Source organism: Carcharodon carcharias, chromosome 25, assembly GCF_017639515.1.
Source record: "Carcharodon carcharias isolate sCarCar2 chromosome 25, sCarCar2.pri, whole genome shotgun sequence".
NCBI lineage: Eukaryota > Metazoa > Chordata > Chondrichthyes > Lamniformes > Lamnidae > Carcharodon > Carcharodon carcharias.
This window is the reverse complement of record NC_054491.1, coordinates 9,691,628-9,835,806: the sequence shown is the minus strand read 5'-3', so window position 1 is coordinate 9,835,806 and position 144,179 is coordinate 9,691,628. Positions and strand designations below refer to the sequence as shown.

The window sequence follows — 144,179 nt, the reverse complement described above, 5'->3', positions numbered from 1 at the left end:
TACAGTGGTGGCAGTTACTGACTATCTATCGAAAATCTATCTAATGTGACGAATATTTGTGTCTGGCCTGTCCGTCTGTTTGTCTGAAGCCTCAAGCAAGTCGGTTCTGACAGAACCAACCACAAAAGGTAGAAGCTATGGGCTAGATTTTACATTTCTCTTCAGGGTGGGGAGGTGGAATAGAAACTGAGTGCTCTGCTTGCTCCCTCCCTCGCCATCTCTGTTTGTTCAATCAAGTGTCAGATGGTCAATTAGTGGTGCCTGGCAGGGAGGAGGCCAGTTATAGATGCAAAGGGGGTGCTCAGCACCAATGGGCACTGTGGGCTGGGACAGCATGTGGCAAAGCGGTGAAGCAATGTACAGGAAGCTAGAATCGTAAAGACCCTTATCTCTCAGAGTCAGTCTTAATTTTGTATTGAAGGCTTGATAAAGATATTTTAAAAAGTCATTCAAAACCATACAGCTGTGCCATCTTCTCCAGCAGAACCTGCTGGTACATCCACGGCTGACCTTTTCTCCCACCCTCGTGCCGCCTCGTTATAGCTGGCACACGAGTCTCCAAAACCTTTTCTCATCTGATGCCCGAAAAATGCAGCGGGCAACAGAAACTTTCGGACAATTGGGTTATTAACAGGAATAGAAGGAAGGTAAAGAAATAAATTAGTGATTTCAAAATGGTGGGCGGGCTGCTGATTTTGGTGCCTGCTTGCCTTCCATAGTTTGGGAGACTGGCACAACGATATTGTGTTGCCAACATGATGTCACCTTGCTGAATTTTTCATCAGCGCAGGTTTGAGGGAAGTGGGGCGGCATGACTGATTTGGATACATTAAATCCAGCCCTATGAAGCAATCAACTATTACACAATAGATGTCTATTATACAGTATCAATTTCTCTGGGTTAGAAGCGTACCATTGAAGATAAACGGGCATAATGTTATTTAATGCCTCTTGCAATAAATAAATTGAACAGTAATGAATAAATTGGTTTAAATTAAAGGCCCCATTTTGAATGCCATCCACTGTAATAGCTGATCTATCTCCTGTCTCTTCCTATGAAGCCCCTGCTGTTTTCTCTTCTCCTCCTGTCCCTGTCCATCATTTGCAAGCCTGCATGCCACACTCTTCTTTTTCTGTTCACTCCAGTAATGCCAGAGCAAATATTTTGCCTGAAAATTTGCAGGTCGTATTCTATTGTATAGTTTCCTTGCAATCCACTGTGGATTTTCTATCTAAACCTGCAAGCATGGTGTTGCTAATCTTTTGTCCTCTAGTGTGAGTGGCATCAAGCACTTCAATAACCTGGAGCACTGACCATTGCCACCTGTAGAGGCAGCTGCTGATAACAGGAGAAGGTCAACTGATTTGAAACGTGGCTTATATGTGCCGGAGTTTTCCGTGCTCACTGGCATCGGGCGTGCTCGGCGGTGTGAGCAGACAATACGGTGAGAAGCCCAAAAACCGATTTCCCGACATTGTTTGCAATCATCCACTCTGCCCATCAATGACAGACCCCATTTCCCAACGTCAGGACCTTCATTGTAATACACCTGAATATCAATATAAGCCCAGCCCACTGGAATCATCTCCACCCACCTCCTCCCCACACTGGATCATCTGAGCACGTTGGCATGATCGTTGTGTTTCACAACAGCATATATAAGGCATGCACTTGATGGGCTTCACTTCGAAGGGAACTCGGAGGTGAGTGCACCGTAATGTCGCCCAGCACTCACCAGAGTCGCCTGTTGGACTTCATGGTTGAGGCCCGTTGTGGGGTGGGGGAGGGATGTAGCCACGCATTAGGAAAACCTCATATAAAGTGACCATTCTTCCTTGGCTGAGACAGTTCAGGCCCAGCCACGTTGACATGGATGGAGTTGGGCCTCTTGCTTATCTGCCCAATAAAGCAGCGCAGAAAGTGCCACCAGGTGCTCCAGAGCTTTTCACCCCTCGGGCACAGACTACAAACTAATGGGTGTTTTAGTGGACTTGCAGAACAGTTGGACGACTGGGCACATTGTACACTCTCTTTGCTAAAGCTGGCCATGGAGCAGTCACTGGTGGAGGTGCTCACAGCCCCTTGCAATGTCAGCATCCCGGTTTGGACCAGTCTCCTGCATGGTTCAAGCAAACAGCGCAGCCTTGCAGCGCGCGTTATAAGAATGCCTGCGCCTGAGCTGAGAGCACAGCATGCAGTCCACTGGGCAAGGCTGCTGCTTGTCGGTCAGGTGGAGTGGGAGGGAGGAGGGTGGTTTTGAGCGGATATGCAGCGCACTAAACTCTGGCCATCCAAGTGTGTGGCCAGCACTCTCCAGGATGCATTAAGGGGCCTTCAGGCTTAACCACGAGACGTTCTTAGTACACCCAAGCCAACCCACGTGCCTCTCTTTCATCCTGCAGGAGTACATCAGGATCATGGAGCCTGGTGAACTAGCTGTATGCCTCGTGGCATACAGAGAGTGAAGACAAATGAGAAGAGAGCAATGGAGGCACTTGGCTGTGCAGAGGGAGGAGCAGCACCTTCTGGAAGAAGGGGCAGCTGGGGCTCCTGTATACGCCGCTGAAGAACCACAGCGAGCCATGCTAGTCGGCATCTATCTAGATCCAGAGTCTATAGATACCGCCTTTCGTTCCTGCAGATGACCAAGAACCAGTGTTGCCGAAGACTGTGCGTGTAAAGGGAACTGGTCGGTCACGTCTGCCATCTGCTGCAGGATTTGGCGTTACGGGGACATGGAGGGCATCCACTACCAGCGGCCGTGGAAGTGACCGTGGTGCTTAATTCTTATGCCAGTGGCTCCTTTCAGGGCTCCGCAGGTGACCTCTGTGGGATATCGCAAGCCTCCACCCACAAATGCATCCATGAGGTCATGGATGCCATCTTTGCGAGGGCCACACAACTTTGTGTATTTTGTCCAGGGCCAGGAGAGCCAGGATGCAAAAGTGATTGAATTTGCCCAGATCTCTATTTGCCGCAGATTCAGGGTGTTATTGACTGCACTGATGTGGTGCTCAGATCTCCGTTGCAACAAGGGGTCAACTATGTCAACCGGAAGGACTTCCAATTCGCTGAATGTGCAGCTGGTGTGCGACCACCACAAACACATCGTGCAGGACTGTGCATGGTTCTCAGGGATTGTTCATGACTCCTACATTCTCAGTCAGTCCCACATCCCTGAGGTCTTCCAGGGTCCACAGAAGCTGCAGGGATATCTCCTCGGGGACAAGGGCTAACCACAGAGGCCGTGGCTGATGTCACCCGTGCGGGGGGGTTCAGACTGCAGCAGAGCGATGGTATAATGAGACTCATGCTGCAGCTTGCAACTTGGTGGAGCAGACCATCGGGATGCTGAAGATGAGGTTCCGGTGCCTGGACCGGTCTGATGGAGACCGGCAAGGAGATGGGGGAGCTGGACGTCTACTGCGACGAGGAAGACATTGATGGGAATGAGGGCGAGGTGTCCACGAAGGCGACAATGACAGTGATTGAGGCCATCACACTGGCAGGCCTGCTCGGGAGGCCCTCATAACTGCTAGATTCGTGGAAGATGGTGATGACGTGCAGGGAGGAGACACATAGATCCTCACATTGCACCTATGAATTTTTGACTCCTGTCTGGCTGATGGCAGCGCACATACCCTCTGTGATAAGGCTCCTGTCATGGGGATGCAGCACAGATCTTAATAATCACTTGATTGAAGGAGGATGATGACGACATGCAGTGAGGACATTCATAGATCTTCACATAGCCTCTGTGAATGGCTGACTCCTGTCTGGCTGAGGACAGCTCGCTTGCGCTCTGTAATCAGAGTCATATCATAGAGACGCAGCCGTGAAACTTTAAATGCACTCGATTCTTTATCTACCTTCAGCACCTGTCAGCCCAGCGTCACCAATCACAGATGCTGACGAGATGGGGGCCAGCCCCACCTTAGAAAGGTGCTGAGAGCACACAGAGAGAAGAGGGAACTCTGTGACGCCTGCCCACGACATTCTGGCAGCAATGACAAGCACCATCGTGTTGCAGGCATCACTAATGTGTCCAGTGAGTGTGAAGCCGGACCATCACGTCAGTCTGAAGGCTGCACTGAGCACAGGGAAGAGGCCCTGGACTGAGACACCTGCCTTTAGCTTGTGCAGGAACCAAGGTTTCACATCTGTGTGACATGAATACTGCTCATCAGAACAAGGAGCCATAGACAGGGTGAAATTCTTGGAGCTTATTTACAATCGTGAACATTATGTACAAGTGATAAACACCTGTGTCCAGGCATCTTCTTGACCTTCCTAACTCTGCCACTACATCTTGATGCTCCCCGGACGTCCACAGCGGAGGTGGAGGCGGCTTGCTGACTGCTTACGGCCTGTGATGACCTAGGCGGGTGTCCTCTGGAGGGCTGAGACCTGGAGGGTCCCGGCCTGCTTTTGGGTCCTGCTATGTGGCAGTGGCACCCTACTCAGCTGTGGAGCTGGAGTTGCTGGCGTCACAGGAAAAGGGGATTCAGATGGGCTGGACACTCCTGGAGTCACCTGGGTGGATGGCCCTGGGGTGTGCACCTGCTGTTCCTCCTCCCTAAGGATGCCTGAGGACCCCTGGCTGACTCCCTGAGGAGAAGGGCGTGATATGGAACTGCCCCGCACCCCTCTCGTATATACTGTTGGAGGCCAACTATAGCGTCAGTGATGGATTTCGCTTCTGCACTGCTGCGTGGGCTGATGTCTTGTACCAAGGCCTCCATGGTGGCCACTATGCTACTAGTGTTGACCTCAGTGCATTGGCATGCCGGCGCTATTACCTCAGCCTGAAGGTGGATGGACTCCTCTTTCGTGCCTTGCAATCTGAGGAGTGCAGTGGACATCCCTTCCTGATGTTCCCGGGTTTGTCTCTGCAGTTCCAGCAACTGAAGTGTGTCCGAGTCCAGAAGTTCATCATCTGACTCAGACTCAGCAAATTTCTGGCCTCCAGCAGTTCTTCGAGTGCCGGGGACCTGGGAGGTCCCTGCCTCCACCTGCTGTGGATCAGACAGTGTGATGTACTCATCAGATTATGATTCCGAGGCTATTCTAAAGCTAGGTCCCGCTGAGCTGTGTGTCTCTGCAGTGGTAGAGTGTGTGGGTGAGCACTGTGACGGGACTTCAATCAGGGTACCTTCAGATTGCTCTTCAGAGGTTTCTTCAGGGCTTGATTGGAGGCCGTGGGTGGTGGACTCCATCGGCTGTTTCCCAAATGTGCCTGTGGAAGCAAGGGGAGATAACTAGTGCATGGCAGGGGACCGTGGAACAGGGGAAGTGACTCACAGCATGGTTGTCTGATGGATGTTGCACTGCTGGATCCTCACTTGGTAGAGCAGTGCTGACCTCACCCTCCACACAGAATGGTCCAGATCCTCTGTTCTCAAAGTCTATGAAGGCCATGATTTCAGGCATTCCTGCACCAATCTGCGGCCTCTCCGTCTTGTTGTGTGTCAGCTTGTTCTGCATGTATAGAGATGGAGACAGTGTAAGCAGGATGCCTGCCAGGCCAGATGATAAGCATGCCTGGCATGTGTGGATGGTGAGTGATCTCACGGATGGGATGAGAACAATGAAGGTGAGTGTGGGACAGCAAATGGTGATGTCCCTTGAACTGGCAGTGAGTGAGGTCCCTGTAGACGTGTGATGGGTTTGTGAGTTGAGAGTGATGAGAAGAGTGACTTACCCTGATGGAACGGAGGAGATCATTCCTCCTTTTTTGGTACTGGGTGACTGTCCTCTCTTGTTGGGTGTTGGTGCTGACCACTGCTGCCACCACCCTCCCACGCTTGATTAATGATGTTGCTGCCCGTCTTGTGGCCAGAAAGGGGTTAGAGGACATCACGGTGGGCCTCCACTGCATCCAAAAGGCACTTGAGGGACGCCTTTTGGGGCCATGCCTTATTTGCAGCAGTCCTGGGCTGGAAGCACTGAGAGATGTGCTCTGTGGCTGCACTCTAACTATAGCGCCTGGCATGATTAAGCGGCGAGGTGACGGCCTGGCAGGCGAATGAGAACCCGCCAGCCATCGAAATGGAGTGTTTACCGGGAATGCATAATTAATGAGGTGATATGGGTGATATGGCGTGAAAGGCTGCCATTGCGGCACACGGGTAAAATGTCCTTTATCCTGCCTACTACCGCACTTAGTGCAAGTCTGGGACGATTCTGCCTATAGTTTATGAATTATATATATATATATATATATATATATAAAAACTCACACCACACAGTGGTTTCAGAGCTGTAATTTAACCTCATGGTTTGGGTGACATGCTATAAATCATGTCCACTTCAGAAGGACGTTTGAACTCCTTGCTTTCTAATCACTCTCAGGTAGGGATTATTTGGTATTCATTACACCCTAGAGATTGGCTTGTTTGAAAAATCGTTTGAGCATTCAGCAGGGTTTCACAGAAGTTATCACGAACTAGCTTCTCACTTTAAAAGTAAAAATGGTGCTGCCTCTCAACACAATACAGTTTGCCTCAGGTGGCAACAATTTCTCCTCTGCTTCAAAAGACTGTTTTGAAATTTTATTTCAAGAATCTTGGTGTTCTGAGAGGTGCAAGATCCCAAAAAGCAAATCCTGGTGTGTTTGTTTGTGAGCACCCTGGGGGAATCCCTTGTCGTCAGGCACCTAGTGCCTGATTGAGGGATCAGCGATCAGGAAGGGGGTAGTGGGTGATTTTGAGAGCCCCCTCCCCTCACCTTGCTGTCAACTCTCCATTCCCCCTCCCCTGTGATGCTGACCCCTCGACCCCCTCCCACAATCACTCATCTGTGCCTGGATCCACTGCAATGTTGAGCTTCACTTGGGTGTAGTACCAATAGCAGCCAATGCCTCACCGGTGGTGCTGCTGAGCAATGAAGAGCTGCCGGCCTCTGATTGGCCAGCAGCTGTCAATGGGTGGGACCTCTGCCCCTGAAGTCCTTGATCCTGGGGAAGACCCATTGCTTCCCAGTTAAGTGCCTGATTGGCACTTAATGCAAGGAGCCCTCCCGAAAAGAAGCAAGATGGGGCTCTTGCCGAATCTCCAGCCAGTTGGCGAGATGTCTGTCACCTCCATTAAACACGGTCCATTAAGTTAATACTATTGTTCCAACTGGCCTTCTACCTGGACAATGGTGATCAAACTGAAAATAACCCCAAGTGATGTCATCTTTACACTACCAGAAAGTTTGTGTAAAATTTTTTTTTCATATGTACGTTAGTTGGCAAACTAGCAAATATTCTGAGTTCAAAACAAAAACAAAAATAAAAATACCTGGAAAAACTCAGCAGGTCTGACAGCATTTGCGGAGAGGAACACAGTTAACGTTTCGAGTCCGTATGACTCTTCAACAAAACTAAGGAAAAATAGAAGAGAGGTGAAATATAAACTGGTTTAAGGTGGGGGTGGGGGTGGGGGGGAGTTGGGGTGGGACAAGTAGAGCTGGATAGAGGGCCAGTGATAGGTGGAGATAACCAAAAGATGTCATAGACAAAAGGACAAAGAGGTGTTAAAGGTGGTGATATTATCTAAGGAATGTGCTAATTAAGGGTAGAAAGCAGGATGAGCAAGGTACAGATAGCCCTAGTGGGGGGTGGGGTGAAGGGAAGGGATAGAAATAGGCTAAAAGATAGAGATAAAACAATGGATGGAAATACATTTAAAAATAATGGAAATAGGTGGGAAAAGAAAAATCTATATAAATTATTGGAAAAAGGGGGATCGGAAAGGGGGTGGGGATGGAGGAGAGAGTTCATGATCTAAAATTGTTGAACTCAATATTCAGTCCGGAAGGCTGTAAAGTGCCAAGTCGAAAGATGAGGAGCTGTTCCTCCAGTTTGCGTTGAGCTTCACTGGAACATTGCAGCAGGCCAAGGACGGACATGTGGGCATGAGAGCAGGGTGGAGTGTTGAAATGGCAAGTGACAGGGAGGTCTGGGTAATGCTTGTGGACAGACCGAAGGTGTTCCGCAAAGTGGTCACCCACTCTGCGTTTGGTCTCTCCAATGTAGAGGAATTCGCATTGGGAGCAACGAATGCAGTAGACTAAATTGAGGGAAATGCAAGTGAAATGTTGCTTCACTTGAAAGGAGTGTTTGGGCCCTTGGACGGTGAGGAGAGGGGAAGTAATTTGGGTTATTTGATTGAGTTGGAAAGAACAGGATAGAGTTAATTTTCTTGAATATCATATCTATTATTCTATTAATAACCCATTTGTATCCAGGACATAAAGAAGTTTTTGATAGGCACGTGCAACCAAAGAATAAATGAAACAAAAACAGAAAATGCTGGAAAATCTCAGAGGGTCTAACAGCATCTGTGGAGAGAAAGACAGAGTTAACCTTTCGAGTCCGTATGACTTTTCTTCAGAGCATAAATGAGCAAAAAAACAAATGATTGTATTGTCATACTGAAGCATATATAAAAAAATTCTATTTTGTTGATTAAAACATATATAGCCCTATAGTGCGTTGACACTATTGCAGATCAAAGCCATTCGTCTGCAAATTTACTGGACAATTGCTTTCATCAAAAGGTTAATTAAGATAAGACTTCTTAAGTTGAGATACCAGGTACACTTTCTCAGAATGCTTTGATAATGTCCATCTGCCATTTGTCATGGAGAATTGGACTCTGTGACTGCACAGGTTCAACTGAGGCTGCACCAGTTCAAGCTGTTATTGTTCTACGGAATGTCAGCTTCAGCTGAGAATGTTAAATTAATTCAGACATTGCCCAGGATAAAGTGGTCTGCTTTGATCATGTAAAGCATAAATTTGTGCGTAAACTGTGAGACAGTGGTTGAACACATGTGACTCTGGGCTGATACAGCTAAGCAAACAGATTGAGGGATAAGAATTCATCTTGGACAGTAGCACTGAACAGGTGCTATCCCATTTTCCTCTTGCTTCACAGCCTGTCAATTCCATTGACTTCAAGATCCAGCAGTTGTGCTGTCGCCTGCTTTGTACTAACACGCAATGAATTTCTACCCTTGAATGTCCAGGTTACAGCTACACATGAACACTCCAAAGGCCTGTGCCCTTCAGTGTTCATGTCCGTTTGCATTTTGGCAATATTAGATCAGATTTCACTATCAAAGTAATGCTGATATGATGTAGAGCTGTACCCACTGTTATTTATGTGCAAATGGTGCAACAATATCAGGCACCAGGCAGCTTCATGATTAAACTCAAAAATCTGGAACTTGCTGATTTGTGCCCCTCTGCCATCTTCTTCACCATTCAAACACATTGAATGGCGTGAAACTACCGTATTTGTGCTGCAGATACAAACGTGACTCATCACAGGAAGGTAAGTTAGTCATTTCAAGCCATAGTATCCTTTTAACGATAAATGTCAATAATTGTCAACTAACCAGTTTGGCATGGAAGATTGACGATTAAAAATATGGAGTCCCGTTCCATCAGGTTTTAATCATTGTTGGAGAATTTTAGAAATGTAAAATTTAAATTTTACATTTTTTAAAACTTTTCCTTCATATCTCTTTTCTCTCTCTTTAATCCAAACTTTCCATCGCTTTATTTCTCTTTCTGCACCTAATTTGACATGGAATTCAATGACTCTAATTTTCACCTTCTTCTCAATCTTTGAGTTATTTATTTCACAACACTTTGAGCTGATTGGATGAGGAGTAACACAGTTGGTTGCCCTGTTCACTCAGGTCCTAGATGCCCGGTTTCTTTTGTCACTGTAACTCCTGACACCAAACTGGAAGAGGAACTCAACATCCATTCTGCCCGTCATTGCACACGCAGTTCCTCCCACCGCTGACATCAGTGTTGTGCAACCATTGCCTGTTGAACCCTCACCACCCCATTCCCGACCACTCACTTCCTTCCGCTCATCACCCTGAATCCCTGACCCTCTTGCCACCTAGCTCACTTCCCGAATCCCAACCCGATCCCAATCCCAACTCGGCGCCCCATTCCTGACACCTCTCGCTGCCCCTTTCACCACTTTGCACACCATGACTGAGGCAGCAAGGGCTTAAGAGAAGGCTGGCGAGCAGGGCTGCAAGTTAGAAGGTGAAGGGCTGGGAGAAGGGAGGTGAGTGCGAGGCAAATGAGGGAGAATGAGGACGGCATGGGCTTGGAAATGGGGCAGCAAGCAGGGTGGTCAAGGGGTGGTGAGTAGGGCAGTAAGTGAGGCAGTGAGAGGTTGGAAGTGGGGCAGAGAGAAAGGCAGTGAGGGGGTGGTGAGAAGGACAGTGAAGGATAGGAGTGGGGCGGCTAGTGATTTAGTGAGGAGTCAGGAGTGGGGTAGTGAGTGGAACACAGCAAAATAGTGTTTGTTTTTGGGCTGAGTTTGATCTGTGCCATCTTTGTTGTTGGGAAGTAATGTGAGACATCACGGACTGGAATGGCACAGGCACTGCTACTGCATATGTGATGAGTGCACCCTCTGCAGTTACAATGTCAACAAATGCAGCCTTCTCTTATCAATTCGCACTTTCAGTGACTTGCTGTGCTAAAAAAAATTAAATGCAAATTAAAGGCAAATGTATATAATGGCAGATGCTGTTAGTTTGCCCAGATACAGCAATATCTGACCCATAGACTCCCTAGGTTAACTTTCCCCTGTTGCTTTTGTCGTTGTTAATGTTTGGTGGAAAACTGGACATCGAGCCAAAATTCAGAATGAAGTAATCTGTAGCCTAAGGAGAAGGTAAGAAAGAGATCAGCCCAGAGCACTAGATTCCAAGAAACCACTTTTTTATTCAGGAATATGCTTTGGAGAATCTAAAGAAGACTTCAAATTTGTCCGAGCAGAGGAGACTTAGCAAACTGAAACTTGAATAGATTTTCTGAGTTTTATGTAGAGCAATATTTCTTTGATTAATATTTTTGTCTCTTTGTAAGATTCTGTGTTTTCTTATAGGTTGTAGGTGAATATCATAGCAATTTTCTAACCTGATCCTGGATATAGTATTTCTGTTTTTTAATAGACTGAAGATAAAGTGGGAACCCATACAATTTTCAGCATACAATTTATCACAGTTGGATTAGTTGTTAGATTTAGGCCAAATAGAGTTTTTTGCAAAATATGAAGTGCAATTGCTTGTAACAGAGAGGAACATTGTATGAAAGTTGAAAGAGAAAGCACTAGTTTTAATAACTGTAATGATACTCAATAGAAATAGTAGTGAAAGCTGTACTTTTATTAAATGCATAATTATTATCACAAACTTTCAAGTAACCTTTTTCCTGATCATAGAGGAACATCCATTTTGGTAAACAAAAATCCAGCAAGAACTACTTTTGCAGGTCTCTCTGAGATTGAAATGAATGTTGATAATAAATATAATGGAGTGCAGAGTTCATGGGTGACATTATTATGCCCTCTTGGTGCTAATTTACTGGTTCATGAAGTAGACACATAATAAAACCAAGCAGTAGGCAGCAAAACATTAACAGTGGAGACTGAAGGACTAGTTCAAAGCAACCCTACAGCTGAAACATTGACTTTGAGTCTTTCCACTCATTAAGTGAAGCAGGGATCTCTCTGCCAACAGTACATTATCTTATATTAGTGCAATTTTGTGAACCTTATTCCATACAGGCTTTGGAGCATTTATTTAAAATACAGCTATGATTACTTACTAGATAGGAGCCAAGGGTAAAAGCTGCCATTTTTATTGTAATTTCTAGAGCAATCTAATATAGATGAGGGTATTTGGACATTCAAGGACAAACTTGAAATGGTAGCAATCAATGAGAAATTTGCCCTTCAAGTGCTGACAGACTTCTCCAATTTTTAAAATATGTGCATGTTTTCAATCATAAACATCTGCAAAAATGATTTTTGGTACAATCGGCTTATTCTTACTGCCTATTGAAGTGGAAATAGAGCAAATAAGTGGAACTACAAAAGAGTTCACCATTTCTTCAGTAGACCTTCACAAACCTTTCATCGTGGTCCTACTAGGGGATCCACAATATTCTCAAAAGTGCCTAGATCTGCTAAGAACTGTTATGATCAGGTGAGAAGGGGTGAACTGGCTCCCTTCTATTCAACCTCCTCGGTTGGTCACAACAAAGGTTTAAGTTCCTTTTTCACTAGGATATGCCTTTTCCGAATCAGAATGTATTTAACTATTTAAGCTGTGAGCTGTAAGAAGCCAATCAAACAAGGCTTTCTTGAGTCGAAGAAAAAGCAAGTTTATTAACCACTAAATCTGAGAAGAATAATAAAAACGCAACATCGAGTATCCGGTCCTCACATAGTCTTTCAGGCCCACACACACACACTGACACATTCAAAGGGGAGTTAGAGTCCAATAAAATAGATAAAAAATATATATGGTCCTTTCGTCCTTGAGGTGCAGTGTTTTAAACCCTTTGGCTGAGGCTGATTTGGGTTAGCTGGTTTCTTGGATGCAGTCAGATGTAGAAGATGTTGCAATTATTATAAGATCTCGGTTTGGTGGTAGATTTCTGGCAGAGTTGACTTCTTGAACCAGGCGACACACTTATTCCAAAACAGAGAGAGAGAGCAGCCGTCAGGCCTTCAACCTGTATCCTCTGCTGAAGACTTTCTTGACACCACCTGTGTCACTTGCAATCTCTCTTTAGTAGCTGGGCAGCTTGTCTTGAAATACTTCATGCATTGTGTGTTTCCAAGAGGCTTTGGGTATGTTTGCCTGAGGCAACCATTGTTTCAATATCCAGTGTTTTGCATTTTTAATGCCACTTCCTTAGACTGTTTCGATGGGTGTCTTTCTTGTCACACTTCCCTGAGGGTGATTTGCTTGTTACTCACCTTCACCTTGAAATGTGGCCTTGCATTTTTACGAAGTTTGCTCTGTCTCAGTTCAAGTTGCAAAATATCCAGTCAGTTGAAAGTTGAAAAATTATGTTTTCAAAGGTAAAGGGGCATAACCTCATGATAAAATCATCACAATGCATTTTGCAGCTGCCCATGAACTTGTAATGGGACATTTGTCTAAGAATCATTTTGTGCAAAAATGGTGCTTGGATTCTTAAAAAGTTGGTCAATTTTTGTTGCTGCACAACCAATAAAACTGTTCAGTAAGTGGCAACTGAAGTAATCACTCAGGAATTGCTTGAAGTAGTATTCTTTGCTGCTGAAGTTGAAGATATTTTTCTGCTCTGTTCCAAAACTTGGCAGGCATGGAACCACAAAGGCTATCAAAATCAAAACTCTGTCTAATTTCCATTCCACGGCTGGTTTTGGTCAATTTAAGTGTGCGTTGGGCTCCCTGATAGCTCATAAAGGAATAGGAAGGATTAATACTGAGCAGTGGTCTGTATCATGTTAACTGACCTCATAAGATATTTGAGGCGGGCATTACAAGTGGCCTCTCAGTGTCCTTGATTGTGAAGGGTTAACAAAATAACAGGTCCAAGTGCCTGTTGCTGATTGCTGTCCTGCTGAAATGGTCTTTCTGTGTTGGCATTGGGCAAGGATGGGGCTAGAGTTCATTGTGATATCCCACATGATTGAACATCCTGATGATAATTGTGATCCAGACCCACATGTGAAAAATTTGGTGTGGTTGAAGAGTTGCCAGCACATCTGGAACCATACAGGTATGGAGAAAATAAGAAAATAAAATTAATGTCAACCTTCTGACTACAGAATATCCACGCGTTCCTGAAATTGATGTTGACTGTAAAAGCTTGGAGAGACTATGTAAATTGATAGCACCAGGGAAACCCTAACAGTTCTTATTTTCTCAAAAGCAGTTGAATTTCCAGACCTAGGTGCATCACTGTAGCTTGAATATAAGAAGATAGAGCTCTCTAATGCTCTGTATGGTGCTAAATAATAGAGATCAGGAAGGTCCCAGGTCTTCTTCCTCATCTGCACTGTTATCTCAATGATAGGGAAACAATAAACACTGTCTGTATTCCTGGCCTTGATCCCTTTTAGTAATAACGTTTGCTTTTATGTACTGCCTTATCCTGTCAATGTTCCAAAGTTCCTCACACATTGAATAGTTTTGGAGTTTAATTACTATTGCTGTTTAGGAGGACATGGTAGCATCATTCAATCAACAGAAACATGACAAATGACTTGTTTATTCGGGGTATGTTAGGGGAGAATTTTGGGCAGGACACTGGTATAACTCTCTGCTCTTGTTTAAATAAATGCCATGGAACCTTCAACATCAGCCTGAACCATTAAAACAGTTTTCATCTGAAGGTCAGCACCTCAAACAAAGCAGCTCTTCTTCAGTACATTATGAGCTGGACTCCTGCGAGGAGACTTCAACCCATAATCTTTAGACTCAGAGGTGGGAGTATGACTGCGTGATCCAAGTCAATATAAAATGGACCATTCTTCCATTGACGCCTGCTCCAAAGCACATGCACATGTAAATGTCAGGTGAGAACAAGACTGAAGTGACGTCTTTCATGTTGAAATGGCTTCCCACTGCTTTGCAGGCTCAGATAAGAAAAAAGGAAGTTCTGATGAAAGACCATCAACCTTAACTTCATTTCTCTCTCCACAGATGCTGCCAGACCTGCTGAGTATTTCCAGCATATTCTGTTTTTATTTCAGATTTACAGCATCCAAGGTATTTTTCTTTTGGATGAAAAATGGGACCTTGGAAGTTATGAGAGGGCTGCCAACACAATTGAATGGATGAAGAATGATACGGTATTATTAAAAGCAAATATATATGAGTGAGCCAAATGCTGCAATTCAATCTTAGAAACCTGACCGCATTCAATTTTGCTCTCAAGATTTCTGAACATATTTCAAACTCTCGTCTGGATTACAGCTTTCTAATGTTCTGATCGTATTGAATAAGACGATATTTTATATCTGCAGTCCCAATTTCCTTTTGAAGTAAAACTCATGTTCTTTTATTTTCCCGATTTTTTTTCCTCCCACACCTTTATGTCCGTTCTTTTCTAGTTCTCACATTAAAAACACCAATTTACTGAAGAAAGTTGACTAAAAGAGTTAACAAACTCTCATTCTTGCAGTAATGGAGGAATAGTAATTCATTTGTTCTAACTAGATTGCTTTATTCATTTTTGGACCAGGTATAAAGCCATTTTCCTGAAAGGCATCGGTTGACTAATACATTACTCAAGAGGTGGTGCAAAATCTCCCTGTGCCACACTGCTGCCTTTATCAAAAGCTTTTATAAAGCTCCCAACACCAAACTTGTGGCTTTGATGATGCATGGAGCTGATTGCAATAGATGCTCATGGTACATGTCACAGAGTCACATTTCCTACTGTTCTCCACTTTTAATGGACCTTTCCTTTTTGCAGTCTTTCCTGATAGCTAACATCTCATTATCAATACAGTTCATCGATATGGGAGGCTCAGAAAAGAATTCTACTAGAGTTGATCACTGCTGCATGGATATTTTATAATGTCTCCGTAGTTTAGTTTCAATGAATCTGATTATCAGAGCAAGTGTTTTACAAGTCATTTATTTTAATTAACCCGTGTGTTTCCCTCTAACCACATGCAGGGAAAAGGAACATTTTTGTGCTTAACTTCAATAAATTATATACCATTCCATCAAAGCACAAATTTATTTTGCAAGAATATTATATTGAATTGCTAAATAAAGGCTAACAATCTCATTTGAACAGGATGTACTTGTGCCACAGATTCATCGGTGGAGGTGCTTATTTTGCCTCTGAGGTTACAGCTGGTCAATTAACCTGAGGCAGTAATAGCCTTCATAGCCATGGGACACCTGGACAATCTTCCCAGCCAGAGGGGTTTGCAGTTCTGACATCACTGAGTTTCTTCCCTTTCTTCCCTATTACACTGGTAGCAGAAATAGCGACACGAGTGCTTATGGCAATTATAATTCCAATAATCCTGTGAGACCCAAAGCCTAGCATCATTGCTTTTACAATGGGCTGCATTGTAGGTCTTGGGTTCAATTTCCAGTCTGTACCGAGTCAATGCTTCCAGCATCCGCGGTTTTTTTGTTTTTATCTTGGGGAACTATATCTGGCCTTAATGCTGAAATAGGATGGGGAAAAGTTAGGCAGATTCCTGTTCCCAATTATTATCATAGAATTGTACAATGGCACAGCACAGCAGAAGAGGTGGTTCAGACCATTGAATTTGTGCTTGCTTTTTCGAAGAGCAACCCACTTAGTCGCACTCACCTGCTCTTTCTCCAACTTCCTTCAATTTTTTTCCCCTTCAGGTATGTTATGTTCCTTCTGTCGGATTGCTTTGCTCACGGACATGGTTGCCCGCTTATCTACTGCTGGGTGAGCTGGAAAACAATATATTGCAGACACAGAGACCAATATAAGATGAAGCATGCTGTTTATTTACATAAGCAACAGAGCACTAACACAATATATGCTTCTCCAACTGGACCCTATTCTAAACTGCTGATTAACATTGTAGCCCGCGCTGCAGAGCCATTGGGTAATAAAGTCACGTGGTCAATCTGCTCACATTCTCTTAAAGGTGTATTGCACCTCAGATTACCACAAGGTAATTATCCGGCTTCTTTTTGAAGGCTACTATTGAATCTATGTCCACCAGCCTATCAGGCAGTGCATTCCAAATCCTAATCACTCGTTGCATAAAAAAGTTTTTCCTCGTGTCGGCTCTGCTTCATTTGCTAATCATCTTAAATCTGTGTCCATTCATTATCAGCTCTCCAGTTATTGGAGACAGTTATTCTTTATCTACTCTATTTAAACCCTTTGCGATTTTAAACAAGCCTTTCAAACCCCCTCTTACCTTTCTCTGCTCTGAGAACAATCCCAGTTTCTCCAGTCTATCCATGTAACTGTAATTCCTCCTCCTGGAACTATCCCGTGACTCCTGCTGCAAAGTAGACCTCTGGTGAAGATAGCATTGCAACTTTCCCATGTGGTTGAATGGTCTGTTGGTGCTTACTGCCTTGGCTTATGCATGATAATTAGACACTTTAAGGGCAGTTATGCCCCCAATATTAGTCAGTGCCAAGGAGTGGAGAAAGTTTCAGAAAATTGTGTTTTTCTTTTATAGTGAAGATTAATGGGAAATTTTATGTGCTTGGTTGGCTGATGAATCATTTAAATATGGTTAACCATCAGGGATAATGTGACTGAGTCTGAATAATGCAGTGATGGGAACAAAGATTTAGTATGTCATATTGGCCAGATCCCTTCAGTCAAGTACAAGGAATTGCACTTGTGCTTTGTTTAAGTGAAATTATGACCTTGATAACACAATGTCGTTGGTTGGCCTTTCCCTTCTACATTTTCTGAACAGTGAGGTAGAAAAATTTTCCAGTTGTGTCTGGAGGTGCAATGAACCACTTCCTGCGTGCTCCATGAGCACAGCTGTTCGGACATTGGGGCATTGCTTAAACAATAGCTATAAAATAATATCTACACCATGACCAAAGAAGGCTTGTTCCAGTTTTATTTCTCTAGTAAATTATGCGCACATGAGTGATCATAAGCCACATTTTGATCAACAGGTGCTGATTGAAATAATCACCAGTCTAAAATTTTCTTGTGGGATTGATTTGTGATTCTTAGAAGTCAGGCATGATTGAAGTGGTTCAATTGTTTAGATTCTCTTTTGTCATTTTTAATTTAGATGGCCAATATTGCCAAAGGGCTTCTGGCTGAATGAATTGGACAGCTATCCTTCACCTTCTGAGTGCAGATTTGCTTTGATTGGAATGTAGATCCCGGCCAAAATGTAAACTGATTTTGGTTGTCTCAGCTTGCTCGGACTCTTTTTTTGAAATATATGTCAATTAGAGGTTACTAGTAGCCCCAGGCCAATTCAGAGATTTGTTTCACTGCCTGTAGTCCCAGGTGCTATTGGTTCAAAAACACCAGCCATTCAACTTTTTCTCCAGACTGTACAAATCTGGCTCTATGTGGTTTTTCTGAATCAAACCTTAGATTCAAGAGGTGATTTTTGTCAATTAAATTAAAGTGATACTTATTTTTGTTTCTCGTGACAGAACAGCCTGACAGCAGGGCCTGATACAGGAACAAGAAAAGGAAATTATGTGAAACAAGTCAGTCCTTTTGACTACTTGCATTTTAAATTTATTTACAACCCTCAGTTCAATGATATTCCTGGTATCTAATTTCAAAATTCTATAATAAAGCAGCTTTATCCATTTTGTTTCACTGCAGCTAAACATGACACTGGTAGTCTCTTAGCCTTATTCAATTTAACCACATTGTCCCTTTCAAGATAAGCTTTTCTATACTGTTCCATTTAACATATATATCACTCTTGGCTCCATGTTATTTACTTTATACTTATCTGCAATGAGCTCATTTACCAACATAATTGGCTGGTTTCTTAAAGATCTGTGAGCTAGAATTGTAGCTAGACCCATGTAGTTAATTAATGTTTGTAAATACAAAAGCGTTATTATGCTACATCCGAAGCAATAGTATCAGGTAGGCTAATGGACAGTATGTGTTTGGAAATAGTGATTTCTTTTTAGTAAACAGTATCCCCCAATGACTTCAATGAAAACCAAAAGCAATATCTTTTAAAAACAAAAAAACTGCGGATGCTGGAAATCCAAAACAAAAACAGAATTACCTGGAAAAACTCAGCAGGTCTGGCAGCATCGGCGGAGAAGAAAAGAGTTGACGTTTCGAGTCCTCATGACCCTTCGACAGAACTTGAGTTTGAGTCCAAGAAAGAGTTGAAATCCTATTTCTCAAGTTCTGTCGAAGAGTCATGAGGACTCGAAACGTCAACTCTTTTCTTCTCCGCCGATGCTGCCAGACCTGCTGAGTTTTTCCAGGTAATTCTGTTTTTGTTTTTAATATCTTTTAAAACCCTTACGATGGAGCAACAGCCTGTGCTATATAGATCTCTAGGGACCAATGCCGCAATATACTTCAAATGGATGTAAGGTATGTGAAGTTAATGACAGAAACTTATGCTCCTTTTGTAGATTTTGGAACACATTCTTTTCCCAAAGGCCATCTAGGAAGAGATTATGCTGTAGTTTGTGTTAGAAAAGGAATAATTTGCACTTATACAGTGCTCTTCATGTCCTCAGGATGTTGCATAGTGTTTTACAATCATTGAAATACTTTTGAATTGTTGGCACTGTTGTAATGTAGGGAATGTGGCAATCAATTTACACACAGCAAGCTCCCAAACAACAATGTGAAAATGATCAAATATTCTGTTTTGCTTTTGCTGGTTGAGGGATAAATATTGGCCAGGACACAGGGAGAACACACCAGTTCTTCATTGAGATAATGCTGTGGGATCTTTCATATCCACCCTCCACCCAGGATGGCAAACCTCATATTTGAAGGACATAATGATTGATGGTGCAGCACTGAGACAGTTTTGCATTGAGTGCCAGTCTAGAATTTGGGCTCAAGTCTCTGGAATGGGGCTCAAACCCATAATCTTCTGGCTCAGAGCTGAGAGTGCTACTATACATATCTAACATGTTATTAGTGAAGCTCCCTCACTGAATTCCTAAGACAGTACTGCTGGTTACTATTCCAAGGCCACTAGCTTTCATGGGGGCTATGATTTTCAGTGTTTCTTTGTGACAAATGTGACTTCTAAAATGTAAATATTCAGATAGTGCGCATGGGCAGAATCTTCTGCTCTCTCTGGAGGTGAGCTTGGAGGTAGGAAGGGCGTTTAATTAGGAGGCGGGATGGTGGTGTACCTGAAACCTGCCACCTTCCTGCTCCACTAGAATGAAGATCTGGTGGGGGATGGCCTATGGTCAACATTCCCACCCTCCCCTACCAATTGAGATCCTTAAGTAGCCAGTTAATAACTACTTAAGGGCCTCATCCCACCACCACTGGGATTAACCCAGCTGCAGACAGGCCTGTCGCCATGTGGTGTGCAGAGCAGCTACAACCATGTGGTTGTCATTTTGGGGGGAAGGGGAGGATCCCTTGATCAATAGCACTCAGTATCAGAAAGGGGCCTTCAGAGAGCCACCTGCTTGCCCCTGCCCCTCCTCCTCCTCCTCCTCCTCCTCCTCGCAACCCCCACCCTGCGAACCTCCCCCCACCCCCGCCAAACTATTTACCTGGGGCCTAGTCCTGGTATTTTTTGATCCTGGGATTCCAGGGGCGTCTTCTTCCTGCAGCAGCCATGGCGTCCTCAGCGGCACTGCTAAGTGCAAGAGCTGCTGGACTCTGGTTGGCTAGCAGCTCTTGGTAGGCAGGACTTTTGCCCCCGGGGTCCTGATTCCAGGGGAAGGCCTGCTGGTGGTCTCGCCACTGCCTGATGTGGTTTGGTGGGCCTTCTTGAAAAGAGGCAGTGTGGCTGTCTTGCTAGTTCTCCAGCTGCCAGGCGAGATCCCTGACACCTCAAGAAGATTTTGCTGAATGTTGCAGATGTCTTGCTTCAAGAATCAGTACCTGGCTCGCAAGCCAAATGTAGATGCATTTAAACCAGGACAGAGTAAGAATAACAGATGGCGGTTCCTCCATAATTTTATCCATACCACATTATTCCCTAAATGAGACTGCCAATTACAGGGAGTTACAAGGCTGCCACCAGTTAGTGCTTTGAATTAACTTGTTACATGAAAGTTTTATTTATAATGACACTTGTAATGGGAATCAATTTATAGTATTTCAAGCATTTTCAATTTTCTTGGCTGGCTTCAAGAAAGTGGGCATTGTGGGGAATATGAGGAAAATGAAGAAGAAAATTGAGGTCAACAAATATGACAAGCACACCTGTTCCTTCTGCAAATTAGGGTGGCCAATATCTGGCATTGTGAACCCTGGATGAAGATGGTGTCTGGAGGAGCCCGGCTTACAGCACCACCTTAACCATCACTACAAAGCCCATGACGCACCATCTTTGGGAGCTGAAGAGTGCAGGTCAGGCATCTGATCCTGCCCAGCAATTTATGCATCAGCAAACTTTATTAATAAGTGTTAAATGATGTAAAAGCAACAAAAAATCTCTTGGCTAAATGATTTTAACATTCAGCAACATTAATGCTGACAAACTATTTAGTTAGTGAGTTAACTTCTACTCTCCATAGTTTGTCACTAGAAAATATGGCCTAGAATTTTGTCCGCTTGATGTCTGTTTCTCACCTACATGTGCTACATGAGCTACATGTGCTCCAAAACCACCAATGTAAAGACCAGGAAGTATTTGCTCAGTACAGTTGCTTGCCATATTGGTTAATGCCAAAAATTTGGCCTGCAGTGCCCACCTGGAACAAGCCTGAGGCCATTAACATGGGAATATTAAGGGCCTAACATTGATTTGTGGCCCTCACAGTCCTGAGGCAGCCAACAACAGCTGTGCCTGGAAGACCAGGTTGACAGAAAACCTAATAGGTGGTCCTTAAAGGCACCATGAAGGGATTGCATGTTGGACTGCAACTAACAAACTAAGATTTTAAAATACCCGAATGGAGCTGAGATGACCAGGACTGCTCCTTCCAAGCAAAGAAGCCAGGCCACCAACTGGCCACTGCTGTCCCCTCATTAATCAATACTACTACCTCCACATTGTTCATCATCTATCCACCCCACCTCTGCCACTACCCCTCTTCCACCATCACCTCCACCCACAAGTTCCTCACTCAAGGGGCACAGTGACTAATTCTGAGCAGCACAAATTAAGGAGCTTCAGATGGAGACCAAGAAGGTCTTGTGGTGCAGTGGGTAGCATCCCTGTCTCCGAGCCAGATGTTCCGGGTTTAAGTCCCAATCCAGGATTTGATGGCCAAGGAAGTTGGGTTCATGAGGTAGCCACACAAGTTGAGGATCGACTTGTAAATCCTTCTAACATACGCCAGTGGCAGGTGTAGGAGCGCAGCAGATTCATGGTCAGCCATTTGAGGGAAAGCCTCTACCATCACTATCCATAGCTCCAGGCTACATCATGCATATAAAAGTGTACGTTGCCACAGCAACTCACACTCCTTGGAGTGGAGGTGGGGGGTGGGGGGGGGGATGTTGGTTGGCTCATTTGGGTGGAAGATCAATTGCGGATTCAATTGGTGCCAAAAGCATGGGGTTCGATCGCTGAGCCAGCTGGGGTAGATGCGGGACCTGCCTCCTTGGGGGAGGTTATGGCGCTGTGGGTCAGACCTGCCTTTGGGCAAAGAACTGAAGAAGAGGGAGGGCAGCATAGGTTTAGCAGAATTATGCCAGGACTCCAAGGATTCATTGATGAGAAGAGGTTACACAAATTAGGGTGGCATCCTTGGGATTTAGAGGGTCAAGGGGAGAATTGATCAAAGGCTTCAAGATAGCAAGGGGAACAGACAGGGTAGATGAGGATAAGCTACTTATGCTGGTTGGGGAGTCTGGGACTAGAGGGCATAGTCTAAAAATTAGAGCCAGACCTTTGCAAAGGTGGACTTTGCGGGATTTTGCTCTGTCCAAATTGGCTGCTGCACATTGTACATTATACTGTGACCACACTTCAAAAGTCATTCATTGGCTGTAAAAAGATTCCAAGGTTGTGAAAGACCCTATAAAAATGCAAGTTTTTTTTTTAAGTGGAGTGGAGAAATTGGCAGGAGGAGGAGCAAGAACTTTGATTTTCTTCAAAAGTATGTGCCTTGTCACTGTTCCTGAGAGATTTCACTGGTGTTGGAAAAACTGCAAATGAAGGAATGGAAGAATCTCTGTGCAGTTGTATTTCTTACTTCATATTATTTATCAAACTGCAGGAGGCAAAGTTAATCAGCTGTGATTGGTTATCACGTCAGTGCATCTTATAAGCAAAGCTCGCATTGATTGGCCTTAGCCTGAAGGGGCGGATACCTGGAACCCAGTTTCTGGGAGATCAGCCTGATGTTTTTGAGCTCCATCATGAAGTACAGTTGTATTCAATGGGGAAAGATACTTCTTTTGATTTTCCTTTGTCCCAGTTTGAACTTCAAAGGAAGGGAATGGGTATAACTTTTCCCCCTGGAGCGACCTTCTGCTTACCTGGCAGTTGGGTTCGGTGTTCCAAGAACCTTTAAACTTTACTTTTTTGTACATTACATTGCTCTATTTGGGGCTTTTGGGGCAGTACACAAGTTGGTTGTTGTGTTCGTTAATTGGCAGCAGTGACTACGCCTCAAGCTAAGTATTTAATTGACTCTAAAGTATCTTGGAATGTCTTGATGTTATGAAAGGCACTACATAAATGCAAGTTCTTCTTTCTTTATCATTGTACTGATTAACGTTCCAAGTTATGAGGAATTACTGAAGTGCTAAATTGTCGGACCAGGGTTCGAATCCCATCGTAGCCGTTGGTGAAATTTTAATCCAATAAAAATCTGGAATTAAAAGTCTGATGATGACCATAAAACCATTGCCAATTGTTGTAAAAACCCATCTGGTTCACGAATGTCCTTTGGGGAAGAAAATCTGCTGTCCTTACCTGGTCTGGCCTACAAGTGACTCCAAATCCACAGCATTGTGGTTGATGCTTAAATGCCCCCGAACAAAGGCAACTGGGGATGAGCTGGCCTAACCAGCAACGCCCACATCCTATGAGCAAACTTAAAAAGAGTTGAGGTTATTTTAAGGTTATCACTCTGCTGTTATTTGACTATTCATTTCATTTCTTAATAAATTCAGTTTGCCCTTTATACTGTGAGACATAGAGCTGATCAAAGTATTTTTCCTACTGATAGAACCAGAAAGGGCTTGTGCTACCTTCAGTAAATTTATTTCTTTTTACCTCATTCCTCCTACCTCCCAGATTACTTCATGGATAAAAGTATCCTACAGTTGTGTTTGAAAATGGTTCTTTATCCTGGGTATGAGGTAAAAGGTATCAGGGAAGATTGAATGTGGGGGAGCACATGAAGATCTTCACCATTATTTAAAGTCTAGTGCAGAGTTCTTCAGTGCTGCTATGAACAGTATTATTCTGCTATTCACTTAAAAGTGCAGGAGGGTTTGTTTGCTGCATGTGATCACTTTGTAATGCAAGCAGCAGAGGCCAGTCTCCTAGAAAGAGGAAAGGTAATCAGCAATAATGGTTTCCATCTGGAAATTAAACACCAAACAGCCAGCTCATCCTTCACACTGTCATCACTAGCACCAATATTGGAGCCTCATGATCTGCTGCTTTGGACTTGGCAAAACAAAACAATCCGACGAAGATTGAAGAGATGCCAGCAGGAATATCTAGGAATATTAACGCTTTTTGGTGGGGAGTAAACAAAATACTTCTCAGAAAAGTCCTTGAAATATGTAAGTGAAATGCAAGTTGCCAAGACGAGATAAACTCAACGTGCTAAATAAGTCAAGATTATTTATCTGATATGACTGGAATGGTGACTTCAACTTTATCATTGCATAGGCCCTTCAATCATTTTGCTTACCTTGGAGTTGACAACATGGAATCCACTTTACGTGGAGTCCATGTCTGGAAGCAATTATTTGGGATTTTTATAGCATTGCTGCATTAAATTTTATTACCAAAACATGAGGTCTTTACATTACCTTCTACCATTTCTATAAATTTACCCTTGAGGGAAGTAGTTAGTGACATGCATTTCTTTCAGGTGAATGGATGAATGCTCTAAATAAGGGACTGTTCTGGAAACTTTCCTCATTCTAGTTCAGAGCTCTTCATGACCTGAAAATTCAAATCTAGATTGTAGAACTATCACTACATTTTGATTGTTGCTATGGAAACAGTTTTGTGCTTTGACTTGAAATGAATCTCAGTTTGCTATTTTGTCACTCTTTCACTCACTGTTCTCTACTTGCAAGTAGTTACTTGTAAATTTCCTCCTATCCGTATCACCCTTCCAAGCTGTTCTTTCTCCACCGATGCCATTGGTTTTAACAAAACTCGTTAACAATATCTTCAAGGCAAAGTTCTTCTTTCATTCTTATGGGAAATGGAACACTTTTTTTTTCCAATTCGGGGAACTAATGTCATCATTCAGACACTCCTAGTTCAGGTTTGCCATTGCTAGATGGAGAGCAAAAACTCCCGATCCACGCTTGCCCAATCTCCAAAGGAAACCTTGGTTCATCAATAATCTTGTGGAATGAGATTGCCTATTTTGTGTCGATTGACAAGATTTATGATGTAGGCCCATGAAATGAATCAAATCTGCCTACGTTCATTTGTGTAGGAGGCCTTGTTGTGCAATGGGGATATTCCCTGCCTCTGAGCTAGAAGCTCTGGGTTCAAGTTCCACACTAGGACTTACTTGATGGTCAAGGAAGGTGTGTTCAGTATGTGACCAAACAAGTTGAGTATTAACCTGTAAATCCTTCAAGTGACACCAAAGTAGGTGGTAAGACCGTGAGAGATTCTTGGTCAGCCTTGTGTTAGTAAGAATGTTGGAGCCTCTGCCATCACAAGCCATAGCTCCAGACTAAAAAGAGTATGTAAAGGTACCTGTTGCCACAACAACTCAGACACCCTGAGTGAAATATAACTCAACAGTAATACATTCATTTGTCATCGAATCCAGCCCTTGCTGTAAGAGTTGAATGCAGGCCGCAAAGGTGAAAGATCAGTGTTTAAGCCAAATGTAGCACACAACTCCCATTAACCTCTTTTTTAGATCCAACTGCGATCGAAGAAAGAAGCGGGAATGGAGCAGGAGTCAAGTCTAAAAGATAACAGGCAGCACTATATGGGGCAGAATTCTTTGCTTGGTGTGCGGGTGCACGCCTGACACGCTCAAGCGTAAGTTAGCACGTGATGATGATGGCATCGCGCACTTGCGTGATATTTCGGTTGCTGGGTGCGTGCTATAGTCAGAAGTGCACCCGCTGAGAATTAACAGGGCTATTAAGCCCATTAACGGCGCAATAAACTGGGATTTTGTGCAGCCCGTCCAACCTTATGGCCAGACGGCCTTTGCATTTTTCAGGACAGGTGAGACTTCCATCATTGAATAATAAAAAAAATAAAGATGCCTGGACAGAATTTTCACGTTGTATATGTTGAGGTGACTGTTTATGATGGTGGGCGTTTTTTCTCAGGTTTTTAAAATCTTTATTGTGTGTATTTAAGTTCTTCAGCTCCCTGAAGCAACTCTCTGCCTTCAGGGACCTTTCGTTCTGTGCTCCCCATGCCCGCCCTTATGTCTGCGCTCGGCCTCCTCCCGCCCCCAACCCAGGAAGCGCTGATCGTATCAGCATGCGCATCACGCTGGCTGCCCGGTAATTGGCCAGTCAGCGTGAAATCCCCGGTTGGGGGCCGATCGCAGCCGGCTGTCCGTTTTCCGACCTCTCTGGTGCCCGCCAATCGCTCCAGCCTGTCCAGCTGAAAATTCAGGCCATGGTTTGGGATGGAACTAGCTCCAAGCATAGTGAAGGTGTAACGGAGCCTTAAAATATCACCCCTTATATCCAGGCACAAGCGATGACCTTTCTAATTGCTGTAACTGTAACTATCATCTTGCAAATAGAAGTTACTGGAAAAAGGGTGATCAGAGACCTTAAAAAGCTGAAGAGGATCAAAAGTGTATTTATGTAGCACAGCTGCTTGTTGGAAAGATTCTGTGATAAAAATGTAATGAGAGGAAAATATTAACCTGCGTTTTGATTGAAATGCTTAGAGGTTATCTATATTCCACAATCTATGCCTCTGAAATGCAACTCCATTTTCTTATTTCTAGGTTCTCTCTTTTTTGACGCTCTCTGTGACTACTTCCATAATGAAAAGCTTTGAAACATTAATTTGAAGATATAGTTAGCTTAAAAACTACTCCTGAAACATGAAGTAGCCAGGCGATGAGATTTTCTTATAGAACGGTTCTATCACTCAGTGGTTCGCAGACGGTCAGAAATCAGACAGACGTAACTATTCATTATAGGATAATTGAATCAGTCAATGCGGAAAGAGGCTATTCAGCCCATCGTGTGTATGCCAGCTCCATAAAATAACTATCCAGTTAGAGTAACTCCTTCATTCTTACCGCCCAACCCGGCAATTTGTTTTCCTTTTCAAACATTTATCCAATTTCCTTTATGGAAGTTTAAATTAAATCTCTGACAGTTATCAATTTGGGTTCTCTTTCTTCATGATAACATGGCCATGAATGAATTTTCTCCAATTTTCACATCTTTGGCTGAGGTTTGCTTTCAGGCTACAGCAATAACCCAGACCTCAGCTCAGCGAACATTCAGTCAGCGGACACACTCGTGGAGGAGAGGGAAAGAAGAAGCAATGGCAGAAAGCATGTGAAGCTTCTTTGTTCTGGTGAATCAGGCCTACTCAATACCTGGACACCTTCTAATCTAGATTCACAGAGCCTTGTAATTTTCAGATTGCAAACGATGACTCTTTGATAAAGAAATAACCTTTAGAAATCCAAAAGAAGAAATTATTTTAACAAGTCATGGTTTTAAAAGTTAATCATATGTTGCAGGTACAAAATATGCAATTAGAGCACTGCTGAATTGAGAGTTTATTCCATTCATAAGGAACAATTTGATAATTTGCCACTTAATTTAGGCTAGAGGACACAAAGGTGAAATTCATAATCTTCAAACATGAGCAATTAGGGTTCTCCCCCCTATATATGTGAATACATGGAACAGGCTCACAATATAAGAAAGATAAAGCAGACCTCTGTTTATAAACAGCCATTCCTGTCACTAGGCCGTCATGACTTGCTTTACAGCCAAAGGATACTTTTTGAAGTGTCCCTCAAAGACATCTGTGTTCCTCTAATTCTGACCTCTTGAGCTTCTCTGATGTTAACTGCACCACCATTGGTGGCTGTGCCTTCAACTACCAAAGCCTTAAACTCTGGAATTGAAATTGTTCAATTTGTACATAACAAGGTACCACAAATAGCAATTAGATAAATAATCAGCTAAATGACAAGCCAAAAATGCTACAAATCTGAAATAAAAACAGAAATCTTTGGAAATACGGAGCAGATCAATCAACATCTATAAAAAGAAACGTCAAGCTATGAATTGCAAAAGTGCAACACTGCCAAATTTTTCTGTTTCTTTTCTTTTAAATGACCTGTTAATCTGTTTTAGTTGAGTGAGGAATGTTGGCAGGGCATCAGGAGAATTTTCTGCTCTCCTTCAAAATATTGCAATGAGAACTGTTATGTCCGCCTGGTTAGGCAGGCGGGTCCTTTGTTAAGTATCTCAGTCCAAAATACAGTACCTCTGGCAATGCAGCACTCCCTCCGTACTGTACTGGAGTGCTAGCCTAGACTATGTGCTTAAATCCTGGAATGGGATATGAATCCACAATGTTTTTGACTTGGATTACTATCAGTGAAATAACTGACACTTGGTGGAGAAGATAGTTGATTTGGGGTAACTACCTATCAATCAGTCAGATCGCAGGAGGCAGAAATAATATGCTTGATTTTCTTTCAAGGAGGGGACTTACTGACCCATAAAGTAAAAGAGGAACATTGTGGGGTGGAGGAACTCATGATAGGATAATTATACACAGATCCTGGCTTGAACTAACTTTGTTCTTCATTATCTTACATTCTTAACTCACCTTGTCAGTTTACTTACAAGTAGCTCAAATACTTGTGCATTTTCAGTATTTTCCTCCCTTTATTTACTTTCCATTAAGAAAGCCTGTATGTACAACAATGCAAAAAGCGTCAGTGAATTTAAAGATTCAGCTTTTCTATTTAAAATGTTTTGGCAGCTTTGGGGTGGGAAAGCACTTTTTGCCATTCCTCTCACGATAATTTTCTGCATAAGTGACACTGTTATATATTTCAACATCAAATTGCACCATATACTTGTGAACACATTTTAAAGCAGTTAAGCAAGCCATTTCTTCAAGCAGCATGTTGTTGGAAGTTCATAAATAGTTGCGGATTTGCTGGATTAAATATTAATCCATCTCACCATTGCTCATTAATGCTAAACCATCAGTAACTTAGGATAAAAAGTGCAATAGAATTGTCAAGATGGGATGGTAGAGAGTTAATAGTGAGATGAGAGTTGAGGAGGAATTTCTTCTATCAGAGGGTGGTGAATCTTTGAAATTCTCTGCTCCAGAGGGCTGTGGAGGGTCAGTCACTGAGTATGTTCAAAGCAGAGGTTGATAGGTTTCTAGACACCAATGACATCAAGGGATATGGGGATGATGCTGAAAGATGGCATTGAGATAGAAAATCAGCTGTGATCTAGTTGAATGGTGAAGCAGGCTCAAGGGGCTGAATGGCCTACTCCTGCTCCTATGTCCCTATGTTCCTAGGTGTTGGCCTCTCTGACCAGTTACTTTCTTCAGTGTAGAATTCGCTGAGAAAGGTGCTGTTGAAAATATGATTTGGTAAAAATTTTTGTTATTCTTTCTTGGGATATGACCACCGCTGGCTAGGGCAGCATTTCTTGTTCATTCTTCATTGCCCTTGAGACAGTGGTGGCAATCTGCCTTCTTGAACCGCTACAGTTCCTCTGGTGTAAGTACACCCACAGCGTTGTTAGAAAGTGAAGTTGTATTTTTTTTATTATTAATAAATTCTTTCCCACTACCATATTGATTGTTTATGTTTAAGCTGGTTGCTGAGGTTTGTTCTAAAATATACAGGTTTTTAATCAGTTTGTTCATTGCTTAAGCTGAGAGTTTGGGGGTTATTTACTTTCAGTTCTAACTTTGATCCAATATTGCTGTTTGTCCTGAATAATGCAATAAGCGAAACCTGTTTTGACTGGAATATAATTGCAGCCTGTGTATGTTGCTGGAATTGCCAGCAGATGTCCTCAGCACACCATGGTAAATCAGTCTCACCCAACGCTGCAGGATCTCTTCACCAAGCATCTACTTGTGAATTTAAAGCCTGTTTCATCCATGTTTTGTGGTGAGCCCATTATTTGAAACATTATTGTGACATTGCATTTTGGATGACAAGTAAGTTGAAGCATGGAACGTATCAACAATTTCAAATGGTTTAGATGACCTTTTTGTGGCTTATCAATCAAAATTCTCCCATTCTCAAAATATATCACTGACGTAAGAAAGCTAAGGGCAAGAAAACATAATTTGGTCTATCAAAGCTCACACTAACTCTCCTATTACATTATTCAAATGCATTTTGAATGTTGCTGTTACTTCCACTGGCAAATTATTCCAAACATTTATCACTCTTTGATGATGCTCTTCTTAATCTCTATTTTACATTTAGTTTTTTACTAATTTAAATTTGTGTTCTTTGGTACCACATTAATGCCACGTTGATGCAATCTGTTGTCAACTTGACCACCCTCCCACCTTGGAACAAAGAACTGATTTAACCCAGTACGGATACAGCCAGACCAAGAAACTTTTAAACCCCACCCCATCTCCCTGCAATCCACCCAAGAACAGCATATTCCCTGCAGTTCTTCCCCGACTAAATAACATAGCTGTTCCACTTAAAAATATCAGGTTCTAGAGTGGTTGAATCATGAAAGTCATAAAGTGTATGCATTGCTCCTAAAACAGAATGCATTAACAAACTTCTCTATGAGGGATGGATCATTCCCTCCCATCAGTTCAAAGTAAATTTCACCTTCCCTCAATACAATTAAGACAGTTGCTCCAGAACCTCAAAAATGCTTTGTAGATTCAGAGACAAACCTTCAACAACAGCAGCAAAAGAAAAGGGCCATGTCAAGTTCAAACATCCCACGCCAGCTCCACAAATCTCGTGTTATGCATTATTATTACTGAGTCTGGAACATGCCGTGTGAAGGAAAGTGGGAAGTGCCGGATCTTAAAGTTGCATTGCCAGCCGTCTGCCCAGTCAGCGAGTCTAGGAAATATTATACTCCATGATACAAGTCATAACCTTCTGCCTTCCAGGTCTTAGCCCATACCAGACCTTCATGGTCAGTGACCTGAGAGAGCACAGGGACTACACCAATCTCACAGTTCCTCAGGACTCGGCCAAAACTTTTTAAACCTACTCAGTGGAGTGTGGGAACCCCATCTGCAGCTAACGGGCGAGCACAGCTTTTGCTATTATCTGGAAGTTGTATTCCTCCACAGCTTCTGCATAATGTGACATCTCCCAATTCCAATGAATGACTTTCGGCCTCCTCGTGGAACTGGAGAAATACCAAGTGCCTGAGATGGTGTTCTTGGTTTTGCCCCATCATTCTCACCCCCCCACCCCTCACCAACTCCCTCAAACACAAAGCCCCCTTCAGACAGAGGAATGTGACCCACCCATTCACTGGTGTAATGTTATTAATCTCAGTGAATGGGATCACCATTATGCAGAACCATCCTCTTCTCTAATCTTACTGAATCTCGGAACAAAGAACTGATTTAACCCAGTATGGATACAACCAACCAAGAAACTTGTAATACTGTTCCTTCAAATGTCGTGTTATGCGCTGGCCTTCATTAAATAGTGACGATTTACCCATTGCTCCATACGGGACTGAAGAAACTAAGTAAGTAAGTTTGTGCATGCTTTGCCCTGGATTTTTGCAGAGTTGTGCACTCCACAGACCTTTGAAATGGCAGGACCTGGATTCGGAAGTCCTGTACCCACTTCCGAATTTTTGCCAGTAGGGGAAAGGGGGAAAGGAGTGACTCACACATAAGGGAAACCTGAACTCAGCTGGGCCATTTAAACTCAGTGCTGAGTTCAAGCAGACCCGATTTTTGCTGTGGGAGTTACAAATTTTTAAGTTAGTTGTAAATGCTCTTGAAGGATGGATAAGATCTATGGAACTGTCAAGATGTGAAATTACTTAAATCCCCAGCCCATTAAAAATTAAACAAAGGCTATCTGTGTCAGTGGGAATAGAAAAAAAAATCTATTCTGGCATGTACAATGGTTGTTTGTTGAACTATCATGATATTATTATTAATGTTTAGCTTCTTTTCACAATTTTTCATTATCTCAGCAGGGGATCCTAAATTCGCAGTTTGATTGACAGCTCAAAGGGATTATTAAAGGATTAGCTGAATTTGATATGGGTTTATGAATACAAGTCTGTTTTTATGCAAGATTAAGTACTTGAGAGGATTTTGAAAGGGCTTTCATGAATGGGAGTTTTCTTTCACTAAATAAAGGCTGTAATACATATTTAGATCTTTATTTTATTTCATATCAACTTGGCTCCTGAGGGCTGTCCATTGTGGATACTGAGGGAATTGGCATGGTGGGTGCAAGGGCAAAGGATAGTGGGTGGCATGGGGGCTAAGAGAGGCCATTGGGGGTGGATGGGTGTATGGGTTGGCATGAGTTAGCATGGGGAGTGGGTGGGGGTGTGTGTGTGAGGTGAGGACTAGAGGGCCTAGTATTTTATAAACTGCGACAAAATCACAGAGAAGCAAGGCAGGCCTTTTAAACAGCCTGCCCCGGCACTCAACAGCCCCTGTGGCCATCCCTGCTGGGCCCCGAGTCCATCCCAACGCTGCCCCCATGGAGTGAGGATCCTGTCATTCAGGTGAGTTTCTCATGAGTCAGGAGTGGCGAGCTGAGAGATCTCCTGACTCCCGCTAAGGAAACTTACTAATGGAAACTACCAATTATCAGAAAAAGTGGGAATGCAGAAAATACTGAGAAAACTCCTTGGGAATCTTATTTCTAAAAGATTATTCTCCAGTGAATCCAGTGCTCACGAATACTGGACAGTGAATTTACTGTAGCACAAAACTTAACTGACATAAGCTGATGCACTCCACCCAATCAAAAATACACCATGCATCACCTTTCAGAAATTCCACTTGCAAAAACAGCACCTGGCAGGATGACTTCATCGCTGCAGCAACTGGGCCAGGTACGAATTGAATTATATACCTCACCTGGAAACAATAAACACAAATGCTTCCATTCAAATAAATCTCATTAGTCTTGGCTACTAAGAGCTCTCACAATAGGATCATTGATTCATTATCCCCTCACAGGTTTACGACTCATTACACAACGTATATGTATAAATACATAATGGGAATTTTAAACCTACAAGACAGATGTTGTCATTTTCTTAATATCACAAGGAGGGTTAAGTCAGACAATGCAATCATTTCATGTGGTATATAATAGCTACTTATGTTGGATCTACCGCATTCACTTGGAAAAATGCCTTCTGTACAACAATAAACAACCTAGCCTCTGCCCCTGCCGTTTATCTGATGTACTGGAACAAGTTATTGTACTGTAAACCTAGCAGCCTTGATGTGTATCATATGATTTTTCAGTAAGTGGCCAATATTTGTGCCTGTAAAACCCCCTTAGAGATCACAATGCAACGATTACTAAACTTTCTCTGAAGTAAATCACTCCAGCCCTTACACAAACCCTCAGTTTAAAGGCAAACCGATCCTGCATTATTTTGTTACTGCTGTAGCTTGGGTATGAATGCCCCCTAGATTGAGGGGATGAATGGCACCTTTCCTTCTGTTGGCTACAAAGGTAGAAGGGAAAGGATTTTATTATCAAAATACTGGTTTGGCTAAGGTTGGTCATTGGCAATCGTGAAAAATGATGAACGGGGTATATCATGTTGATGCTGTAGGGATTTCAGAGATTTATGTTGAGCTTAAATTGTGGTTTAAAACATTTCCGTTTTAGGAATGTGAAATTCTCAAAATGTTAATCCCTTCTAATAGAAAAAAGAGATGTGTCATCATTATTGCTGCAATCACTTCCTGTGCATTGTTATCTTCAGGACAAGCTACATAATTTATTTTTGGGAGCTAATCGGGGAATGTTTTGATCCTATGATGGTTGATGAGGAGTCAATTAATAATCTATAGGTACAGTTACATTGCTATTTTGTTGGAGTGGTGGTAGGGACACCACATAGGTGATGGTCATCCTCCAGTACATCATTCAACAATATTATTGATATATAGGCACAGATGGTGGGTATTGATAGGCCTTGTGACCAGGGGTGCATCACATTTGAAATAAAACAGAAAATTCTGGAAATACTCAGCAGCTCTGGTGGTATCTGTGGAGAGAGATACAGAGTTAATATTTCAGGCTGATGGCTTTTCATCAGAACTGGGAGAAGTTAGAAATATAATAGATTTTAAGTAGGTCAAAATGTGGAATGTGGAAAAAGAACAAAAGAGGAGATCTGTGATGGAGTGGAAGATGGGGGACACTAAGTGACAAAAGATTGGTGCAGCAGAGTCAATGGGAACAGAGAAACAGAAGCTATGTCTCGAGGAGACAGAATAATGAACAGTTGCTGTAAGAAAGAAAAACCAAGAGGAAAACTTAAGACTGACCAAACTGCAAAGAAAAGGAAACAAAGTGGGGGTTGGGTTTACAGTTAAAAATTGTTGAACTCAGTGTGGAGTCCAGAAGACTGTAAAATGCCTAATTTATGAAAGGTGAGGTGCTGTCCCTTGAGCTTGTGTTGAGCCTAATCCTGCCTCCATCAGAATGGCACATATACCTAGGATCACTGGATAACAATTAGAAGCAGGAAATTTGGATTTCAACTCTTCCCACCACTACTTCACCACCCACACAGATTCCCCTTGCTCAGTGCTGCTGAGACCAGTCTAGCATGATGAATTGAGTTAACTCAGCACAGACTGGGGCTGAAACCTCCGATCATTGTAATATCTCTGTTGTGAGCTTACCCACCATTACTGGTAAAATGAATCAGAAATCTTTATTCCATTTTTACAGAGACACTTTTGTTACAGTGGTTCTCAAAATGCGATCTCTAGACCACTGCTGGTCCATAAAGATTTGCCAAGTGGTCCAAAATGGGTTGATCCAAAATGCAAGTCATGGATGCACAACACCATTGCCATATGAGAAAACAGGCTAGAACCCTCAACCTCACCACTCATGTGATGTCACACAACCAGTCCGATTCCTGCATGCATGGCACCATCACAAGTGTGAACAACGACAATGTAGTTTTTACAGCAAGATTTATGTTACCATTGATTTTATTTAATTAATAGAGATGTACAAAATTACTTTCTCAGAAGACGATTACTGTGGTGATTTTCTAACATACTAGAATGTTTCAAATAAATTTGCTGTCTTATAATATTAATGCTCATAATACGAAAAAGCCTAGATACAAATTTACACCAATGTGCCTGACATAGGCGATGCACGGGCCAGTACCCATGTTGTCCACGTAGCATTATTCAGTGATAACAATGAAGAATGCTGTGCAGGTGGTGGCCCACCACTGCCTTCCCCCAAGGAATCATAAGTCTACGCAGCACCATTGGAAGCGGCGCTACTCAAACAAATTTCTCCCCCATTGGGTTTAAAGGCTACAGTACCTGCATGGCTGTGATGAACAAAAGGCCTTTCTACCATGTAATTTTTTTGGCTATATTATTAATTTAACAGTAATGGTCCCTTGCACACTCTGGGATTTGGCCTTTGACCAATAAGTCTTATGTAAAAAACAGCGACATTTATCCCACAATAAGGTTCTCACAACCATGGATTTGTCAATTTTTTTCATTATTGAACCTGATTGAAAATTCAAAATATAATAACGCATTTTCTTCCTCTATCCAAACAAAATAGTTACTTGGCAAAAGGAGAATACAACATGAGATTATTCTTAATCAAATTAACTAATTATTGCCACCACAAAATATCTCATCAGCATTAATGGTAACTTATGGAAACTATAAATATTTCACCGCTACATGCAATACATTTATGTGCATTGTTAAATTAAATATCTAAAGTAAATGATTAATTCATGGCAGACACAAAAAGTATAGACATTTTCAAATTAATACTAGAAGAGAACAGATTTTACTTGAAACTTTATTCTTTCATGGGATTTGGGCATCGCTGGCAAGTCCAGCATTTGTTATCCATCCCTAACTGAACTGAGTGGCTTGCTGGACCACGTTAGAGAGTAGTTAAGAGTCAACCACATTGCTGTGGGTCTGGGCTTGGCCTAAATAGCCAAGTGGTTATGGTACCAGGTTTCTAACCCCCAAATCAAGAGTTCAAATCTCACAATGGCAAGTTATGAAACAATGTAACTTTCTCTGAAACAGATGGAAACAGGTTTGTACTCAAAAGAATTGCTGTGGGTCTGGACTCATATGTAGACATTAAGGACAGCGGATTTCCTTTCCTAAAGGGCATTAGTGAACCAGATGGGTTTTTGCAACCATTGATGATAGTTATCATGGTCACCATTATTGAGACTAGCTTTTAATTCCAGATTTATTGATTAAATTTAAATTCCATCAGCTGACATAGTGGGATTTGAATCCATGTCCCTGGAGCATTTGCCTGGGCCTCTGGATTACCAATCCAGTGACATTACCACTACACCACCATCTCCCCCAAATTGATTATGTTTGCTCATATATGTGCTAATGTTTGTTATTAAATCATTACATTAATCTTCTGAGAAACTAATAGTTATCTTACATCTATATTGACCAAATAAAATGAACAGCAATATGAATCTTGCTATAAAACTACACTGATGTCGCTTGTGCTTATGACAACTACGCAGGTGGAAGATAGTCTGGTTGTGTCACATCACACAAGTGGCGGAGATAAGGGTTCTGGCCTGTTCTCTTGTATGGTCTCGGCTGTGGCATTGGGTATCAGTGACTTGCTTTTTGGACCAGTCTGTGGAACTCCTGGAGGGCTATCATGCACCACACTTTGAGAATCATTAACCTAAAAATTTGGTTTAATTGTAGAGATTCCTACCTTTAATAATTATTAATGAAGTATGACTTCTATTGTGTATAATCCCTTGCAATCATGCCACTTATTATGAATCTTAACATAGGTCATTTGCAATTCACCACTATCATCATCAGTACCATTTCTCATCGAGATCGAATAGAATTTAATGCTACCTAGATATTTGTTTAGAAGCTTATTTTAGTTTATCATTCATCCATGATAGTAGTATGAGTAATTTCTGTGGCTATTGCTTCCTTAAGTCAGTGACCGTGTTGCCTTTTGGAGGATGGCTCCTTTTCTTTTTAAATTCCTCTTATCGGGAAACGAAACTCCCATCTCTAACTAAAATACCTGTAGCAGAAAATTGGGGATTTGGAGCAACACTTGACATGAAGAGAAGATGACATGAAATTTAGATTATTTAAAAGATCTTGGCCAGAATATAACGTTCGTCGGGTGGGCGTGCGCCCGATCCGACCATATGGAAAATGATGCGCGATGACGTTGGGCGAGCGTTCCGAGGTCATTGTGCACTCGCGCGATATTTCGGCCGGCGGTCAGACAGGCGGGATGGCCAGCGCCCCCGCCGACAATTAAAAGGCCTATTAATGGCATTAAAAAGGCAACTGAATGAAATTTTTCGCTGCCCACCCAACCTCACAGTTGGTGGGCAGGCGAAAAGGCCAAGCGGCCTTTGCATTTTTTTAGGAAACCTCATCCACGGGCGGGATGAGGTTTCCACCAGCTATCAAAAATTAAATAAAAATTGAAACATTTCATTAATAACCTGCCCTGCTCATGTGACAGAGGCACATGAGGGGAACATATTTTATAACATTTTAAAAATCTTTATTTGCAATGTTTTAAGCTTTTCGTCTCCCTGAGGCAACTCTGTGCCTCAGGGACTCTTTCTAGCGCGCACCTGCGCATGTATGCAAACTTGCGCTCTTGCCCTCCTCCCTTCCCCACGCAGGCAGCACTGAGCACTGCTGTGCGCAACTCGCGCTGGGCAGATCTTAATTGGCCCACCTGCGTGAAATCGCGGTCTGGCCTTGATCGCGGGTGGAGGTCGGCTTCCCAACTGCCCCGCCCACCTCCGCTAAGCCCGCCTGATGAGGGAAAAATCCTCCCCCTTCAGTTGTAAATTTGCAAATTTGGTCAGTTCATGTTAAGCAGAAGTCCGGGCAATGGCGGTCGTTCAAGCTGTTAATAGATCGGAGCATTTTGTTGATTTAAATTGCTAATTACGACATCAATGTAAATTGCAAGGATATATTCTCACAAGGATCAGCTGGTGGTTTATTCATGGTGAATGTCAATTTTATGTATCAAGTGAAACAAATAGAACTTGCTGTTGAATGGATTGTATCCATCTAGTTGAGACCCACATGCATGTGTGTATATTCTAACTGTTGAATGTGGATTTTAGATTTTTATCATTAATTTGAATTCAGTGGATCTCATTTCAAAAGAATTAAATGTGCAAGGCAAAAAGCTTTAACAAAAAAATGCCTCTTTTTTCAACAATGCTCAAGAACCAAATGTTTGAAAGCAAGGTATTAATACGACAGTTCTGCCAACTTCTGTCTCTGAGTAGGTAAAAGACTCACTTTAGGTTTCCTGTTTTAGAGAAAGGTTTCAATATATTTTATGCTTATACTGGAAGTAGTGAAAACGTACAATATTACTGAATTCGCCTTGCTAATAGGCAGGACTTGGCTTTCAAAAAATCCAAAAGAATAGTTTATTTCTTTTGAAACAGTTCTTAGAATCCTTTGTACTTATGGTTTATGTTGTACTTGTTAATATTATGCTTCATAGAATTGGTTGATAATATTAAGTAAGCATACTATTTATCAATAATAAAAAACAGAAAATGCTGAATTACTCAACAGGCCAGGCAACATCTGTGGAGACAGAAACAATTAACATTTTAATTTGGTGACCTTTCACTGGTGTCCGAGTTTTGTATTTGCATTTAAAATATGGCACTCTGAAGTGTGTGATATTAAAGGATGAGCCTGCATTTAATCCATTAAGTAGTTACTGTGAGTGAGTGCAATTATTAATCTCTGCATCACATAATTTTGAAAGTGTTTATATTTGAAACTTAGCTTTGATTTTATGTTTCAGCGTTCTTGTGCACAAACTAATACATGTAATAATAAAAAAGGAAAATACTGCGGATGCTGGAATTCTGAAACAAAAACAAAAATAGCTGGAAAAACTCAGCAGGTCTGACAGCATCTGTGGAGAGGAACACAGTTGACGTTTCGAGTCCGTATGACTCTTCATCAGAACTAAGGAAATAGAGAAATGAGGTGAAATATAAGCTGGTTGAGGGGGGTGGGACAGGTAGAGCTGGATAGAGGGCCAGTGATAGGTGGAGGCAAAGAAGAGATTGCCAAAGATGTCATAGACAAAAGGACAAAGGGGGGTTGACGGTGGTGATATTATCTAAGGAATGTGCTAATGGGGACATTAAGGGTAGAAAGCAGGACAAGCAAGTGGCAGATGGCCCTAGTGGGGGTGGGGTGGGGGGAAAGGATCAAAATGTATTAAAAAGTGGAGATAAAACAATAGATCGAAATAAATTTAAAAGTAGGTGGGAAAAGAAAAATATATTTTTTTAAAATTATAAATTATTGGAAAAAGGGGGATTGGAAAGGGGGTGGGGATGGAGGAGAGAGTTCATGACCTGAAGTTGTTGAACTCAATATTAAGTCCGGAAGGCTGCAAAGTGCCTAGTCGGAGGTGCTGTTCCTCCAGTTTGCGTTGAGCTTCACTGGAACATTGCTGCAGCAGGCCAAGGACGAACATGTGGGCATGAGAGCAGGGTGGAGTGTTGAAATGGCAAGCGACAGGGAGGTCTGGGTCACGCTTGCGGACAGACTGAAGGTGTTCCGCAAAGCGGTCACCCAGTCTGTGTTTGGTCTCTCCTATAATATAATATGTAATAAGAATAGCATCTTCCTAACTCGATGACCAAGAGGTTCACTGGGGCCCTGAAATTATACTATGAAATAACTCACTTTACAGCTTGAAACATTTACCTGAAGTTCCTCTCTTTGTTACTTTAGCAAATGAGGTAACTCATTTCAAGTAAAATGGTGGTTGGAGAGGAATTCCAGATGAACATGTTAAGCTTTGTTTTGCTGAGGGACCTGTAGAATAATTTGAAAAATTGTCTTTGATTAATTTGTCCTGACATTTCCTCACTTAATCCTAAAGCGAGATGAAAAGCCTGTTGATATCGGCCGCTAGCCACGATTAAACTGCTTACTGTGTTTGTAATAACTGATACAAGTATATATTGGGTAAACAGGATGTGAAGTTATGTACCTAATGAATATAATAGATCACTATCATTCACTCAGAGCTTCACTCTGAGTGCCTTAATAGGTTGATCATATCATGCTAAAATCAAATGTAGATGTATATTAAATAGCTCACTGCAGTACTCATGTTACAGAATATTATTTCAGAAAACGTCTATAAAAATGGAATACAATGCACTTTTGCATCTTTCAGGTACAAGTGTAATATAACATTTTCTTACCCTGATAGCTTCATGTACATCCAGAAATAAATACATATGTATGTTTTATTTTTTAAAAAATCCTTGCTGCAGATTGATTATTTTAGATCTTCAATAAGAGTCGATTCTACACAAAGTCACATGCTGGCAGACCTAATACCCTGGAACCACTGGAATACAACTTTATCTGCCACAGCAACTGGTTATAATTATGAAGAAGCCAAAATTGTTGATAAAACTGATTGAACTACATGCAGTTTGCAACAGAGCTTGCTCAATATGAAATATGTTAACTACGTACACAATATGTAGGATCACATAATTCCACCAAAGGTTTCAAGGCTAAAGCCACCATCCAATGTTATTCAGTGTTATTCAGGAAATATTTCGCTTACCATAATTATTCACACATACGTGACCAGTGACATTAGATATACAATATCATTGATGCTTAATGAAAATCCAACAATAAATAAAGGACTTTGCACCAATAACCCTGGGAAAGTTTACCTCCTCCAGGTTTTACACCTTGTAAAATGACCCTGGGCCTCACTGAAGCAGAAAAGCCAGATTGCTTGTGGCTGGAGGTGGGTGGGGGGTGGTGGTTAGAGAGGGGAAGAATATAATACAAATATCTGAACCTAAACTCTGCAAATGTTTCTCTTTTCCAAGACTGGTACCAGATTTAATTTCAACTTCCAAGTTATCTTAACAATGGTAAACACACACAATGGCTGAACTATCCTGTTGAAAACAGATTCTTATTGAGCTTTAATGAATCCTTTTTATCTAAAGAACTTCTACCATTTAATTAATATTGTTTATATAACTATCCTGGTTTGCTTTTTCCAAACTGAAGTAAACACTTTCAATAGAACAGACGTTCAAAAATTGAAATGAGTTACATTATGGAACAGGCTATGTTTCCTACCATTGACAATGAATTGGATGGTGGCTTTAGCCTTGAAACCTTTGGTGGGATTATGTGAAGCTACATATTGTGTACGTAGTTAACATATTTCATATTGAGCAAGCTCTGTTGCAAACTGCATGTAGTTCAATCAGTTTTATCAACAATTTTGGCTTCTTCATAATTATAACCAGTTGCTGTGGCAGATAAAGTTGTTTTCCAGTGGTTCCAGGATATTAGGTCTGCCAGCATGTGACTTTGTGTAGAATCGACTCTTATTGAAGATCTAAAATAAGCAATCTGCAGCAAGGATTTTTTTAAAAATAAAACATACATATGTATTTCTGTTTCTGGATGTACATTAGCAAACAAATGCACCATATAAACAATGTGGATTGTCTCTCTTCATTTGTAGCTCTATATCGTCATGATTCAATGTGTGCTCTCACTCCATCATTATCTTCAAATCATTTTCGACTTGAGGCTTTAGCAAAAGACAGGTGAATGAATGCATGATTTTTAACCTAGTGTGAGAAGATATAGCACCTTTTTGGTTGATCATAGATGATGTAAACCTGGCCTGCAATTTAATTTAAAAATAATATTTGCACGTTTAATGTGCAGCCTAGCTAGCAGTGGCGAGATCAATAAAGAAGCAAAGGACCAGACCTCCTTAATGAGATAGCATGCTTAATGAATAGCATTGATATCACTTTGGAGGAAGCTGGTGCGTGTTAGCATCAGGCACTTCAATGGTGGACTTACCTCTTTCTTCCATTTATCAGTGGCAGAATGACATGCAGTGGTCGTTGAAATAGCTGATGCTGACTTTATGGAAAATATTAACTCCTTAGCATTGATAGACAACATCTTGGCGGGCATCGACATTCAATAATATTTCTAAAAGTCTAGCAAACACCAAAAATAGTGAGGGAAGTTGAATTTGGAATGCAGACTGCCTCTTGGAGCTCAGTTAGCACTGACAGCTTGCCAACTGGAGGCTGAAAGATTTGGCAATTTCTCTGCAGAGCTGAACTGCAACTGCAACTGCAAGCCTATAGCTTTGTCTTAGGGAGGGTGGATGGTGGGTGGCAGAGCTGTCGGTATTTGGACTGGAGGGGCCTGAGAAGGAGTGGTCTTGGGCAGGAAGATTGAAAACTATTACCGGAAGGAATTTGTGAGTGACCCCTTTGAGGAAGGCAGATTTGACCACTTTATTGACAGTCCACAAGGGTGGGGCTTTTATGATGTGGACTTTGCATGTTTGCAGTTCAAAGTTGTATTGAAGTTCTATGTACATTATAGGACCCCAGGTTGCATACATTAATGAAACTCCTTCCTGTTTCTATGGGAGACTTTGATGCACATTTCCTGGCCTGCCCCAAGGTTTGTTCATTGACATAAATTGAGAAGCAAAGGGGCAAACAATTTATACTGAGTGAGAAAAGCATAATTGAGCCATGTTTCAAGCTCGACTGATAACTAACTCGAGTGGCATTTTCCACTAACAGGTTATTGCCGTCAAGCCAAAAGACGTGCTGCTCACCATTCAAATGTATAATGTGGTGTATAAATTTCAGTGCCAGAGCGATTCCAGGTACATAGGCCATTGATATGTACATCAAATCAATAGCATGCCCCTTTGGTTGTTTGCATTAGGCAGAGTAGTGACCATACTCAACCAGCCCGTGCTTGCAAAACTCAGAACATAATGTCTAACATTAGATGTGCTTCCATGACTGGCCAGCACTTGCTGAACAATCCTGAGTGTGCTAAGAATTACACTAAGAATCAATTTAAGCTTATCAGTTGGGTTTTCAACGTGGCTCACTTACGCTTGCTAAAAGCTACATGTATTCATGCACAGGGGCTGATCCTCTGCAGTCAAAAGGAACATGTCCAGGCATTCCATCTTTTTTCAACTAAGCAAGAGCCTGGGGAACAATAGTTCCCTCGTGCACTCTCCTTGGCAACACCTCATCCAATCAGAGTGGACTTGCCATCTAACCAGTACCCTTTTCTCATGCAGTATAAATTGTTGTTCCCATTGAAATTTGGCATTCTTGCATCTGTCCTGAGGAGTGCAAGATGAAAAGCTTCAAAAGCATGTCTATTTTTCATCAATACTTAAGTCTAACATTTCTGAATGCCCAGTAAAGGATTAAAAAGGATCTTCTCCCAGGTCTCCAAATTAATATTTAAATAAATCTCCTGCCTATTTGAGGTAAGCATTTCCAAAGACACTATCCTTTCCATAAGAGATTGCGCAAATCCAAGCTAATAGCCCATACTGCTGGGAAAAGAGGATAGGGAGGTTTGATGGTAGAAATGTAGGGATGATAAACATTCTGGAGTGCTGGCTGATTATCATTGAGGATCAGTCCCACTCCAAGATTTGTGCACTAAATCCTGGCTGACCCTTCAATGCAGCGCTGAAGCATTGCTGCAATGCTGAAGGTGCCACCTTTCTCCTCATCTTGGCCCATCTGCTCCCTCAGGTGGATATAAAAGATCCAATGGCACAATTTGAAGAAGCGGAAGGGGGAGTCTTGCTCAATCCCTCAACCAACTTCACAAAAACAGATTATCTGGTCACTTAAATAATTGTTGTGTGTGGGACTTTTTTGTGCATATGTTGGCTGCTATGTTTCTTACAGTGCCTGCAGTTTAAAAACACTTAATTGGATGTAAAGCACTTTGGAATATCCTGAGATTGTGAAAGGTGCTATATAAGTGAATCAACAGAAGGGGGTAGTTTGGTGAAGATTTTGGTGATGAGTATGGATGCAGATTGTACAGGAAAATACCCATGCACATTGAATTTGATAAGAAGTACCCTGTAGTGAGCACTGTTGACCTAGACCCAACTTAGAACATTAAGTGCTGCAGGAATTGGCTTTAATTCAGGGTGAATCTAATAACCTTTTTCCACTAAAGAGGGATTTATTAGGTGTTGAATGCACCCAGGCTTGTTTACAAAAATTTCAAAATATATCTAAGAAACATAAAAAGCCTAGAATAATCACAGAGAACAAGTCAAAAAAATGAAACAGGGTGACTCGTCAACTGTTAGTTTTACTTCTCTGAACTTAACATTATTTACATTTGGACATTTCTGACATTCCTGACTTCAAAGCTTCTTTAACTGTATGTAGAAGTGGAGTAGGTTGGCGTTGGACAAGAGATAGGCCAAGATTTGTGTGTCAAGAAGGCATTGCAGCTGGTGACCCCCCATTAATCTCCACAAAATCATCAATTTTTAGTTCCTCTACCAAACCATGCAGATGGCCACCTTCAACCTCATAAAGATAAAGAAAAAAAATAAATCTTTGCTTTAAAAGATAAGCTAGTCAGGTCATATTTGGTAGGAAAAAAACCCCAAAAACCTGCAGTAGAAATCTGTAATTGTTCCTGCATTGGGTTTTTGTGAGATCTGCAGGTTAACACATGTTTGCCTGTGAAAATCCAATGTTGTTCATTCGTGGACAGGAATTTGAAGTAACAATGACCAATTGTGATTTAGAAATATTCATGTAAGGTCATTTTTCTGTGGCCGTTAGGAAACCAGGGCTTGGATTTTCCAGCCCCACGATGGCTGTGTCATGAGGAGATATTAATGTCTATAATGTTATTGGAACTTGTTTTTCAATTGGAATTGTAGCAGTGTCTGTGTCTATGTGTGTGTCTATATATGTGTGTGGCTTAACTGGATTAAAGACAGCTAGCCTGGGTGCTTTGATGTATAGTAGCTTTGAGACATTAATTAGATAAACTTGAGGAGGAGCATGTAAAGTGTAAATTTGACATTTGTTGAATAAACCATTCAAAAGAATGGGTAAAATCTTGCACCTAGCTGGGAGATGCCAAGCAATGTGTTTATATTATTAATAACATTGGTGGAATGAAAGGATTATTGTAAGGAGAGGTAAAATTAAAAAAACTCAGTGAAACCTACAATGGAAAACTTACATTCAAAAGGGAAGCTTGGTATTAACAGAAAGGAGTTTTTGTGTGTAAGTCAGGAGGCATTTAAGATTTAACCAGCCTACCACTATGTCTGCAAAGGAAACATATTGAAAGGAACCTTATTTTTAATTTGTAAGGTCAAATGTGCTTTGCCTCAGGCAGAATTTTGCTGTCAGCGAGCAGGGGGCGGGGCCCACTCACCGGCTCGTAAAATGACGCGGGATGACATTGGGAGGAACCCCTGACATCTTCCCGCCCCACTTAAATCTTCAGGAAGGCGGGGACACAGCAAAATCAGCTGTCCGCCTGCCGACCTGTCAATGGCCAATCGAGGCCATTGACAGGATCATTTAAACAATTAAAGGACCTGCCCGTCCAACCTTAAGATTGGAGGGTTGGCCAGGAGCCTTGGCGGGCAATAGAAAAAACATGAAACCTCATCCAGTGGTGGGATGAGGTTTCACGCAGGGTTTTAAAAAGTTTAATAAAGTTTTGCTATAATTTACGAACATGTCCCATCTCATGTGACATGAGGGGGACATGTTAGGGAATTTTTTTTTTGCTATTTTTAATCTTTTTAAAAGTGTGAGCGATCTCCCTGAGGCAGCACTTAGCCTCAGGGAGATGTGAGCTCTTTCGTGCGCATGCGCGAAACAGCGCACTCTCGCTTTTGGGGAATCCCCCCCCCGCCCACTCAGGGAGCGCATAGTGCTCCCCACCGGACGTCACGCTAGGCGGGCCTTATTTGACCCGCCCACATAAAATGGCGGCGGGGGCTGCTTCTCCGGGGGGGGGGGATCAGCTCCCCGCCCGCCAGAGATTGGGTCGGGCCAGCCCACCCAACAGGCAGAACATTCTGCCCCTGGTGTCTGTTTAAAGTCTATGGGTAGACTTTTGCCCTTGACAGGCAGGCTTGGGGGGGTTTGGGGGGGGGGCAGGCGGGGTGGTTGGGAAGCCGACCACCTCCTGCGATTGGCACCACACCGCGATTTCATGCTGGCGGGCCAATTAAGGCCTGCCTAGCGTGAAATGTGAGTGGCAGCTCTGAGCAGCTGTCTGTGCGTTGTGGGGAGGGGTGGGTGGGGGTGGGTGGAGAGCGAGCTGGCCCAGCGTGAACTTGGTGCGTGTGCACGAGTGAGAGTTGCATCAGATGAAGAGGTATAACAAAAAATAATAAAGAAAATAAAAAGGTAACAAAACATGTCCCCTCATGTGACTGTGTCAGGCGAGGAGGTCAGGTGTCGTAATGCAGCTTCCATGGGAGGGACCCTGTGGGAGGAGAGGCGCAGGTAAAAGGGATGCAGGACAAGCAGAAGGGGCCCCAGAAGACACTACCATCCTGCTGCTAGGGTTCACAGGTAGCGATGCAGCTAACTCAATATGTCTGAGGTGCAATACCGAAGTAGGCTCCCCCTCTCCAAGGAGATCGTGATCTCCATTTGTTATATGACTGGGCCTGATATCACCTTGCGCTGCATGGGTGGAAAGGCCACAGTGGCCTTAAACTTCTATGCCTCTGGCTCTTTCCAGTGGTCAGTGGGGGATCTTTGTGGAGTCTCCCAATCAGCCGTCCACAGTTGTGTCAAGCTGGTTCTGTTCAGGCGGGTAATGACATTTATTTATTTCCGTATGGGCGAGGCCAGCCAGGCTGGGTGAGCCAGAGGCTTCGCAGTGATTGCTGGGTTCCCCCGCATCCAGGGTGCAATGGACTGCACATATGAGGCCATCAAGGCACTAGCGGGTCAGCCGGGTGCCTTTGTCAACGTGAAGGGCTTCCACTCGATAAATGTTTAGTTCATGTGTGACCACAGAATACAGATTCTACAAGTCTGTGCAAGGTACCCTGGCAACTCCCATGACGCTTATATCCTGAGATGCTCTCAGGTGCCAAGGATCTTCAGTGCTCCAGCCCGGCTGGGTGGATGGCTGCTGGGTGACAAAGGCTATCTCTTTAAAAGGTGGCTCATGATGCCTCTCCACCACCCAAGAACGGAGGCAGAGCAGTGTTACAATATGAGACATGCCTCTAAATGGGCAGTGATAGAGAAGATTGGCCATCTGAAGTTGCGTTGCCGATGCTTGGACAATTCAGGGGGAGCACTACAATATCCCTCAGAGCGGGTGTCACTGATAGTGGTTGCAGGCTGTGCTCTCTACAATCTGGCATGGGCACGTGGGTCCCACTGGAGGAGGAGCATCTTGATGCAGCTCCATAGACCACAGATGATGAGTTCGATAGTGAGTCGGAAGAGGAGCATGGTGAGGAGAACGCTCAGGTTGTGGAGGCAGACCTCGGTATCCTTCAGGGAGGCAGGGACACCAGAGGTGCCTTGATCCAATGCTCCTTCAGCTAGGGCGCCAAAGATCTGTTTTTACCTCATGCCAGGGTTGCCACCTCCATCCACGATGTCTGAAATGACCATCCCACTTGAACCCCAAGTCCACTCAGTGCCTGTGCAATAAAGTTTAGAACGACTCACGCCCATACTGGCGTACAAAAAAAACGTGACTCATGATCAGGCCATAATGACAGAAACAAAATTTATGTAATTTTCATCATCAAAACAAATTAACATTACCATCTCTGGTGTTCATTCCCACACAAGTAAACATAAACAAAACATTTCAGAACAGAAGATCACCCGTGATCAGTCCCACTTATACTTACGGTGCCTTAAACTTACATTTCTGAGTTCTATGTCTTGGTGCCCCTCTCTCGCTGGCACCGACATTGGAGACAGCCTGCTGACTCTGCTGTCTTGTTGGCCTTGTTGACCTTGGCGGGTGTCCTCTGGCTAGTGGAGCCTGTGCTGGCTCCGCCTGGGAGGGAGCGGCCAATGCCACAGCTGGCATCTCCCTTGTCATTGCAGCCTCATCAGATGCCATGGTCACCGGCAGAGGGGCAGAGGAGCTGCTGCTGTCATCCTTAGTGCCCTGAGAGGAGCCCACAGATTCAAGAAGCAGCTCGTGCGCCAGCGTGAGGTTGCTCTGGACCTCTCTGCTTGCCATTGACGGGTGGGCACCTAGCTGGAATACTGGGTCCCTCATCCATCTCTCACACTGGCAATGACCACCTCAGACTTGTACTAAGTGTGGTAGTGGGCGGGAAAAGGAACATTTTTCCTGTCGGCCACAATGGTGGGTTTTCGCACCGTATCATTCCAATCCTGCCCCATTAATCAAGCTTTCCTGGAAACACGCTGTTTTGATGGTGGACGGGCTCTGATTCACCCACCACGCCATCACGTCGCTGCTTCCTCACACTAGTCGCGTGCACACCTCTCAGTACATCCAGCCCAGGACGGCTGCACAGAAGATATGGTCCCGAAATGCAAAAAGACTGCAGCTCCCTGGTGTAGTGACGCATCGCTCGAGAACCATTTGGATGCACTGGAGGCTCGCCGGGATGTCCGCTACCCCTGTTCTGGCTGCTGGAGGGGCTAATCTAGCATGGGAGGCAGTGACAGCAGAGCTCAACACCAATGGCCTGCAAAAGAGGACAGCCACCCAGTGCCGCAATGGGATGAATGGTCTCATCCATTCTGCCAGAATAATCCACTCCTCTCATCACTCTCCACTCACACACTCACAAACTCACCACACATCCGGAGGGATCTCACACCTCAAGGGACAGCACCAGTAATGCTCTCACACACCCTCACATCTACATCAGGCTCATATCCTCTGGAACTCGTGTCCTCATCCTGTCCATGGCTCCGCTCACCACACAAACATTCCACTCAGTGCCATGTGTCCTGCTCACACTCTCTCCATCTGTTATCATGCAGGAGAAGCTGGCTCACAACAGCAAGGAGAGGTCCAAGACCGGGGGATGGAGTGGCCCATATTAGACCCCTCACTCACTTTGAGGAGCGTGCCATCACACTGACTGGTGAGGATGTGGACTGTACCTTGCGGTGACAGTGGGGTTGCTGGCAAAGACCTTTGTGAGGATCCTGCATCCCATCATCCTTCTCTCAATGCAAATATGAGTGCTCTCTCTCCTGCTTTTGACTCTGCTGCCATACACTAAATACCCCTACTTTGGGTCACAGGGAGCTCTGTCAAGCGACTGACACCCTCAGCCAGCCAGTCCCTCAGCTCCATCCAGGTTCTCACCTCCAGCAAAGAGGACACCTCCTCCATTGAGGAGCTGGAAATAAGCAGCCTTGAAGCCCATCACAGCGCTGACCCACACCCTCCACCAGCGCAGACACACACACCTCAGTGAGACCTAGATCAAGAGCAGGCTCGTGTTCACAATTTAGTGGTCATCACATGGACATGTATCCGTAGCAGGAGGAGGTAGGTACAGCTGGGCACCCTGACACCCGGAGAACTGCTGGTGAAAAGGCACCTGTGAGGTCTGAGTCAGATGATGAACCTCTGCATTTGGCCTTCCAACTCATTGTGGAGAGTCAGTAGAAGGGGGGAGAACATCAAGCAGAGCTATTGGAAGCCCTGAACAGAGAGGCATGGGAGTCGGAGGAGTGCGCCCTCTGATGAACTGGTGCCCACATGTGCGTGTATGGAAGTCTTAATGGGGAGAATGGTGGATGCCATGGAGACCCTGGTCCAGTAGAACTCAGAGATGCATGCAGACTTGCACTTCATCATAGTAGTCATGGGTGAGTTCCTGCAGTGGCGACGCGAGAGGGAACTGGGGCACTTTAATGCACCTCTTGGTTCTCCCTCTCCTTATGGAGTCGGTCTGGAGCTCTTGAGCAACTGAAGGGAGGAGGTTCGGCAGCTGGACAGCCCTGGGCCATTCACTCAGGAATTCAAGAGGCTGTGCACTCCCCCTGCATCCCCTTTGCCTGTGACTACCTCAACCTTGTCCTCTGTCACCGCAAGGGAGCAGCTGGCGTACAGGAGGACAGCTAAATCAAGCCGGGGTCCCCAAGGCTGCGGCTCTCCAGAGGGCCCAAGCCGAAGGCGTCAGAGGCAACAAGACCAACCATTGAACAGGCTGTCCACAACCCTGCTGCAGATGCCAGGGCAACAGCAAGAAGTCTAAGGCATTCAAAGCTAAAGAAATTCTAGTCACAGTTGGTTACACGGGTAAACATATTGTCACTTGAGAATTTGAAAATGTATTCCCTTTCACTAAATAATGTGCAATGGTGTCTTTCAGCTTCATTGACGAGCTTCTTGAGTCCTTCCCTTGCATACTCCCCACTAGCAGTTCAGCTGTATGCAGCTGGACCACGAGTGATTCGGGAGGGAGAAGTGTGTGTGTGATGGGGCCTTTCAGAGCCTCGTACAAGCACTCTCCCACGCGGGTGGATCCTCCCTCCTTCATGCTCATTTCAATGCCCTGAGCATTTTCGATGCTGTCTGCTGGGGTTCTCTTTCAGTTTACCATCTGAGCTGACCTGCATCTCTGCCCACCCACTGATCTCACTCCCATGCAGTTTCAATTTGGCGAGCATGGTGCGTCTAACATTTGTCTTTAGGTCTCCAGCCCTTTACTCTCCCCCAGTCACCCATTTTCTTTCCCCAATCATTGTCGACCCCCCCAATGGCATCACCTTCGATCTCCCCTCCTTGACCTACCAGCCACAACCATTTTATTTTGGGGATGTCCAGGTGAACGTGCACATTCCCTTCCTTCCTGAAACCCCACTCCCATCCACATTCATCTCCCTGACCTCCTCCATCCCACCCCCTCAGTGTCTCCACCAACCACCCTTTCTGTCCCTTCTACCGATACCATCACACCCTCACCCTACCACCGCCTCACTCTGCCCTCGGTCATTCTCACCATTTCCTCTTACCACGCCCACCTTCAGTTCCCTCTCCAGGAGGCAGTCATGAGCCCTCCTTTGCACGTTCACCTGGATATCCACTCCCTCCGGGTACCGTGCTCCCTTGAAACTCCTCCCCCCCTTGGAACTACTAACCCCCAGACTCCCACCCAGGAATTCCTTCCCCCCACCCTGGACTACCCCCCGCATTAGTCCCTCCCGCTTCTTGACTTCTTCAGATACCCTTCCTTCTTCTACCACTCTTACTCTTTCCCTCTCCGGACTCCTTCCTCCACCCTTACTTCTTCCTCCAGCCTTACTCCTTCCCCTTTCCCAACTCCATCCTCCACCCTTACTAGTTCCTCCACCCTTACCTTCACCTCTCTGCACTCCCTCCTCCCCCTTGGACTCCTTCCTCCCTCCCAGACTCCTCCCCCTCTCCACATTCCACTCCCTTCTCCCCCTGGACTCTTGCCCCTCTCCACACTCCTTCCCCCTTCTGAACTCCTTCCCTTACACCTTCCACTCCCCCCTTACACCTACCTTCCCAGTTGCCGTCTTCTCCCCCATTAACCCTTGATCCTTCTGTAGTCCCTTGCCCTTCCCAACCTCCCCCCCGACACCTTCATTCCCCCCACCCAACCTTACCCTGACACCTTCACCCCCCACTCCAAACCTTGTCCTCTGACACCTTCATTCCCTCCTTCCCAACCTCACTCCCCTGACACTTTTGATCCCCCCTCTCAATCTCCCACCCTCCTACACCCTCCTCTCCCAGTCAATCCTAGACCTTCCTCTCCCACCCCCCTGGTATATCTTCCCCTCTCAAACACAGCTGGACCTTCCTCTCCACCACCCCCTCGACCATCATCCATTGTAAGCAGACCCTCAACGGTGACTTTCCACCTGACGCGAGCTACTTTGCGGTGGAACCATGTCCATGAGAATCCAGCTAGCAAGCCATGGATGTTCCTCCAGGGCCTCCTTGCTGGTGGGCTCCAGCATCTTCTGCTGCTCGGACGTCCACAATGTAAACAAGGCCCTGGCTGTAAGTGCTGACTTCTGCACATCACACATGTCAAGGCATGTTCCGCACCACCGTGTTTTCCCGCTGACCTGGCAGATGACCCAGTGTCAGGGATGATTCCAGCTGGCTGGCCTTTTAATGATATGCAGATTTATTACAGTGAAGTTCCTGCTGTCTGACAGCGGGAAACGCAGCCTGCTGCGTTGATGGGCAGGGTGGATGATCGCAAACTGGTTTCACAACACTGCGAAACTGATTTTTGGCCTTCTCACCATATTGTCCACTCACACTGCTGAACAAGCCCGACACCAGCGGGCACGGAAAATTCCGCCCTGTGTCTTTTATGATCACCGTATGTAGACAGTTAAATGCTCACTGAATTGTCAAGAATACCCTTTTCAAAAAAACCTGTTGTGGTCAAACGAGAAGTGGGAAAAGAGGAGAACCACTAGGCCCCTCCTCACCTGATTGTATCAGTGGCAATAACAAAAACCATAAGTATTTTTCCATTTTTCTCTTCATTGTCCCATCAAAGGCTATAACTGCCTAGCCACTTTCGTGAAAAATACAGGTGCTGTCAGGAGGCTAAGCCCCTTTAATTTTGAAAACAGATTTTCAAACTTCCAACTGACTGGAAATTTTGCAATTTGAAATGAGACAGAAGAAACTACTTAAAAATGCAAGGCCACCTTCCAAGGTGAAGGTGAATGACAAACAAGTCACCCTCAGGGGAGTGCGAAGAGAGTGACATAGCCTATAATTCAGAGACCCATCAAAACTCATCACTGTCTAGGGAAGAGCCAGTAAAGTGCAAAGTGCTGGATATTGAAACAGTGGCTACCACAAACTCACCTCAAACCCCAAGGAAATACACAATAGGTGAAGTATCTCACAGGCTGCAACCACTGCAGAGAGATTGCAAGAAAGCTTTCAGCCGAGGAAACATGCTGAGGGCTGCTCTCTCTCTCTCTCTCGCTCTCTCTCCCCTGCCTTTCTTTTGGAACAAGTGAATTACCTGGTTCGGAAGATAACTTTACAAAAAATCTACCAGCGAACTGAGACCTCTTAATAATTGCAATATCTTCTCCATCTGACTGCATCCACGAAATCAACGAATCCATAATCGGCCGTAATGTTTAAAAATCTATGCCTCAAGGACAATCAATGGAAGCTTAACCGTATATTCTTTTAAGTTTTTTTTACTGGACTCTAACTTCCCTTTTTTCTGATATCTGTGTGTGTGAGACGTTTTTATTACTTCTTTCCCTTGGGCTTAGTGGTTAATAATTTTGCTCTTTCTTTGATTCAAGAAAACCTTGTTAAATTGGCTCCTTATTGCTCACAGCTTAAATAGTTAGATGTATTCTGATTTGGAAAAGCTATATCCTCATGAAAAAGAAACTTAAACCTTTGTTGTGACCAACCAAGGAGGCTGAATAAAAGGGTGCTAGTTCACCCCTTCTCACCTGGTCATAATATGACTTCAAGACACACTGAAGTCAAGCACACTGTGACCTATTTAGGAAAGATGTTTTATCCATTGGAATAGACTATATTCCATGTGGAATATAACTTTAGTATGATATGAAATGAGTCTAAAGATACCTTAGCAGCTTTCTGGATGTCCTGTACACTTTATAAACTTGCTGCGGAGTCTTTTTTATGGCCAAGGCAAGGCAGCTGCCTATATTCCCCCAAACATTAAGAATACCCCTCAGAGGAATGGAACACTGAGGATATGTGTAAAGGTGGTGCAGAATATCAAATCTAACAAGAGAAAGCTCATAATATCATTCAGGTGCTGTCAGTTGTGCTTTGCACTCTACAGCAACCTGCTTTAGATACTTTCTCCATGCCATCAGCTTCAGCTGTGATTCAGTGGGCAGCACTCTTGCTGCTCAGAAGTTTTGGGTTTAAGTTCCATTCCAGAGACTTGAGCACAAAAATATTGGCCAACACTGCAGTGAAGCACTGAGTGAGAGCTGCATTGTTGGGGATGCCAGCTTTCAAATGAAATGTTAAACTGAGGCTCCATCTGCCTTCTCAGGTAGATATCAAAGATCCCAGAGCAGGAGTGTTAACCATGAAATCCTGGCTAATATTTGATCCCGCAATCAACATTACAAAAACAAACGATTATCTGGTCATTATCAGATTGCTATTTGAGGCAGCTTGATGTGCACAAATTGGCTGACATTACAACCGTGACTACACTTTAAAAATCCATCATTGGTTATAAAGTGCTTTGGGATATATTGAGATCGTGACCGATGCTACAGAAATGCAAGTCTTTCTTTTCACTGCTATTAATAGGACCAGAATGGGCTAGTTAATCCCCCTTGAAAATATGTTCCTTGTGAGACAAGGTTATGGCAAAAAAGACAAATTCAAAAAGTTATTTCTTTATTTTCATTCCTTTTCCAAGCTATAAAAACAAAGAAGCTGCAAATCATTCCCTGTCAGAGAGCTTTTGCACTTGTACTCCTGTCTTCCTTTGTACAAAGTAAACTACATATGCTGACCCATTGCCAGTTTACTGAAGACTTGTCAGACATTCTTGACATATCGATCTGACGTTTTGATTCTGCAAAATAGAAAAATGATCACCTGACACTTTTCCAATTCAATGACACAATTCCTGAATCCAGAGAGTTTTCAAAAATTATGAATAATGCACTTGCTATTTCCTCACCTATTTCTTTCAATCCCTTGAGTCTTGGAGATTTGTTTACATTAAGTTCCATTTTTTTTTAATTCATTCACAGGATGTGGGTTTCACTGGCTGAGGCAGCATTTATTGCCCACCCCAAGTTGCACTTGAGAAGGTGGTGGTGAGCTGCCTTCTTGAACTGCTACAGTCTATGTGGTGTAGGCACACCCACAGTGCTGTTAGGGAGGGAATTCCAAGAATTTGACCCAGTGACAGTAAAGGAACAGTGATATATTTCCAAATCAGGATGGTGAGTGACTTGGAGGGGAACTTCCAGGTATTCCCATCTTTCTGATGCCCTTGTTCTTCTAGGTGGCAGTGGCTGTGGGTTTGGAAGGTGTTGTCTAAGGAGCCTTGGTGAATTCCTGCAGTGGTGGATGGAGTGAATGTTGTCCATGTGGTGCCAAGCAAGTGGCCTGCTTTGTATTGGATGGTGTCAAGCTTTTTGACTGTTTTGGGAGCTGCACTCATTCAGGCAAGTGGAGAGTATTCCATCACACTCCTGACTTGTACCTTGTAGATGGTGGACAGGCTTTGGAAAGTCAGGAAGTGAGTTACTCGTCACAGGATTCCAAGTCTCTGACCTGCTCTTGTAGCCACAGTATTTATATGGCTAGTCCAGTTCAGTTTCTGGCCAACGGTAACCCCCAGGAAGTTGATAGTGAGGATTTAGTGATGGTAATGCCATTGAACGTCAAAAGGCGATGGTTAGATTTCTCTTGTTGGAGATGGTCATTGTTTGGCACTTGTGTAGTGCAAATGTTACTTGCCACTTGTCAGCCCAAGCCTGGATATTGTCCAGGTCTTGCTGCATTTGATTATGGACTGTTTCAGAATCTGAGGAGTTGCGAATGGCGCTGAACATGGTGCAATCATCAGCAAACATCCGCACTTCAGACCTTACAATGGAAGGAAGGTCATTGATGAAGCAGCTGAAGATGGTTGGGCTGAGGACACTACCCTGAGGAACTTATGCAGTGATGTTCTGGAGCTGAGATGACTGACCTCCAACAACCATATCCATCTTGCTTTGTGTTAGGTATGACTCCAACCAGTGGAGAGGTTTCCCCCTGATTCCCAATGAAGGGGACTTCTTGCTAGGGCTCCTTGATGCCACACTCGGTCAAATGCTGCCTTGATGTCAGGGGCAGTCATTCTTACCTCATCTCAGAAGTTCAGCTCTTTTGTCCATGATTGAAGCAAAGATGTAATGAGGTCAGGGGCTGAGTGGCCCAAGCAGAACCCAAACTGGGCATCAGTGAGCAGGTTATTGCTAAACAGGTGCTGCTTGATAGCACTGTTGGTGACCTCTTTCATTACTTTACTGATGATTGAGAGTAGATTTATGGGGTGTTAATTGGCTGGGTTGGATTTGTCCTGCTTTTTGTGTACAGGACATACCTGGGCAATTTTCCACATAGCCGGGTAGATGCCAGTGTTGTAGCTGTACTGAAATAGCTTGGCTAGGAGCGCTGCAATTTCTGGAGCACAAGTCTTCAGTACTATTGCTGGAATATTGTCAGGGCCCATAGCCTTTGTACTATCCAGTGCTTTCAGCCATTTCTTCATATCATGTGGAGTGAATCGAATTGGCTGAAGACTGGCATATGTGATGCTGGGAACCTCCAGAAGAGGCTGAGATGGATCATCTACTCGGGGCGACTGGCTGAAGGTTGTTGCAAATGCTTCAGCCTTATCTTTTGTACTGACGTGCTGGGCTCCCCATCATTGAGGATGGGGTTTTTTGTGGAGCCTCCTCCTCCTCCAGTCAGTTGTTCAATTGTTCACCACCATTCACGACTGGGTGTAGCAGGATTGCAAAGCCATTTTTACCATTACTATTTTTAAAATTTAACCCCCACCCACCCCTCTTATAGCTTCCCTTTTCTCATTTGTCCTCTTCCTCGACCCTGAAAATGGATGCAAAATACTCATGTAACATGCCCACCATGTTCTTATCATCCATTATAGTCTCTCCTGCATTCAACTTTAATGTCCCATGTTCCCCTCTACCACTCTCTTTCCAATCAATGTATTTACAAAAAAATGCTTAGTTTTGATATCTTTTGCAAATTCTTTTTCATGATTTGTTTTGCACCTCCATGTATCTCTTTGTTGCTTTTTATAGCTTTCTCAGTCTGCTAGAATTTTCAGTTTGCTAGAACTTTCTTAACATCTGTATAAGCCTATTCTTTTATCTTAATACTGTCTCTTACTTTTCTTGGTGCCCATGGCAAACTAACTACAGGAGTGGAGTCTTTGCCTTTTAGGTGTATCTTTTGGCTTTGTGCTGTGTCAAATGTTTTCTTTAAACACTTGCCTCTATTTGTAGGGTTACTCATGAACGCCTCGGCCTAATTTCTTGTGGTCCATTTATCTCTCATCTTTTCCAACCCACCCACTTCTGGTTTTAATGGGGACGGGATGGGGTGGGTGGGGTGGGGCAGGGCAGTGGTAGTGGTGTGGTAGGGCGGGCAGCCAACCCACTTATACAAGCTATGTTGACAATTTAAATATTATGATAAAACTGCATGCTTGATTTTTATGCAGAATTTTAAATTTTAACCCTCGATGCTGGTCGTCCTGATCCATGGAAAACCTGGGAACTGCAGGATGATGAGGAACGCAAGAACTCAAGAAATAGGGACAAGAGTAGACCATTTGGCCCGTCCAGCCCGGTCTTCCATTCAATATGATCGTGGCTGATCTTCAACACCTAGTTCCTCGATACTTACATGCTGGCTACAGCGTACCTGTTTTGCCAACCCCAGTATCTGGAAAGTGCCTCTGACCCATCTGACCACTTGCTGAGGCTTTTGGCTTCCTTGCTGAGACTTCCAACCTCTGATTGCCTTCCTTAAGGCCTCTTACTTCAAATTTCCGTCCTGGTCTCCAATCCCCCAGGCCTTTGGCAGTGCCCCTGGATCGGGGCTCAGGCTTACCTGGCTGTGGGCCATCTCCATTCTAGCATTCACTGCCCAACCGCGAGCCAAAGCTGCCAATCAGGCTGACTTCCCGGTGGGGAACTGACATGCTATTGAATTGAAACTCCTCAGCCTGCCCGACTTTTCGGTTTCCCACATGCTATCTGGGGCTCATAAAGTTAAAATCCACTCCCACCCAAAATGACAAAACTTCGTAAGCAATGCAGTAGTAGAATTGACAATGAATTCAGCTGCCCAAAACTTTAAAATTTGAAAGACTATGTTGGAAATTGGAAAGACTAATTGAAAAGAAAATGAAATGTGATCCTCGGATTTCTAAATGTTGGTGTAGGGAGCAAAAGCAAAAAGTAATGTTAAACTTATATAACTCATGGTTTGGGCAGTAGTTAGAATATTGTGTCTAGCTTTGGGCATTTTACTTGAGGAAGGATGTCAAGGCCACAGAAAGTGTATAGAGAAGGTTTATTAGGAGAAGTACGAGGTTGTGAGCAATGATGAGAGAAACTGGGCAGGTGATTTTCATTAAAATGGAAGACAAGCATTTGTTTGATAGAAATGTGAAAAATTGAGAAGGGATTTGATCAAGATAAATGGGAAATTTCAAACAAATTCCTTGAAGACAGGGAAATTTATTTCCATTTGGTGGTGAACCAAGCTCATACAGCATAAATTATAATCATTACCAAAGAAATGAGGGATGGCCAGGAGATCTTGTTTAATTGGAGAGTTATTGGGACATTGAATGTCCAATTAGAAACAGTGGCAGAAGCAGAACCTATGATAGCTTTTAAAATGTGTGAACACATAAATACATAATATACATTTGCTTGTCTGTAAGGTGTACATTCCATTATAGATTCAGTAAAGTTTTATCAAAAATATAAGACTGAACTCATATAACCCACTGACTTCAATGGGAAAGAGAATTGAATAAATTGTAAAATCATTTGCCTTTTCACTATTGCCCCCATTGTTCGGCTGCCAAAGACCTTTTATTTTCTATTCATTCATGGGATGTGGGTATCACTGGTAAACCATCATTTATTGTATGGCCCTAACTGCTTTTACAAAGGAGGTAGTGAGCCACCTTGTTTAACCACTGCAGTCCATGTGGTGAAGGTACTGTCACAGAGCTGGTAAAAAGGGAGTTCCAGGATTCTGATCCAGAAATGATATATTTGTCAGGGATATATTTGTAAACCAGTGTGGTTCATGACTTGGAAGGGAACTTGAGGTGTGATGTTCCCATGTACCTGCTGCCCTTGTCCCCCTAGGTGGTAAAGTTTGTGATTTGGAAGGTGCTGTCAAAGACACCGCCAATCTGTTTGTGTTCTGGTTTCAGTTTTATTTAACTTATCTAATGTAGCCAGGTTATTCAAGCCATATTTAATCTCAATAAATTACGTTGTCGTTCTATGCCTGATCATCTTAATAGAAAATATTTTATTGTAGAGCCAATCCTAAGATCCTTTTGTTAAAGAATATTCCTTTCTCCAAAAAGAGGTAATGCCCAATCAATAAACCTAAAAAAAAGTTCAGTTATAAAGGCCAACCACAAAAAATATGTATACAGATAGTCTGACATATTTATTGGACTGACAAACTATGATTAGTTGTTTGCTTTTGGAACAGATACCAAAGATGTTTTATAACTAGACGACTGTCTTAGTGAGATTAGGTGAAGGGTGTTTTTAGAAGTTGAAAATTCTTTAGAACCAGCCATTGATGGAGCAATCTTATAGTGCAATAGTAAGAGCACAAAGTTCACAGTTCTGATGGGTGCAGGTTCAAATTCCATGGTGGTGCTGTCCATTCTGTTGATTCTCCAAACTGGTTGTCATGGTGTTTGACCAGTTCTTGACTAGGCCACAGGTCGGGCCAACTTGAGCATCTTGAGAAAGTGAAACATTTCAGTGTGTGGGATTGCAAAAGAAAGATTCGACCCATGTCATTTTACCACATAGGTACTGGGGGGCGACAATAGCAGGGGTCTATAAACAAACATATTAATAGGTTAAGATTTGGGGAGGGATTGATGGGCCGTGCAATTTTACGATGCAGGTGATATCACAATTGCTGAACCTGGTGGTGTTATGATTATGTTGCCTTTTTATAAAAATAGCCTGGGGATTCATGGTTGAAGTTACAGCAATGCTTACAGCTGCACACCAATGTGAGACTTGGGAACTAAAGGAGATTATTAAAGGAAAAGATTTGAAAATTACAATTGCAAGTTAAAAAAATAGTATTAATTACAAGTCACTGTTGAGTAAACAGCATTAACATCTAGTGAATTTGACTACAAATGAAATGTAACAACTGGGACCGGTCTTTTAAAATAAACTATTTACCAAGGTTTCCATCACAAACTGGGTTTCTAATCATGGAGAAATGTCATCCAAGAATCAAACCACAAAGCTCTTGAGGTTTGTGGCTTAAACTTAGCATAATAGCAATCGCCATGAATGTAGTCATAGTCACTTAGATATAACTCAGAACAAATCTTTGCCAAATCCCACTTAGTCAACATTGGTAAAGTAATTCCCAGTATAAAACAAACAACTTTTCATTCATTGCAATAGAGTTCGACCTTAGACTTTACAAGTCTCCGATTGTTTTCAGAACTCATTGGCGTTCTGATGAAGTGTCATCGGCCTGAAACATTAACTCTTTTTCTTGCCATAGATGCCGCCTGACCTGCTGAGTATTTCCAGCATTTTCTGTTTTTATTTCTGCTTTAGATGTAAGTTAGAAGTAAACTAGAGTTATAATTCAAGTATATTACAAACCCAAGATTGAAGAAGCAAAAGAATAAACAAAGAGTCTTCTTGGATTGCACTTATGCATAAAATACGCTAAAACTTGCATTGGTTTCTGCGCCAACCTTGCCAATTGGAACTTACGCCTACATTTCTGATGGAGCTCATTAATCTATGATGGATCAAATGTAGAACGGAGCATGAAAGAGGTGCAAAGGCAATGGCACCAATGGGATAAATGTGGCAGGTTGCTGTTTGTTGCCATCGTCCCTCACCCCAGCACCTCTTGCCTCTGCTGCTCTTCTTCCTCCTCTATTATTATGCAGAACAGGGATAAACACATGGGAAGGCCTTTCCAGCTGCACAATCCTTCTCAACACTTGATTTGGGCAGGACAGGGATCAGAAAAAGCTTACTTGCACTTAGACTGACAAACATTTCGATTGCGTATTGCAAACACTTATGAAGAAAGTTGGAATGAAATTTCAGAAATCTTTTACATTGATAACAAATGGCTTTGGGCCAACGTGTAATTGAAAACTCAGGGCTGGTCTTTTGTATTTGTCAGAGTTGTGTAAATTAACGGCAGTGAGTTTCAGTGGACATATCTCAAAGTCGAAGGAAAGTGTGAGGAGCAATGGTTTTGCTGTGAAATGAGGGGTAAATCAAACAGATGCAAATAACTTCAGGATAAAAACAGTGTTATTCTGTTCTGCCATAGCTATATTGAAACTTTCCAGGAAATTCTGAGCTAATGTTTTTTTAAGCCTGTTTTGAAGTTGAAATGCATAACAGCCCAGCGACATGGAAATAAATATTTATAAAGATTTTTTTGAGATGTGACATGCTGCAGCATCATAAACAGGATCCTACTCTTTCTTACTCCATTTGCTGAATTTGACCGACTATGGATTAAATGTACTAAACTCTGTTGTGTCTTGAGAATATTCTAAACTGTTCTTCTTGTCACTTGATAGTACAGAACTTGAATATTGCTGAAAAGAGATACATGTTGCTGAATGTTTTTTCGTCTGGCACTCATCGGGACAAATGCAAGAATGCCAAATTTCAAATGGTCACAACAATTTATACTGCAGGAGAAGAAGGTGCTGATTGATTGGCAAGTCAACTCTGATTGGTCAAGGCATTGCCTTGGAGAAAGCAACAGGTTCTACAAGCTCCTGCGTAATTCAAAAAAGGGTCAAGATTGTTCATAATAGTCAGAGCACAGATCATACCCAACCAGCCCATGCTAGCAAAACACAAAACAAAACATCTACTCTTAGAAGTGATTCCACGATTGGGCAGCAATTGCTGAACAATCCTGAGTGTGCTAATGGTTACATTAACAACCAATTTAAGATAACTAGTCAAGCTCATAATGTAGCTCACAAACACTGGGCAGAATTTTACATTCGGCATGCGGGCACGGGTTCGACATGCTGGAATGTAAAATGATGCATGATGACATCAGGTGTGCATCCCGACATCACCGCGTGCTGTTGTGATATTTCGCTAGGCGGGTACACTGTGAGGACAGAGGCACGCCCGTCATTAATTAACGGGCCAGCTAAGGCCCCTGAGGCACAAATTGTCATTGATTTTATACAGCCCGTGTGATTTTCAGGGCATTGCATGGGCACAACGGGCAGGCGGGTGGCCACATTTTCAAAAACCTCATCCATGGGTGGGATAAGAAGGGTGAGTGGGCTCGATAATGCCACTTGTTAGAACTTTAGATTATAACTTACTGCTGTTTGCTTGTGTGAACAGGACAACTTCATTTGGCTTCAGAACTGCTTTGACAGACTCCGGAGTAGTCATAACACTTAAGGCTTTTCAGGTATCAGATATACTTCATTTACCTTGGGAATGGGGATTGTGGTCTCTCTGGAGGTACCTCCTCTGTGGAGGAAGCGAGTGCCAGAAGGAGGAGGAGGCCAGGTGTCCCTATTCAGCCTCCAGGAGAGTGACCTCCGGAGGACAGGCACTGGCACAAGGGGCGCAGGGCCACAGGAAGTCCAAGGCGAAAGGGGCCACAGAAGATGCCACTATCTTGCTTCCAGGGTTAACAGGCAGCGATGCAGCTACCTCAATATGTCCAAGGTGCAATGCCGAAGGAGGCTCCGCCTCTCAAGGGAGACTGTGACCTCCATCTGTCAGATGATCGGCCCTGAGATTAGCTCTGATTGTGTGGGTAGACACCCCATACCAGTAGCGCTGAAGGTCACAGTGGCCCTCGACTTCTATGCCTCCGGCTCTTTCCAGGGGTCAGTGGGGGATCTGTGTGGAATCTCCCAATCAGCTGTCCACAGTTGTGTCAAGCTGGTACCAGACGCTCTGTTCAGGTGTGCATTGATTTTCATTCACTACAGGATGGATAAGGCCAGCCAGGCTGAGAGAGCCAGAGGCTTTGCAGCGATTGCTGGGTTCCTCCGCATCCAGGGTGCAATCGACTGCACACGTGTGGCCATCAAGGCGCCAGCGGGTGAGCCCAGTGCCTTTGTCAACAGGAAGGGCTTCCACTCCATGAACGTGCAGATAGTGTGTGACCGTAGGGTGCAGATTCTGCAAGTCTGTGCAAAGTAGCCAGACATCTCCCATGACGCCTACATCCTCGGATGCTCACAGGTGCCGAGGCTCTTCAATGCTCTAGCCCGGCTGGATGGATGGCTGCTGGGTGACAAGAATTATCCCCTCAAAAGGAGGCTCATGACTCCTCTCCACCACCCAAGAACAGAGGCTGAGCAGTGGTACAACAGGAGCCACGCCCCCCACAAGGGCTTTGCTAGATAGAAACATTGGTCTTCTCAAAATGCGCTTCTGATGTCTGGACCGTTCAGTGGACGCACTCCAATATCCCCCAGATCATGTGTCACTGATAGTGGTTGCATGCTGCACTCTCCACAATCTGTCACCGGAAAGGGGGGGACTCAGTGGAGGAAGAAGATTTTGATGCAGCTGCTCTGGCAACAGACGATGAGTCAAGTAGTGAGTCCAAGGACAAGCACGCTCAGGAGAACACTGAGGGGATGGACACTGACCTGGGCAACTGCCAGGGAAGAAAGGGCACCCAGGAGGCTTTGATCCAATGTTCCTTCAGCTAGCCTACCAAATAAGAACCACCACCAGATGCCAGGGCTGCAGGGTCCATATTCGATAGCTGACAGGAACATTTGCTTGGTGAACAACATGCACCATGTGTCATTTCAATAAAGTTCAATGACAAACAAGTCACTCATAACATCACGGGTTACCCTGCGCCTGCAGAACTAATGATGCACCCAGAGGCTTGTTGAACACGAACATATTTAATGGTGTGGTGATTGGCATACATAAAACAAATTAAATGGAAAGGTGATCTACATCATACCTACTAATAATTAACTTAAAAGTGGGGAAAAAAATTATCAACATTGATAAGCCTGTGTTGCACTTAAGGAGCTAAAAGTTTGCATTTGCGGGTGCTACTTCTAGGTGCATCCCCTCACTGGCACTGGCATTGAAGACAGCCTGCTCACTCTGCTTTCCTGTTGGCCTTGATGACCTTGGCGGGCAACCACTGGCCCTGCCTGGGAGGGACTGCCCAGTGACAGGGCTGGCATCTTCCCAGTCACTGCAGCCTCATTGGATGCCACGGTCACTGGCAGAGGGGCAGAGGAGCTGCTGCCCTCACCTGGAGCACTCTGACAGGAACCCACAGAGACAACAAGCAGCTCGTGCGCCAATGTTGGGTCGCTTTGGACCTCCCTGCTCACCATTGATGGATGAGCACCTAGCTGGGATACTGGGTGGCCAATCCATCTCCCACAGTGACAGTGATCACCTAGGGTCATTGCCGGTGTGAGGGCTTGCAGCTCCAAGTACATCCCCAGGAAGACCTAATTCAGCTCCTGGTGTAGCCTCTCAATGAGAATTGTCACTCTCTCCATGGAGGAGGCAGTGCACTTGGCCATGAAGGTCATTGCATTGCTCATGCTCCGCATGGACTCCTCCACAACAGGGACCATGGCACGCATTCCCTCATGTATCTCTGCCAGATCCTCCCGCACACCCTGCTGGACTTCCAGCATCTGCTGCCTCAGGGACAACTCCAGAGGCCCATGATCAGCCACCGACTAACCATGTTCCTGGTCCCCAGCAGTCCTCCAGCTGCCGGCGCCCTGGGCACTCTCTGCCTCCGCCTGCACCTCAAGTGAGTGTGAAGTGCCCTCACCACTTTGCACCGAGATACTATATGACAATCTAATGCCCACCCAGGTGCTGGTATCTGCGTTGGTGCCTGCCTGGCTGAGAGAGTGTGACGCTGGTGCGTTTCTATCACCTGTGTCCTCTGAGGTGGGCGGCGAGCCTTCAGGCTCCTGACCCTGACGGACTTCTGGTGAACCTGAAAGGAAGAACAAGGACATGTCATTAGTTGAAGTTGTTGCACTGTTACTGTGCACGCCTGGCACCCGGATCAGAGGGCCCTGGTCTTTCCATTATCAATGGGGATTCCATGTTCGAGGCTCACATCAATATAGAGAGTACAGTGGAATGGTTGATATTACAGATATTCTGACCTCAGTGCACTGCACTCTTACTGCCAGCTGACCTAGGCTCATGGCGCATCTCCAACTCCAGTCTCTCCTCCTTGTATCTACTCAAGATTAGAAGGTGGGGCGGTCCTCCGTCAGTTCGCCTTTCAGCATTGTTGTGGGATGTCTTCTCCTGAAAGGAGAGAGGAGCATTGGTTAGTCCACCCTGTACCTGCATTGCCATTACAGCCTGGCCAGCTCCCCCAGAGGAACACCTCACAGGGCTCAGCTGATTCATGACCCTGGAGCCGCAAGACACTCGTTCCAAGCAGCCAGGGCTCACCCCCTTGCCCAGATGGTGCCTCATTGACATTTGCCACTCACACTCAAAGAACTCTTGAGGTCTGGGTGGGGCTGCTCCTAACTGCTGTGCTAAGTGACCCATGCCAACACGGTACTCACCCTTGTCGATCGCAGCAGATTGTTGAACCACTTACAGCACTGCACCCATGGGCGCCTCACCACGTCATGGGAGCTCACCCTGGATGCCACCTCCTCCCAGGCATTTTTGATGAGGTGGGGAGGCCTCCTCTTCCCGTCCCTGGGGGGCAAGTATACAAGTATATCCTGGCGTGCTGCCACCTCCTCGAGGAGGGCAGCGGGACACTTGTCAGAAAGACGTGGGATTGACTGCCCCGCTGACCTGCCGTGCTCAGCGCTGACATTCTCCGTGACTACACCCCTCCGAGTCAATGGCAGCCTTCACGTGGCTGTCACGGCCACACTTGAATTGGCCGCCGGGTCACCATTGGACCTGGTGGACACTGAGCTCCCGCCGCCGGCCTGCTCGATGACGGTGCGGAGGGGATCACAGGCAGTGGTCAGGTTCTCAATCACCCCAGCCCATTCCCGCTGAACCTGCCTAACCAATGTCAAATCCTAACCACAGATTTCAAGCCTTGCACCTTTTTTTGAACTACCTGGGAGCTTGGGAAGCCTATGGTTTCCTGTCGCTTTCTCATGGCAATGCCTTAGTCAATCAGAGTCGACTTGCCAACCAATCAGCTCCCTTTTCACCTCTGAGGGAAGAATTCTACACCCCCCATTGGGGGGGAAGGGCGGGACCGGGCACAGGCAGGCGCGCCTCTGATCGGTGCCCCCAATTTACGTGGGCGGGCCAATTAAGAAGCATCCAGCGTGACATCCACCAGGAAGCGCGATGTGCTCCCTGTGCAGGCTGGGCGGGGGGGTGGGGGGGGTGGTGGGGGGCGGGGGGGGGATGTGTTGAATACCCTCAGCTGTGAATTCGCTCTATCGTGCATGTGCGCAAAAGGGCGCACTGATCTCCCTGAGGCTAAGTGCTGCCTCAGGGAGATTGGCTCAAAATTAAAGCTTTGAAGGTAAATGTTTAAAGAATTTCCCTGACATGTCCCTTCATGAGACACTGTCACATGAGTTGGGACGTGTCCATCACTTTAACTCAAACCTTTATTAAATATTTTAAAACACTCATGAAGCTTCATCCCGCCCATGGATGAGGTTTCATGCCTTTTCTTAAGCCCGCCAGTGCTCCCGGCCTGCCCACCAATGCTAAGGTTGGACGGGCAGCCCCGTCAATGACCTAAGTTGTTTTATTAATGGCCTCGATAGGTCATTGACAGGTTGGCGGGCTCACAGCTGACTCGGCTGCGCCCCCGCTGACCTGAAAATGGAAATGACACAGGGTGGTGTTGGGAGTCATCCCGCATCATTTTACGCGTTGGCGAGCGGGTCCAGCCTCTCGGCCTCTGACCTAAAGATCCTGCCCTAAGTGTAAATTTTGTGATCGTTTGAAATTTGCCATTCTTTCATATGTCCTTATGAGTGCAAGATGAAAAGCTTCAGTAACGTGTCTCCCTGTTCAGCAATATTCATGTTCTTTTTGTCATCTTTTGCTACAGCTCTGTTATATTCCAAACTCAGTTGTAGCAGATTTGCCTCTGGTTCAGAAGTTTATTGGCTAAGTCTCACTTCAGAGATCTGGCCACATGGTGTATGATACCACTTCAGTGCAGTTGGTGGAGTGCTGCTTTGACTGAGTTGCTGTGTTTAAACCAATGCTTGATCAGTCCTCTCGTAAGCTGTGGCTCAGTTGGTATTTTTGTTGCCTCTGACTCAGAAACTTATGGGGTCGAGTTCCATTCCAGAGATCTGAACACAAAAATCCAGGCCTGGATCGAACACTCTCCCATCAATGAGTTTGAAGGTGGTGGGGGCTTGCTTAATCCAATGGATGGACTGACAGCTGCCTATTCACCCCCCCCTCCCCCCACAATTATGTTAATGGCAGAAGTGGCATCACCAGTTTGTCTGTCAGTGGGCAAATTGAGGCCTCTAAGTGAGCAATGAATGCCATGATTTAACTGGCAGCAGGAGAGGCTCATGCCAAGCAGCCAAACTGGCAGGTTTCCCTCTGGAGGCTGGTAGTGGGGGTCCCTCCTTACCAGCCCCCTGAGTCTATCGGAGCTTCCCCCCCCCACAAACTCCCAATCTACACACCCCTCCATGACCTCTCAAACACCAGCCCCCTATCCCCTTTGCCGCCTGCCCTTTGCCAGTGCATGCCAGCGTGGCTCCCGGTGAGATCAGCAAATACTTACCCAAATCCTGATCCTATGGCATTCACCTCTGTCCCAAAATGCTGGACCCAGAAGGGTGTAAGTCCCACCTCCAGCCTACTAACACCAATTGGCCATTAAATGGTTGTAGGGCAGCCTGTGTCCCACTTGGCAGGCTCCCCATCCTGACTTTTTAGCCAGGTTGGGGGGATGGGGGGGTGCGGTGGGGGGGGGGGTGGGTGGATGGTGGTGAGGCGGGTTTTGTGGGTTATCTGGCATCTAGTGTAATTCAGCAGATCAACACCCCAGTGCTGGACTGGCAGATGTGCCATCTTTCAGGTGAGACATTAAACTGAAGCACTCTGTTCTCTGAGGTGGATGCAAAAGATTCCATAGCACTAGTCAAAGAAGAACAGAAGAGGTGACCTGGTCAATATTTATTTCTCAGCCAACATCACTAAAATAGATTATCTGGTTGTTAATCTCATTGCTGCTTTTGGGAGCTTGCTGTATATAAAATGCTGCTGTATTTTTCTACATTACAACACTGACTACACTTTCAAAGTACACAATTGGCTGTAAAGTGCTTTGGGACATCCTAAGGCTGTGAAAAATGCGGCTATTTCTTTCCCTTCCCTTTTCTATATGTGTTTCCTCTGTAACCTTGAGATAATCCAAACCTCTGCTGCCCATGTCCTAATTTTTTCATCAAGTCTCTCTCAACCATTACCCCTGCACTCCTTGGCATATAATGGTTCCTAGTTATGCACTGCTTGATTTTAAAATTCTCACCTTCTTTTCAAATCCCTCCATTGTCCCTATCCCTGTAATGTGTTCTAGCCCTACAATCCTCTGAAATATCTTCCTCCGCTACTGCAACTCTGGCCCATTGAGCACCCCCGATTTTAATCCTGCCACCATTTTGGTAGCGGAAAACATGGCCACATCTCCTAAGCTCTGGAATACCTTCCTTAAAGCTCTCTGCCTCTCTTTCCATCTTTAAGATGTCTCTTAAAAAAACTATTGACCAAGGGACCTGGTCTGTGCAAACAAAAGGAATATGTTCAAATCTTGCGAATTTTTCGAATTACCCAGTAGCTTGGGGAACCTTCAGTTCCCCATTGTTTTCTCATGGCAACACATTGGCCACTCAGAGTTTTCTTCATCTGTTTGAATGTCTCCTATGTGTCTCAGTGTCAAATGTCATTTAATAATGCTCCTGTGAAGCAGCTTGTCATGCCTCACTACACTGAAGGTGCTATATAAGTACAAGTCTTCAGCTACCAAAATGGTGGCAGGATTAAAATCGGGGATGCTCAATGGGCCAGAGTTGGAGTAGCGGAGGAAGATATTTCAGAGGATTGTAGGGCTAGAACAGATTACAGGGATAGGGACAATGGAGGGATTTGAAAAGAAGGTGAGAATTTTAAAATCAGGCAATGCATAACTAGGAACCATTGTATGCCAATGAGCACCGGGGTAATGGTTGAGAGAGACTTGGTGAAAATTAGGACATGGGCAGGAGAAGTTTGGATTATCTCAAGGTTGCAGAGGAAACACATACAGAAAAGGGGAGGGAAAGAAATAACTGCATTTTTCACAGCCTCAGGATGTCCCAAAGCACTTTACAGCCAATTATGTACTTTGAAAGTGTAGTCACTGTTGTAATGTTTCCCAAAACAAAAAAAAATGAAATTAAAGGAGGAATAGATTTAGTCACCTACAAGTTTTCTTAACGTCCAGAAAGCTTGTTTTCTTAGTAAATAATGAATTGCATTATATTCAAATCTGAATTTTATCAATAGAACCTATAGTAGATTGGATCTTATGAAGAAAAAGTCATTTTAAAAATGCCATGTTAAAAACACGTGCTCTGTATGTCTGTCTAATTAAGCAATAAAAACATAATAAAAAACAACACAGCATCATACTTTACTAACCAGATAATAGCAGAGCTGCTTATCATATGTGACTACTAGATGAAAAACAGTCAGCAGAGAGGCCTTAAATTGTCAGAAGTGAGAGTGTTCAGAAGAAACACACAGCACTTCTGCTTAATAACATATCTTATGTTTGAATGTCACTGCTGTTTACATATTTGTCAGGATAATATGTCTCACGCCCCTTTTGACAGGCATGCTTAAGCTCTGCTTGTGCCATGGAGCAGAAAATCCCGCCTATTAATACTAAACTAACTTTACAATATTTATGTCCTTGAAGAGACCACAATGCAGTACGTTTTTGCAGCGTTAGAATTGGAGGGATTTCCTGCTCCAATACAGCATTAAAGATGATAAATATGCTCAGCAAAAGGGGTGCTTGAAATTTGGGGGAGAGTGGATATACTGACAGTGCATTGCCTGGAATTTTATTGACAAACTGCATGGAATGCTCAAGAAGTTCATGCAGTTTGAGAGCACAAACCTTACCATGGGTTTGAAATGGGCTTCCTGTGGTCTGCTGCTGAAATACGCAGTCATTGTGGAGCGCCTGTGTAAAGCATGTACACTTTCAACCCCTTCTACATGCCTTCAGAATTCACATTCCTGGTTCACTAAATGAGAATGAATGTTGTGGCCTTTTTTGGTTTGCTGTTTTTGAATATATATGTAAGTGCATTATTTTTGTACTTTGAAGATTAATTTTACTTGCTTTTCACCTTTTCTTTACACCAGAACTACATGAGCAAGTCGAAAAAAAATGTCCCTTTTACCAAGCTGTGTAGTTTCAGCACGGTGCAGCAAGCATTGGCCGGTAAATTAATGGCCGGCTGGCAGGAAAGTTGGAGGGGGGGGGGGTGGGGGCGGGGGGTGGGGGTGTGTGTGTGTGTGTGTGTGGGGAACCTCCATGCCCAATTCAGCAGTTGGGCAGGACATCTGATGGGTTAGGCGGAAGTCAGTTGTGGCCACCCATTTAATGCCACGCTGGCTTTGGGTTGGTGGCAGCTTCACAGGCTTGACGACAGCACTCTTTGAAGAAGGCAGCACCCACAGCGGGCACTGAAGTGGTGGAGCAGCAGCAGGTGAGAGCCTGCTTTTCCATTCTGTGGATTGTAGTGCCCGCCGTGTCTCATTCAGGGCCCTTGCCCAGGGAGAAAGTACCATGGGAGCACACCTGTCCCCTTCCCCCACTGAATAATGAGTCTTCAGAAAAAGAATGTCTTACCCTTCAACTCTGTTTGTCTCCTGAAAGACAAAGGCTGAAAGACCTCCTGACCATTTCCAGCACTTTCTGCTGCGAATCCTCTCCACGCCTCACAGCTGTCAGTCCAAATGGTGGAGCTCAGACCACAGACGAAGACCCCCCCTGCTCGTCCTCGGACTCGTCTTGAGACGTTGTCAGAGGATGCAGCTCATTCCATTAGATCATCTTAGCCAGGGCCTCCCCTCCCTGGAGGGCTGGGTTATATGTGGCGCAGCAGACCCTGCCGATTAGTGAGACACAAGACAGAGAATATTGCAGAGAGCTGCCTGCACGTCTAAGCATCTAAATCTAATTTTGAGCAGACCAGTGGTGTAAACCCTAATGTTTTGCCCACGTGACCACCGAGAAATAGAGTGGACAATGTAAAATTGTCTCCTTAACAAGCTCGATAAGTGGCTAATTGCTTTTTTCTTCTGATTTCAGTGCCCACTCGCCTTCCCTATAATTGGAGACTGGTGGGATGACGTAGATTGCCGACGCCACATCGTCTCACCATATCTTATGTAAGCGCGGGGAGGCCATGGAACCCGCCTGATTTGCAGCCGTAAAATCCAGCCTGTGGACTTCAGATGCTGGAGATTGAAGAAGCGCATGCACAGTGGAGGTGAAAGTTAGTCAGGCTTCTCCAATCCTGATTGCCAGTCATTGACCTTGGTTGGGAGCTTAGCATGCATTGATTCTGGGCAAGAACATGACGAGGGTGTGAAGCCTCTCACAGTTGAACATGCGGGCATTCAACATCTAGGCTCACACAAGAACAGCCACTTGGATAAAGAGATCTATTCAACAAAGGAGGAAAACTGGAGAAATAGAAAGAACAGAGACAATGCATTAACACAAGATGTTTTATGCGCGTTTATATTTGCTGCTTTTTTACCCTCAGTTGTATTCCAATCTGTGAAGGACTCTTGCTTTTATGCAGTTCATACGTTTTACCAATGTAAGAATGCTTCAAAACCCCTGGAAAGTCCAGGTTGCAAATGATAAAAGCTCCAGTTGAATGCCAGGATTACCATTCAGATAGGAATTCATTACTGTTGTTATATAAAGCCTTGGAATGACCAAAAGCACTTAAAAATTAAAAAATACATTGAATCTAAAAGTGTTGCTGCTTTTCTTCAAAGCGTGATGAATTAAAGCCCAACAGGTGGTTCTTACAAGTGACGGCTCTGCTATGGTACAGTGCCGAGAAATTCAATTGCAAGTGGACACACGTATTACATGGCCCAATTTCTAAATCATTATGTTAGAACAGATGCTGAGCAGCTATTTCCTCAGGAGGTGAAACAGGAAAAACAGAGACCTTATATTTGTACACCATTGGATTTAAGGGCAAACACTTTGGCCAGGATTTTTCGGCCCTCTCATGATGGGACACACCACGGGAGATTCGGCAGCCCAGCCAAAAGCCCATGGACTTTTGGTGGGACCAGATGATCCCAGCGGAAATCCCACCCATTGATTGGATTTACCTGCTCTTCATATTGAAAGGCCACAACTAAAACAAAAGCTAGAAGAATTAAGATCTGCATTAATGAAACCTTTACCCAAGTGTGGTGCCGATGGAAATCTTTTGATTTTGTTTCCGTCCCATCTTTTTTTCTAACTTGTGATGGTGGAGATACAGCTCTTAAAGGTAACAAAGAGCGTCCTAGTCAGTGGAAGACTCCCCCTTAGGGTTGCCAACTGCAATTAAATGCAGTCCTGGAGGTTTCATCACATGACATGTCCCCATGCTCCAGCCATTAGTCATTCAACACGTCCACCCTTGTAACACACTACCTTTCTACACCAATTGGAAGGCAAAAGAACTCATTACCCAATTGGATGATGCTTCACCTACAGCCAGACAGCTTTCTTTTTTCTCCATTTTCAATATTTTTATATCTGGTAAAGATAAATATTCAAAGAAAATGACAAAATAAAACTTTTTAAATGTCCTGATAATTTTTCTCCAGAGTTGCAACACAGCAGTGTCCTGGAGATTGATCTTAAATTCTTGAAGACTCCTGAAGGGTTGGCGACCCTACTTCCTTTCATAGAATGGAATGGGATGTATCTCCTTGGGGTTGGTCATCCTGTCAGTTTTAAAACAAGACATTGCCTACACTTTTGGTGCTTCTCCAAGATCCGGACCATGGCAAATTATGAGGGATTATTCCTAAGGTACATTTGTCCTTCTTTGTATGGAAGATGGTGTACAGCACTGCATCAAACAACCACACTGGTCTATCGGAAAGCTTCTCTGCCATGGTGAAAATCCTGGAAATGGCCGGAAATCCTAAGTCCTCCCCCGCTGAACACAGCATTCCCTAATTTTGTGGGGGTGGGGCTGGAATCGCCCTGAGGTTTGTACATGCACAGTTACAGAGACAGCTGGGTGTTTAGATCATCAGTTGCCTCCAGTGAAGTCGGATTTTGGTAGGCCAGGAATATGAAATCTGAAGTTTGCCGATTACACCAGGTAAGAGCAGATCTGAACATGGTGGATTCTTTTGGATAGCTAGGGCACCCTTTGGAGATGTAAGGTACCCCTTTGAATATGGTCCTGGGACACTTTAGGGAGAGGTAAGGCCCCCTTTGGGATTGTTAAATGGAAACATGATTGTGTGTAAAAGGTGCATAACTCATTGGAACTGTTAAGCTGTCAAGGAACTGTCAAAGCTGTAAGGGAACAATCAAACCTATCAAAGGATACTGAGTGAGTTGGCATAGAAGGGGTAAGGGCAAAGAGTGGTGGGCAGGGTCATGGGTTGGCACTAAGTTGACATCGGGTCCATAAAAGGCCATTGGTTATGAGGGGGTGGGTAGAGGGCATGGGTTGGTATGGGGGGTAGGAGGTGCTATGGTGGGTAGATGGGAGAATGAGGTGGCATAGGTTGGCATGGAAGGAGCATGGGGAGTGTTGGGGGGTGAGGGCTCATGGGTTGATTTTTGTTTTGATCCTTTTTAAAATAACTTAGGCAAAATATCACAGCATAGAGGCAAGCCTTCTGCCCAGCCTACCTCTGCACCCGGCAGCCTCCACACTCATTCTGGGGTGATGGGCCTGACTTCTAATCCAGCCTGCCATCCCGGAACAAACACCCAAGCTGCGGGTGGCCATTTTTTAAAGATTGGGTTTGCAGAGCCAGGAAGATTGTAAACAGACTGTTTTCATCTCAGAATTTTACCAGGGAGATGGATGGAGACAGTAGCTAAGGAATGGAGTTTGGACTCGGGAGTGAAAACAATGGCTTCAGTCTTCCCAATATTTAACTGGAGGAAATTTCTGCTCAGCCAGGACTGGGTGTCGGATAAGCAGTGTGATAATTTAGCAACAGCGGAGGAGTTGAGAGAGCTGGTGAATAGGAAGAGCTGGGAGTTGTCAGCCTACATGTAAAACCTCATACCATGCTTTTGGATAATGTCACTAGAGAGCAGCATGTAGATGAGAAATAGAGGGGGCCAAGGATAGACCACTGGGGACAACATGAGGTAACTGCATAGGAGTGGAACAAGAAGTTATTGCAAGCGATGCTTTAGCTGTGATTAGACGGGTAAGAATGGAACCAGATGAGAGCAGCTCCACCTAGCTCATAGGCCTTGGAGGAGGATGGTGTCAAAGGCTGCAGACAGATCTAAAACGATAGGAGGAATCGTTTACTTCTGTCATGGTCATATAGGATCTTATTTGTGATTTTGACAAAAACCATTTTGGTATGGGTGGCAGCAGAGTAAACGTGTGTAATACCCAACTATGAGGACTCACCTAAAGTTAAATGCTAAGATGCAGTGACAGCGAGTTATGCCACCACAACAAGGTACATTTGTTGTCCCGCCTCTATGGTTGGTTCCTGCTGCACAGCTGGATCCACAGCTGAATGATCTGCCACTACACATGCCCCAACATTTTGAAAGTTCCCTTATCCCAAAATAAAGAACTGGTAGAAGAATTTGAAGCAGCCTTCCAGAGTGTGCTTCTGAACTGCCTGGGGTTTGCTCTTCAGATTTATGACCTTACCTCCACTCTCAATTGCTTTGCGCCTAGGAAAGGCATTCCTATCTAAATTGCATTCTATAGCTCTTACAAAAAGCCTCATTCCCTTGCTCCCTCCCAGACCAAAAAAACCTCATCAACCAAAAGGTCAAATGAGAAATTTTGCAACTGAAAGATAAAAATCATATTAATCTGTTGTGAGCCGTGCCTACCGCTGCTAACCTTGATTACTTCTTACATTTTAATATTGATGCTGAAGAATTTTCTTTTTCTTTCCTTGAGTCATTCTCTGGAGTTCAACCGCTCCCACGTAAATGTAAGCTGTGTTCATTTAAATTATCTCATGTAATATTTTTTTAAAAAGCTACTTTGCTTGTCAACTCCTTTTTGCTTATCCTTATGCTAAGTTTGCCAGTATGTATCTGGTACTTACTCATAAATACTGGTTGAATTTTGGACAGGTTGAAGCAAAAATTTGAGGTAGGAGCTGCTGATCAGTAATGATTCAATGAACAATGGAGCAAGAACATTCTTGAAGCAGATTTTAACCTCAATTTCATATCTGTGTGAATTCCATTATTTCAAAATTTCTGACTCATTAGAGTGATTAAATTGAGGTGTGTTGAGCTTTTCTATGAATAGATTCCTCATTAACATGATTAGCTTCAACAAAACATGATTATGTAGAATTTTCAGTGGGGAGTGATAGAAAAGAAACGATACTGAGTGACATTGGGAGGATATAACCTGTGAATCCAATGGATGAGGATATCTGGACTTCTAATATAGCTAAAAAACAATCATTTAAAATTTCACTTTTCAAAAGAATGAGCAGCGCGGAGGTTTGATACATACTCAAAAGTGCTTCTGTGTCAGCATTTCTGACAACTGTGTTGCTGTAAATAAGGCATAAATTCTCTTTTGTACAAACAGTGAGGCAAAAAAACACCAAACGTCTTTCTCCTCTGGAACCCAAGTTCAACTTTAGTTGAAATGGATTGAATGACAGTCTACTCCAACCAGTTGGGCTAGAAATCAGTTTCAATCACATTCGCAGTAGAATGGTTCACTGTCAATGATATTAGATTCCCTTTACAAAGAGATGAAAGCAGTGAAGGTGTGAGTAACCTGAATTCTCACATGAATTCAGTCAGAGGTATCTTCTAAACCTGAAATGAATGCTCATATTCACAGCCATCTGAACTAACTCTGAGCTACCTCTTTCTTATTCTGTACATGACCTTGGAGGCAGAAGTTATTGAGAAAGAATATTGCTCCAATTCCTAATCCTATCCATCAACCTTCACCTTGAAGAGCAAAACATTAACAAGGAGGGCAAACAAATCCATTATTGAAGTTCCTGACTTACCCTTTTTGTACAGTTCTTCCCACTTAATCAGCGTGGTTATCAGCTTCTCTTTACTTTTCTTAATCTTGCTAACATAGGCTGGAAGTTAACCATTTCCCTTTCTTAATCGTGGTTTTGTGAGCTCTAGTGGTGCCTGATACCCAAAATGATTTATTGGTAAAATCATGAATTAAGATTCATTGGCCTAGAAATAAGTTGATGCCATATCCATTTTAAAGGCCTGAAAGGGGAGACTAACACCCAATATGGCTGGTGGTGTGCAAAATGCATATTCTGTGCCAGAGTTCGCCTCTCATCATATTTGTAAAAGCAGAAGTATAGGCATCCAGGCTTCATGCCAGAAACAGTTGTTAGGGCCCTTGCACGTAGGCCGACTGAATCCAGGTAAATGAGGCCTATATGCAGCCTAACCAAAGGACATTAAAGGCATACTGAAGGCTGCCACTAAAAGGCAAGTTTTGTCCAAAATAATTACCTGAGTTCGCAGCTGGTAGGAGTGTAGGTGCTCTTTCTGGCTATGTACCTGCCCCAGAGACCATTGCCCGCCCCCATTTGACCTGCTCCCAATCTCCTGAAATCCCCACGGCTTAACTGATGGTTACTTCTGGTGGTGCAGCAACATGAAATTGAAATCCACTTTGCTTGGTAGTTACCTGGGGACACCCATCAGTGTCTTATGTGAATAGATCCTGAGGTCTAATATAGGCAAACCTTAATGTAGGGATCATTTCTCACACCCAATACAAACCAGCCTGCCAATTTTAGCCCATTAATTTTGGATTTCAATAAATATAGATCACGGGCTAATAAATTTGAATCGCGCCAGAATCTGGCACAAAATGGCATCGTGAAGGGAACCAAGCATGAGCATTTTGTTCCGAGACTCATGCAGATTTGGCAACAATCCTCATCTGCCTAAATCGGTGAGCTGGAAAGGCAATCAGTAGCAGCCCCCTAAGGGGCTACCAGTGAGGCCACATCGAGGTAATTCTGAATGCAACAAGCCCGATGACTGCTGTGATCAGGGAAAAACAATTTCCGTGTTGTGTCCTAAAACAGGTGTTAGGTTTCTTTTTAACATTTGTAAGGGGGCTGAGCAGGGGACCGCTTCACACAATTGGCTAGATGGCTGGAGTGTGGTGCCAAATAACAACAGGGTCATCAGTCGGGTGTGGTTGGCAGGCCCGAGAGCGCCCGAGAAACGTCCCGCTGCCCGTGATTGGCCCCCAACCACAATTTCATGCTGACTGGCCAATTAACGGCCAGCCAGGGTGAAAAGCGCGCCCAGAAGCTCAGCACCGCCGGGATGAGGGTGGGAGGAGGGCGCAGGAGCAGGGGAGTGCTCGACGAAAGCTCCCCGAAGGCAGAGAGCTGCCTCAGGGAGCTGAAGTATTTTAAACCAATGAATAAAGTTTTTAAAGTTCTGGAAAACATGTCCACGCAGTGGACTCACTCGCCTTAACATATGAATTTGAAAAATTCTGCCCCAAATCTTTTATTTTTTTTTTAAATTTAATTACGGAAACCTCAACCCCGCCCTTGGGTGAGGCTTCCTCAAAAATCCAAAGGCCGCCTGGCTGATTCGCCCTTCCGCCACTGTAATGTCGATTAATGGCCTTAATAGGCCTCTTAATTGTTGGTGGGTCTGCTGCCAACTCTTGCGTGCACCCGCCGACCGAAATATCACGTGATGACATTGGGGCACTCGCTTGATGTCACTGCGCGCCATTTCACACTCAGGTGTGTTGGGCGCGCACCCACACGCTGAGCGGAAAATCCTGCCCCAACACTGTGGTTTCACTCCCTGTACTGGCTGAGGGAGTTCTTGGGTCCTACTTCCTCACCTTGCCCCATAGTGTTATGAAATGAAGCATGATTAACAACCCTAGGGCAATGAGGAAACGACAGAGAAAGGGGCCTGTCTTAGGTGACCAACAATAACTTCTCTGCAGGACCCAGACCGTTATATCTTTGGATGTATTTTGGGAGCTGTTTGGCCCTCTTAACTCTTCTGTACCCTTTTCCCACCTTGAAAACAGATGCAACAAAATCCAATTTCACCTTCACGTTTCTTCAAATTTTGATATCTTTTTAGTTTCATTGAATGAAGCAACTTTCTTCTCTTTATCCGTCCTCCATCTTTGAATCGGCCATTTGCATGGGTTTGCCTTAAATCAATGCTAGTCCTGCCAAGATTTCACATATGATTAAACAGGGAGCTCAGTCTTTAATCTGTCTCAAGACTTGTTTTGATAAGACCAAGGAAGGAATTATATTAAATCATATTTGACTAAAATTCAAAGGATAATTTTACACAGTATAAAGACAGCTTGGAAATGATACAGTAGAAGCTCAAATAATACTTATTGGTAACAGATTATTTCTTTGGAGTCATACAGTTTGTTTGCCACTAAGCTATACAGATCAGGAAGGTTCCAGGTTCAATCTTCAATGGTTCTGAGCTGGTTGATCCCAGCTGCAGTGGCTATTGGGGTTTTAAAATTTTAAAACTCTTTCATGGGTTGGCATCGCTGGCAAGGCCGGCATTTATTGCCTACCCCTAAAGTCTCTTCAGAAGGTGGTGGTGGTGTGCCTCCTTCTTAAACTGGTGCAGCCCATTTAGTGCAGGTCACCCACTGGGCTGCTAGGAAGGGAGTCCCAGGATTTTGATCCTGCAAAGTGAAGGAATGCCAAGAAAGTGTCAAGTCAGGATGGTGTGTGGTTTGGAGGGGATCTTGCAGATCCTGATGTCCATGTGCATTTGCTGTCCTTGTGCTTTTAGGTACGGTGAAGGTCACAGGTTTGGAAGGTTCTGTGCATGTGAGCATATGAACTGGGAGCAGGAGTAGGCCATTCAGCCCTTGAGTCTGGAAAGGGTCTTCCTGATTTGCTGCAGTGTCCTTGTATATAGTACACACTGCTGCCACTATGTGCTGGTGGTGGAATGAGTGAATGTTTAAGTTGGTGGATGGGGTGCTGATCAAGTGGGCTGCTTTGTCCTGAGGTGTTGAGCTTCTTGAGTGTTGTAGGAGCTGCAATCATCCAGGCAAGTGGAAAGGATTCCATCACACTCCTGACTTGTGCTTGTAGATGGTGGACAGGCTTTAGGGAGTCAGGAGGTGAGTTACTCATGTCAGAATTGTGGTGCTATAGTGGCCTATATTAGGGAAGAGAAATAAATGAAGGACTCCTGGCATTGACTTGATTGGCTTCCATTCATGCTGTGAATGAGTTTATGACCGCTGTTGATTCCTAGTGCAACAACCCCCCACTTGCAAGTATCTATACGTTAAAACTTTGGGTGAGAACAGACACTGTTCATTGCCAATTCTCCAAATGAATGATGGCTTCTTTGGGGATGTAATAGAGCTGTTCCTGGACTTCTACTGCACTTAGTGAATGAGTTGATGAATTCAGGAGATGAAGCAAGGTGAGAAAATTGGAGGAACAAATTTGAAGGAAAAGAATTATATACTTACCATGCATTGTAATAATCTGAAAGTCTATAACCCTTTTACAGGGACCTGTCTAATTTTAACTTTCAGTTATACATATTTCTTGTGCAAAGGACCTAAAATAGCTAGAAGGGAGTAATGCAATGTAAGGATCTACTTAGCCTCAGGAACAAAGCTTGAACACTACAAGTATAATCTTGAATTGTTTACATGTATAATTCTGAACAGTATGAATATTACTTAGTATATTGAATGAGGAACTTAAGACATGTCAGATGTTGTAGGAATACTGCCTGGCCTGTGATGAAGGATTCTGTACAAGTAAAAATTTTAAGCTGGAGAGCATAAGGAGGAAAAATAATAAAATTAATCAGCATGATTCACTCTTCCAGATAGTGTGAGATCTAGGATCAATGCTGATCTTACGTCAACCAAAGTTGAGGACATGTTTTGACAGGGGTACTCACAGGAGAAGCTTAGCTGGTGGGATCTATCTAAACACTGCCAAACTATATTGTAGGCTGGCTAGATCGCAGCTCCTGATCCTAGCTTTCTACAGCTGCAGCGTCTGTTAAAGGAGAAAAGCTAAAAGCCACGTAACAGCACAGGAGGCTGAAATCTTATTTAACAGCAGAGGAATGAGAATCATGCCTGATGTGTCTCCACAATACCCTCCAAAGTAAAATTACAGAGAAGTTTATTTTTATGGTCATGGAGTTACCTCTCCATCCAAATTAAACAGCTGAGAAGATCAGAACTATCCTTTTCACCCTTTTCATCGCTTATATGTGCTAAACTGGCACTATCAACATCAACATTTGGCTTGAATCCATTGCACAATCTTTCTGGGTACAGAGGGACTGAATGAGCAGTAATGTGATAACCAGGACACAGCATTTTGAGATGCGTCCTTCCCATCAGTTTCGATTATGAATTGTCAGTTTAGTAACATCTTTATTCATAAGGGTTTCAGCAGCACAATGTGACTTGTATTGAGCATTTCACAATTAAGCGAATGGTTGGCCTTTAATGTTTTACTAATAAGGAGGCCTGGCAACTGGATTTTACAAAGGAGCACTTTCTTTTGAGATGTTATGAGCGAGTGAAGGGGCCTCCTTAATTTGACAGTTTCTGCTGACAAACTAAATCTGCTGTGACACAAAGAGTTCTCACATTAAATGGTATACTCACACAATAAATGACCCAGTTCTAGGTTTAGGTCACATTGTTTCTTTGGGGTGTCTGACCTCTGCCTGTAATTAGTGACTTATTACTGGAAATAAAAAGGAACAATTCCACTGTCAATCTTTCCTCATGTCTATCTGCTAGAACTTTGAAACAACATATGACATGTAAAAGTAGATTAGCAGGTGAACTGCTTAGCTGATCATACCTATTAAACACACCTCCTAGTCTTTGAGTTGGCTGTTAATTGGGACTCCTCTAGAAGGACACAATGGGAGAAGTGACTAAAGATCAGTTGAGTGTAGTTTGAAATAAATCACAAACTAAGTCCTGGAGGTGCTGCTGAAACAAAACAATTACACAATGGATGTACCCCGTGCTTAAATGACTAGAGTTTGCAAATTACTGGAAAACCACTGGAAAAGCTGGCAGATGAACATTGAATGGAGACAATATTCAACTTCACCATCTGGGCAGTAACCTAGTGGAGTAGATCACTCACCTGTTGTAGAATCTTCCTGATTTACATTCCATTGATTTCCACTGGAATTTATAAAGGAAGTGCAATCTACTCCACTACATTACCAGACGGTAAAGTCGAAAATTGCCCTCAGGTGTGTCCATGCAAAATTGAAAATTGCCTTCTAGATAAAGCCTGTCCACCATCTGCGCGGCACAAGTCAGAGAATGCTGGAATACTCTCCACTTGCCTGGATGAGTGCAGCTCCAACAACTCTCAAGGAGCTTGACACCATGCAGGACAAAACATCCCGCCTGATTGGCAACCCATCCGCAACATTCACTCCCTCTACCACCAAAGCAGAGTAGCGGCAGTGTTGTGTACCATCTACAAGATGCACTGCAGGAATTCACCAAGTCTCCTTATTCAGCACCTTCAAAACCCACGACTGCTACCATCTAGAAGGACAAGAGCAGCAGACAGATGGGAACACCAATACCTAGAAGTTCCCCTCCAAGTCACTCACCATCCTGACTTGGAAATATATCACCATTCCTTCACTATCACCTGGTCAAAATCCTGGAACTCCCTTCCTAACAGCACTGTGGCTGTACCTACACCACGTGGACTGCAGCTGTTCAAGAAGGCAACTCACCACCACTTTTTCAAGGGCAATTAAGGATGGGCAATAGCCCATATACCATGAACAAATTTAAAAAAAGATTAACCCAATTATTTTGGGAATCATCTATCTAAATTAGTTAATGCTTTCACACTTATCTAGGCTTTAGTGAATATCCATTATTTTGTAATGAAACCATTTCAGTGCAAGTTAACTCATTGTGATGTAAGGGCTAAAGGTAGGAAGGAAAAGCTATTGCAAATGTTGCAGTTGCACAACAGGGTCATCAGCTTCTGAAATGAATAAAGGTTGGTTTCTTTTAGGATAAAGATACTTTGGCTGGTAACATCCTTGGAGCTATTCCCATTTCGCTGTAATAACTTCACCTGAAGAGTGGTGCAAACTCCAATTACATGGAAAATGTCTTGCATTACAGTACTTTTTTTTTGATAGATCTATACTATATACTTCTAACATTTTCTGTTTTTGTTGGTGATGTAGATATGTTAATGTGTATATGTAGCAACTGGGCTCAGTTGGTAGCACCCGTCAAGCAAGGGAAAATTGGCAACTGTTGTTTCTCTAGAAAACAAGTGACTCAAAAGTAATCCATCAGTTGTGAAGTGTTTTCAGATGTCCTGAGGACATAGAAGATGCTATGTAAATTTAAGTTATTTCCTTGAATATATAATTGCATGACCTTGACAACTCAAAATAAAAATGTATGTTTTTGCATGTGAAGAATCACTGACCTTGACCGCTGGTATGAGGTTACTGAACGTTTTGCAGCACTGCATCTAATTTTTCAGAGCTAGACTGCTGGCATCGATCATGATGGCTTTCTATTGCCACTGTCTGTGTAATTCTCTGCCCTTCTGGGCAGCCTCCTGCTCTTGTCAGGGAAGAGGACCTCTCTCCTCCTCCTATTCACCTTTGACACTCAGTGCTGCATTGGAGCACGCTTTCTGGCCTGTTGCACCATTTTCATTCCTTCTGCTCAATTACTTTCAGCACCTGCTGCAGCCAGAATGCACTTCACATTTAAGAGGTGCACATTGGCATTAAGTAGCGCAGGCTATCTTTAAGTGGTGCTAGCCTCCCAAAAGCTTGAGCCTACGCTTGATGCATCCAGCCACTTTGCAGTGCATTTAGCGCTAGGCTGCAACCAGTCTCATTAATTGCACATTGTGATCTCCATGTCCGTTTTTGGGTGCAGTTGAATTTTTAACTCTTAAAATCCAATTGCTCTTCTTTTCCCTTGAACCCAACCTCAGAATATGTTCCATAGCCATGTATGTATGGATGTGATCACCAGATTTTCCACAATTGGAAAAAGGAAGCTGTCTTATTGGTCTCCAGTTGTTTTTTGAGGTCAGTTTATCACATTGGGCCTGGGTTGAAATCCCTCCTCCTCCTTCAGGTACCATACCCTAAGACGGTGTTGGCAACCAAGGAATTCCATTGGATTGGTCCATGATTATGCTTGGCAAAGTACTGCAGTGACTTGCCGCTGCCTTCTGCAGTATGGCTGCCCAGGAAACTCTCCCATTCTTACTGCCTCCCATTAGGCATATTGGAAGGATTTACAGGGTGATAATCAACCTGTTTGGCCATGTTATAAACAAACCTTCCTTGGCCATCAAGTCCTGGAGTGGGACTTGAGCCCAGAGCTTCTAACCCAGAGGTAAGGATGCTACCACTACACCAGAAGAGTTTGCATTACCATTTTGAAATGGGTTTTTTGGAAGGAAGGGAGCCACTTTTAGAATACTGCAAAATAACCTAACGAAGTGTGATTATTGTAAGAACATAGAGAATTTCAAAATGGCACAGAAGTAAATCTCCAAAATAATCTCTGGGGAACAGATTAACTCTCTTGAGAAGACGATTATGCTTCTAAAAGCGTTTCATTGATGAATTAAAAAGCCAGAAGATAGGATGTTAAAGAGTACCTTGCAGGCTGGAGAGATAAAGCAACAATCCTATAGTGATTCCAACGAAAGTAAGAGCGATTGGTTGCTTAGGCGAAGTTTGCAGTTCCTTCACTGTCACTGGATCAAAATCTAGGAACTCATTTCCTACAGATGTGGGTGTGCCTGTACCACATAAGTGGCTCAAGAAGGCAACTCACCACAACTTTCTTAAGGGCATCAGGAATGGATAATAAATGCTGGCCTTACCATTGACACCCTCAAGCCATGAACAAATTAAAAAAGGTACTACAAAGCAACTTTATTTTCACTCTCACTATGCCTTCTCCTCTATCTCTTTCTCTTTCTAAGTATAATGTTATCAGCCTCCATGTTTACCAGTTGGCTAAAATGTTATTGTGGATGAAACTGGAAATGAAGACTTTCATCTATCTATATAAACTTATGATTATAGGGTGTCCTGAGGTGCTTTATAATCAATAAAATAATTTTTGAAGTGTCGTCACTATTGTAATGCAGGAAATGCAGCAACCGATTTGCACACAGCAAGCTCCCATAAGCAGTAATGTGATAATGACTAGAAAATCTATTTTTTGCTGTTGGTTGAGTGATAAATATTAGCCAGGACACCCAAGACAACTTCCCCTGCTCTTCTTCAAATCAGTGTCATGGCATCTTTTACATCTAACCAAGAAGGAAGACAGGCCTCACCTTAACATTTCATTTGAAAGGTGACATCTCTGACAGATACCATGCTCCTTCAGTACTGCACCTGAGTGTCAGCCTTGATTTTTGTACTCAAGACCTGGAGTAGGGCTTGTACTCAGCGCCCCTGACTCAGAGGCTAAAGTATGCTGTCAACTGCTTCATGGCTAAGTTATTGAGCTGTATGCAGAGTGGAACCTGCTGAACAAGTTAACCATGTATATTATGCAAAACAAAAACAGAATTACCTGGAAAAACTCAGCAGGTCTGGCAGCATCGGCGGAGAAGAAAAGAGTTGACGTTTCGAGTCCTCATGACCCTTCGACAGAACTTCTGTCGAAGGGTCATGAGGACTCGAAACGTCAACTCTTTTCTTCTCCGCCGATGCTGCCAGACCTGCTGAGTTTTTCCAGGTAATTATGTATATTATGCAATTGTGTTTCATTGAGAAAGGTTGCATAATTGTACTGGTTGATAGTTAATTAATCCTTTTTGTTACCTAACAATAGCCATTATCCTATTCAAACTCAGTTCACTGATGAAAAAAGAGTTAGGGCCTACCCTGAAACACTTGGACAGTAAACCCCATCAGCAGCAACTTATATTTATTTAGTCTCTCTCCCTAAGGCATTTTGCAGGACTTTCAGCAGAAAATAAAGTGGAAATAGGAGAGCAATTCGGAAAGGTAACATAAATCACATTCAGGGCGTTAAGTTTCTCGAAGGCTTTTGAATGTGGGAAGGTTTGTAACAAGGCACAGGAGTCTAAAGACAGAATTTCAGAATGCAGGAGAAAACTTGATGGGGAAGTGGAGGGAGGCTGACATGAAAGAGATGTTCAGTAGTAGAATATACGAACAGCAGAGAATGTGTGTTTGGAGGGTCAGTTGGTGAAGATTATAGGGACAGTGTGGAGGAATGCCTTGGAGGAAATTGAAAGTGAGGAGTAAGATATTGATATTTATATATTGGGAACAATTGAGAAAAATAGGAAATGGACAATGCAGTAATGGATGAGTTTAGGTTGGTTGGAGCGAAGTCAGTAAAGATAGCAGTAGGGAAATTGAGCCTTGAGGCTGGATGAAGGTTTCAGTAGGGATTTAAGTAAGGCACAAACAAGTGGTGTTCTGCCAAGAATAAGAAGTCTTGGTAATAGACTGGATATGGAGCTTGAAACTTAGTTTAAGATTGAGTGGAACATTGAGATGGATGCTGGCAGGTTTAATTTGAGTGGACAGCTATGAAAGGAGATTAAAACATGGTCTGTCAAATGAATATTCTAAGAAGAAACAAATAGGGTTATTCATTCTTGCCAATATTAAGCTGAAGAAAGTTCTGGCTCATTTTTGATATTGAACAGGCAGCTGGACATTGTGGTGACAGAAATGGATTCAGTGTGATGGCAAATGGCTGGTCAAGGCGCCTTCAGTGTACACTTGGAAGCTACCTCAAGTTACCCCATGATGTTACATGAGGACAGCACGTTGGTTAGAAATAGGAGGGGACTTTCTTGGTCTGTACAAGATTTGGAAAGTTAGATCACATCAGTTTGGGTTGGATTCAAATTCTGATCCACAAACTGAAAGGAGAGCATTCTAATTTACTGCCCTTCACAGTTGAATTCAACATTTTTAATTCTGAGATGTGGAAACTGTTCTGTATTTGAATTTTGGGAAAACATGATCATATCACTCTCATCCCAAACAAAACAATCCTGACATCTGAGAGTTTTGATGATGGAGCAATTCATAAGTCCCTCTATTTATAGAAGGGTTGTAGAAATTAAGTTTATAAACATATTAACTGGTAACTTCTGTGGGTTTGGGTAGTCATGGTAACTGGCGTGCTATAGCTGCTAACCAGTAGTCTATTACTACATTTTTTAGTCAAATCAACTGCTGAAATATTCCTTTCATATATATCATCATTGAAAGCTAGAATGGACATGATGTGATTCCCATGGAAACCGGTGGTGACTTTATTCCTTTTAAAACTTATTGCTTCAGACAACAATGCAGCCTTCACACTCTCACGGGCAGTGGAGATGAGAACTGGAAATATAACAAAACCTCCCCAATAATTGAAAATGGATCGGATTCTGCTTTAAGTTATTGGCCACGTGAAGAAGAATGGTATTAAGTTTATTGTTAAGCCTCAAAACTAACTTAGTACAAATCTAATCAGCAATGGTTCCTTCATTTGGAATCTATCAATCAGAAGTTTAACATGCGGAACACCTTCAGGTTTATTTTCAAATTTATGATGTGTGGGAGCAAAATGATGTAAATTATAATATATAAAATGTTGTGTCAAGAATATTAAGTGATGGGTTCAGTAAAAAAAAATCAATATTATGGCTGCACAATTGTACAGACTATATTATTAGGCCAGGGATTTCCTTGAATTCGGTGCAGCAATTAACATCAGATTCAGCAGTGACTGGAAAAACAGTATCTGGAATTGGTAAGGTTGACAGTCAGGTTTTGTTTTTGATAATAAAACCATAGAAAGCCATTTGTTTTCTTTAGTTTTGTAAAGAAAACACCAGCTCAGTTAGAACTCTAAAGCAAAACAATACTCAACTGGCTTTGATGGGAAGTAAGCCAAGATTACCAAAGATTTGCAAGTCTAAACGCTTTATTTGTGTTATACTCATTCAATTTTTCCTCCAGGTAGATTGTAAAACCTGGACAGTTATATAGGTCAATTCTGAAACTTCATTAAGCTCTAACAAAGATTGTAAAATGATGATCCATTTCCTGATTACATAAAATGCTTTGCAGGATTCCCTAACTATCTGCAGCAAAAAACATCAAGTGGATGACCTGTTCCAGGCTGTTTAATTAAATGTGCTTCTTTTGCCAGTGATATAATGAAGTTTAAAATAAAGTACAATAGAGCTTGAGCACAAAACGGAAGGCTGACGCTCCAGTGCAGTGCTGAGAGAGGACCGGACTGTCAGAAATGCTGTCTTTCAGATGAAATGTTAAACTGAGGTCCTGACGGCCTGTTCGGGTGGATGTAAAAAATTCCTTGGTACTAGTTTGAAAAAGAGTAGGGGAGTTATCTTTGGTATCCTGCCTGACCAGCGTCGTCCCTCGATTAATGTCTCAATAATAGGTTATCTGGCCATTATCACATTGCTGTTTGTGGGATCTTGTTGTGCACAAATTAGCTGTTGTGTTTCTTACGTTACAACAGTGGCTACATTTCGAAAGTACTTCATTGACTGTGAAGCACTTTGGGACATCCTGTCATAGTGAAAAGCACTATATCAATGCAAGTCTTTCTTTCTTTAAATTGGATTTGACATAATTTAGCTCAGTTGAGTTTAACTCCCTGCCGGACCAGTTGTGGCAGTGGAAAACCTTTCAATGCTCCTCAAGGTTATGTTGATGAGAAGTAATTCTGGAGTATGAATTATTAAATTTTCACTGAAAATCCAGTAAGTTACACTTAAGCTTTCTGAGTTTGATCGTGTTGGTTGCCATAAGCACAGAAAGTCTTGAAGAAATTCTTCTAAACAATCGACAAGTGATAGATTTTCAATAATCAGTCACACTGGCTCTGCATATCATAACTTAATCCTTATTTGCCCTTTTACTTTGAGGAGACAGAATGACTTTTGTATTTTTTTCAATTTGAATTCCAGGATCAGCCTGATGAAGAACTGACTATAGTGATTTGAGCTCAATCTAACTACCTGTCACCAATATTTGAAATATGTCAGAGACATATACAACTTGGAGTTGATCTCTCACTTCTATCTCTGGCGAGCTGCTGACAGGATCTGTCCAAGTTGGAACCTAACTGCTGAGACAATCTGTTGGCAGTTTCTCCACATGTTAAAAGGTTTCTGCTTTGGAGATTTTGCTCCATCACACCTTTGATTAAACCAACAATACATAACTTGTTTGGAAAGGATGTTGTGTTCTGCACCATTGAATGAAATCTGCCAAGTGTGAGCCCAGATGATGTTTAGAGGGCTAGAGTTCCCATTATATTGCACAGCTTATCTCAGTAAATGCTACTGCCTGTGCCCTTGCTCGCACCAAGTTCCGTTTACCTGTCACCCTTGTGCTCGCTGACTTGCATTGGGTCCCAGTTAAGCAACATCTCCAGCTTAAAATTCTCACCCTTGTTTTCAAATTCCTCTGTCCCCTCACCCCTTTCTACCTCTGTGTTCTCCACCAGCTGTACAACCCTTCGAGAAATGTGTGCTCTTCTAATTTTGGCCTCTTGGGTATCACTGACTGAATTGGCACCACTGTTGGTGACCATGCCTGCAGCTCCTTAGGCCCTCAACTCTGGAATTTCCTCCCTAAATCACCCGGTCTCTGTACCTCTCTTTCCTCCTTTAAGATGTTCCTTACAGCCTACCTGCTTAACCAAGCTTGTGATCATCTCCCCTAATATTTTCTTACGAGTGAAATATGTCTACGTCATCAGGGCGAATTGAGCTCTTAGTAAATGGGCATTCAATTTTTCACCATGCCAATTTTTCATTGTTATACCTTGCTACGATTTTAAATTTCAAAGCAAGCAACAGTGAGATTTGGAAACAAGACTCCGAGAAGAGTTTGAACTATCGCTCGTCATGGAAAGGAGATTGAGCGCGTTTTCAGCCCCTTGTATGCCTTGGTGTCAAACATTGCTTTACAACACTCATGAAAAGTACCTTCAGCCATTTTATTACATTAAAAGTGTGTATAAATAAAAATTGCTGTTGTTGAAAAAATAGGCAGGCTCTTCAGCTCTAAAACCTCTACTGAGTGAACACATGGGATTCATCAATGAATGAAGTGTTTGTTCACCCACGCATCCTGACTTGTCTCATTGAACGATATTGGTGTGGGCTCTCCAAAACACGCAAGATCTAATTTGTTTACATGACAGAAGTGATCCTTACCTTTCAAACATTGCAGTTTACAGGGTTTATATTGTTCACTTTTATCTGATCCCATGCTTTGCGATAATTGCTGGGTAAAGCTAAATGGAATAATTGATTATAAACTGAGGGTTTTGATATGGAATGACCTTAAAGTGAAACCATTTCATTGCCTTTTTAATGATAATATTAGCTTAAATTTTTAATTTTAAAACAATAAATTGGATGATTGTTAGAAGGATCAGAGAGGACATGAGGTTAAACCTTTTCACCCAGAGGGTGGTGAGCGTCTGGAATTCACGGCCTAAATTGTTGGTTGAGGCTGAAACACTCAACTCATTTAAAAAGTGCCTGGATCTGCACCTGAAGTGCTGGAACCTGTAAGGCTATGGACCAGGGGCTGGAAAGTGGAATTAAAATGAGCAGCTGGTTTCCTTTTTCTCTTTTTGGCCAGCGCAGACACAATGGGCTGAATGGCCTTTTTCTGCGCTGTAATTTTTCTATGATTTACATTTTGGGTTATCAGGTTTGCTTTGTCCAGCGAACGCTAGCTGTGCCCTTGATATTAACACATTAGTTGGTGCTTGAAACAATATAGGCAGAGAGACCGATTGACTGAACAAACACTGGTAGTTTATTGGAATTAAAAACAGAGCACTAACACCACATGTGCTTCTTCAATCACCTCCAGCTCTAGACTTACAGTTACCCAAGAAGCCCGTGCTGTGTAGTGATTGGTCAATATAGTCGCATGGTAAACTTACCATATTCCCTTAAAGGTACACAGCACTCCACTTTACCACATCCCTTCCCCTTTACTTGAAAGTACAATTGACAAGCTTCATAACATTCCAATTATTTACATGACTAATTATTTACAAGTCAAGCCTCACAGGAGGCTTCCTCGGATGTGTTGAGCATCAAAGCTCAATGGCCTTGGCTAGTTTTTCCAAGACTCCCTTCTCAGGGGTCAACTGCCCACCAGGCTCTACAGTGGAAGTGGGCAAGTTTGTGTCTTGGACCCTCTCAGGTCCAACAGGCCCCACTGGTACTTCCAATCCGTGTGATGTTTCTTCCATGTGCGGTGCAGACTCAAACGCAAATGATGATGGCATTCCTTCTTGTGGGACTGTCTCTCTTCTCCGAGATGATCCACGTGTCATCTAATTATTCAGCTGTTTACCAACACACTATAGGAGAGAAGTCCTGTCATGGCACTCACTTTGCCTAATAGCCAATTGGGCCCATCTCCAATGTTTTTCATGAGAACTGTGTCTCCCACCATGAAATTTCTTTCACCATTATGGCCATCATGGCTAGCCATCTGGGCCTGTTGACGTCTCTCCACCGTGCCCACTAAGTTTGGCCTGACAAGAGTTAGAGAGGTGCAGAGATGTCTCTTCATTAATAATTCAGTGGTGGCAATATTGGTGGTCATGTGTGGCATCATCCGGTATGCAAACAGGAACCGTGACAATCTGATGCTGATGGAATCCCCATCCAGCTTTTTCATCCTGGACTTAAAAGTTTGGACCGCCCACTTAGTTAAACCATTAGAGGCAGGGGTAAAGCAAGGTTCTGATATGAGTTATTTCGTAGAGGGTTGTAAACCTGTGGATCTCCCATTGGTAAATGCAATTCCATTGTCTGACACGAGCATCTCTGGTAACTCGTGCACTACAAAACTCTGTCTCAAACAGTCTATGGTGTCAACAGACGTGGGTGACCGGACTTTGTAGACATCCATTCACTTGGAATGGGCGTCCATTAGTAAAAGGAACATCGTGCCCAAGAAGGGCTCCATGTAGTCAATGTGGAGGCATACTCATGACCACGCTGGCCATTCCCAGGGGTGCAATGGAGCTACGGGGGTAGTTTTTGCCTGCTGGCATTGAAGACAACTTTTGACTAGGGCTTCGATGTCCGCATCCATCCCTGGCCACCACAAGTACCTGTGCGCAAGCATCTTCATCCTACTAATGCCAGGGTGAGCGCTTTGTAATTTGGACAGTAATGGCCTTCGCCCTCTCAGGGACACTATAACCCTTGCTCCCCAGAGCAATATGCTGTCCTAGTAGGTGAGCTCATATCTGCGATTGAAATAGGGCTTCATGTAATATGACTTTGGCTCGCCTGACCATCCATTCAAGATCTTCTCCCGGACTTGGATCTCAGCTTGTCCACTCACGGATTTGTCTGGGCTGGACAGGAATCCAAAAAATTTAGTACGAAGACAAGTTCCTGGGGAATTGGAACCTTCACATTGTTATCTGGTAGGGGGAGGCAGCTCAGCGTGTCAGCATGTGTGACCTGGCCTCCCAATCAGTGAATAAAGTGTATTCGTAGGCAAACCTTATCAGTGCCCACATCTGGATGCAAACAGATGCAATGGGGGGTATTGCCTTCTCCTCTCCAAATAACCCCAGCAGAGGCTTGTGGTTGGATATAATGAAAAAATGGTGATCATGGAGGTATTGATGGAATTTCCAAACACCAAACTCAACAGACAAGGCCTCCTTCCCTCCTCCCTGCAACACCGAGCAATTAAGATGTCTAACCAATGGGTCGTTCAGAGCCATCCACCATCCGATATGAAAGTGCAGCCCCTATTCCATAAGGGGATGTGTCGCAAGTTAAAATCAATTCTTTCTTTGGGTCAAATAGGGCCGATAATCTTAACAATTGCTTTACCTTTAGAAATGCATCCTGGTGCGGAGTTTGCCAAATCCATTTATGGTTTTTCTTAAGCAATGCATATAACGGAGCCAGTATGGTTGATAGATTTGGGAGAAATCACCCATAGTAGTGTATCATGGCTAAGGAGGCCTTTAGTTCTGTAGTGTTTCTCGGTTCAGGTGCCTCACGAATAGCCTTGGCCTTTTCTTCCATGGGATGCAGGCCCTGCACGTCGACCTATGGCCCAAGTAAACTACCTCTTTGGCTTGGAAAATACATTTTTCTTGCTTCTACCACACCCCCACTTGTGAGAAGCATTTCAACACCTCCTCCAAACTAGCTAAGTGTTCTTCATCAGCTCGTCCAGTGACTAAGACATCATCCAGATAAATAATGACACGGGGCAGCCCCTGAAGCAGATTTTCCATGGTACGCTGGAAAATAGCACAGTCAGATAAGACCCCAAAGGGTAGTTGAGTATTTTGATACAATCCTCAATGTGTATTGATGGTCATGAATTCCCTAGCGCCTTCTTCCGACTCTACCTGCTGGTGGGGGTGGCTCATTTCGAGCTTTGAATACGTGCAGCCCCCGGCCAATTTTGAATATAATTCATCAATCATTGATATCGGGTGTCTTTCCAGTTTGGCCGCTCTGTTTACAGTTAACTTATAGTCATCGCATAAGCGAAAACTTTGGTCTGGTTTCAGTGCGGGTCCTATGGGTATCACCCACTTGGAAAATTGCAACGTTTGTAAGATACCCAACTTTTCCAGCCTGTTTATCTCGGCCTTGGCCTTGTCCTGTAGAGCATAAGAGACTGATCAGGCTCTGATAAATCTTGGGGGTCGCATTAGGGTCTACATGGATTTTGGCTTGTAGCCCATGAATCCTTTCTAGCTCATCACTGAAAATGGAAAGATATTTTTGTAACAATTCCTCTGATTTGAAACATCTCGGTCCATTGCAATTTAATCTTTTCGAGCCAGCTGTGACCAATTAAACTGGGGACCACCCCAGCTACTACTATAAGGGGTAAATTTGCAGACTGATCCCTATATTGCACTAGGACTTTCACTCTTATTTCTTCGCCCGTATTTGTTATTAATTTAGTGTCAGATTCTTTCAAACTTAAAGGATGGACTCCTTTATTAAAGTGTCTGAACGTAGGTTCTCCTATGACAGACATTGATGCCCCAGTATCGACCTCCATCTTGATGGGTTGTTCATTGACTCTAATGGCTACCTGGATTGGCTCAGTTCTACCCACTTTCAGGTTGTATAATGAATAGATATCAGATTCTGCTTCCTCTGGTTCTTAAATGAGACAGATTTTGTGATTTGTACCTTTGTTTTCAAAATGCTGTCTCAGCCGATCTTGACAGTGCCGCACTATGTGACCGTTGTGGTGGCAGAAAAAAACATTCGATATTTCTGAGCTGTCAATCACCTGCAGGCTGTGTGGATGCATTTCTCTCATGATTGCCGTGGGATTTCACTGTAGTACTGTTGTTCCTCAATGGTCTGTACATAGTGGGCGCTCCCAGCCTTTCTGTGGAGTCTGATGTTTTCGCTTTTGTTACCGGCCCTTCCCACCCTACAAGATGGTCGGCGCCATTTTGTGTATCTTTTATTGCCCCCGAGTCTCTAACAGCGCTCTCCATGGCTGTTTCCAATTTCCATGCCTTACTGAAGTCTAGATTAGCTTCAGATAGCAATTGCTTTTGAATAGCATTGTCCCCGATTCCGCGTGTCCATATGTCATTAATTGAATTGAAGTTCAGAACTCACAATATTCTGTCAATCCTTTTAAAGTTAATCCTTATACGTAGCCAGTAATTGTCTCTCCTGGAAGCCTATTCCTCAAATTGAATTTAAAACGCTGAATAGTGATTGAGGGCTTTGGCTTCAAGTGGTTTTTGACAATGTTTACTAACTTGCTGAAAGTCTCCGTATCGGGGGTGTTAGGTGACGTGCAGCTGCGGATCAGCCCATAGGTTTTGCTCCCACATGTGGACAAAAGAATCACCCTCTTCCTGTCCTACCCCGTGATGTCATTAGTGGTAAAGAAGAATGCTAGGCCTTCGACATAATGAGACCAGTCATCGGAAACGGGGTTGAATGTTCAAGATGCTCAAACCGCAGCATACCCGATGATGAAAGAGACTGCATTTCAAACAGCCTTCAAGGTAGTAACGTAGCTGGCTTACTGCAGCTTTCTTGCTTGCTGTCAATTGATTCGGTTTATCCTCTTCCCCAGTTTTATGTTTTTGGTTATCAGGTTTGCTTTGTCATGTGAACACTAGCTGCGCCCTTGATATTAATACATTAGTTGGTGCTTGAAACAATATAGGAAGAGAGGCTGGTTAACTGAAACTCTGGTGGTTTATTGGAACTATGAACAGAGCACTAACACACATGTGCTTCTTCAATCACCTCCAGCTCTAGTCTTACAGTTTCCCAAGAAGCCCGCACTGTTTAGTGATTGATCAACATAGTCACATGGTCAACTAACTACATTTTCTTAAGTGTACACTTTACCACACTATGGTTCTATTGTTCTAATTGTAAGAATGTTTTATTTTGGACTCATTTTTCAGAATGAGTCATTTGCAAAACTCCGTCACTTGGGAGATTTTCATGCCTTATGCAATGCCCCGATTACTGGAACTCTTGTCAGTTTTCTGACTCCAAGGTGCTTGGTCAACTGGTTTTGGAGAATTTTGCAATAATATGGTTGCTTTAAATTTGAATTTGAATCTAAAAAGAATCGACTATATTTACAGAGCACCTTTAGCATAAGGAACCATCCCAAGGTGTTTTACAGGAATATTATAAAGCAATGTATGACCCTGAGCCTCATGTTAGGTCAGATGACCAAAAGCTTGGTCAAAGAGGTAGGTTTTAAGAAATGTCCTAAGGAGCAAAGCGAGGTAGAGAGGGGGAGAGGACCTCAAGGGCTTGGGGCATGATGCTTGGGAATGCATAAGAGGCCAGAATTAGAGGAATACAAGTAGTATTAGCCCTGCATCCTCTCAGACACATCAATTTCCCCCGTGACACCTCAATAGGTAATAAACTTACAGAATGGCATTTCAAAAGTATACATTTAGCATCGAATTTAAAAATAAAATGGCTAAATTTTATGCCAAATAAAGTGCGAATGAGCTTATAAGAAAGACAATAAAGAACCTTATTATTCAATCACTCACATGCCTTGTTTCTATTAAAACCATTTCCTGCCCTTATGTCTCTGACACCGCGTTACCCTGTTAAGACCTCTTATACATTGCACCAGTTAGAAATCCTATTCACTTATCCTTGATTCTAAGTGGCACTGATGTATTGGGTTAGTGAAATGATGACAGTTCATTGCATTACATTTGGTGTCTCCTTTCCCATAAAAGAAAAAAATACACACAGCCTTTTTTGACTCGCTGACAGTGTAGTTATTTTCTGTTGCAAAGTTAGGCACCAAAAGCTGCAAGAGCTGTGTGACAGGTTTATCTTGGTTAGGGAGTTTGGTCATTTGTAATCAGTGAGAGAAGGAGGATTCAAAATGGCAAAATAAAGATTGTGGCTCAAAGAAGACATTAACTTGAAAGGAAAGACAGATTCTGGGCAAAAACAATCACAGTGTTTGCCTGCTAAATTTATCATTTGGCATTTGATGTTCATAACATTTCTTTCTCCTCTGAAATTAGAATGTTTGCAATTTCTGTTTCTGAAAATTATGTTGGTATTGTGATTGAGAGCTGGGAGCACCAGACAAATTCCAGGATTGAACATCAATTTCTTTCTAAATGCAATCAGGAACAGAGATAAACCAGTGCCTAGTGATTAGAAAAACGAGGACAGTATGTTCTGTTGTTTAGCCCACATCATCAGCAACAGGAATGAACCATTCTGCTGAAGTGTGTAATAATGGGAACAAAAACAAAAAGTGCTGGAAAAACTCAGCAGGCCTGATAGCATCTGTGGAGAGAAAGACAGTGTTAACGTTTTGAGTTCGTATGACTCTTCTTGAGCAGCATTGCCAATGTGAGTGGTGAGGAGTTCAGGAGGTAGTTTGCTGCTGGTTGCTTATTTGAACTTGACAGCTTCATCTCTGTTCTGAGCTCCATTCATAGCATTTCCAGGCTTCATTTCAGGGCTCATTGGTGTCTCCAAGGCCCCTGAAGGATCTTGACTGTGTGGACCCTTCCAGGTATTAAACAGCCTTCCATTACCCTGGTAATGGGGACTTTGGTCTCCGCTGGTGTCACCTCCTCTGAGGAGAAAGAGGGGGGCAGAAAGGAGAGGAAGCCACATGTCCCTGTGCAGCTTCCAGGGGAGTGGCCTGTGGGAGGAGAGGCGCAGGGTCAGGGGGCACAGGGCCAGCAGGATCCAAGGTGGAAGAAGCCTCAGAAGACACCACTATCCTGCTGCAAGGGTTTACAGACGGCAAAGCAGCTACCTCAATATGTCTGAGGTGCAATGCCGAAGGAGGATCCACCTCTCCGGGAAGACCGTGACCTCCATTTGTCAGATGATTGGGCCTGAGATCAGCTCTGACTCTGCCGGTGGAAACCCTATGCCAGTGGCTCTGAAGGGCACAATGACCTTCAACTTCTGTGCCTCTGGCTCTTTCCAGCGGTCAGTGGGGGAGTTTTGTGGAGTGTACCAATCAGCTGCCCACAGTTGCATCAAGCTGGTGACAGAAGCTCTGTTCGGGTGGGTAATGTCATTTATTCATTCCTGTATGGACGAAGCCAGCCAGGCTGAGCGAGCCAGAGGCTTTGCAGCGATTGCTGGGTCCCCCGGCAACCAGGGTGCAATCGACTGCACACGTGGCCATCAAGGCACCAGCGGGTCAGCTGGGTGCCTTTGTCAACAGGAAGGGATTCCAATCGATGAACGTCCAAATAGTGTGACCACAGGATGCAGATTCCACAAATCTGTTCATGGTACCCTGGCAGCTCCCATGACCTTACATCCTCAGACACTCTCAGGTGCCGAGGCTATTCAGCCCGACTGGATGGATGGCTGCTGGGTGACAAGGGCGATCCGTTGAAAAGGTGGCTTATGACACCTCACCACCACCCAACAATAGAGGCAGAGCAGTGTTATAATATGAGTCATGTCTCCACGAGGGCGGCGATAGAGAGGACCATAGGTCTTCTGAAAAAGCCTTTCAATGCCTGGACCATTCAGGGGGAGCATTACAATACAACCCACAAGAGATTGTCATAGTGGTTGTACAGTGCGTTCTCCACAATTTGGGCACTGGCAAGGGGGGACCCACTGGAAGAAGAGGATCTTGAGGCAGCTCCATAGGCCACGGAGGATGAATCCAGTGGTGAGTCAGAAGAGGAGCACAGTGAGGAGAATGCTGAGGGTATGGAGGCAGACCTCTGCATTCTTCAGGGAGGCAGGGTCACCAGGGATGCCTTGATCCAACGCTGCTTCAGCTAGGCTGCCAAAGATCTTCTTCCACCTCATGCAAGGGTTACCACCTCATTCCAGGAAATGAAATGACCCTTTCCTTTGAACTCCAAGTTCACTCAGAGCCTGTGCAATTAAATTTAGAGCCACTCATGTCCAGCATTACATACTGGTGTACACTGTGCCGAAAGAAACAATGGTGAAGGACACTCAGGACATTAGGACAAAAACAAAATTTATCTCATTTTGACAATTCAAAAAAATTAACATCACCTTCTCTGGTCTTAATTCCCAGACCAGAAAACATAAACAAAACATTACACAACAGAAGATCAGATGACCAGTCCCTCTTGTGCTCATGGTGCCTTGAACTTATGTTTGGGAGTGTTACGTCTTGGTCCTTCCCCCCTCACTGGCAGCGGCATTGGAGACAGCCTGATGACCCTGGTGTCTTATTGGCCTTGATGACCTTGGTGGTCGTCCTCTGGCCAGTGGAGCTTGTGCTGGTCCTACTTGGGAGGGAGTGGCCAGTGCCACAGCTGGCATCTCCTAGTCGTCGCAGCCTTATCAGATGTGGCGGTCACTGGTAGAGGGGGCGGAGGAGCTGCTGCAGTCATCCAGAGCACCTGGAGAGGAGCCTGCAGAGACGACAAGCAGCTTGTGCGCCAATGTGAGGTGGCTCTGGACCTGCTTGCTTGACATTGATGGATGGGCACCTAGCTGGGTTACTGCTTGCTCACCCATCTCCCACAGTAGCACGAACCACCTGAGGTCATTGCCTGTGTGAAGGCTTGCAGGTCCGAGCACAGCCCCAGGAGCCCTTGATTCAGTCCCTGGAGCTGCTTCTCCATGAGAGTAGCTACTCTCTCAATGGAGGAGGCAGTGTGCTCTGCCATGAGGGTTAACGCAGTGCTCATCTCAGCATAGACTTCTCCACAACACAGACAAGGCACGCATACCCTCATGGATCTCCACCAGGTCATCCCACATAACCCGCTGGGCATCCAGCATCTGCAGCCTAATGGACGACTCCAGGGGTTCATCATTTGTCTTTGATTCAGTATCGTCCTGGTCACCAACAGTCCTCCGACTGCCGGCGCCCTGGCCATTCTCTGCCTCTGCCTGCACCTCAAGCAAGTGTGAAGTGCCCTCACCATTGTGCTCCAACATTCTAGCTGAGGATCTAACGCCCGCCGACGTGCTGGTATCTCTGCTGGTGCCTGGCTCAGAGAGCGGGTATGACGAAGGTGCATGTGAAGCCTCGTGGTCCCCTGGCATTGAGGGCGACTCTTCGGGGTCCTGTGATTGAGTGAGTGCAGGTGAATCTAAGGGAGAACAACAACGTGTCATTAGTTAAAGTCATCACACTGTCACTGTGCATGTCAGGCACCGTGGTGAGACAATGGAGATCTGAATCATGGTGCTATCGTCTTTCGATGATCAATGGGAATCCAGTTTTGAGGCTCCCACCAATGAAGAGACAACACAAGAATGTTTGCACCATCTGAAGCTCTCATCTCTGTGCGCTGCACTCTTACCTTCATCTGATACCTCAGCCTCTCCATGACCAGCTGACTGAGGTGTGTGGTGTCTCTCCAGCTCCAAGGCATCCTGCTCAAATCTGTATAGGATTAGGAGGTTTGGGGGATCTTCCGCCAGTCCGCGACCTTTCACTGTTGTTATGGCTCGTCTTCTCCTGAAAAGACAGAGGAGTGTTGATTAGTCCACTCTCTACCTGCTGCGCCATTGCAGCCTGGCCAACCCCACCTGAGGAACACTTCGCAGGGCTCAGTCGAGTTGTTGCCCTCGAGCCGCAAGGCACTCATTCCAAGCAGCCAGGCCTCACCCCCTTGGCCAGCTCCGGCATCATTGACAGTTGGCACTCAAACTCTAACACCCCTGAGCTCCACAGGGGGACAACCAGACCTTAACAGTTCATCACACTAATCCATGCCAACAAGGTACTGACCCTTGCCGAGCAGGTCGCTAAACCCTTTGCGACGCTGCACAATGTCATGGCCACTGACCTGCGCTGCCACCTCCTCCCCAAGCTCTTTTTGTGAGGTGCGGTGACCTCCTCCTTCCATCTCTGGGGACAAGGGTGTCCCTCCTGGCAGCCACCTCCTCTAGGAAGACCGTGAGACACTCATCAGGAAACCGGGAGCGGGGGGGGGTCCGAGTGTCCACCTGACCTGCCTTCCCGCCTGGTGTCTCCAGCCACACTTGATGCCAGAACTTCAGGGTCCACAATCCAGAAGATGTGTTCTTCCCTGGCAGCCTTCAAGGAGCTGTCTGTGCTGTCTTAAAACCAGCTGCCAGGTCGCCATTGGACCCAGAGTCCGAAGGGGCCCTTTCTCCACCATTGGGACGATGTGTCAGTACCATGATGGCATGGATCAGTGTGTTGAAGTGTTAAGGGTTTAATTGGCCAGCCAGCATGAAATTGTGGTTTGGGGCTGTTCACGGGTGGCAGCCCATTTCCCGACGGGTCCCGGGCTTACTGATCATACCCCCCCGCCAAGGGTAAAATTCAGGCCTAAGTGAACACTCCTATTTTAGAGGCTAGGGGATAGGTGCTAATGGAGAAATTAAACCTTCATATAAGACAATGGCCCGGGCAGCAGTAAACTTCTTTGAGAAAAAAATAGAAGTTTTTTAAGAAGTTTATCTTCATTGAGGACAAACAATAAATTAACACGCCCATGCAAGTCTCAGGAACCAGCATCTGGTTTCAAAATTTTCTGTCTCAAATTTATAACAAGTTAATGATAGGAGTAAGTAAAACTTGGTTCTAATGGCTATTTGTCTTATGGTTAAGATGCTGTGATTTGTTGATAATGAACAACTTCCAATATGATCTAAGAAATCTGATTTCTTTTTTGTGAAACACTCACAAAGTGACACTTGGGTTAAGACAGTGATTGTCACCTTAAAATCATTAACAAACTTGCTTTCCAAGACAGATTTTTCTGCTCTTAGTAACTGCACTGTGGCTACATTGCTAGCACTCTTCCCTCTGTGCCACAGGATTGTGGGTTCATTTCTCACTTCAAGACTTAAGCCTAGCAATTTAGGCTGGTGCTCCAGTACTGAGGACATGTCGGAGGTGTTCCATTTTGGATGAGAAGCTAAGCTGTGTCATAATATGCCTTTAAGGGATTGCAGCAGGACATCACTAGAAAGGAAGTGTGTTGTGCATTCCAGTTTTAGTTTCACTTTCGTTTTCAGTAAAGAATACACAGAGCTCTGCACCTGTGGTGCATCCAAGCTTTATGCCTCTGTCTAAATATTCCCATGTGCTTAGTCTCAATAAATGAAACCACAACGTGTTTGCATAATCACTTATGAACAATTGGTGCCTTTATATCAGTATTAAAAAAACAACATGGTGTTCAGTGGTGGGAAAACAGTGTGGCAGCATAATTCGGTACAGATATGACATGGTGAACAGTTTTGGATCATGTTACATGGCATGAGATGACACTTGACATTTTTGTCAGACCATAGCAGAATTGCAGTGTCATACAGTGTTGAAATTGCAACGTGTTGACTGCACAGAAAAGCTTTGAAGACACAGTGCAGAGATACTACTCAAATAAAGAGCTGGTAAGCTCTTGTGGTGAGTTGGACAGCATGTCGAGAGGACTAGCACCAGGTTAGCTCAGTTGAGAAAGGTGAGAGACCAGGATGTGTGCTGGATCGATACAAACGAGGAAGAGTCAAACAACAAACAAACAAAAAACGTAAAAATCTGACCAAAGAAAGTTGCTTTTGGAAAAGCACGGGAAAGCAACTACAGCAACACTCATCTCAGGTAACATAGGAGAAGGAAGATCAAAGGGATATTGTCAAAATGTCCACAAAATTTCACAGTTTAAATTGGGATGCAGCTGACCTACTATCTGAATTCAAAATGTTTAAACAACCTAGAGAGCTATGGTTTATTGATACAAGTGTGTCTGAACCAGGCAAGCAAGCCATAAAAATTCACTTAGCAATTGGGAATGAAGATCTACATAGGTTGAGCATGTCAGGATTAACATGGAAGAGCTAAAGGATCACCAAAAGATGGGGACTACATTGGCAGACCAGTTCAAAGTCAGGTTAAACTTCCGCTAGAGTTGCTGTCACTTCGACAACAGCCTGCAGAATCCATAGACCACTGTTGTCAGCAAATGTAGAGAAAAGAGTATGTACTGTGATTTTTCAGACGCAGAGCTAGCAGATAGAATTGTTGAGTTGGTGATCGTGTCCACTACCATGAAAGCATTCCAGAAAGATCTGCTAGACAAGCCCAAAATGTATAGCATTGACAAGCTACTCAAGGATGGATGTAAGTATGAAGTGATCCTTGCAGGTCGACAAAGCTTACAGGTCCTAAACACAACCCCAATTGTTAATGCACTTACCAGAATACCTAAACTTAGCAAGACGTGTGGAAGGTGTGGCTTTCTGCATACATAAATGAAATGCCCAGCTTTTCAGCAATTCTGTAATGCATGTGGCAGAAAGGGCCATTGACAGCAGCAGTGCATTAGGGCAAAGGCTGATGCAGCTCAAAGAGCCGTGCATTGATCCAAACAGACCGTACACAATTGGTATCTTCAAGTACGAATGACCATCTGGCATCCCATCAGGAACATATACATGATGTGATTGACAAACCAGAAAATGACGGTGATACACACGATGAGATGAGGAAGGTGAACAAAGGTTTCACACCATCAGTCTTTTGGAAACCATCTCATTGATACTGTCACACCATCTGAAGTGTTTGCCAAGATTTAAATTATCTGCCATAAGAAAGTTGGCAACTGTTCATCATTGGTCAAGGTTGACACAGGGTGAGTGCCAACATACTACTCCTGTGAATTCTAAAAGACATCTATCCACAGACATGGAAGGCCATGGCAAAACCTACTGCTATGAAACTTCCAGCGTACAATGGTTCATTGATTCTATGTGCAGGATCCATAGCCCTGCTGTGCAAGTACAATCAATTCTCCTGGGTGCCATGGATGTTCTACATCATGGAGTCTAAAGGCCTTGCAATTGCAGCCTACTGGCATGCCATGACCTTGCAGTGGTAATAATCCATGGAATTAGTCAGATACCACAAGAAAGATCAACCTCAGAAACTACTCCTACTACCTCAGTTCATGTCCTAACATTGAAATATCCAGAATGTTTCAACTCATTTCAAGGTAGCTGCAACATTACACTTGCAGGAGAATGCAAGTCTGTCAATTGATCTGGCACATTATGTGCAACACAAATGCCAGTAACCACAAGAAGAGAAAACAAAAGATTCTACACTATAGAAACTGTGGAAAATCATCATTGAAGGAAGGCCTGATTCAATTTAGTATGTCCATGGACACATGAGCCATTTTGGCCTTATTGGGATGAGCTAGACAACTCCTAGGGATAAAAACAAAAAAACTGCGGATGCTGGAAATCCAAAACAAAAACAGAATTACCTGGAAAAACTCAACAGGTCTGGCAGCATTGTCGGAGAAGAAAAGAGTTGACGTTTCGAGTCCTCATGACCCTTCGACAGAACTTGAGTTTGAGTCCAAGAAAGAGTTGAAATATAAGCTGGTTTAAGGTGTATGTGGAGGGGGGGTGGGGGGGGATGGGGTGCGGAGAGAGAGAGAGAGAGAAGTGGAGGGGGGGTGTGGTTGTAGGGACAAACAAGCAGTGATAGAAGCAGATCATCAAAAGATGTCAACAACAATAGAACAAAAGAACACATAGGTGTTAAAATTGGTGATATTATCTAAACGAATGTGCTAATTAAGAAGAATGGATGGTAGGGCACTCAAGGTATAGCTTTAGTGGGGGTGGGGAGAGCATAAAAGATTTTAAGATATTAAAAATAATGGAAATAGGTGGGAAAAGAAAAATCTATATAATTTATTGGAAAAAAAAGGAAGGGGGAAACAGAAAGGGGGTGGGGATGGGGGAGGGAGATCACGACCTAAAGTTGTTGAATTCAATATTCAGTCCGGAAGGCTGTAAAGTGCCTAGTCGGAAGATGAGGTGTTGTTCCTCCAGTTTGTGATGGGCTTCACTGGAACAATGCAGCAAGCCAAGGACAGACATGTGGGCAAGAGAGCAGGGTGGAGTATTAAAATGGCAAGCGACAGGGAGGTTTAGGTCATTCTTGCGGACAGACCGCAGGTGTTCTGCAAAGTGGTCGCCCAGTTTACGTTTGGTCTCTCCAATGTAGAGGAGACCACATTGGGATCAACGAATGCAGTAGACTAAGTTGGGGGAAATGCAAGTGAAATGCTGCTTCACTTGAAAGGAGTGTTTGGGCCCTTGGACAGTGAGGAGAGAGGAAGTGAAGGGGCAGGTGTTGCATCTTTTGTGTGGGCATGGAGTGGTGCCATAGGAGGGGGTTGAGGAGTAGGGGGTGATGGAGGAGTGGACCAGGGTGTCCCGGAGGGAGCGATCCCTACGGAATGCCGATGGGGGCGCATCATGCTGGAGTTGGCGGAAATGGCGGAGGATGATCCTTTGAATGCGGAGGCTGGTGGGGTGTTAAGTGAGGACAAGGGGGACCCTATCATGTTTCTGGGAGGGAGGAGAAGGCGTGAGGGCGGATGCGCGGGAGATGGGCCAGACACGGTCGAGGGCCCTGTCAATGACCGTGGGTGGAAAACCTCGGTTAAGGAAGAAGGAGGACATGTCAGAGGAACTGTTTTTGAAGGTAGCATCATCGGAACGGATGCGACGGAGGCGAAGGAACTGAGAGAATGGGATGGAGTCCTTACAGGAAGCAGGGTGTGAGGAGCTGTAGTCGAGGTAGCTGTGGGAGTCAGTGGGAGTTGTTTTTAAAGGCAGACAGGTCATCATACTGAATCTTTGCAACTTGATATCCTTTAACAACTTCATCACTCACGCATGGCCATAGACTAGGTGAGAAGACTCGCAAAAGAGACAGTCTATTGGATAGGTATGCATAATGACATTGAAGTCATCATCAAGAAGTGCAAGGCATGTCAAGATCATTTGCCAGGTCAGCATAAAGCTTCACTGATTCCACATGAAGTTCCTACCCATCCTTGATCCAAAGTCACATTTGACCTCTTTCATGTACATGACACTGACTTCATTGTCATTGTCGATTACTTTACCAAGTATCCCATTATTTGACACTTGCATAATACATCAAGCATAACTGTTGTGCACACCCCAGGTGCTATTTTCAGTTTATTTGGTGTGCCTAGAGAGATCATTATGGATAACAGTCTGCAATTTATTGGTAAGCCATTTCAGGATATGTGCAAGAAGTGGAATATTGATCACAGTACTTCCTCTCCTCATTACCTTGGACCTAATGGCCTAGTGAAAGAATAATTCACATGGTGAAATCCCTAATTCTCAAATGTACAGACCAAGCAAGATCTACGCATTTCAATGTTACGTCTGAGAACAACGCCTTTAAGTGCAACTATTCCATCATCAGCAGAGCTCATATTTGGCAGACCAGAGTGTACTAATTCACCTACTCTTACCCATTCCACTCTCTTGGAAACTAGAGTGAAATTTGTAAAACTGCAAGAGAAGATAACTAACATGCACATAAAAACATGGGTACAGAATTGCCAAGTTTACAGTTGGGGCAACAATCTTGCATCCAGGACCCGACAGAAAGTATGTGACAGCCAGCCAAGGTGACAAGGATTTGTTCAGAACCAAGATCCTATGAAGTCATCGTACACAAAGCTGCAATGGTGTGACATAACTGAGGACAAATCAGATCCATTCCAGCTCCTCAATTGCTGCACAGTCCTTCTGTGTTGAGGACTAGGTCCAAAATGCAACCAGGAACAACATCCAAGAATGACAATCCCACAATCACTGTGAGAAACTAAAGAAACCTCCAGACAAGGTTACCATTAAAAGATCAGGCTGTACCAGCAGATTACCTCAACACTTCAGAGACTCATAGATTCATCTGTTTTATACACTTACGAAATGATAACCGAACAGGAACATGTATTGCAAATAGTTATAATTATTTGGAAATGAGGAATATACCTTTAACTAGAAAGGGGGAATGTTGTAATATGCCTTCAAGAGATTTCAGCATGACATCACTAGAAAGAAAGTGTACCATGCCATCCAGTTTTAGTTTTGCATTTACTTTTAGCAGAGCGCACGCACAAACCTCTGCAGCTCTGATGTCTTCAAGCTTTATACCTCTGTATAAATGTTCCCATAAGCCTAGTCTCTATAAATGTACCCACAATGTATTTGCATAATCCCTTATGAGTGATTGGTGCCTTTATAACATTATAAAAACAGACAAACTGAGACCCTGTCTGCTCTCGGGACATAAAATATCCCATGACACCATTTTGAAGAAGAGCCGGGGAGTTATGTGTGGTGTTCTGCAATGTTTAACCCTCAATCAACATCACAAAAACATTCTTTATCATGTTACCATTGGTGGGAGCTTACTGAGTGCAAATTGGCTGCTGAATTTCTAAATTACAAGTGGTTACACTTCAAAAATACTTAATTGACTGTAAAGTGCTTTGGAATGTCCTGAGGTCATGAAAGGCACAATATAAATGCACAACTTCCTCGTTTTAGTGTTTTTCTCTCACTGCTCACCTCTTTACTTCCCCCACCAACTCCACCCCAAGATCTAATGCTCCTAATGCACTGCTATAGTCTGCAACAGACCTTAATATCTGCTGTGTACATTTACTAATGTAAACCTTATGTTTCGGCCTGAGAAATTACCTGCAGTCATTTCCTCAGAATAAACTATGGCCTTGTCATATCGATTGACATGCTGCAGAAATGCTACTGTTGACCTTGCAACATAAAATTCACAAGGTAAAAAGTTCAATGTGGTGTAAATCTTGCCTCTTACCTGTTGCTTGTGCTGTTTTTGTCAATTTCAGAAAGTGAAAGTTTATTCTGTTGCCCTCTGTTTTATTTTCACATATTGTTCTGATCTGGTCAGCCATTACTTCAATTGAGTTTCCCAGAGCTAAATGTACTTAATTTCCCAAGACCCCAGTCTAGCTCCGACAATGATACCTTATAGTGCTGCAAAACACTCAACAGCAACTGAACAGGAGAAGTATTCACTGCAGTGGATCAAAAGCCCTGAATAAGCAGAAGCTCATAATCATGTGGTACTTTGAGTGCTGTGTCTATTAGAAACTAACAAGAAAAGAATGTTTAACCATATAAAATGTAGGATTAAAAATGGGCGAAGTACATACTTTTAACAGAAAGGCATGGCTTTTTACAAAGCTGTGTTTGCAAATGACACTTTAAGTTTATTACAGTAGAAAGAAAGGCCAGCGTGCTGTTTTCTTTCACTTTTGGTATTTTTGCCCACTCTTTCTACTGTGAGAGTGGCAATTGGCCTCGATCCTTTTAGTCCATGCTCAACAAGTTGGAGTTTGGCAGTTTTCATTGAAGCTGTGGCAAAGTATGTGAACATTAATGGCTAAAGGGCCATACTGACCTTCTGTCTATAAAGAGTAAGTAGTTTGATATGGGAAGCTGTATGTTGCTGTTCATTCTACCTTAAGTGTGGAATCATAATGGCAGTGTACTTAATTTGAATGGAAAAGGGCTACAATTAGTATTAGGTCCTTGATGGGCCTCACCACAACTAATTTTTACTATCCACTTGTTGACATATAGACAGCAACTCACCCCCTCCCCTTCGGCTCCAGAACAGAAAGTAACAATAATACCCCCTTCACCTGCCCTTCAAAAGCAGTTGCTTATGGTACAGCCATTGATGGAAAAAAGTAAATAAAGAAATCCTTTAGAAAGTTGAATTGTACAAATACAAGCAGCAAATCCTTCTGTTCAGGGCTGTGACCTTGCTCCCATAAGATACATCATGTTAACTGAATATTCACCCTTCTTTAATCCTCAGAACTTCTCTATACAAGGCATATTTTTTGACTTAGATCAAGGTTGTGCTCAGAATTCTTGGCATTGAAGTCTGAAGCATCCAAAAGAACATTCCACTTAAATTTGTGAAAACAATTAGACAAATTATTAGGAATACTTGGCATTTTCAATAATAATAAATCTATCAGCATAACATTTTTGAATTGTAATATATAGCAAGACGATCCAGTTGTTGAATATGTTTGTACAATCTGCCTTGTTAATGATAACTACTGAAATGTTTGCTATAGGCTTTTCAGCTGTAGATTCAACAACTTCCATGGGCACAGGGGTTATTAATTCTCTGCCTCTTGGTTTCCATTCAGACTGTCTCCTGGAAATTACTATCTATGAGTTCGATTCTACACATATTCACAAGTATCGCATGCTTTCTGTGATTCTGTTGGCTCACCTCAGAGGTAGAAAGATATAGGTTCAAGCCACACTCCAGAAATTGAGTATATTATCTAGGCTGTGGCTTCAGCGTGGTACTTAGCGAACACTGCATGGTCAGAGATATCCTGTTCAAGGTGAGTGGTTAAATTGTGGACCTGCCTTGTTAATCAAATGGGCAGATAGGCATGGAGGATCCCACTAATATTCAAAGAATAGTGCTGAGTACTCATGCATTTTGACCATCATTCTTCTGTTGACCAACACTTTCAAACAAATTTTCTTACCTGAGAATAGTATGAAATAGTGGAAAGATTCACAGGCTGGTTCCATTAGCTGTGACCAATTTTATACTAGCTGATAGTCCTATATGGCAGGAAAGTTTTGTGGGGATGAGGCAGGTGAGTGGGGCACCCATTTTCACTAGACCCTAGTCTCCTGCTGGATGCCATCCCAGGATTAAGAGCCGGTGCTCTTGTCTCTACTTGCCTCCACTGATTGGTGGATAGTTTGAACCCTGCACCTCTTGCTTCAAGATGGGAATGTTACCACTAAACCAAAGGCCCTTTCCTCCCAAACTGGTCATTAATCTCACTTGTTTTTTTTTAGATCTTACAGTGTGCAAAGTGGCTGACAACTTTGTTTATATGACATCAACGATAAGGTACATTACAAATCCATGTGCTTTGTATACTGGATTTTAAGCTTTACATTCCACTACTTTGTTAAGTAATTGCCAATGTAAATACATCTGCTAAAATGATCAATGGGTTCTTAACTCTTAATCCTCACCAGATCTGGATCAGCAAGCATAGGAAAGATTTTCAAACCTAATGCAATGAGAATGCTGCCATTCTGTGCGCCTGTTACTTGTTGAATCACTTTCAGATCAAGGATAGGGTGATACAATGCCCTCTGTGATCTTGTCCTCGGCTCAGCATGGTCAAAGTAAATCAAAATAAAAGTTCCTGAATGACAACATGTAGAAAGTGACCAAACTATTTACACAATATATTGTCGAGGCACCTTTTGAACTCCACCTGTGTCTGGTGCGATTTAGAAGATCATGGGTACTTGTTTTTGGCAAATTATCTTTAAAAAGTTAAATTACATAAAGTATGTAAACATTATATTTCACTTCATACTGATACATGGGTGCTGAATAAAAAGCAGACTGATACTCTGAACGTTGATGACAGATACATATATAGTCACCTTATACATATAAACAGAGTAATTAAACAATATATACAATTTTTATTGCAACTATTCTTTGGATACATGAAGTTTACATAAGCTCATTGTACACAGTAGATCAGGTACATTTAGTAGTGAGTGAGCTTTGCTGAGTGACTTGGGTTATGGAATGCCCGGGAGACTCTGACAGTTGTGGCATCAGCCTTGGTGTGTGTCTGACTGTTATGCACACGCTATCTACTGACTTTGGCTGTATCTTGGGGAGTTACTCTGTTTGGACACATTGGTCTGTACTTCACATTCTTGGGGTCTGTGGTCTGTGGCATTGTTGATGTGGTAACTAGACAGTGGCACTCAAACAGAAAATGTGAATGGGTTTCAAAGAATTTCTCCTGATCCAGCTATGGGCAGCCTGTGGATTTTTTCCAGAAAGGATTATTTTCCAGAATTTTTTTTTTATTCATTCATGGAATCTGGGCAACGCCTGCATTTATTGCCCATCCTAATTGCCCTTGAGAAAGTGGTGGGTGAGCTGCCTTCTTGAACCGCTGTGGTCCATGTGGTGTAGGTGCACCCACAGTGCTGTTAGGTGTGTCTAACCTGATAGGTGAATCTTCTTGCTGGCACTTCCAACGGGATGCACCGAAAAGCTAGGATCTTGCGCAGATTGGAATCCATTGGGCTATATTAGAGGGAGACAAGTTTGCTGTGCAAGTTAAAGAAAAACAATTTCAGTTGCACATTATTTAAGTAAAATTACTTAAAGCTTAAATAGTACATGATAACTACAAAATACAACAAGTTGCCCTTCCTGTATGAAGAGCAACCAGTTTATTATTGGTGCGCTGCACTTGGACTGTATTGGCTTAATATTGATGTTAATGAGTTACAGCATCAAGGAGAAAAGACAAACAAAAGATAAATGACAGGCAGTGATTAATCTGAAAAGAAAGCTACTTTGTGCACATCTGCTATAACTCAAATTTGGTTTATTTCCCAATAAACCTGCTTATTTGTTAAAATTGTTCCATTTAGTCATTTTTTAGTGCATGAATATTTCTTAAATGGTCACAGAAGCTTCCTTTTAATAACCCTGAACAAAGTTAACCCCGCAAGGGGTGGCGAATAATTTTTATTTTGCAAATTGCACAAATTTAACTGATTCCACTTGTGGGTGATTTACAAGTTTGTAACAGGATGCTTCAGTGGGCCTTCAGATCCTATACCCTGGAGTTTCCAATACGTCAATTGCTAGTTTTTAATTTGCAGGCAAAAAAGAAGGTTCCAATTTCAGAACAAATTGACTAGTGTTCAGAATTAATATAAGTTTTTGTCATTGATGGCACTGTAAAGTAGTTTAAGTGACTCCATGGGCCTTTGAATTAGGATTTTATTAGGTAACCCTGGATTAAAGGTAACATCTGTAGTGATTAGGCTAAGGGTATTTAAGCTTCCAAGTACTTTTTTAGGAGAAACTGGGATGTTTAGGCACTCTGATACAATTGGACCTGCCTTGTATCCCTTCTTTTATCCTGTTGCTTATCCTCGAAATAACACTAAAGGAGAGGGATCCGTGCTGGAATGCCAAGTTATAATACCAGCAACTGAGGCACAACTTCTGAGCTAAGCCTGCAAAAATAAACCTGAAACTAGAAAAAGTGAAAGATCAGAAATACAAAAAAAAACTGCACTTTTAGATATTCTTTAAAAAAAACAAGAACTTTGGGTGGATTTCAAAAGCGTTGAAGGCAGGGCTGGTTTATTTTCAGGGTTCGTTCTTATTGGCATTCAGCTGGTGGGATGCAGGCAGAAGAGGACTGTGCCCTTCCTTGGCACCTGTTTGGCTTTGATGCCACCAATGATTGTGATCAGAAAACTAAGCCAATAAATTCTGGGATCTCTTAAGACCATTTTGCTGGGAGACTAAGTTGTATAACTTTTGCTGTCATGATGACATTAAGGAAATGAGGAGTAATGATAGCAAATTACTGTGTTATTTATACTTGTTGTAAGCAGGTAACAGATGGGTTTAAGCTCCTGTCATTTGATTCTCTGCAGTGACAATTTCCAGCTCAGTTTAACAACTACATATCCACTACATCAAGGCCCAATAACTCTATACGAATGATTCATTTCAGCAGATTTTCTGTATCCAGATATCAGCCATGCAGTTTCACAGGTTGTGAATCATTCTTGGACTCACCAAACTACAATTATAGAAAGCTACATTTGAAGCTTTGCAAGTCGAATCCTAAACCAACAAAGGAACTGGCACTTGGTACCAACATGAATTCCCGAGCAAGTGGAGCTGAGCGAACAAATGAAACAGATACTGCTGGTATGTGCTGCTCTAGTGCTGTCTGAGAAATGTCACTATACTCTCTGCGTTACACTTACTTTGACATTTAGGTTATTGAAATGACCACAACTGATTAAGCAAGTGCAAAATGTTTCACACAATTTCCTGATAATGCTTCTGACATCTCCTAATCCTATTTACAATTATAAATGAACTTAGAGCTTCTAGGAAATCTACGCACAGGCAGGTGCAAATGACATTGGAGGCTCTTTGAACACTCCTAATTATCCTTTTAAGGAGTTAAAGCAGACTGTAGGACGTGTCTCGCCAACATGCACTAACTTGCAGCCTTGAGTTACTGAGCTGGGTTGGAGCTCGCTTTACGATGAACATTTTGACAGTATGATAAACCTGTCGACAGCTCATCAAACACCTCGACAGGATGGGACTTTGTGTTCCTTGGCAACCAGTTCTTACGTAACAAGTTGCTTTATTTGATTCACAATGGGTAACTGTTTGAAACAGAGATAGAAGTGAACAGTTCTGATTGCCTGAGGCTCCTTGAGATGACACTAGACCGTGCTGTCCAGTTTCGCATGTTTTATTACCTATAGGATCTGATAATAACATCGTCAGTTATAAATCTGTAGGAAATTGTTGCTCAGGGTTTTAATCATCAGAAGAGGATGCCATACTTGGTTTACCTCACCTTTTTTTTTAACAAAAGACCACAACTGAGCAGAAAATAAATTAGAATCTTGCTACTTCTGACCAATTAAACAAACAGTAGGCGTTTGCCTCAAAAAGCTAAAGCATTTTCCTTGTGTAAAGTCCACACCATCCAACACAACTATTTAGCATATTCGCCCTCTTACTTTTACCTATTATTTTTCTCTCCCTCATCTGTTTTGACGAATCCTATGAAGTGCTTGTTCTGCATTCACTTTACAATTCTGACACAAGGGGCAGGATTTTGAGGTCATTGGGCAGGCACAGCAGGTGGACCCAGGAGCGGCTGGGAAACAGCCCACTGCCCATGATCGGCTCCCAACCACGATTTCATGCTGGCTGGCCAATTAACGGGCACCCAGTGTGAAACGCGCACTGAAAGGCTCAGTGCTGCTGGAGTGGTGGGGGGGTGTTGGGTGGGGGTGGGGGGGGGGGTGGCGGGAGGGGGTTGGGGGATGGGAGGAGAGCGAGCTCCCCCTATGCTGGAGCGAGGTAGCATGCAATGAAAGCTTCCCGAAGACAGAGAGCTGCCTCAGGGAGCTGAAGAATTTTAACCCCTTAAATAAAGATTTTAAAATCCTGGAAAAAATTTCCACACCTTAAGAAGAACCACTGACCTAAACAGGTTGATGAAAAAAATTCTGCCCAAACCTTTTGAACTTTCTTAAAATTATTATTGGAAACCTCATCCCACCCTTGGCTGAGGCTTCCACAAAAATCCACAGACCACCTGGCCAATTTGTTTCCCCGCCACCCGTAAGGTGCCACAGGCAGGGGCAAATAGCAGCTAATTAATTGATTAATGGTGTTATTAGGCCTCTTAATTGTTGGTGGGTGCACTGCTGACTCTCGCGTGCGTCCACCGACCACAATATCGCGCAATGATGCCAGGACGCTCACCCGATGTCATTGCGCGCTATTTTACACCTGATCCAGCCTGGTGCGTGCCCGCCCGTGGGGTGTAAAGCTTTGCCCAAGGTGTCTATCTGAAACATTCAACTTGGGGCCTTTTCTCAGGTGCTGATTTGCTGTGCATTCCTGGGATTTTGAATATTTAACCCACATTTGTAGATTTTCTCTTTTTAACCTTGCTTATTTCTGATGGTCTGTGCAACCTCACAGCTGTCTTGACCACTCCCTCTATCAAATGCATAAACCCGTACAAATGTAAAAACCTATACTTTCTATAAATTGTACAAAGGATTGGAATCTTGCTTACACCAGATCACAAGACACCCTGTATCTTTGCTGTGCAATAAACTCTTGATCCACTACGTATGAGATCACTCATGAAAAACACCTTTCAGTTACCAACTGTGATGAAATCAATATTTCATAAGAAATTTTCAGATGTCTCTGTGGCTTGCAGGTGTGCATGCTTGAACTATGGGCACCTTGCTGAGGTAAATTTATTAGGGATAAGCAAGTGACCTTGGCTGAATGAACTCACAGTAAAGTCAAACCGCTGAAATCACCATTGAAATCAATTTTCCAAGAGGAATGAAGGCTCAGCTTCCAAGTTTATGGTTACATTTAATTTGTTTTTTGTGGTAATTTTCTAAATGCAAACTATGGTAAAAACTCAAAGGGTAGGAATGACCATATCGAAGTCTAGATCTTTTAATCTGAGCAAATATGGGGTTGGCAGTGTGTTGAATATGATATTGACAATTTTCCAACTTAGGCCCTCCTCTTAATTTTAATAGAAACCATATGCAGCGAGTCTGGTTGGTAGCAAATCAGAAAATTGGGCTAAACAGCTGCTCTTAAGGGTACTGTACACTCTTAAAGGAAGTGCTACACACTTGACTGATCCCTGCATTCATAGTGATGGGCAAAACTCCAAATTTCTGCTATTGTTACATTGGAGGTCCTCTCCCATGAGGTGTGGTGAAGGAAGGTTAGCTTCTTTGGTGTGAATTGTGGTATAATGGAGAATGTTAGACTAGGTCCCATAAAGGGACCTGTAATAGTCTGTGATGTCATAGAAGGAAGTGACATATATCATGTGATCTGAGAGGCTAGGAGAAAGCAGCATGGAAAAAGGCTAGCGTAAAGGAGAGTTCTCATACCTGTAAATACGTTACAATGAAGTTAAGTGTGTTTGCAGCTAATAGTCTTTGGAAGCTATTGAAATTACTCCAACCTCAGCAACAGAATTATATGTGGAAGAGCATCCACTTCTGCACATGAAGCTTGAAGCTGACAGGCAGGGCATTGTGGTCAAAGCCAATGCAGTTTCCCTACAGAAATAAGAAAGAAACTCGGTGGCATTAAAAGAAGCGTCGAGGTAAATTTAGTCAATGTTGCATGTATTTGTACTCTTCATTTATAGCTCCAAGTATACTTTAGTTGCACTCTCAGGAGATTACTTGCCAAGCTAGCACCCAGCATAGTACCAATCCTCCAGCCCACCATCCTCATTCAGAAGCTGTGTGGAACATTGGCCACCAATAGCCTCATTACAGGACCCCTGACAGATCAAGCATACAAGAGTCATGGCTGAGAAACAATCCAGGGGCATATGGGCCTTAAAGGGAGGTGATTCAGGTAAGGGATTTGCTTGCATCTGCTCTACAGATTAATATCAGCTTCATAAGTTGCTCTGCCTTCAGGCCAAAGCTGCCCACAATGACCAGGAAGGAGCCAGGATTGGATGATGATGGCACTAATTAAACACATTTGAAGAAATGGCACTTACCACATGTGACCATAAAACTATGGAGGACATTGGCGGTTGAGTTATTGTGCTACTACCTAACAAATACCTTCCATTTACTATAATCATTCATATTTATAGTGTTTTCAGTAATTCTGGGAATAGAGGAGCTAACAGCTACTAATCTAAGCTACTAAAATTGCATGATTTTATCTGTGACAAGCCATTCTCTAATGTGCAGTTTGTAAAATATTTTGCTTTTCGTTAAATGTCTGTTGTGCTCAAATTGATGACAATAAAGGAAGTGGCAACGTGACCCCAGGTTTTTCACCACATAACAAGTACTAGATCTGCTCAAGCTACAGCTCAGCTACATGGAGTCTTCAGTTAATCAGTTGGAGGGATGAACCAAGAAGTATAATTGAAGAGGAACAAAAGCTGAAAGACTGAGCACAAGGGATTGGTATCCTACTTTGGTATCTGCTTTCAGATGGGAGTAAGTACAAGAGCAAAAATATTTGCAATGTCCTTTGACTGTTTGGCTTTAGCAGCTGCTTGACAATGTGCCACTGTGTATCTATGACCTCACCACAGTTTTCTGTTGACTTGCATGGCAAAGCAATGAGTGCATCTGTAGGAAGTCCCAAATCCCAGAGAGATCTCTGTCTCAAAGATGTCACTGTTGTTATTGGCACCTTTGACATGAATTTACAGGAGGCTGGTGCTGCAGTTTTCATACAAGGGGGATTGCAAATGCTTATGATAGAGAGCTTCACTCTCATTGGAGACACCCTACAGACTACTCTGATGCAGAACGTATAGCACCTATGGCCTACCATCCAGGGCATTGAAGAAGGAGGGTTTAAGATTTATGTCCTACTAATGTGAGACATTACATGAGCTTGGACCTAGATGTTCTGCATCATGACCAACCTGATAGATCACCTGGCAGTGCTGCTTCCCTGTCACTCAGTTGCTCCTCCCATTTGAGAATTATTTTGACATAGTGTAAGCTTGGGCAGTAGAACGTGGACAATGTATAGCGACATCAAGGGGGAGTGTGGGCTTAGGGATCACAGTGGGCTCTGGGCACTTAGCATAATGTGAATAGCACTAAGTTAATAGAAAACTGTTTAACTTTTGGCTACTGAGAATGCTGTTACTCTGCAGAGAGAGGGCATTACAGATGGAGTAGTGAGCATTCTGTGGTTAGGTTGGTAACACTGTTGCCTCTAAATCAGGTTTTGGGTTCAAGTTCCAATTCAGGGCCTGAGAACAAACATCGAAGCTGACACAGAACAAGTTCCTGATGTCCTGGCCAATATTTATCCCTCAGTCAACATCAGATTACCTGGTTATTGTCACATCATTAGTACCTCTACATAGTGTCCTGACACCCCCTCGGCTATCATGGCCACTTGTGGTGATCTGGAGTAATCCCATGGCATAAAAATGCTGTGGCCATGTTTAAAGCTGTAGGAAGTGCTATATGTTTATGATAGAATCTGAAGACCAGCGTGTGGCACCATCAACAGGGCACTGCTCTGACATCCCCAGGTACAAAATCCATGGCCTGGGGTTTTACCAAGAATGCATGTAGCTGCTGAGGTGCCTCTGAATGATTTCATAATTACATAAGAATTGCGAGATGGTAAAGGAGCAGGATCCATGTAGTTTCCTTTGACTATCCTGGTTGTCACATGATACACCAATGTTGGGTTATTGAATAATTGTAGCAATTGTTTTATTAGTCTAAGGGTTTCTGCTGTGAATGGCACATGGGATGAGGCGCTTGTGCTTTATCCGTGCGGAATTGATATCAAGAGATTTCGGAAGCACAATTTTTGTTTCTTGGAGCTGCTGGTGGTTGTTTGTCTCGGCGCTCCGCAAAAAAAAACAGAGCCAGACATGCAGCTTGAAAGTAATCAACTGCTTCTCCCAAACCCGCAACACCATGTTTCACACCTCAAATTATTTATATACTGCATCCTGAAGTTTTTTCTGAAGGAAAGCTGTCTCATTTTCCCACAGAATGTTATCTAGGTTGCGGGATTTCACTTACACGGAGAGGGTAGATAAGCTCGGGCTGATTTTCTTAGGGCAGTGATGAGTAAGAGGGGTACTAAATCAACAACAACAACTTATATTTATATAGCAACTTTAAACAAAGTGTCCCAAGGTGCTTCATAGGAGCATTATAAAACAAAATATAACACTGAGCCAAACTTTGCCACCCATTGCCAGATCAGGCCTGATCTTCCAAAGGTTGAATCTGACACTTAAAATTGGCCCTGGTATGGGCCACGCAAAACCTCATCTAACAAAGCTGGTGCGTTCAAGTTATGCGCCATGCCGAATTTTTTAATATCAAATATGGCTCCACTCACAGGTGTGGAAGTCCACACTCAATAAACTGTGCACCTATGAGAAAATAGGGTTGTTGAAGTGAATTAAAGAGAGGTCAGATGACTAAAGAGACAAAGAGTCAAAGAGATAGGTCTTAAAGGTGGTAGAGAGGCTGAGAGGTGCAGGGAGGGAATCCCAGAGCATGGGGCCTAAACAACTGTAAGTGCAACCACCAAGTACAGAATTCTCCCTCCGTTAGGTGGGAAGTTTAGGAGCGGGCGTGAGGAGGCGCGTCTCAGATTGGTGCCCCTGATTGGGGGCGCGCCTCCATTTTAATTAAGGCCCGCCCAGCGTGACGTCCGCAAGGAAGTGCTATGCGGGGGAGGGGGGTTCCCTAAGCCGAAAGTGCGCTCTTTCGTGCATGCGCATGAAAGAGTGCGCTCATCTCCCTCAGGGAGATCAGCTCCACATTGAAAAATCTTAAAAATAGAAAAAAAATTTCCCTGACACTGTCACATGAGTTGGGACATGTCCATCACTTTCAAAGACAATTTTATGACATTTTTTCAAACCAAATGAAACTTCGTCCTGCCCGTGGATGAAGTTTCATGCTTTTTATAAAGCTCGCCATGGCCTCTAGCCTGCCTACCAACCTTAAGGTTGGATGGGCAGGTCCACTAATTACTTTAATGACTTTGTCAATGGCCTCAACTGGCCATTGACAGGTCGGTGGGTGCACAACTAGCTCTGCTGAGCCCCTGCCTTCTTGAAATTGAAATGGGGCAGAGCGATGTTGGGAGTTCTGCTCGATGTCATCCCGCGTCGGTGAGCAGGCCCTGCACCCCGCTCGCCGACTGGGAAATCCTGGCCCAAGTGTGGGGCAATTAAAATCAGGGATGCACAAGAGTGCAGGTATCTCGGAGGGTTGTAGACTGGAGGAGCTACGGAGATAGGGAGGGGCAAGGCCATAGATGAATTTGAAAACAAGAAAGGGAATTTAAATCCAGAAGTTGCTTCATGAAAAGTTTTGATAGAGTAACTGGGAGAAACTGGTAGAAGGGTGAGAGCCAAAGGACAGAAATTTAAGATAATTAACTAAAGAAACGGGAGGCGACATGAGAATTCGATTTTCACACAGCAAATTGTTATGACTGGGACTGCATTGCCTGAAAGGGGGGGTAGGAAAAGATTTTATTGTAACTTTCAAAGGGAATTTGACGAACAATTGAAGAAGAAAAAAACTACAGGTATAAAGAAAAATGGCAGAAGAATGGATGTGATTGGCAAACTCTTTCAAAGACCTGGCACATGCATGAGGGGCCAAAAGTCTACTTCCGTGCTGTGTTTCGTTTCATCCCCTGAATTTGCCCCATACTTCCAGTTTTTGGAATACCTAAAGGAATTCCAACCTTGCAGCATCTTGTGGATCAGCAGCCATGAACAAAACTGCAGACAGTTGACATTGTTTTATAAAAACAAAAAAATAAAAACAAAAAAACTGCGGATGCTGGAAATCCAAAACAAAAACAGAATTACCTGGAAAAACTCAGCAGGTCTGGCAGCATCGGCGGAGAAGAAAAGAGTTGACGTTTCGAGTCCTCATGACCCTTCGACAGAACTAGTTCTGTCGAAGGGTCATGAGGACTCGAAACGTCAACTCTTTTCTTCTCCGCCGATGCTGCCAGACCTGCTGAGTTTTTCCAGGTAATTCTGTTTTTGTTTTGGACATTGTTTTATAGGCTGGTTGCAGCACTACACAACCAGTTCAGTGCAGCAGTGCAGAGATCCCCAGTGCATTAAAATAACAAAAGAAAATGAATACCTGTAGAAATTTTCAACCTCCCTTTAGTTCACTTCAACAGTCCAACCCTGTTTTCTCAGAGGCACCCAGGTTTATTGAAAGTCGACTGCACTAGATGTAAGTGGAGCCTACTTTACATTAAAAAATTCGGCACGGGGCTTAGCTTGAACACACCAGCTATGTTAGATGAGGTTTTACTTGGCCCGTACCGGGGACAATTTTAAGTGTCAGATTTAACCATTGAAAAGTCACCCCTGGCCTGACAGTGAGTGGCAAAGTTTGGAGGTCCGATTTTCTGACCTGGGCTCACTGCCAACAAGACCCCTCTGCTGCCAGGGGCTCTGAAAAATTCAGGCTTTAAGCCCAACTGAACATATTACAGCAGGTTCATACAGGTTTAGTTAGTCAAACAGTTTCTAGAAAATCAGCACTTGTCTTATTCTATGATTCTGTATGTGACAATCACACAAAATTCCAGGTATTCAGAAACCGACCTCACATTTTTTCAGTCAAATTTTGTCTTTTTGCTCTTTCACAGTATGTGGGTGTCACTGGCAAGGTGGGCATTTGTTGCCCATCTCTCATTGCCCTTCAACTGAGTGGCTTGCTAGTCCATTTCAGAAGGCAGTTAAAAGTCAACCATTGGGGCCAGACCAGGTAAGGATGGCATGTTTCCTTCATAAAGGGCCTTAGTGAACCAGATGGGCTTTTTCAACAATCACTGATACTAGTTTTCAATTCCAGATTTATTAATTGAATTCAAATTCTACCAGCTGCTGTGGTGAGATTTGAACCCATATCCCTAGAGCATGAGCTTGGGTGTCTAATTACTAGTCCAGCAACATTACCATTACACCACCATCCAGCCACATATGTTCAAAAGGGAATTGAATTGTTATTTTAATGGACTGGGGATCTCAGCACTGCTGCATTGAACTGGTTGTGTAGTGCTGCAACCAGCATATAAAACAAGGTCAATTGTCTGCAGTGTTGTTCATTGCTGCTGATGCCCAATGCTGAATTGAATTGTTATCTGCAAAGGAAGCATGTAAAGGGTTATCGGGAGAAGACGGAATGGCACTAGGTGAATTGCTCATTCAGAGAACCAGTGCCAACACAACAGCCCAAATGACCTTCCCCTGTGCGCTAACAATTCACTGATTCTATGAGATGCTTTCATGTCTGTGTCCCTACAGTGCTATAGCCATGTTCCATTCTGTACATGCACAATGTCCATTTTCCCAGTCTGGATATGTATGATGCCTTTCCCTATTGGGCTCCATTGTCGCTTCCTCCTGCTTCCCACATGCCCGGCCTTATACATTGATGTGCTGCTGTGAGAATCCCATTCCTAATCTAATAAACTAATCTAATATCAGGAGATGCTGCAAATATTCAGTAGGTTGGGCAGCATCTGTGATGAGCTAGCCTGACAGAAAGTCATCAACCTGAAATTTTTTGGACTTAGAAACTTTTTGGCCATCAGGACCATCTTCAGGCCCCAAGCCCGTTTTCATCAGCAGTGAGCCTTCCGGTTCAATATTCCTGAAGGCAGCCAATTAAGAACCCTCGTCTGTGATCACCATCCAGTTAGGGATGTTTGGGGGAGTGGGAGGGGGGTTGTGCTTGAGAAGGCGGGAAGTCGATTCAGTGCACCGCAAGAGCGGCCAGCAGTTTTGACTATGTGTGCAGTGAGAGTGCTGTTGAGGGGAATAAGGCAGGAGCGGGAGAATCACAATCAAGGTGCCTTCAGCCTAATGAGAATGGTTGCTACTGCATCACTGCAGCAGAAATTAGAACATAGGAGCATAGGAGCAGGCATAAGCCATTCAGCTGCTCTAACCTGCTCTGCCATTCAACTAGATCATGGTTGATCATCTACCTCAATGCCATTTTTCCACACTATCCCTAAATCCCTTGATGTCATTAGTGTCTAGAAATCAATCAATTTCTGTCTTTAACATACCCAATGACTAAGCTTCCACAGTCCCCTGTAGAGAACACAAACACTAATTTCCTTCGGTTCCTCGTTCTCACCTATCCCTTGGTTCATTATTATTTGTGAGAGATTTCTTGTATCTTCCTCCGTGAAGATCGGCACAAAGTAATTATTTAGCTTCTCTGCCATTTCCCCATTCTCCATTATAAATTCTCCTGTGTCTGCCTGTAATGAACCAACATTTGTCTTTGCTAATCTTTTCCTTTTTACACCCCTATAGAAGTTTTTACAGTCCGTTTTTATGTTTCTCTATAGTTTACATTCATACTTTACTCTCCCTTCCTTTATCAACTTCTTGGTTCTCCTTTGCTAAATTCTAAAATGCTCCCAACCCTTAGTCTTACTGCTTTTTTGGCAACTTTATAAGCCTCTTCCTTTGATCTAATACAATCTTTAACTTCCTTTGTTGTCAAGGTTGACTCACTTTTCCTATTGGGTTTTTGTGGCTTAAAAGAATGTACATTTGTCATAAACCCTGGTTCTTTAAATAATAGTCATTGTCTGTCTACTATCATACATTTTAATGTGTTTTCCAAATCTACCACAGCCAACTTGCCCCTCATACCTTCATAGTTTCCTTTGTTTAGATTCAAGACCCTAGTTTTGGATTGAATTGCAACGTTTTCAAAAATAATGGAAAATTCCATCATATTATGGTCACTCTTCCCTAAGGGTTCTTTTACAATAAGATTATTAATTGTCCTTTCTCACTACATAATACTAAATCTAAACTAGCCTGTTCCCAAGTTGGTTCCACAATATACCATTCTGGAAAACCACCTTGTATACATTCCCAGAATTCATCTTCCACAGCATTAGTGCTAATTACGTTTACCCATTCTATATATATGATTGAAATCTCCCATGGTTACTGTATTATCTTGTTACATGCATCTCCAAATTCCTGATTTATACTGTGTCCTACATTATCGATTACTGTTTGCTGGTCTATAAATAACTCTTACCAATGTTTACTGCCCTTTGCTGTTTCTTAGCTCCACACAAACTGATTCGTGTTCTTCTGATCTAAAACCTTCTCTCACTAATATATTGGTCTCATCCCTTATTATCAGCGCTACCCCACCTCCTTTTCCTTTTTGCCTGTCCTCTCCAAATGTCAAATATCCTTGAATATTCAGTTCCCATCCTTGGTCACCTTGCAGCCACATCTCCATAACAGCAATTAGACCATACCCGTTTACTTCCATTCGTGCCATCAATTCCACCTACCTTGTTGAGAGTGCTGCATGCATTCAGATATAATGCCTTTAATTGCACCTTTTTATCATTATTCCGTATTTTGACTGTATTTGATTTGATTCTCCTGCCTTCCACTTTTGGAGGAACTATCGGAGACATCAGTTTCCAGGAGCTCCTTATGCAATGGCAAGTCCCTAATACTAGAATACATCAGGCTTGCCATTTTTTTGCCGTTAAAGGAACTCCCACGCCACTTCAACCTCCTCCTGTGTAGCCACCTCTGAGTTGCTGAAGAGCTGATAGAGGGTGGAGACAGGGCGATGCTGAGAAATGACCATTTCAGTGGAGGATTGCAGTTAATGGCCCAATTATCCATCTCAATCGGCTTCCCACCATTGCCAGGTAGGCTGCTGCCTTTGGACTCATCCTGCTCTTGGGGAAAGCGACTGGAAGCGGGAGCGCATCTGCAAGTCAGCCTGAGTCATTTTCTCTAATTCTGCTTGCACCCCTTGCCTCCAAACCATCTTCCAAGGGCCTGGTAAAATTCCCCCCATTAACTCTGTACCTCTCTCCACAGACCTGACCTGCTGAGTATTTCAGAATTTTCTGCTTTTATTTTAGATTTCCATCATCTGTGGTATTTTGCTTCTGCAATCTAACAGCAGTCATTTTAGTATTCCTAGATTTATTACATTATACAATTTCACCAGCTTAAAACCCACAGTTTTCAATCTTGCCCTGTTCCATTCTTTTCTCATTCCACAATATCTGTATCTTAATGAGGTTTGGTTCAATTCAGTTTGACTTCTACTTCACCAATGTTGTATATGAAAAAGACAGGAATAATAAAGTCCTGAAGGAGAGGCAAAATATATTGAAGGTACTTTGGAGAAGTGTGCCGGTTATAAGCTTTAGTGAAATATACTATAGTGTTGAATTACTTATTAACCTGTGAACTGGATGTTATTGTTGGTTTAAAAACATGTTTTGCGATTGAGAAGACAGAGTTCAGTGCTGCAGGGGTTACTTGCCTTTCAAAGTATGGGCCATGTTTCTACCTAATAGGATATTTGTCGTGAAAATGACTTGCTTAACATTTGAATAACTGAGTCAGGGGTAGACTGAAATAGACTGAGCTGAAGGATATTAGCATCGCATCTGAGTCAAATTTTCCTCTCTTTAAGAAACTTAAGCACACAGTGGGAGAATATTATTAACCTTAATTTGAAGAAAAGCAGCCTGTGTTCTTAGTAGTAATTGAAACATGCTTGAAAGAATTGGTTTCATGGATATCTCAGCCATCACCTCAGGCTTGTGACTGCTGAGGAGCATGTCGCCAAGCAACCACCCAGCACCCAGCTCTATGCATTTTGAGCCCTACAATCTAATCGGAGTTAAAATGTCACCAAGACTGGGTCCCAGGTTGTCAGCCTAAAGCCAAGCCCATCTAGTACGCACATATCCAGTGTGAATATTGCGGTTGCTGGGAGGGAAATGCCCCTTCATCTCCACAGGGAACAGTGCAGTAAGCAGATGAAGCTGGGCTGAAAGAGGGAATTGCTTTCAACTGAAAGACTCTTTATTTTACCACTTCAAAGCTGAAGTACCAGGAAACAATAACAGAGAAAATTGTGCGGTCCACAGAGAGCGAAGAGGCCTCAGCAACTGGTGTGTGAAAGTTAGTGAAGGGATTTGAAATACCAGCTTCCTGGGAAATGCTTGATATTTCTGGCTTCTAATTAATTAATCTGCCAGTTGATGGTTATATAAACTGTAGTTAGCAGTATGATATTTAACCCTCAAAGCCCACAAGAAACAAAAAGACACAGGATTGCAAAACGAAGACACATTTTCACTCTGTGAAACATTCTAATTCCGCTTTGTGAGATAACGTTTAGCAATTTGAAGAATTGTCTTTTGATATTTTCTATCGTGAATTTTTGATCCTTCAAAAGGGAATGCCTGAGATTTCTGGTGTTATGGGCGCAGTAATAACAGGATGCCTTAATATTGCACGCGAATTATTGTACAGGTGTATTTTATTAAATGTTTTAATCAGGACAGCATGGAATAGCGCAATCGCTTGTTTAACAAAGGGCCCCCTGTACAAACCTCAAGTTAGCAACACAGGAACAAAGTCAAATATAACAGCTGCAGAAAGGAGCGTTTTCCTCCCAGCAACCACAATATTTATGCTGGATAATCAAGACAAAACACAAAGGACCAAAAAGTTCCATCCATAAATCATTCTGAATATAATTTATAATATCAGAACAAGAGTAAATAATGTGAATGACTGACTCTGCAGGTGGTGTTTATCAGACAGTTACATTGAACATTTTGAAGATGGCGTGTGTAGTGGACTTTTGTGGGATGGATAAATTCCACTAGTGTTACTTACAGTAACACCAGGAATTCCGCTTTAACTATTCTTATGTTTGAAAGTGGGACAAAGAGTCAACAACTGAAGCAAGTATGAAAATATCCCTGTTGCAGGAATGTGTAGGAATCTTTGGCAGAATTTGTTTCTATCTGACACACGTTAAGAAATTATTCCATTATGTAACTCCAAATAGTGAGTGAAGAAAGAATGCAGTATGAAAAACATTTTTGTACCTTGAACTTGTTCATGCCACACCATCTCTTCTTGTACAGGTTAACAACGTGAGTTAACCCATTTTGTCCCATGATGAGATTGCACGTCAAGGGAGTTTGCACTTAACATGCCCATTAATGCAGCATGGTTGAACGTTGTATTGATTTCTGACAGCACGCAGATACATATTACACTCTTTAACAAATATAGTTGTACATTGTTGATGTTACCAGTCACGATGCTGTCCCACATTGCCCTTGCTGCCATTTGCGACAATGTCAGCGCGATCTGTGAGGTAGAAAAAACCACGAGCAACACTGACATTCCCATTCATGAAAAACCTGTTGAAAAAAGGTCTTTCTGGGAACAGCAGCTAATTAATATTCAGATAGCTGGAATCAACTCAGGTTCCAGATAGTTGGAATCGTGGGACGCATGCTACCAGTGTGCTGTGGCTAGCCTTACTTTTTAATCTTGGGCATTTACATGTGTTAACACAGTGTGGTTACTATCCATGATTCTCAAATTGATGTGGTCTATCTAATAAGAAAGAAAGACTTACATTTATATAGTACATATCATGACCAATGGATGTCTCAAAATGCTTTACTATTGAAGTATTTTTCAGGTGTTGAAATGTTGGAAATGTGCTAGCCAAGTTGCACACAGCAAGTTCCAACACATGGAAATGTGATACTGATTAGATAATCTTTTTTGAGATGTTGACTGAGGGACAAGTATTGGCCAGGACACCAGGGAGAACGCCCCTGCTCTTCTTCAAAATACTGCCATGGGATCTTTTACAACAACCTGAGCTGGCAGATGGGGCCTCGTTTTAATGTTTCATCTGAAAGGTGGCACCTCTGACAGTGCAGCACTCCCTCCATACTGCATTGGACTGCCTGCCTTGATTTTTATGCTCAAGCCCTGGACTGGGACTTGAACCTGGAACCATAATTGCATTATTAAATGTCCACATACTCCAGCTGCAGTCTCTGGATAATTAAGTGGTTAAATCTCGCTCATTCCTCCTCCCACTTCAACCTGCACCAACTGCCACTCCAGTTGAGATGGCTAACTTTAGCACCAGCAACGTGGATCCTTCCTGCTTGTGTGTCTCGGTACCATTGTAGGTGGTCCTTTACCCCACTAAGCCATCAGTGGAACTTTTTTAAAACCTTTTTAATCAGCAACTAGCTCCTTGATAGTATGTTGGTTAATAAATCTGTCTAAAAGCAAAGAACTACGGATGCTGGAAATCCAAAATAAAGACAGAAACAGAAATACCTGGAAAAACTCAGCAGGTCTGGCAGCATCGGCGGAGAAGAGCACAGTTGACGTTTCGAGTCCTCATGACCCTTCAATAAATCTGTCTGTTTGATAAAACTGAACCCAAACTGCAGAGTTGCTATCCTAATACGCCTTCTAACAGCGAGCGCAATTCAGACGTACTTAATTGAGCATGAAATGCTTTGCAGTGGCTACAGGTCATGGAAGCCATACATATTTTCTCACACTGCCGCTTCAGAAAGACTTGATAAGTTTTACTCAGTTGTCATTGGCTTTATAGAAGCGTGGAATCGCTCCTGAAAGGCTCATTAGGATATTTGGTTCCAACATGTATAGAATAGATTGTTAGACCACGGCGACAAGTGTTTTTGGATTGGAATCCTGCTTGGTCTCATAGATAAGGATCAGCAGAAAAGTTACACAAACCTTACAACAATCTTCAATTACAGTGAAAAGTTCATAAGAAATAAGGAAACAGTGTAGCCTTACTGATGTTTCACTGCGTTCCTAATTAGTGCATGTTGTTGATGACTGAGTGAGATTGTGTGGAAAGCAGGTTACTTACAGTGAAGGAATTGATTGTACTGTATCTGCTGTGAGTTGCAAAAAGATCAGCAAGCACCTCAATGCAAATGGCTGCAAAGTTGTTCTCAAGTGATAAAAGGATTACTTAATGGTGCCGTTTTCTCGTTAAACAATGATGCCTTAGTGGGTAGGCGCTATGTGTCTGTGGTGCAGCCTCACTAGCTTGACCCCCCCCTATTGTTCCTCTACTTCCATGGAAGTAGAGGTGGCGGTAAACCCCAATGGAACATTATAATCTGAGGTAGTGCTTAAACTGATGGTGCAAAGGTGGGTGGCAGAGTAAGTGACAAAAACAAAACACAACTTCAAGCAATAACAACAGCACAGCTCCCAGACATAAATGACAGAAACTGGGAGACATTATATCAGCACAGCATTGAAATGTGTCATAAATTGTGGTAGAAAACACAAAGGATGTTAAAAGTAGAAGGTGAGTCTTTGACTTGTTTCCCACCCATTCCTCAAACCAAGGGCACATTGACAGCAACTGCAGGACTGCAGCTGTACTCTGAAGATTCTGTCTATGCCACTATGTTGCCAAAAGATGTGCCAGGATATCTGTCGATAATTCCCCTACTCTTCTTCAAGGTAGTGCCATGAGATCTTTAAAGTCAGCTGAGAGGACAGATGATGGCAGACGTTTAAGGAATATTTCATAACCCTCAACAAAGATATATTTCATCGAGAAAGAGAAATCAAGGAGTAAGATGCACTGTCCGTGGCTAACTAAGCAAGTTAAGGGTAGTACCAAATCGAAAGAAAATTCACCCAAAGCTGCATAGGTTATTGGTAGGTCGGATGCTTGGACAAATTTTAGAAACCGGCAAAGAATGACTAATAAATAAATGAGGGAAAAATTATAAATTGAGAGAAAGCTAGCTAGAAATATAAAAATAGGGTAAGAGTTTCTACAAATATATGAAAAGAAAAAGAGACCTAAAGTGAGCACAGGCCCCTTAGAGGGTGAGACTGGGGAATTAATAATGGGAAACAAGGAAATGACAGAAGCATGGAACAGGTATTTTGGAGCAGTCTCCACTGTAGAAGACACAAAAAGCATCCCAAAAATAGTTGAAAATTGGAAGGGAAAAGGGATCATGATCACTAAGTAAAAGGCACTGGAAAAACTATTGGGACTAAAGGTCTCTTGGATCTGATAGCCTGCATTTTGAAAAAATTGGCTGCAAAGATTGTGGATGCATTGGTTATAATCTTCCAAAATTCCTAGATTTTGGAAAGGTCCTAATGGAGTAGAAAACCGCAAATGTAACACTTCCATTCAAGAAAGGAGGGAGATGGAAAGCAGAAAACTATAGACCAGTTAACCTAGCATCTGTCATAGGGAAATATTTGAACCTATTATTAAGGAGGTAAAGGCAGGACATTGAGAAAATCATAATACAATCAGGCAGAGTCAACATGGTTTTGTGAAAGGAACATTGTGTTTGATTAATTTATTTTACTCCATCTGCCAATGTTCTTCCCACTCACTTAACCTATCGATACCCTTTGCAGACACTTTGGCCGGGATTTTCTGCCCCATCACAGTGGGAGATTTGGCAGCCCAGCCAAAAGTCCATTGACTTGCAGTGAGACCGGACAATCCCAGCGGCAGGTGGGGCCAGAAAATCCCGCCCTTTGTTTCCTCTTCACAATTTGCTTTCCTACCAATCTTTGTGCCATTAGCAAATTTTGCTACTCAGTCCCTTCCTCCAAGCCGTTAACATAAATCATTAATAATTCTTTGAGAAAAGAGTTCTTTGAGAAAGTAACAAGCAAGGTGGATAAAGGGGAACCTGTGGATATAGTGTATTTGGGTTTACAAAAGGCATTTGATAAGGTGCCACATAAAAGGTTATGACACTAGATAAGAGCTCATGGTGTTAGATGTAACATATAATCACGGATAGAGGATTAGTTAGCTAACAGGAAGCAGAGAGTAGGCATAAATGGGTCATTTTCAGGTTAGCAAGGCGTGACGAGTGGAGTGCCACAGGGATCTGTGCTGGGGCCTTAATTATTAATGATCTATATTAATGGCTTGGAGGAAGGGACTGAGTAGCTAAATTTGCTAATGACACAAAGATTGGTAGGAAAGCAAATTGTGAAGAGGACACAAAGGGCGGGATTTTCTGGCCCCACCTGCTGCTGGGATTGTCCGGTCTCACCGCAAGCCAATGGACTTTTGGCTGGGCTGCCAAATCTCCCACCGTGATGGGGCAGAAAATCCTGACCACAGTGTCTGCAAAGGGTATCGATAGGTTAAGTGAGTGGGAAAAACATTGGCAGTTGGAGTAAAATGTGGCCCTATCAACTCTGGCAGGAAGAACAGGAAAGCAAAATATTATTTAAATGTAGAGAGATTGCAGAAATCAGTGGTACAGAGAGATCTGGCTGCCCTGGTACATGAATCACAAAAAAGCTATCATGTAGGTACAGCAAGTGATTAGGAAAGCAAATGGAATATTGTTGTTTATTGCAAGGAGAATGGAGTATAAAAACAGGGAATGTTGTCACAGCTGTACAGGGCCTTAGTCAGACCAAGGGCAGAATCATCCCAGATTCGCACTAAGTGTGGTAGCTGTATTGTCCCAAACCGGCCACATTAGTTATGCATTCCCGAGAAACGCGCCATTTTCATGGCAGGTGGGCTCTCATTTGCCCACCTGCCATCACCTCGCCGATTCATCATGCCGGGCACCATATTTAAAGTCACACACACACACACACACACACACACATCTCAGTACTTCCAGCCCACGATTACTGCAGGGAAGATGTCCACGAGATGCAAAAAGACTGCAGCCCCCAGGTTTAATGACGCATCACTGGAATGCCCCTTGGAACCATGGAGGCCCGTGGCGATGTCCTCCACCCCCACTCTGGCCACAGATGGGCAGTGGCATCACCAATCCAGCATGGTAGGTGGTGGCAGTGGTGGTCAGTGCTAATGCCGCACAGAAGAGGCTAGCCATCCAATGCAGATGGAGGAGGAATGATTTCACCCATGCAGCCAGGGTATGGCAACCATCTCATCACTCTATACTCACACACTCAAGCCCATCACACATTCACTGGCATCTCATTCACTGCCAGCTCAAGGGACATCACCAACCTTTCTCACACACATACCCTCACATGTCTATCTGGCCTCATCTCCTCTAGAGACTGCCTCCTCAGCCTTCAGCATCTTGAGGTCACTTGCACAGATCAACATGTGACCACACACACACACACACCCTGGGTTACCCTCCTTCCCCAGTACAGCTCTCACCCTGCAGCCCCTTCCCTTGCCTGAAGCCACTTCTCCCCCTTCCCCAAGCAAGATCTAGCCCTGCAGCCATTGAAAAGCCACCCACATATGGCTGGGGTGGTAGGTAGAGACCTACCCGTGAGCCCCCTATAAGTGATGTGGTGCTGCCTGTGAAGCCTGGCGCTGATGACTGCGAGTGCTTTCCGAAGCTAGGTGGGCAGACAAACCTTCAAGTCCCAAGTGAAGAGCAGCTGGCCAGGTGCATGTTGCTTATGTGCTGTTGCGAAACACATCAGTGTGTTTTCCTACCGACGTGGGCGGACGATCCAGAGGAGGGGTGGGGGTGGGGGAGAGGGGGTTGGGGGGGTGAGGTGGCCAGGGGGGTGGGTGGGGTAGGGGATGAGTCCAGCGGGCTGGCCTTATAATGATATGCTGATGGATTACAATGAGGTTGCAGGAAACACAGCCTGACATTGGCAGGCAGGGCAAAAATTCGCAAACTGCTTTCATGGTGTCGTGAAACCCATTTCTGACCTCCTTGCCATATTGTCCACTCACGCCACTGAACACACCTGACAACAGCGGCCACGGAAAATCCTGGCCCACGTCTTGAATACTCTGAACAGTTTTGCTCTCCTTACTTAAGGAGGGATATAATTGCATTGGAAGCAGTTCAGAGAAGTCTCGCTCGGCTGATTCCTGGGGTGAAGGGTTTGTCTTAGGAGGAACGGTTGAACAAGTTAGGCCTATGCTCATTGTTTAGAAAAAATGAGAGGTGATCCTATGGAAACATTTAAGGTTATGAAGGGTCTTGACAGGCTTGAAGCTGGGTGTTTATCCTTGTGGGAGAGTCTCAAACTAGGGGGAGTGACAGTTTAAAAATAAGGAGTCTCCCATTTAAGAAAGCGATGAGGAGGATTTTTATTCCTCTCAGCGGGGTGTTAAACTTTGGAATTCTCTTCCTCAGAGAGCATTATAGGCAGGGTCATTGAATATATTCAAGGCTGAGTTTAGATTTATGCTTGATCAAGGGAGTCGAGGGTTATGGGGACAGGGCAGGAAAGTGGAGTTAAGGCCAACATCAGATCAACCATGATCTTATTGGCTGTCAGAGCAGGCTCAAGGGGCCAAATAGCCTACTCCTGCTTCTAGTTCTAATGGATGTTATGTGTCTTGAGTTTCACATCTCATCCAAAGGGCAGCATCTCCGACAGTGCAGCACTCCCTTGGTACTGCAGTAGAGTGACAGCCTTTATTTTTGTCCTGATGTGTATCTTGAACCCACAAGTTCTGATTCAGAGGTGAGAATGCTGTCCACTGAGTCACAACTGTTATAAGGATGGTGCTATGAAAATATAAGTCTCTCTTTGCTGGCAATCAATACTATCTGGCCAATTTTGTCTGTGTCCCAAGAACAAAATAGAGAAAAAAAAACAGGATGGATTCAGCAACTGAACACTCCTGGTGGGAACTGAACAGAACACGAGACATTGTGTATCTAAGATTTTCTAGTCAGTGCCCCCTGTGAGTGCCACACTTTGCCTGCTGTGCTCCATTACAGAATCAGACCTATTATTTTAAAGTGAGACAGTTCCGGTTTTATTTTGAGGTCAATAAATCATTCTTGTCTGGCCAATAAATCACACTCATCTGACCTGAATGCAGGAGAGAGCGAACTGAGGATACAAACGGAACTGATTGAAGACAGCAAATGGTTCTGTGTTGAAGTGTGACTCCTCAATGCATAAACACTTCCTTTAATCTCCGTGTTTAAATCTCAATCCATGGTCTAAAGTTCCATCGATGTCAGTTTTGTCGCTGAGATGTTCATAGACCTGCAATGTTACTGAGCTACAACATGTTCTTTATATGGTATTAATTTCAAACTGCTGTTGATGTGTCTGTAACACCAAATAACTCAATCTTTTGAAACATTAGCTATGTCCGCTTTGAGCTTTAACTGCTACAGCCTTCCTTATATTACAAGGGGAAGGAAATGGTACAGTGGTATTGTCCCTGGATGCGTGTTCTAGCAACCCAGGGTAACCCTGTGGGACCCAGGTTCAAATCCCACCACAGCAGGTGATGAAATTTTAATAAAATAAAATCTGGAACTAGAAGTCTGATGATGCTGCTGATTGTTGTCAAAACCCATCTGGCTCACTAATGCCCTTTATGAAGGATATGTGCCATCCTTACCTGGTTTGGCCTACCTGTGACTTCAGAACTAGCCAGTGACACCCACATCCATGAACGAATAAAAGCAAAACTGCAATAATGTCTTCCGATCTCCCATTAGTCTTCGCATGGACGGCTTTGGGAGGCTGTACTTCCAATAGCACCTACGTTTTCAGCAAATTTAAATGTAGAGAAACTTTAAACACGCGCAGTTTCCAGATTTGTTCATCTGAATAACAAGTGTTGAGACGTGGGCTAAAAAAAATTGCGACAGTGTGGCAGCCATGAATTAAAAATGTGAAGACGGGACAGGGAGTGCAGACTGATAGAAAATGCAAGGACTTTGGATTAACACCCTTATTTTTGGAATCCAACCCTCTTTTTAGAGAGCGATCACTACTAATTATAAGTGAAAGATTTGCATGTGACACTGTCCAGCGACAGTATTATCAAGTGACACGGATAGAAATAGTTGGAGCCTAAATGCCTGAATGGCTGCTGTGATTCTGCCGTGACATTTATAAGCAAATTTCTAGTGTTTGTTTCTCAATCACTTGGCTACCTAACAAGAAAATGCATGTTAGATATGAAAAAAACAGTCCTCGAAAAATAATGCATTTCCTTCTGTGTACATTGTTACAGTTTTGTACACTTATTTGTGAGTATGTGTCCCAGATGTGTACAGAGATTTAGAGAAAGATTCTTGATATTGTGCATGTCCAATCTGTCCCGAAGTTTGCCTATCTCATTGAGTATATTCAAAGCAGAGACTGATAGGTTTTTACATCTGGGGAATTTGGAGCTGTTGTAGATCATCACAACCATGATCTTATTGAATGATGGAGCAGGCTTGAAGGGCTGAATGGCCTACTCCTGATCCTGTAGCTTGTACTCTGATGTACTGACAGACTGAGTCTCCACAGCTCTCTAGGATAGAGAATTCAAGGTTCGCAGCCCATTGAGTGAAGAAATTTATCCTCATCTCATTCCTAAATGGCCACCCCTTATCCTGAGAAACAACAGCAGGCAAACTAGTTGGGCAATTTAGGAAATGAACCTGTGACTTTAACGTTATTAGCATCATACTCTGCCCAACTGAGCTAACAGCCCAGTATGATTGCAGTGACTTATTACTGTTACTATTTTTTGATCTTTTGTTATTCTTACTGTAAAGGGGTCAGTGTCAAGCTCATATGAGCTCTGGTCCGAATGTAGCTATTAGTTGCATCTTCAGAGACATTCTCTGCCACATTTATCAGACAGCACAATTCCCTTTTATCACACAGCTCCACTTGCTGGTCACTATTCATTGGAAAGTGAGCCCGGCCCTTGTCGAACATGGTAATCAGTGCACAATGGACTAACTAATTTGGCTGCATGTGTGTTGATAGTCCAGAAGGCTCTTGAGCATGAAAGGTTAATGCAGTGTTACATTTAGAGGGAACAGAGTTGTGGATTTAGTTTGAATATTATTCTGCAGTAACTGGCAGACTTTGATTAATGTCTTCTTCTGGAAATTATGGAGACATTCCAACGCATGACTGGTGTGTTCTGGAGACTTGATCCTGGGATATTGTTGAGACTGTGTACAGCCCTGAAGATGTCCTTTGAACTCAAGCTTGGTAGCCTAGTGGTTGCGGCACTGGGTCACTAATCCAGATGTCATGAGTTCAAATTTCACCATGGCAATCTGTGAAAGTAAATTTAATAAATCTAGTTAACTTGTGTGCCTGGTTCGAAATAAATGATTGTGAAGACTGCTGTGAAAACCCCTACTGTTCACAAATACCCTTCAGGGAAGGAACTTGCTACCCTCAGCGGGATTGTCAAAGATGTGACTCCAGTTCAAAGAACATACAAATTAGTAGGCCATTCGGCCCCTCGAGCCTGCTCCACCATTCCATAGGGTCATTGCTGATCTGACTGAGGCCTCAACTCCACATTCTACCTTCCCCTGATAACCTTTGACTCCCTTGTTAGTCAAGAATCTATCTACCCCTGCTTTAAAAATATTCATTGACCCTGCCTCCACCACTCTCTGGGGAAGAGAGTTCCAAAGATTCATGACCCTCTGAGAGAGAAAAAAAATCTTCACATCTCCAGGCCCCTTGTTTTTAAACTGTGTTCCCCTATTTCCACATGACATGGTTGCCAGCAGGCCAATAAATACCATGCTGCCCATACTGACCCCATCTCAAGAACAAATATATTGAAAAGATGAGTTGATTCTCTTCAGCATCAAAGTGTGATTCCAACACCTCAAGAGATTCCTGTCCACCAACCTTTTGTAGAAGCAGTCAAGGCCAATGCCGCACTAATCTGATGAGGGATGCAACAAATATGAAAAAATATACAACACACGTTGTGCAGCAGCACAGAAATTACCTGTCCTCCAGAACGGCAAGAATTAGCTAGTTGCGGCTAGGTGCAACCTCACTGTAAGTTGTTCTGCTGAGCAGACCAGTTTCACATAGAACCCAGTTTGTGTAGATGGTGACGTTCACTGAAATTATGCCCAAGATTCATGGAATTTTATATGAGACATGATTCGAATAAAGCCCATGTATGTGATGACTGCAGCTTTTGACTCTCAGAATTGCTTTTGGAAAGTTGGACACTTCACCCAATCAGGTAAATGACTTAAAACCTATGAGTGAATTAAAAAACCCAAAAGAACCTGAGAATTATTAGATGAAGATAGCAAAAATCAACATTTTCTTTGTGGTATTCTGACCTGTTGTTTCTTTTCATCAGGTTCAGGCTGAATCCAAATTCAGCGCAAATGGCTTCTCTTCAGGCTTAAAGGATCCTACATAAATTAATCTGTAGAAAGAATGTGCCCTGGGAAGGAAAAGACTGGTTTCAATACTGAATATACCACATACTCTGTGGTTTAATGCTGCCACATCATAAATCAGGATCTTGCACCCTCTATTGGCCATTCACTCATTCAAGTGATTGGACTACTTGCTGGAGCGATCATTTGTTTCACTGCAGCTGGCTTTCTCCAAGTGTCAACATTTACTGAAATATTATATCATAAATTAGTATAATAATAACATTCCCAGCTCCTTTATTTGTGCAACCTTTCTGTGTTTCTCTTAAAGGGAAATTTGTGAACCCACAAATGGAGCTCTGATAATCCAGAACACTGGCACAGTGACAAATGCATTGAACTTGTTTGCATTATTGCTACCAATTCGCACATTCTCAATAAAGAGAGGGTGATGTGTAGGACTATTAATCTACTAGTGATTGTTTTTAGCTGAGTATGTTAGAATTTAGAACGCTCTTAAATTAATCAGCAGTGAATAAGCTATAAATCTAATTCTGGCACAATTCAAGCTTGTAGCAACCATATTAAGTTGTTCTTCCATCTTTTCATCCTGTACAGCAAAGTTATTCACCAGTTGTAAAATTGGCAGTTTTCCCAAGCTGCGTGAATACCAATAGATTTTCTGTTCAAATCAGCAATGTGACTTAGTGAGGCAGCGTAAAAGCGATCCTTCAGGTTATCAAAATTAGAATGCAAGATGCACAGAGTGAGCTGTCTGATCCTTGTAGGTGGAGGGGCAGATTTAAAAAAAAACATTAATATATTTCATGCCTAGTGTCTTCTTTAGTGTCTTCAAACATGATCTAAGAGTCACAGGTTGCACATCCCTGTTGTGAAGAGATAGAAAAGCCTGTCAGATTCACCATTGCTTGAATCCCAAACTAGGAGACGCTTATGTGACTTCTTCCCAGGTATTGACTTTGAAAGCGTGCGTCAGATATGTGCCAGCAGCAGCACTGTTTAATGTTTCAATTTAGTCAAATGCTTAAATGAAAGGGCTAAGGATATGATAACTTGCTTCAAGTAGGGTTTATGTGAGGCTTTTTAATCCCATTTGGCAAGTTCACATGTTCACCCCAAGTTCTTTACAGCAATTGAGCACTTTTGAAGTGTAGTCACTATTGTCATGGAGGAAACGTGACAACCAATTTGCATGCAGCAAGCTCCCACAAACAGAAATCTGATAAAGTCCAAATAATCTGTTTTTAGATTAAGCATTTTCTGTGGGAAGGAGGCAAATTAATTGTTTGTGATGGGTTTTGTCATGGCTAAATATGTGTTGTGTATTACTCTGCACCACCAGCAGGTAGAGACATCAGTATATCTTTATCAATCCACACTTGTTAAAAACTACAGCTCCATGTGCCACCAGGGGTCAGTGTTGCCTAACTTTTGTTCATGCTTTGGACTGTTATTAATTTTTTTACTGAGTAAATTAGATATCTTAAAGGGACTGTTAACAGAATATTATAGAATTCTGGATTCCCATTGAAGCACAAGAAATTTGAAGACACTAAAGAAGACACTATGCATGAAATATATTAATATATAAAAAAAATCATGGGATGTGGGTGTCGCAGGTAAGGTCATTATTTGTTGCCCATCCCTAACTGCCCTTGAAAGGAGAGCAGTTAAGAGTCAACCACATTGCTGTGGGTCTGGGGTCAGATGTAGGCCAGACCAGGTAAGGACAGCAGATTTCCTTCCCTAAATGACGTTAGCGACAGATTTGGACAACAATTGATGATAGTTTCATGGTCACCATTACTAAGACGAGCTTTCAATTCCAGATTTATTAATTGAATTTAAATCCAATCAGCTTCAGTGGTGCGATTTAAACCCACACCCCAGAGCATTGGTCTCCGGATTACTCATCCAGTGATATGACCACTATGTATTCATCAGCTTCTGGTTATTATGCTATTTATATTTTGATTTTCTCTCCTCTACTTTTAAAGGCGCTGACTTTTGCTGTCATACAATTCCGTGCTCTCCCCTCTCCTCTCTTTCTGTACTCCTGTATTTTCCTCTCTTTCAATTATGTATTCATTTTTCCATTAATTGTTTATATAGTCTCTGCCTCAACTGTTCCCAGTGGCATTGTGTACTCTAACACCTGATGTTTAAGTATATTCATCAGATTTTACAGAATGTCCTCCAGTTCCTTACCCAAGTTCTTTGTGCATAATCCTTATCACATAATGATGGTGGGGGATATTTGACTTTGGAAGATGTCATAGATGACCACATTTGCATAGGCATAGACCAGCCAGGAACTCTCAGCAGGAATTTGTAAAGGGCAAGTTAATTTAATGGAAATAAGGGCAGAGGACTACTTTGGACATTTGTTGATGAAACTGAATTAGGGACATGGCAAGCCAAAGAACGACAGAGATGATTGGTTGAGAGGCTGTCAGCCTAGAGTTTCCTTGGAGCTGTTCTTGCTGCTTGGGAAATGAGACTGAAACCCCAATTTTTGAGCATAAACTGTGTCTCTGCCTCATATCAGCTGAAGTTACAGTGCTGGAGTGTTAACTTCTCCCGGCAATGACGAACGTACCTCCAGGCCCATCGGAAGTATTGGAAAGGTTCCGGCCCATCTTGCCTTCTTTTCCCTGTTGATCTTTGTTTGCGCTGTCACAGGGTCCAAAGCTCTGGCGTTCCCTGTTTAAACCTCTCTGTCTCTCCATCTCTCATCCTTCCTTTAAAATATTCCTTAAAACCTACCTCTTTGACTAGGCTTTTAGTCACCTGCCTTATTTTATTTATCATTTTTATTTTATATTATATTATATTATAATATATTAAATTATTTATCAGAGTAAAGGGAAGACCTTTTAGAACAGAGATGAGGAGAAACTTCTTTAGCTGGAGAGTGGTGAACCTATGGAATTCATTGCCACAGAAGGCTGTGGAGGCCAGGTCATTGAATGTATTTAAGACCGAGATAGATAGGTTCACATTCGTTTAGATAATATCACCAACTTTAACTTTAACACCTATGTGTTCTATTGTACTATTGTCGTTAACATCTTTTGATGATCTGCTTCTATCACTGCTTGTTTGTCCCTACAACCACACCCCCACCTCTCTCTCTCTCTATCTCTCCGCCCCCCACACACACACCTTAAACCAGCTTATATTTCAACTCTTTCTTGGACTCAAACTCAAGTTCTGTCGAAGGGTCATGAGGACTCGAAACGTCAACTCTTTTCTTCTCCGCCGATGCTGCCATACCTGCTGAGTTTTTCCAGGTAATTCTGTTTTTGTTTTGGATTTCCAGCATCCGCAGTTTTTTTGTTTTTATATTTATTTGGTTCTTGATTGGTAAGGGGATCAAAGGTTACAGGGAGAAGGCGGGAGAATGGGGTTGAGAAACTTATCAGCCATGATTAAATGGTGGAGCAGACTCGATGGGCCAAATGGCCTAATTTCTGCTCCTATGTCTTATGGTCTTATGGCCTTGTGTCAGTTTTTGCTAGGTAATGGTGCAGTGAAGCAGTTTGGCAGGTTTTACTACCTTAAAGCTGCTATATAAATCTAAGCTGTTGGTTGCATGAAGCATTGGGAAAAAGTTAATGATAAACATTGGCTGCCATATCCGATCCTAAATCAAACCATTCACATATGATATTACATTAAACTGATGCATCAGCAAGATGTACATTCCTGGTTCAGTCAATTCTGGTTTCACCTCATATTATATATAAATATACTCACATGTAGGCCAGACTGGGTAAAGACAGCAGATTACCTCCTTGGAAGGACATTAGTGAACCAGATGGGTTTTTATGGCAATCTAGTAGCTTCATGATGATTATTAATGAGAATAGCATTTTATTCCAGATTTATTTAATTAATAGAATGCAATGAACTCACATTTCTAGAGCGATAGTCTAGGCCTCTGTGCTACTATCCTAGTAGAATTACCATTGTGTTACCAGCCTCACCATATTATATTGCTACAGGCAAAGCTTTATCATTCCGGCTGAGTTCTACATTGGCGGAACCTGAGACAGCCAGTGGTGCTGGAAACTGTGATTACTGCACTTCTAACTGAAGACATTTTGTGTTGTAGTTGCATGGGATTGTACATGAAACACTTCGGTTTGAAGGTAACTTTCTGTTTAAGTAGAAAGACTGCAGTAAATTCAGGATCTCCAAACTGGGACTGAGGACATCAGCATTATTTCAGGAGGACAAGTTGATAAACTTGTAACACTGGCGCAGTTTGGATCAAAAGATCAACTTAGGAAATTTCCATTTAAAAATCTCATCTTTTGGCTTGCAGTGTACTTACTGCTGTTGATAACAAGAACAGCACAGCTATCTTCAACTTGCAAGCTGGAGACTCAATTAAGAGGATTATCAAAATCTCCTTGTGTGTTTAAAATACTTGTAAAGCATAATCTCACTTTGTGAGCAGCGAGGAGCTTTTTAATCTCTTTGTTGTCTTCTCCAAAGGGCCCATTCCTTTATGCTCATTGTAATTAAAGCCTGTTTTATTTCAGAATGATACCCTCCCATAACCACTTCAAACCAACTTTATTGCCTGATACAGAACTTTTATCTGCTAAGCACCTCTCAGTCTGTTTGTCTGCTGTTCTCCTTCTGCTGAAGATCACAAGTTTCCCCAGGGGGAATAGAGCTGGCTGCCAAGCCTGGTGAACCCTTCCCGCGGTATTTATTAGTGACCCGATAAGCACGGTTACAAATACACACATCGCTAACACTTTGAGTTTTCATGTTATCTTTGGCCAAGTCCCCATAGACAGGAAGCAATCTCAGTCAATCTTTTTCTTTGTCCTGTGTTTGTTTGAGGTTGTGAAGGTGCCAAGGACTCCTGTATTATAACAAGATAGGCAATGACTTTAATGGCTTGCTGTGGCCATTAAGGATCATCTAAACAGAGCGCAAGCAATATAAACCTGCTTGAAATCATTGCCAGGAGATACTCTATCTTCTCTTTGTTGAGGTTCAATGGGATTTGTGCCAATGAATTGATTGTATATTCCTTGGATGTTGGACAATTACTGTACAACTATGAAGGATGATCTAAAATGGAAGTATATAAACCACTAGACTTACAGTTCCTGTTTGATGAACATGTCTGTCAAAAACATCCTTTTATAATCTGTTAACGGCAAGTCACAATGCGACAGTGCACACAATTTATAACCATAGAGTTTGTATAATGTAAAGTTCTTATTTTACTCTTATTTGTTAACTAATAACTGCCCACAGATAGAAGCTGTTTAAGGGGTATGGGCTGATGCCATGTTGCTGGTAGAAGTGCTACAATGATCCAATATCAACAGCCAGAAACTTAACTGGACCATAAATACAGCGGCTACAACAGCAGGTTAGAGGCTGGAAATTCTACAGCGAGTAATTCACCTCCTGACTGCCCAAAGCCTCTCCACCATCTATAAGACACAAGTCAGAAGTGTAATGAAATACTCACCACTTGCCTGGATGAGTGCAGCTCCAACAACACTCAAGAAACTTGACACTATACAGGACAAAGCTGCCCATCCACCACCTTCAGCATTCACTCCCTCCATCACCGACGCACAGTGGCAGCAATGAGTATCACTTATAAGATGCACTGCAGGAACTCACCAAGGCTTCTTCGATAGCACCTTCCGAACTCTACCAACTAGAAGGACAGAGCAGATGTATGGGAAACCATCACCTGCAAGGTTCCCTGTCAAGCCACATATCATCCTGATTTGGAACTATATCACTGTTCCTTCACTGTTTGGGGATCTAAATCCTTGAGTAACCTTCCTAACAGCACTGTGGGTGTACCTACACCTCATGGACTGCAGTGGTTCAAGAAACGGTTCACCACCACCTTCTTAAGGGCAATTAGGGATGGGCAATAAGTGGTGGCCTAGCCAGTGATGCCCACACACTGTGAAAGAATATTCAAAATGATCTACGAATCCCCTGTTGAAAATATATGTCCATGGAGACTGATTGAGGATAGTACCACGTTTGGTTATGACAACCCCTTTGAAAGAATAATCTGTTAGTGCTTCACTGGCAAGGTTGATTATTTGGGTGAGATCTGGCTGCCCATAGGATAAGAATAAAGAACTCATGAAGCGTTCCTTCTCTTTACCAAATCTTTCCTCGATTTTCTTAAAGAGTTGGTAGCATTCTCGCCTCCGAGACAGAGATTGTGGGTTCAGGTCCCACTCCACAGACTTTAGCTTCAGTCTAGGCTGACGCTCCAGTGCAGCACTGAGGGAGCGCTTCATTGTTGGAGGTGCTGTCTTTCAGATGAGACATTAAATCGAGCACACCCCCCCCACCCCCATTGAAACCCCCCTCCAACCCCTCTCCCTCGTCTGCTCTTTTAGATGGATGCAAAAGATCCCATTGCCTTATTTTGAATAATGGCAGAGGAGATTCTTCCTGGAGTTCTTGCCAATATATATCCCTCAATCAACACCACCTAAAAAAGTACGTTATCTGGTCACAATCACATTGCTGGGAAAACTCAGCAGTTCTAGCAGCATCTGTGGAGAGAGAACAGAGTTAACGCTTTACGTCCATATGACTCTTCTTCATACAGACTCGCAACGTTAATTCTGTTTCTCTCTCCACAGATGCTGCCAGATCTGCTGAGTTTTTCCAGCATTTTCTGTTTTTATTTCAGATTTCCAGCATCTGCGGTATTTTATCTTCATCAATCACAGTGCTGTTTGTGGGAGCTTGCTTTGTGCAAATTGCTGCCACACTACCCACATTACAATAGTGACTGCTCTGTAAAAGTACTTCATTGGCTGGAAAATACCTTGCAACACCTTGAGGTCATGAAAGGTGCTGATGTAAATGCGAGTCATTTTTAAAAAAAACTGTGCCCAGCATGGGTCACTGCATTCAGGAGATGTCAAAATAATTGAGAGAAAAGAACTCAGGAGATCTTGCTCTCCGCTAATGATTCCTTTATTGTCCTCAAAAGGTTGAGTCCTGGCTAGGCATAGTCTTAATGGCAGCAATCACCTTACCAATTGTGAGAGTGTGAGTGCGTCGTGTGAACAGCGGGGTCTCACAGCCAAGTTTGACCACTTTTGAGGCTTTTTGTGTCCTCAACAACATTTAGTTGGATAATGCCTATAATTCTGAACATGACAAATCCAGGACACTGTACTCATTTGTTGTGCTTCCAAAGCTGAGATCAGCAAACATGACATTCGTTCCCAGCCCTTTCTGATCGGCTGCTCACTGCAAGCTTTACTGAGCCATCAGGGACATTTATAACTGCAGTATGATTCGTGCTCAAGAGAAGACATCAACTTCCAGCAAGAAGGGTAAGTGACACTAACCAGCAGAAGCATCCGACTGATAACAGGCTAACTGGAAATATGGTGGCATCCAGCTGTCTGACATGATTTATGCAGTCGACATTCCTGACACAGCATTAGTAACAGGGCCTTCATACAAATATAACTTTGTGAACGAAGCGTGATCTATAATAGTAATTAAAGGACAAGAAAGGAATTTTAGGAAAGAAAACATTTCAAATGGTGTTTAAAGAGGGTAGCGGAATGGGTCTAAGTGGTTAACTCTTTCAGAAACTAGCACAGGCAAGATGGGGTTGGATGGGCTCCTTCTGTGCTGGAAAGTTTAATGAGGAAAATGCTTTCTCTTGGAGTTATTGAAAGTGTAGAATGATATTTAACAGGGTGAGAAGAAAAAATGGGAACTGATTTTATTTAGGAAATATAAATGAAAGGTCTTTTTGTCATTATAGCGTCACTTAAAAGTGACACAATTATAAGTGGCGTATTGATGTGTAAGGATGAGTTTATCTTGAGTTATTTTATTTCTGTGTAGGGAGAACATGTTCTTTCGATTGTTCATAGTAGGCAGACCACAAATTGTACTCAACCAGCCCTCACTTGCAGAACTCAAAACAAAACATGTACTATTAGATGTGATTCTGCAATTGGGCAGCACTTGCTGAGCAATCCTGACTGCGCTATCAGCTACACGAATAATCAGTTTAAGATAATCAGTTGAGCTCGTACGCTTGCTAGAAGCAACACACGTTCATACACAGGGATTTGGTCTCTGCAAACAAAAGCAATCTGTTCAAGCCTTGTGTCTTTTTTTAATTACTCGGGAGCTCAGAGAGCCAATAGTTCCCCATTGCTTTCTTTATGACAATGCCTTAGCCAATCAGAGTCGACTTGCCAACCAACCAGCACCCTGTTCTCCTACAGTATAAATTGTTGTGATTGATTTGAAGTTTGGCATCCGTACTGAGTGCAAAACAAAAAGCTTTGGCAACATGTCTCTGCACTATTCAAACTATCTAAAGTTTATTGCTTATTCACTATGGAGCATGGAGGTCAATGATGGAATCAGCTCCTTGCACCATTACACTGAAACTGGCTCCAATAATCCAATGGCACATTTGTAATCCTATATTTTCAGTGAATAGGCCACCTGAGCACGGTGCTGGCATTGATAAAATGAAGGGACACTGTTAGCTGAAATGCTACAATGCAAAAGCATGTAAAGTGTTTGATAAATAGCAAAATCAAAGATTGAGTCCCCTTTTAGACTGAACATTTATATGAACACTTGTAATTCTTTTCTTCTTTGTCACTTTAAAGATATTTAATAAGCCATTTATTAACAGATCATTACAAAGGACTCATTTAGTGGCAGAACCAAAAGAGAAATAGAAAAATTGTCATTGAGTTGGATTTAAATTTGCAATTTTTATAACTTGTTGAATTTTGTTGACAGTTGATATTCAGAAATCCCAAGTATGGTCCCAGGTAGAATTTTAAACTCATTTATATACGTTCTCAGGATGTGGGTGTCATTAGTATGGACAACATCTGTTGCCCATACAAAAGCAAAATACTGCAGATGCTGTAAATGTGAAATAAAAACAAAAAATGCTGGAAATGCTCAGCAAGTCAGGCAGCTTCTGTGGAGAGAAACAGAGTTGACTTTTCAGGTCGTGATGACCTTTCGTTAGAACTGAAGAAAGATAGAAATGTAATAGCTTATGAACCAGTGAAAGGGGCAAGAGGGAAGGAAGAATAAGAGGGAAGGTCTGAGATAGGGTGGAGGGCACATTAGATAAAATAACAAAAGGTTTCACGGTGCAAAAGCCAATGAAAGTGCTAATGGGTATAGTAAAGATACACAGATGTGTCCAGATAAGGCATGAATGGTTATATAGTAGCCATCTGAACAACATGAAGGTTAAAGAAAGAAACAAGACAAGGCCAACTCAACAAAAAAAAACTTAAGAACAATGTGTAGGCAGAGGTTATGACCTAAAATTGTTAAACTCAATTATGAGACCAGAGGTCTGTTAAGTGCCTAATGGAAAGATTTATTACCCATCCCTAGTTGCCCTGAGATGAAGCTGCCTTCTTGGGCTGATCTGTTTATTATAGCTTGAGCGGCTTGCTGGGCTAATTCAGATGACAGCCAAGACTCCACCATGCTGCTGTGGGGCTGGTGGGGAAAGCAGTGAACCAGTTGGGTATTTATAACAACCTGACAGCTTCACGGTCACTTTTACTGATGCCAGCTTTTTAATTCCTGATTTCTAAACTACATCCAAATCTCAAACTGACCTGGTGAGAGTTGAAGTCGTATTAATCTGCATTACTAGTCCAGTAACATCAACTTCCACTAGAATATTGTGCTATCTGACAGTTTTCTCTTCCTGTGTC

At 43.2% G+C, this 144,179-nt stretch overlaps 2 long non-coding RNA genes and 1 other non-coding gene across 3 annotated transcripts; 1 reads left to right on the top strand and 2 right to left on the bottom strand.

Annotated features, from left to right (window-relative positions):
• Positions 1-11,175: 11,175 nt before the first annotated feature.
• Positions 11,176-23,471, bottom strand: LOC121269689. Its single transcript, XR_005941393.1, has 3 exons — positions 23,362-23,471; positions 16,146-16,258; positions 11,176-13,569 (listed from the first exon to the last, which is right to left on the bottom strand). It is a non-coding gene; the product is annotated as an uncharacterized LOC121269689 (long non-coding RNA).
• Positions 23,472-58,005: 34,534 nt separating this feature from the next.
• On the bottom strand, positions 58,006-131,928 carry LOC121269690. The gene is made up of 3 exons (XR_005941394.1): positions 131,649-131,928; positions 109,293-109,398; positions 58,006-59,284 (listed from the first exon to the last, which is right to left on the bottom strand). It is a non-coding gene; the product is annotated as an uncharacterized LOC121269690 (long non-coding RNA).
• LOC121269755 lies at positions 116,131-116,266 on the top strand. Its single transcript, XR_005941403.1, has one exon. It is a non-coding gene; the product is annotated as a U11 spliceosomal RNA (small nuclear RNA).
• Positions 131,929-144,179: the final 12,251 nt, after the last annotated feature.